This window comes from Dendrobates tinctorius, unplaced genomic scaffold (genome assembly GCF_039654945.1).
Source record: "Dendrobates tinctorius isolate UK_male_01 unplaced genomic scaffold, ASM3965494v1 ptg000070l, whole genome shotgun sequence".
In the NCBI taxonomy this organism is placed as follows: Eukaryota; Metazoa; Chordata; class Amphibia; order Anura; family Dendrobatidae; genus Dendrobates; species Dendrobates tinctorius.
In genome coordinates this window covers 78,859,296-79,003,474 of record NW_027361738.1, presented here as the reverse complement: position 1 = coordinate 79,003,474, position 144,179 = coordinate 78,859,296, and the positions used below count along the sequence as shown (strand labels likewise).

The 144,179-nt window shown below is 45.1% G+C and overlaps 1 long non-coding RNA gene across 4 annotated transcripts; it reads right to left on the bottom strand.

The window, feature by feature from the left end:
• Positions 1–25,354: 25,354 nt before the first annotated feature.
• LOC141095719 (uncharacterized) lies at positions 25,355–117,657 on the bottom strand. Of its 4 annotated transcripts, none has more exons than XR_012233459.1 (6): positions 117,262–117,657; positions 72,069–72,241; positions 71,512–71,735; positions 61,730–61,859; positions 26,572–29,310; positions 25,355–26,485 (listed from the first exon to the last, which is right to left on the bottom strand). It is a non-coding gene; the product is annotated as an uncharacterized lncRNA (long non-coding RNA). The 4 variants fall into 4 exon arrangements; XR_012233457.1 differs by lacking the exon at positions 117,262–117,657 and adding an exon at positions 76,376–76,568; XR_012233458.1 differs by lacking the exon at positions 117,262–117,657 and adding an exon at positions 76,376–76,568 and having other exon boundaries at positions 25,355–26,482.
• Positions 117,658–144,179: the final 26,522 nt, after the last annotated feature.

The following is a 144,179-nucleotide window of genomic DNA, read 5'->3' as shown; positions in this document are numbered from 1 at the left end:
ACCCCCCTTCATCATGTGCAGCCCCACTCACCGCCCTTCATCATGTGAAGCCCCCACTCATCCCCCCTTCATCCTGTGAAGCCCCCACTCATCCCCCCTTCATCCTGTACAACCCCAGTCACCCCCCTTCATCCTGTACAACCCCAGTCACCCCCCTTCATCCTGTACAACTCCACTCAACCCCCTTCATCCTGTGTAGCCCCACTCACCCCCCTTCATCATGTGAAGCCCCCACTCATCCCCCCTTCATCCCCCCTTCATCCTGTGAAGCCCCCACTCATCCCCCCTTCATCCTGTACAACCCCAGTCACCCCCCTTCATCCTGTACAACCCCAGTCACCCCCCTTCATCCTGTACAACCCCAGTCACCCCCCTTCATCCTGTACAACCCCAGTCACCCCCCTTCATCCTGTACAACCCCAGTCACCCCCCTTCATCCTGTACAACCCCACTCAACCCCCTTCATCCTGTGTAGCCCCACTCACCCCCCTTCATCATATACAGCCCCCAGACACCCCCCCTTCATTGTGTACAGCCCCCACTCACCCCCTCACCCATTTAATTCATTTTATAAATAAAAAAAAATAAATAAAGTTCCCCATACTTACCTCACAGCCGGCTCGCTCCCCAGCAGCGCCTCTGCTTTCAGCATCCTCCGGGACATGTCGGCGCGTGCACGATGACGTCATCGCACACGCCCGACATCTGACCCAGAAGTACAGCCGGAGGGAGCCGGAGCTGAGCAGCCGTCAAGGTGACGGCCGTGCACAGCTCCTGGCCCCAGCCTCATAGAATGTGACGCGGGCGGCTGTCTGCTGCCGGCGGCGTCACAGCACAGGGCACGGCCGGCACTGTACAGGTCCTGGGGGAGCGGCCTGGGGGGCATTTTCCTCTCTGACACCCGGCCCAGCCCACCCCTGCCCCTGGGCCCCCAAAAAACCTTGGGCCCGGGGCGACCGCCCCATCTGCCCCTATTAAGATCCGCCACTGTCTATGTGTCTCCCTGGTTACAGACTGCAATAATAATCTGTATGTATGCAGTTGGTTTTACTGATTTCTGCTCATTTGTAGTCAGTAGATTTTCAATAAGTAGAGAAGAGAAGATTTGTAGCATAGCTGCAGGATCAGACTACTAAGTTACCGTGAAAACACATAGCTCTGCTTCGAGACAAGCATATTAGAAAATAGTTTAGATTATGGCACTATATAAATAAGGATTTAGGAGGATAATTACTTCGGACCAGGGCCGGACTGGCCATCTGGCAATTCTGGCAAATGCCAGAAGGGCCTGTCTGGTCGAGGGCCGCCTTGTCTTCTACGTTGTTAACAGAATCCGTGTTCTCAAGACACCCACGCTGTTAAGAGTTGTGACAGAACACAAAGTCACTTACCCCAGCAAGCCATGGGTGTCATTAGAAATATTGGTCTTGTAGTAAATCTTGCTTTCATCAATCCAGGGTTATATATCCCATCTGGTGCTTGGGGACGGGGACTGCATGGGCCTATGTGATTTCAAATGCCAGGGCTGAATTTCAGCCCCAATCCGCACCTGCTTCGGACCATCTATTAAATATATCATCTGCCCATTTTCTATAAACTGAGATATTATTGGTGATGGAATGTTCTTCTTATCGCCTTTAAAAAAAATGTTTCCGGGTTGATTAGTCAGAATCAGCTGAAAAATTTGATTTTTAATTTCTCCAGAACTTAAGTCAAAATAAGATAAGGGGAAGAAAATTTGTTTTCCAAGCATCAATTGGCAAATAAGGTAAGTCTTCGAAGACAAGTCAACTGTACAGGAAGACATATTGAATGTTTTAGACCAGTGTTCCCCAACTCCGATCCTCAAGAGCACCAACAGGTCATGTTTTCTGGATTTCCTTAGAATTGCCAGGTGATTATTACATTCTGGACGGGCAAGAATTCCATCACCTGAGCAATACTAAGGAAATCCTGAAAACATGACCCGTTGGTGGCTCCTGAGGACTGGAGTTGGGGAACACTGTTTTAGAGTAAGGTGGGGGATAATGTCTTCAGACTTGCTAAATCTCATAGGGTATGGTAATTCTCATGAGAACTCAGAAACAAATAATTGTTGATGGAAGAGACTAAGCTGGGTGGACATAATGCATGCCTTTTACTTATTTTCTGCTATTTGCTATTATGTATGATCCGCCCTAAATTTATGTACAGAACGCAATATTCTTGAAGGGTATAACATAAACAAACACTCCGACATGCCCTGAAGGTTATTGGAGATCAAATACTTGTGTAATTCTTCTGTTCTCATCGTACAAAAACTGGATCTGAGAAAACGCTAAGTTGGAGTGAGTTTAGGTCTGATCCTTTAGGTTTCTGATACTTAGGTCATAATGTGCTTTCGATAGCTTTCCATGTATGGCCCCATTTCTAGCTCAACTGTTGCACTGGCCTCAAAAATTTGATCATATATAGCCACTTTAAAACCTTTTTTTTCATTTTTAATGTCTTCCTCTTGTTTTGTAGATAGGATATGATGCCCAAAGTTGATAAGAACAGTAATCTGTATTCCAAAGCATGGACGTCTCGGTAAGCTGACACGGTACTGTCAACAAAACTTTGTTGTATTAGTAGCCCATGTACAGCATTTGTTTGGAATATATTTCGTTAATGCTGTTTTTTGTGAGCAAAGAGGGAAAAAAAAAAACACAAGCTCTTTCCCAGAGATATCACTAGCAATGTTGGCAAGAGTGAGATAGAAACTGTTCTACTTAACAGACAACACATGCAAATCCCATTATGATATTACATGGACATTTGTACTGCTGTATCTTCTCCAAATAATAGCATAAAGATGCAAATAGAGGACATCGCCTGTAAACAACCTTGTGATAATAACTCAAATTAACACAACACGTGACTGACCCTATTGGAAAACAAATTTGCATCCATTGACTTCTCGCAAAAAATAAAATTCTAGAGTAACTCCTGCTGACATATCACATGCAAATGACCTCCGATGTTAATTTTCTTTTGGAATGTAATTTTTTTTGCCCAGTACATTCAAGTCAAGCAAAGTGCAGCTAATATTGGCCAAAAACCACAGTACATTGCCTGAAAGACAATCAAGTTGCAGATAATGAATCCACGTCGTATAACTCGGGCTGCAGCGCTTGGGAAATTCTCTGCTAACGAGGAGAAAGTAGATTGTGGAGTAACATGTAAAACTGTCTGACCTGATTTCGTTCTTGTATTAAAAAAAAAAAAAAAAAAAACAAGCCCCAGGGAATATTTATACTCCTCCCGAAGAAATTCTGTTTACGCAATTCATTTTTATATTGTTCGGAAAAGTAAAACATAAGTATTCATAGAATCGCGTTCAAGAAATGAATCTCTGAGGCTATTATTGAGAAAATGAAGTGCATCGGAATGAGATATGAATGCGGACTCTTGAGATGGGAGAAACAACACTCCAAGATGTTATGGAGCATATAATGGAAGTGGTATGTCTGATTAACCAGTTAAGGTCCATGCGCTATAAATATATGGTGTATGTGGGTCGCCCTCCCAGGGCCGTGGGGTACTCGGTACCAGGCCGGTATCAGCAGGATGTGTCACAGCAGCGGTGACCCGGTCCGTGGCCCTGGGCGCCCAAGTAATGGGGGAATTGAAATGGTGGTATGTAGTTAGATGAATAGTTCGTAACGCCACCTGTGGTGTTGTCACGCTCATGCCTTGGCGGAGAGGCTCGAGCCGGGGGTTTGTGGCCCCACTGTGCCACAAACCAGACTACCCTGGAAGGGGCGTGACTACGACAGCTACCTCGGTCTTCACTGGAGCCTCTGATGGTGAGGTCAGGCTTGTGCGGCAGATAACTGTCGGGTGCCACTCCAGGGTGGTGTCTGGCTGTGGCTGCTGGTCCCACTCGGGGACAAGTCACTTTGACAGAAGCTATAGACAGGCAGGCAGGTAGACACGACAGGCACGGCTGAGACACAGGGCAAGCAGGCGTAGCTAGGAGACAGGGCAGGCGGGCACGGCTTGGAGACACAGGGCAGGCGGGCACGGCTTGGAGACACAGGGCAGGCGGGCACGGCTTGGAGACACAGGGCAGGCGGGCACGGCTTGAGACACAGGACAGGCGGGCACGGCTTGAGACACAGGACAGGCGGGCACGGCTTGAGATACAGGACAGGCGGGCACGGCTTGAGACACAGGACAGACTGGCGTGGTATGAGAAGGGGCAGGTAGGGACCTGTTCACACAGCAGGTGTAGGCAGGAGGGAGTGGTGTATGTTGGAACAGGATTTGGGCCTGTTCACACAGGAGGTGCAGGTATGGATATAGGCAGGAGTGTGGAGTAGGCAGAGCCGCAGGAGTGCAGAGTAGGCTGGGCCGCAAGAGAGCCGGGCAGGCAGAGTGGCAAGGGAGCCGGGCAGGCAGAGCGGCTAAGGAGCCGGGCAGGCAGAGCGGCTAAGGAGCCGGGCAGGCAGAGCGGCTAAGGAGCTGTGCAGGCAGAGTGGCTAAGGAGCTGTGCAGGCAGAGCGGCTAAGGAGCCGTGCAGGCAGAGCGGCTAAGGAGCCGTGCAGGCAGAGCGGCTAAGGAGCCGAGCAGGCAGAGTAGCTAAGGAGCCATGCAGGCAGAGCGGCTAAGGAGCCGAGCAGGCAGAGCAGCTAGGGAGCAGATGCACAGACAGAGCTGCAAGGGTGCAGACGCACAGATAGGGAGGACACAAGGAAAGACACGGCAGAGAAGGAGCCACAGACAAGGAGACTGACAGACAAAGGTAAGACTGAGTTCAGACAGAGACACAGGGACAAAGACACAAGGACCAGGATATTCTGCCTCCTGGCAGGCGGACAGAGAACAGACAAGGCACTGGGAACAAGACTCAAGGGCCAGGATATTCTGCCTCCTGGCAGTCGGACAGGGAAATGCTAGACAAAGTACCAAGAGACAGGAATACGGATTAAGAGCCTTCAGAGAAGGCAAGACATAGGACAGGGCCTGGCTAGCTCAGCAGCAAGGAGCTAACTGAGATTAGACATTGCACAGGCAATGTTTCAGTGGGTGTGGCGGAACTAAATAGTCAAGGGCTCTAGGTGATTGGTCAGGGACAGATTAAACAGGTGCACCCTGACTGCATAAGAACCAGAGAGTACTGGCGCTGCCCCCCTATACACACATAGCCAGGAAACATGCAGCAGAGCAGAGGCACAGAGCACAGGACTGGCAACAGACAGAATTCACAGCATGACCCGGAGCAGTGAGTAAGTTGATGTGCGGGGGATGGGAGGCCATGCAGTGACGCCAGCAGGGTTGTTACAGGTGTTCGGCAAGTGAGCTGTTAGGCCGTCGCTGCGTGCAGATCCTCTGGGACTGATGGTGTGTTGCAGCCAAGATGGTGAAGCTCCCCACAGGTGGAGCTGTAGTCCCAGGGCAGTGTAGATGTGGAATTAGAGGGGAGGCACAAGCGGTGTAGAAGCTGGTACCCAGATGTAGCGGTGCTGGGTGCGTTGGTGCAAGAATGAATGGAGGACACCAGGGCTTGTAGTTCCAAAGCTTTACTCACAGTCTGTAGTACACACAGGTGCCTGCCTCCGTGCCTTGTCCTCCGGGTCAGGGACTCAGTCAACCTCCAGGCAAGATGGAATGCTCCTTTCCAACACTCCGCCAACATGTGCCTTTCTGAACATCTCCTCTATAGCGCCTTTAAGTGTGAAGTACTCCCAGTACTGAGTTACACTGGAGTGCCTCCTGACTGATGTTCCCAAGAACTGTACTTGTACGGCAGACAGCTGTAGCCTGCTTCGGGGACTCCTTACTCCTGAGTCCAGGCTCACTATCCGAGTTGCTGTTGTGCCCCCAAGTCTTAGATGGGAGTAGTGCATTTTCAGCCCAGTACTCCACCGGTGTCTGCTGCAGAACCATTAGTGTCCATACAACCTCGGGGACCAGGCCCCGGCCTTGCGCTTAGAACTTCTAGGCAGGGTTCTTCTTCTAACCCACGTCCTCTCTGTTCCATTTTACTCCTACATTCCGTACTATTCTTTCCTTCTTATGGAAGATCAGGTTTCAGTTCAATCTCTTTCTCCTTCTTTCCTTTCCCGTGCCAGCAGACCCAGGTCACTCAGGTCTGCTGCAGCATCTCCTTCCTCCATGAGGGGCCTCCAACCTACCTGGATGGTAGGGCACCACACCTCAGGAGGAGGTGCAGTACCTCTGTGGCGACTGAGCCTCAGGGGTGCCACATACCCCCCCGTTTAACACAGCACGTCCACGGGCTGCAAGGCAAACAAAGTTGACAACACAGGAACATACAAACTTAATGCTGAATAAACATTTCTTATACTAAACTTCCCAATGTGGGAGGCACTCAATCTTGAACGTTGCAAACAATTCTTAATTACCTATCTAAAATCTAAAGTCAAAAGTGCAATTTTCAATACAATACGTAATTCAAAGTGCTATTGTCTGTTACTCACTATCACTCCAGTATTCTTCATCCACACATTTCTTTCCATTTTTAGTGCACATTTTCTACTTTCTTTTAACTCTGAGTGACAACCGTGGTGCCTGGTTCATCACCTACATTTTCAGTTCTTTATTCTTTATTCAAATCTCTCATCTCTCTATCAAAACATTCTTAATTCTATGTAAAAGCCATTTACTCTCATAAGACACATCATTATCAAATACTTCACATTAAAACTTTCAACAATTCTTGTAAGTGCTGGACACCGCTCCCAGGCCGGGATCTCTTGCAGTGTCCTTTGATTGGAGTCATACTCCAAATGAAGTAGACCTTATCTTCGCAAAGTGTCTATGTAAAATCAAGAGAGGGCACCTAAAGAGGTGCAACTATTTACAATTGCCGTTCTGGACCATTCAGCGTTCATGATCTCTATAGTTCAAATGGATAGGCTGCCAACAAAACAGGGCAACACTGGAAAAAACAAAACTAAAACATAATAGAAAAACAAAGCACAACTGTGCAAATACCCTCCTGGGTAACGAGAGTTATATTAAGGAAACATCTTGACTAATGGTTATCCCCTCCTGGAGTTTCTGGACTGGAACTGCTACCAGATGAAATGCTCAGAGTGTCTTCATCTTGTTGCTGGTTGCTTGCCAAAGGGCATGGTGGTGGCAACTGGTGCGATTGCCGCCTAGGGCCTTGAAGCTATGGTAAAGGGAACCCATGATGCATATCGATACCCATCAGCTGTTCCTCATGGGTGGGTGGCTCTGTTGCTCTGGTGCGTGGCCTAGCACCGTGGGATGCTGCAGCTTGTTGGCGCTGATAGGCGACTACATGGGGACTCGGCAGCTAAGGGATCCCGAGGTCACTATCCCAAAGCGACCTAGACTCCTCCAATCCCCCGAAGATGCCGAATCGTACGCACCTGTTCCAGCCGTACCCTTCTCAGTAAGGACCTCTTCCACCTCCCCATTTCCGACAGTCTAGTGCCCCCAGCTGACTCTTCCAACTGCCCCATTTCGAGTTCCCGCAAGCCAGCCTCTGACAATGTGAATTCGGGGGGCAACCCATTAGGAGGGCCGGGGTGTCTACCTGGTGCCTCCCGGCAGTGTGGGTTCTGCTCCGGTGCAGGCATAGTGGCGGTGGGTGCTGCCCGGTGGGACACCGGGGACGGCGGTGGAGCTAACGGCGGCTCCGGGTCCGCGGGGGTCTCTGTAGGGACCTGCACAGCCGCGTCAGGTCCAGATGGGGTATTCTCTTCCTCCGCTTCAGCTCCCTGTGCTGTGTACAACTCCTCCGGTAGTAGCGGCAGGGAGGGAACAAGGTACGCTGCCGGTGGCATGGCAGCGGTCGCAGGCTCCACAGGGTCTGCCTGGAAGAGGTCCGGTGCAGCAGCGGCGGGTACCAGTGTCGCGGGTACCGCAGGTGTAGGCCCCTCCTGGACGCGCTGCAGATTCAATGTCCATAGCGCTTCCTGCCTCAGTTGCAGGCGGCGCGTCAGCTGGGAAATTGCGTCCTCCAGCTGCTGGCGGTTCATCTCAGATACTGGGTTGGAGCCTTCAGCCATGGCGCCAGGGAGATTCAGCATAACCTCCTTGCGCTCCGCAGGCCTCCTCCCGTCTCTCTCCAAGATGGCGTTCTGGCGTTCTTCTTCCTGTCTCGGCCCCTTTCCCGCCCTCACTTCTTGGGGGGGCATCTTCTTCCAGCGCCTCCATACCAAGCCAATATACGAACCCCTCGGGGGGTGGGTCATGTCGCTGTCACATAGTAATTCAGGTAGGGGAGGCCCAAGACTGTTCGCGGTCTTTTCCTAGGACCTCCCATATCGTCACGCCCTTCTTCTCCACGCCAGCGGCCATTTTTATTGTTTATTTCACAGTCTATCAAATTGGGTCTTCTGCACATTCTCAAAAATTTTAAGTCCAACAAATCTTAGGCACACAGAACCCGATGGCATCGGGTCTCGTCATCCTGTTCGATGGCATCGGGTCTCGTCATCCTGTTCGTGACGCCAAGTTGGGTCGCCCTCCCAGGGCCGTGGGGTACTCGGTACCAGGCCAGTCTCAGCGGGATGTGTCACAGCAGCGGTGACACGGACCGTGGCCCTGGGCGCCCAAGTAATGGGGGAATTGAAACAGTGGTATGTAGTTAGATGAATAGTTTGTGACGCCACCTGTGGTGTTCGGCAAGTGAGGTGTTAGGCCGACGCTGCATGCAGATCCTCTGGGACTGATGGTGTGTTGCAGCCAAGATGGTGAAACTCCCCACAGGTGGAGCTGTAGTCCCAGGGCAGTGTAGATGTGGAATTAGAGGGGAGGCACAAGCTGGTACCCAGATGTAGCGGTGCTGGGTGCGTTGGCGCAAGAATGAATGGAGGACACCAGGGCTTGTAGTTCCAAAGCTTTACTCACAGTCTGTAGTACACACAGGTGCCTGCCTCCGTGCCGTGTCCTCCGGGTCAGGGACTCAGTCAACCTCCAGGCAAGATGGAATTCTCCCTTCCAACACTCCGCCAACATGTGCCTTTCTGAACGTCTCCTCTATAGCGCCTTTAAGTGTGAAGTACTCCCGGTACTGAGTTACACTGGAGTGCCTCCTGACTGATGTTCCCAATAACTGTACTTGTACGGCAGACAGCTGTAGCCTGCTTCGGGGACTCCTTATTCCTGAGTCCCGGCTCACTATCCGAGTTGCTGTTGTGCCCCCAAGTCTTAGATGGGAGTAGTGCATTTACAGCCCACTACTCCACCGGTGTCTGCTGCAAAACCATTAGTGTCCACATAACCTCGGGGACCGGGCCCCGGCCTTGCGCTTAGAACTTCTAGGCAGGCTTCTTCCTCTAACCCACGTCCTCTCTGTTCCATTTTATTCCTACGTTCCGTACTATTCTTTCCTTCTTATGGAAGATCAGGTTTCAGTTCAATCTCTTTCTCCTTCTTTCCTTTCCCGTGCCAGCAGACCCAGGTCACTCAGGTCTGCTGCAGCACCTCCTTCCTCCATCCCTCTCTCAGGGATCTTCTTTCCTCACTCCTCTCTGAGTGGCTTCCTCTCTCCGACTGACTTCTGACTGACTCCTGAAATTCTAAACCTTCCCGCTCTTTTATGCACTCTCAACTCCACCCGCCTCCCAGCACGTTTAGTGTTCCAAGCAGGGAACCACCAAAGGTGCTCTGCTACTCTCTAAGCAAGGAGCCGCAATGTGGCTTTGCTGAACTACTCTGTTGTGTGGGGTGCGAGTGTTGGAGCGTGGTTAGGAGCCTCCAACCTACCTGGATGGTGGGGCACCACACCTCAAGAGGAGGTGCAGTACCTCTGTGGCGACTGAGCCTCAGGGGCGCCACACATGGTTCAGGGCTTTCTGATTGGTGAGAGATTGATATCTGAAACCTATGATCCTCAGAGTGAAGGAGCCACAGAGCCACCCCCTGTGGGAGGAACTAAACAATGGTCTCCTGCACTTGAATTTACCATTTGGTAGACTGGAACAGAGGGGAGAGGACTCTGTCCTAGTGGCTTACAATCAACAGGGTAATGGGAAAAGAAACAGTAGGTCGGCGGGTTGGAGCAGCTCTGGTGTTAGTCCGGTGAAAATGGCGTCATTGCAGGCTGTAGGTTTTCCTGAAGAGATGAGTTTTTAGGTTATATCTGAAGGTTCCAAATGTGGGAGACGATCAGACCATCTTAGGACACTAAATTCTAGAGGATGAGGGATATTTGAAAAAAATCTTGGAGAAAGTTATGTGAGGAATGTATGAGCGTGGAGGAGAGAAGGAGGACTTGTGAGGATCGGAGACAGATTATGGATGGCCTTGCAGGTCATTGCTAGTAGTTTGGATTCGCTAGGGAATTGGAAGCCAATGAAGAGATTGTCAGAGGGAAAAGGTGGAGGTGGAGTAAGGGAGAAGTAGAATGGAGAGGTGTGAGAATGTAAGCTGGGAGGCCCAAGGAGAATAATGCAGTAGTCTAAGTGGGAGACGATGAGGGAATGCACTATCATTTTAGCGGATTCAGGGTTGAGGAAAGGAAGAAATCTAGAAATATTTTTTAGTTGGAGGTGGTAACGGGTTGGATGTGTAGTTTGAAGGACTGCAGAGTCAAGGGTTACTCTGAGGAGCAGATTTGTGATACAGGGGAAAGCATGATGTCGTTTATAGTGATACATGGATCAGGTCAGGAGTTTTATGAGATGGAGCAAAGATGACCAGCTCGGTTTTGTCTACATCGAGTTTTAGAAGCTTGATGCTAAAGATTAATATTTGGCTGATAGACCTTCTGGAATTCTGGAAAGCAGAAAGGTGACATCTGGGCCAAAAAAGAAAGTTTGAGTTTCATCTGCATATAGGTGATACTGGAAGCCATTGGACATTGTGAGTTGACATAGGCAAAAGGTATAGTTGGAGAAGAGTCTTGAGTGACACCAATATAGAGAGGATGAGGAGGTAGTATGGGAATGGAAGAAATGTGCAGTTAGTGAGGTATGAGGAGATCCAGGAGAGGGAAAGGTCTTTGATGACAAGTGAAGAGAGAATCTGTAGTAGGAGAGAGTAATCAACGACATTGTAGAAAATGAAAGCTGTGTCTGTGTTGTAGAGTGAAGATATGGTGGACAGCAGTAGTAGAGAGTCAGAGAAATTGCAAATGTCTTGGTGTGAGAGGTGTCCATGCGAGGTGGGGCGGAGAATAGCTGGGCTTGGGAGGTAGTTAAAAAGGACAGGGATGTTTAGATAGTTAACAGAGGTGGGTGAAGGTGAGATCTAGGTATGTCCATCCTTATGAGTGCTTATGGAAGACCATTCTATAAGACCAAAGGATAGAGGACATAGCCTGTAAACAACCTTGAGATAGTAACGCAAATTAACACACTGTAACATGACTGAAGCTATTGGGACAAAAAGCATATTTCATAACTTGCTTTCCCCATAAAGAGAAAAAAATCTGAGTAGTGCTGCAGTACCATGCACTGTGAGTGCCCGAGGACAAGACTGAGAAGTTAATACAGTCGGTGGCCGAAGAAAAGACTGAGACAATATTGCAGTGGGTAGCTGTGGATAAGACTGTGACGGTAATATACAGCGTATTGCCAGGAAAAATACTTGTGCAGGTAATGCACAGGTGGCCGAGGAGCAGATTAAATGTAATTCAGGGTTAAAACAGTATTGTAGCACCTTCAATCTCAGGATCACATGGACTTCTTCCAGAGAAACTGATGGCTGCATATCCTGTTTATTTACCTTCCATTAATTTCTTTTGTTGTTATAAAAACAGACTAACGTGGTCACTCTTGGCTGTCACGGCTGCTCAGCTTTCAATGGTCAGAGCTTCAATGGAGTTATTCACGTTTCAGCCATGAAAGATTGAGCTGGAATGAACTCTTTAAAGGTGTTGTCCACTATTGGATAGCCTCTTATTAATGGGCCCAGGCAGGTAAGATAATTAGAAATTCGTACTCACCTCTTGAACTAGCCGTGCTCATCCATAGTCAGCGATGTATTCTCCGCCGGTGTGCTGGTATCAACATCTATCGGAGACACATGAGCGCTGCAGCATTCACAGCTTGTCCAAATTGAGCTGCAGAAGCAATGTTTCTTTTGCACGCTGACTGGCTGCAGCGTTCACATGACTCCCTCCACAAGATGTTAGTACCAGCAGACCGGCAGGTGACACAGCACTGACTATGAAGGAGCAGGGTCGACCCAAGAGATGAAAATCAATTCTTTTATTTTTCCTGATTTCCAATTAGTGTTATGTGTAGAGAAGGTGGGATTTTTGCAGTGTTGACTCTTCTTGTCTACGTGCTATATAAGTCTTGTGGGAAGCAGAGGGGGTATGACGGGGTACACTCATACTGTCTGGTAGAAATATACGGGGAGATTTAGGGTAATTTAGGATAGTGACAGTACGTCAGAGGTCAAAGCTCAGCAACAGAAATGGAAAGACTTAAAAGTTTGGACAATACATCAGATGGTAATATGTTCTAGAACTGCAGCACTGAAGAAGATGAGGGTCATAGTCTCTGAATAATATAGAGATTAATTTGATGGGGAGAGATATAGGAGATGTGACAGCAGAAGCAATGCCTCGGTGTGATTGATAAGTTGTATGCTGTAGCTGGCATCTGCCCTGCTGCAATTGAATTACAATTATACACAATTATACATTTTTTCATCATTTTAATACATTATGAAGCAGTAGCAATGCAATGCAAGTTTTTTTACAAACTAAAAAAATATAAAATCAATGTCAGTTAGAGACAGTGTGCTTGCCTGTCACAAGCAACTGTACTGCGTTTTTGCCTGTCTTGTGCAATAATTTATGCAAAGAGGGGAATAATTGTTTTTTAGAAATACAAAAGAAACTTCTCCAACATCCAGACATTTAACTAAGGCCAGGGTCACACTAACCTGCGCAAAATACGGTCCATAGTTTACATGCGTAATACGGATGAATGACCCCTAAATAGTGCTCCGTATGTCATCCGTAAGCAAGGTGCGGTCGCGTATTTAGCGCATGTAAGCATCCGTATGTAATCCGTATGGCATCCGTATTGAATCCAATGCTGAGATTTTCTCGCAGCCTTGCAAAATGGACATTTAATGGTTTTGAGGCCTGCTAACTAGAGTTGAGCGACTTTTGCTTTTTTAGGGTCGCGTTTCGTTTCGTGAAACCCAACTTTTCCAAAAGTCGGGTCGAGCAAGATCGTCCGATTATAGGGAAAAGTCGGGGTCGTCCCGAAACACGAAACCCAATGTAAGTCAATGGGGAATAAAAGTCGGCAGTGAGAGGAGGACAGGAAACACACCTACAGTGCCCATTTGAATGCCAAAAGCATCAATTCTTCTTACTTAAGCTTGTCAACCTTAATTAACTTCATAATACAAGTTATGCACTGAAAAATGGGGGTTATTTAGCTAAATTTGTGGGGGGGGGGGAGGGCTGGCTGCAGGTTTTCATGTGCCCTGGGCGAAAGAGCGCCCCTTTAACACATACCACAACTCATCATGCTCCGATACGGCAGAGAAATAGCGGTATAGTACAATGAAAAATACCTCACTTTTTACATCTCATGACGAGGCCCATCTATTTCTCCATACAAAATCATTGGTCCCATATAATGTTTGAAACAGTATATGATGAGCTCCACATAATGCTACAGTATATGTTGGTCCCGATGGATGAAGCTCCACTGTCTTATGGGCCCAAATAATGCTCCAAACATAATGGGCCCCATTTCTAATGCTCTAGTGTATAATGGGCCCTGTAAATGCTGCTCCAGTGTCTGATGTCCACCTTTGGAATGTTCCAGTGTATGGTGGGCCCCATCTATCATTCTCCAGAGTATAGTGCTCCCCAAAAATTGCTGTCCCAACATAGAAAACAATCAAATAAGTCTCCTCGCTAGGGAATCCCTGTACTTGTCTGGACAGGTGCTGTAGCTTGCTTAACAGCTCGCCAGCCGTTCTCACGCCCAGTATGGATTGCACGTGATTGCACAAAGGTTAGAAAGGGTACCGTATCCCTGGATAACATGTATGGATAGCGTACACATTCAAAATATATGTCTATACAGCATGAGGCAGGCTCAGACGGTGTTAGGCCCAGTATGGATTGCACGTCATTGCACAAAGGTTAGAAGGGGTACCGTATCCCCGGATAACATGTATGGATAGCGTACACATTCAAAATATATGTCTATACAGCATGAGGCAGGCTCAGACGGTGTTAGGCCCAGTATGGATTGCACGTCATTGCACAAAGGTTAGAAAGGGTACCGTATCCCCGGATAACATGTATGGATAGCGTACACATTCAAAATATATGTCTATACAGCATGAGGCAGGCTCAGACGGTGTTAGGCCCAGTATGGATTGCACGTCATTGCACAAAGGTTAGAAGGGGTACCGTATCCCCGGATAACATGTATGGATAGCGTACACATTCAAAATATATGTCTATACAGCATGAGGCAGGCTCAGACGGTGTTAGGCCCAGTATGGATTGCACGTCATTGCACAAAGGTTAGAAGGGGTACCGTATCCCCGGATAACATGTATGGATAGCGTACACATTCAAAATATATGTCTATACAGCATGAGGCAGGCTCAGACGGTGTTAGGCCCAGTATGGATTGCACGTCATTGCACAAAGGTTAGAAAGGGTACCGTATCCCTGGATAACATGTATGGATAGCGTACACATTCAAAATATATGTCTATACAGCATGAGGCAGGCTCAGACGATGTTAGGCCCAGTATGGATTGCACGTCATTGCACAAAGGTTAGAAAGGGTACCGTATCCCCGGATAACATGTATGGATAGCGTACACACTCAAAATATATGTCTATACAGCATGAGGCAGGCTCAGACGGTGTTAGGCCCAGTATGGATTGCACGTCATTGCACAAAGGTTAGAAGGGGTACCGTATCCCCGGATAACATGTATGGATAGCGTACACATTCAAAATATATGTCTATACAGCATGAGGCAGGCTCAGACGGTGTTAGGCCCAGTATGGATTGCACGTCATTGCACAAAGGTTAGAAAGGGTACCGTATCCCCGGATAACATGTATGGATAGCGTACACATTCAAAATATATGTCTATACAGCATGAGGCAGGCTCAGACGGTGTTAGGCCCAGTATGGATTGCACGTCATTGCAGAAAGGTTAGAAGGGGTACCGTATCCCCGGATAACATGTATGGATAGCGTACACATTCAAAATATATGTCTATACAGCATGAGGCAGGCTCAGACGGTGTTAGGCCCAGTATGGATTGCACGTCATTGCACAAAGGTTAGAAGGGGTACCGTATCCCCGGATAACATGTATGGATAGCGTACACATTCAAAATATATGTCTATACAGCATGAGGCAGGCTCAGACGGTGTTAGGCCCAGTATGGATTGCACGTCATTGCACAAAGGTTAGAAAGGGTACCGTATCCCTGGATAACATGTATGGATAGCGTACACATTCAAAATATATGTCTATACAGCATGAGGCAGGCTCAGACGGTGTTAGGCCCAGTATGGATTGCACGTCATTGCACAAAGGTTAGAAAGGGTACCGTATCCCCGGATAACATGTATGGATAGCGTACACATTCAAAATATATGTCTATACAGCATGAGGCAGGCTCAGACGGTGTTAGGCCCAGTATGGATTGCACGTCATTGCACAAAGGTTAGAAAGGGTACCGTATCCCTGCATAACATGTATGGATAGCGTACACATTCAAAATATATGTCTATACAGCATGAGGCAGGCTCAGACGGTGTTAGGCCCAGTATGGATTGCACGTCATTGCACAAAGGTTAGAAAGGGTACCGTATCCCCGGATAACATGTATGGATAGCGTACACATTCAAAATATATGTCTATACAGCATGAGGCAGGCTCAGACGGTGTTAGGCCCAGTATGGATTGCACGTCATTGCACAAAGGTTAGAAAGGGTACCGTATCCCTGGATAACATGTATGGATAGCGTACACATTCAAAATATATGTCTATACAGCATGAGGCAGGCTCAGACGGTGTTAGGCCCAGTATGGATTGCACGTCATTGCACAAAGGTTAGAAGGGGTACCGTATCCCCGGATAACATGTATGGATAGCGTACACATTCAAAATATATGTCTATGCATCAGGAGGCAGGCTCAGACGGTGTCAGGCACATTATGGATTTGACGGCCCAGATTACACAGCGGAGGAGCAGGGAGAGGTAAAGATTGCAAATGCTGGGGCCCTGGCCAAGCAAGGGGGGCACACTCGTGGGCGTCGGTACTGGCACTGGGCCCCTCATAGTACAGCGGTGTGTCTGACGGCGGGTGTGCACCACCACCGTCAGAGACACTTGATTGCACTATGAGGGACCCTGTGCCAGTGCCCGCGCCCAAGAGTCGGCCTACCCACCTGTCCAGGGCAACGGCACTCGCACGGTGTCGTGCGCTAGGTGGTGACCCCGGCCATGGGGGGGGAGGCAGCACAGTTAGGGAGTTTTAGAAAGTGGCATATGTTGATGTTGGACATTCAACTGATGCAAAAGGCGAAATAGGTGAAGTACCAGGAAGAGGTGGACCAAAGCAAGCCATTTTTCTGTCACCCTATGTGTCATCAGGGGAAGGTGGGACAAAATCCTTGGAAACCCATGCGTGGTTCATTTTAATGAAGGTTAGATCATCCACATTTTGGGTAGACAGACGGGTCCTTTTTTCTGTCAGGATTGATCCAGCTGCACTGAAGACTCTTTCCGATAACACACTTGCAGCTGGGCAAGCGAGCTCCTGTAAGGCATATTGGGCCAATTCAGGCCAGGTGTCCAGTTTAGCGGCCCAATAGTCAAAGGGGAATGACCTGTGTGGGAGAACATCGATATGGGAGGAAAAGTAGTTTGTAACCATAGTTGACAACTGCTGTCTCCTGTCACTTTCCATCGATGCAGTATTACCAGTTGTGTGAGCGGTATTTGAAAAATCAGTCCACAACATTGTCATGAAACCCCTGTCTCCAACGCCACTTCTGCTGTGTGCACCACGAACACCTCTGCCAAGCTGCCCCCGGCCCGTACGGCTCGTGTGAGAACCATCACCGCTGCTGTGTGCTGGGAATGCCTCAAGCAACCGATTTACCAGAGTTGCTTGTTTATTAGCCAATATTAGGTCAAGGTTCTCCTGTGGCATGATGTTTTGTAATTTGCCTTTATAGCGTGGATCCAGGATGCTGGCCAACCAGTAGTCGTCATCGTTCATCATTTTGGCAATGCGGGGGTCCCTTTTTAGGATCCGCAAGGCATAATCTGACATGTGGGCCAATGTTCCCGGTGTCAATGATGCACTGCGAGTGCTGGGTGGAGGAGCACTTTCTGGCAAATCCACATCCCTCCAGTCACGCACAAACCCTGTACCAGACCTTGCCACGCCAACATTTTCACTTGCCCCACGAGATGCATCCTCCTCCCCTAAGTAATCATCCCCATCATCCTCCTCCTCCTCCTCCTCTTCTTCCTCCACCTCGTCCAGGAGAGGTCCCTGAGCAGACAATGGCTGAATGTCATCAAGGATTCCCTCCTCCTCTTCCTCCTCATCAACATTGGCTGCAGACGCCTGCTCCTTAAGGTGCGTCAAAGTTTGCATGAGCAGACGCATAAGTGGGATGCTCATGCTTAGGATGGCGTCGTCTGCGCTTACCAGCCGTGTGCATTCCTCAAAACACTGAAGGACTTTACAAAGGTCTTTCAGCTTCGACCACTGCACGCCTGTCAACTCCATGTCTGCTCTCAAAGTGCCTGGCCGTGTATCCTCCCACAAATGCATTATGGCCTGCCTCTGCTCGCACAGCCGCTCCACCATGTGCAGGGTGGAGTTCCACCTTGTTGCAATGTCGATAATAAGGCGGTGGTTGGGAAGGTGGAGCAATCGCTGCAGCTTCTGCATACGAACGGAGTGTACAGGCGACCGGCGGATGTGCGCGCACAGTCTTCGCACCTTCTGGAGCAGGGCTGTTAACTCCGGATAATTTTTGAGGAAGCACTGCACCACCAGGTTCAAGGTGTGAGCCAAGCAAGGTATGTGGCTGAGTTTTGAAAGGGCTATGGCTGCCACAAAATTACGGCCGTTATCACTAACTACCTTGCCTGCCTCAAGATGTACACTGCCCAGCCATGACTCAGTTTGTCGCTTCAAGTACTCGGCCAGCACCTCGGCGGTGTGTCTGTCGCCCAAACACATCATCTGCAACACAGCCTGCTGACGCTTTCCACTAGCTGCTCGATAGGGGGACACATCGTGTGCAACAATGGCAGCTGCAGATGGAGTGCTCGTACGACTGCGCTCTGTGGACGAGCTGTCGCTTCTGGAGGAGGAGGAGGAGGAGGGTCGAACGCCTACAGCCAACTGTTTCCTAGACCGTGGGCTAGGCAGCACTGTCCCACCACCGCTGTCCCCTGTGGACCCTGCATCCACCACATTAACCCAGTGCGCAGTGATGGACACGTAACGGCCCTGGCCATGCCGACTGAACCATGCATCAGTTGTGAGGTGCACCTTTCCGCTCACTGACTGCTTGAGTGCATGGACAATGCGGTCTTTCACATGATGGTGGAGGGCTGGGATGGCTTTGCGAGAGAAGAAGTGGCGACTGGGTAGGTCATAGCGTGGTACTGCATAGGCCATGAGTTCGCGGAAAGCTGTGCTTTCCACCAACCGAAAGGGCATCATCTCAAACGAGATTAGTTTGGCAATGTGGGCGTTCAAACCCAGTGTACGCGGATGAGAGACTGAGTACTTTCTTGACCTACTCATAGTGTCTGGGAGGGTGAGCTGGACTTGAGAGCTGCATATGGTGGAAGTAGCGGTGGACAGGGCGGACTGAGAGAGGGTTGATGATGGTGATGGAGTTGGTGTTCTTTCTGATGGCCTAGAATCAGTCTTTCGTTGATATAACAGTGGGATTCCCTGACTGCTGTGGCCTTGCAACGACACCTCAACATTTGCTGCTGTGCTAACCGGTGTGCTTACAGTGGGGGAAACAATGTAGCGTTGCTGACTACCTTCGTTGTGATCAGTTGCACATGTGGCACTTGAGGTTTGGTGTTGTGTCCACGCTTGCAAGTGCATGCTGGTTAAATGTCTAAGCATGCAACTGGTATTCAAATTTTTCAGATTTTTCCGTCGGCTAAAGGTCTTTGCGCACTTCTTACAGATAACCTTGGCCTGATCATGAGGATTTTGTTCAAAAAACTGCCACACTGCACTCTTCCTACTTTGGCAGAAATTTTGCGGCCTAGCACGCTGTGATCTTCTGACCCTCTGGACAAGCTGTCCAGCAACTCTTTTGATGTTTGGAACCTGTCTTTGGAGTGCTCCGGGCCTGCCAGATAACAGCTGTTGCGATGTCGATGTCTGCTGTGGATGCTCCTCATCTGAGCTATTGGAAGCAGCACCCTCTTCCCCCAATGGATGCCAATCTGGGTCAACAACTGGGTCATCCATCACCTCCTCTTCTATGTCATGTGCACCTTTCTCTGTGTCACCGTGTATGGTGGTATAGTGTGCGGGAAGGGGCACCTGAGTCTCATCAGGGTCAAAATCTGGCTCTGTACACTGCGAGGACAATGTAGTGCTCTGAGTGAATGTACCAGCAGAATCATCCATCAGCGGCTGTGCATCAGTGCACTCCATGTCAGATTCATCTTGGCCTGGGTAATTCACCATTTGACTTGATAATCCAGGCATGGTATGTGAAAACAGCTCCATGGAGTAATCAGTAGTATGGCCTGCGTCATCCTTCAATCTTGGTTGGGGTGAAGGACACAAGGAAAGGTGTGGTTCATGAACATGAGCCTCCAATGATGACTCAGTGCTTTTACTTTTTACAACTGAAGAAGAGGAGGCGATAGAGCTGGAGGCTGAGTCAGCAATGTAAGACAAAACTTTTTCCTGATGCTCTGCCTTTAAAAGCGGTTTGCCAACTCCTAGAAAACTAAGCGTTCGAGGCCTTATGTAGACAGACGATGACGCAGGGTCAGCACCTCCTGCATTCGGTCCTATTTTGCTCTTGCCACTACCATCAGATCCACCACCAACACCATCATTACCAGCTGCCAACCCCCGCCCAATTCCACGGCCTCTTCCACCAGCCTTCCTCATTTTTGGTAGAAATGTAGACAAAATCCAACAAACTATATAGTAATGTAAAACAAGGTACAAGGTGTCTATAGGACAGGGGAGTTTTAGAATTTCTGCACACACTTGTGGACAGTGGACACTTGTGGATTGTGTGCGGCCCACTGATATCTGAGCGCTATGTGACACGCTCGATGGCACAGCTGCCTGTGACCAAAGTGACGAGAGGATAATGGAGATTTTGAATCTCTGCGTACACTTTTGGACACTGGACACTTGTGGATTGTGTGCGGCCCACTGATATCTGAGCGCTATGTGACACGCTCGATGGCACAGCTGCCTGTGACCAAAGTGACGAGAGGATAATGGAGATTTTGAATCTCTGCGTACACTTTTGGACACTGGACACTTGTGGATTGTGTGCGGCCCACTGATATCTGAGCGCTATGTGACACGCTCGATGGCACAGCTGCCTGTGACCAAAGTGACGAGAGGATAATGGAGATTTTGAATCTCTGCGTACACTTGTGGACAGTGGACACTTGTGGATTGTGTGCGGCCCACTGATATCTGAGCGCTATGTGACACGCTCGATGGCACAGCTGCCTGTGACCAAAGTGACGAGAGGATAATGGAGATTTTGAATCTCTGCGTACACTTTTGGACACTGGACACTTGTGGATTGTGTGCGGCCCACTGATATCTGAGCGCTATGTGACACGCTCGATGGCACAGCTGCCTGTGACCAAAGTGACGAGAGGATAATGGAGATTTTGAATCTCTGCGTACACTTGTGGACAGTGGACACTTGTGGATTGTGTGCGGCCCACTGATATCTGAGCGCTATGTGACACGCTCGATGGCACAGCTGCCTGTGACCAAAGTGACGAGAGGATAATGGAGATTTTGAATCTCTGAGTACACTTTTGGACACTGGACACTTGTGGATTGTGTGCGGCCCACTGATATCTGAGCGCTATGTGACACGCTCGATGGCACAGCTGCCTGTGACCAAAGTAACGAGAGGATAATGGAGATTTTGAATCTCTGCGTACACTTTTGGACACTGGACACTTGTGGATTGTGTGCGGCCCACTGATATCTGAGCGCTATGTGACACGCTCGATGGCACAGCTGCCTGTGACCAAAGTGACAAGAGGATAATGGAGATTTTGAATCTCTGCGTACACTTTTGGACACTGGACACTTGTGGACTGTGTGCAGCCCACTGATATCTGAGCGCTATGTGACACGCTCGATGGCACAGCTGCCTGTGACCAAAGTGACGAGAGGATAATGGAGATTTTGGATCTCTGCGTACACTTGTGGACAGTGGACACTTGTGGATTGTGTGCGGCCCACTGATATCTGAGCGCTATGTGACACGCTCGATGGCACAGCTGCCTGTGACCAAAGTGACGAGAGGATAATGGAGATTTTGAATCTCTGCGTACACTTTTGGACACTGGACACTTGTGGATTGTGTGCGGCCCACTGATATCTGAGCGCTATGTGACATGCTCGATGGCACAGCTGCCTGTGACCAAAGTGACGAGAGGATAATGGAGATTTTGAATCTCTGCGTACACTTTTGGACACTGGACACTTGTGGATTGTGTGCGGCCCACTGATATCTGAGCGCTATGTGACACGCTCGATGGCACAGCTGCCTGTGACCAAAGTGACGAGAGGATAATGGAGATTTTGAATCTCTGCGTACACTTTTGGACACTGGACACTTGTGGATTGTGTGCGGCCCACTGATATCTGAGCGCTATGTGACACGCTCGATGGCACAGCTGCCTGTGACCAAAGTGACGAGAGGATAATGGAGATTTTGAATCTCTGCGTACACTTTTGGACACTGGACACTTGTGGATTGTGTGCGGCCCACTGATATCTGAGTGCTATGTGACACGCTCGATGGCACAGCTGCCTGTGACCAAAGTGACGAGAGGATAATGGAGATTTTGAATCTCTGCGTACACTTTTGGACACTGGACACTTGTGGATTGTGTGCGGCCCACTGATATCTGAGCGCTATGTGACACGCTCGATGGCACAGCTGCCTGTGACCAAAGTGACGAGAGGATAATGGAGATTTTGAATCTCTGCGTACACTTTTGGACACTGGACACTTGTGGATTGTGTGCGGCCCACTGATATCTGAGCGCTATGTGACACGCTCGATGGCACAGCTGCCTGTGACCAAAGTGACGAGAGGATAAGGGAGATTGGATTGCTTTTAAAAAAGCAGTTTGCGGAGCAGTGGGTAAACAGCAATGCCAGCGTGTCAGGAAGCCTTAGAAGGCAGCCCAACAACCAACACCACTGATACACCACAATATAGCCTCCCCTTGCACTGCACACACAGTGACTTGTGTGTTGTGCAGGCCAAATCGCTAGCAGCAGAAGCAGTTTTTTTGTCTTCTTCCCTGCCTAACGCTCTCCCTACAGAATCAGCAGCAATCTCTCCCTATACTAAGATCGGCAGAAGTAAGATGGCGGTCGGCGTGCACGCCCTTTTATACCCCCTGTGACGCCCACCAAAGCAAGCCAATCACTTGCATGCCCTTCTGAAAGATGGTGGTGACCCGTGCCTATGTCATCACGTTGCCCACAGTGTCCGTGGATCCTGATTGGCTGAAAAAGAGCGCAAAACAAACTTTTGAAACGCGACTTTGGCGCGTAAGTCGCCGACCTCGTGGCCGACCTCATCCTAGGGTCGGGTTTCGTTTCATGAAACCCGACTTTGCCAAAAGTCGGCGACTTTTGAATTTTTTCAACCCGTTTCGCTCAACTCTACTGCTAACTATTTAAATCATTAGCCTGCACCCTATTTATTGGTTCAGGAACAGGTGGCAGCCTCCATTCTGTCCATTTGTCACCTTGCCTTCACTAGGTGTGTTGGTGTTGTATGTGCAACATGGCAAACAGTCTAACTTTCAACACAACTGAGCAGGTTCTCTTCAACTGGCTTTTGTCACGCCGCTTTGGCCAACCATACCCAGTGATAGTGGATCCGCGGAGGAGGAGACGCATGTGGGTACATCCACTTTTGAGGCAACGACTCACAAGAGTTAATTTTCACCGCCTCTATTCTTCTCTGCAGGAGCATCCTGTCAAATTCTACCAATACTGTCGCATGAGCCTTGCAACATTTGATCGACTCTTGGAGACAGTGCGCCCTGGCATAACCTTTCAGGACACAAGGATGCGGAAAGCTATATCTGCAGAGGAGCGACTTCTTACTCACAATACGGTATGTACTACACAACCATATTCTCTATGCTCATAATGTGTTGGGCAAAGTTTGAATTTTTGCCTTCTTGTAGTAAGTTTTAGGCCCTCATCTTAGTCCACATATGTTTGAACTTACAGACCCGAATGTTATGTGGAATATGTACTGAATATCACCTACTCATTGTGCAAAGCAAAATGTGTGTGTTATTTGCTCTGAAATCTTACCAAGTTTGGTATGTATGGACCTGTTTGTTTTGTAAATGTGTGCATTCGACAATCATCCTTTTCTGTTGTTCTTCAGCTTCCTGGCCACTGGCCTGTCTTATGCTGCCCTCCACCATGATTTTTTGATTGGAAGATCAACCATATCTGGCATAGTCAGGTCAACATGTAGTGAAATATGGACAAGAATATATCAAGTCGTCATGCCCGAGGCCAGGATGGAAGACTGGTTGAGGATATCAAGAGACTTTGAGGAAGAATGCCAGTTTCCAAATTGTATTGGGGCCCTTGATGGCAAACATATCCGGGTGCGTAAGCCGCCAAACTCTGGCTCCCAATTATTCAATTATAAACAATACTTTTCTGTTGTATTGTTGGCTGTGGCTGACCGTCAATACAAGTTTATAATTGTTGACATTGGGGCCTATGGAAGGACGGGAGACTCTAGAGTCTTCAATACTTCCATTATGGCTCGGCGGCTACGCACCAACCAGTTGGATCTACCACCACCACGCCAGCTACCAGGCTCCACTCAAGAATGTGTCCCTTATGTCCTTGTGGCAGATGAGGCCTTTCAGTTAACACGCAATGTCATGAGGCCATATCCCCGGCGCAACCTTCACCACAGGCGCAGGATATTTAACTTGCGCCTATCACGTGCTCGGCGACTGGTGGAGTGTTCCTTTGGCATTCTTTGTGCCAAATGGCGGGTACTCCAGTCTGCTATTCAGCTGAGTGAACAAAATGTTAATGAAGTAGTGAAAGCCTGTGTGGTTCTTCATAACTTCACCAGGATACATGATTGTTCCTCCTCTGCTGGTGTTGCGCGTAGGCCGGACAATGTGCGTAGGGTGAGACCACCTATCAACCATCAACGTAGACCGATCTCTGGCCTCAAAGTGCATGATATTTTCACAAATTACTTTATGGCACCTCAGGGGGAACCTTCTTGGCAAGAGCATGCTGTATCTATGTTGGCAATGTTGGTTTGATGTGTGTCAAAATATATATATTTCTACCCCTTCTGAATCTATAACTGTTGAATTGATTTGGTAAGCGTATTTTGATAGGGGTTTGGACAATTAAGACAGAGACGTAAAGTGTAGTTCCAAATTTTTACTTTTGCCTTTTTTTTGTTTTTTTTTTAGTTTGTAAGGCAAACATATTCTTGCCCTATGAAAAACTTGGGCAATGGCCCAAATTGGCCTTTTGGCATATTTCAACATTGTTGTTAAAACAAAATTACAAACATATCCAACAACATACATAGTGCAATAACAACATTGCAACTTTACACATTTGTAATCCAAAGTAAAAAAGAGGAGATATCCATCATCAAAATGAGCTACAAAAGATAATACTAACATTTATTCTGAAGGTTTTCAAATCATATTAATAAGCCACCATGACAGGCAAGGCTAGCTTACACGTTTCTGACAAGTATTACATGTCTGTAATAAACACAATATTTCACCGCACTATACTGGGAAAGTCAAAGGATCAAATTAGAAGACTGACTTGATAATACATAGAGAGAGCGTGATGGTCTTGAGGCTGTTTGCCTTGATTTTGTAATATAGTTAGCTGGCCTAAATGTTACTAAGTGAATATGGACAGCACGCCTTTTCTATGCATTATCAAGTGAGTAGTCTATTTTGATCCTTTGACTTTGCCAGTATAGCGCCGTGAAATATTGTCTTTTTTACAGACATGTAATATGTCTCAGAAACGCATAAGGTAGCCTTGCCTGTCATGGTGTCTTAATCATATGATTTGAAAACCGTCATAAGAAATGTTAGTATTATCTGTTTTAGCTCATTTTGATGATGGAGGGAAACCTCTTTTTTACTTTGGATTGGGATTTTAACCACCAGTTCAAACACACTGGACATCTCCTCCCATCAGACCAATTAAGAACAGTCATGTACAGTATGGGTTTACAATTTCCATGTTTTTAGCCACTTATAAATTGTGGAATGTTGGGGAAGGAGAAGGCGGAGGAGCAGCCTGTAGTTGCTGCTGATTACTTTGAGCAACATCGCCCTGTGTGGGTGCATACTGTTGCCCATGGTGTTGGTACTGACCTTCCTCCTGTGCTTGTTGGGGGTAGTAGCCATAGTAATACTGCTGAGGTGCATCTTGTTGGGGCGGGTAGGCCCGTGTCTCATACCCACCAATATAGCCATGTCGTCCCCAACCAGGTTGGGACCAGCCTCCAACACTGGGTGGGAAAAAGTGGCCATATTGGTGGGGTTGGCTAGAGCCAGAAATCTGTTGCTGCTGTTGGGAAGGTTGGGTAGGGGGAGGAAGGGGGTGAGGTGTAGGCCCACGTATTTGAGGATGTTCAGACCCTGCTTGAGCAAGCATCTATGTGGGTGGTCTCATGCGCATTAGATTTCTGGGGGAAAGCTGCCACCTCTCCAGATATTCGAAAAGCTCATATGGGGTATTGGGGGGGGTGCTTGCATCAAGCAGGATCTGAAAACATCCCCGAATACGGAGCCTGACCTCACGGGAAAGGGCACGGAGATAAAGGGCCAGGCTACGTGAGTAGGCCTCCTCCCCATCATCTGTAGTGACTCAAGATAAATAATTTAGGACCCCTGTGTCCACATTGGTCCTGCTATCTTGAACAGCGACCTGGCGCCTTCTTCGGCCTCGCCGGGATCTAACAGCAGCCTGTGGGGAGCCCCGGATCTGGGCAGTTGGGCTGCTGCTCAAGTTGCCCTGCTCCTCCAGGATGGGTGATGGGGCAGCAGCAGACGGTCCTGGTGGTGTGGTTTGTTGGGCAGCCAATGGGTTCTCCTGTGACTCATCTTCACCCATGCTTCTTGTAGGGGGAGAAGATGGGCCAGCCACCTCATCCCCTACAGGATCAATTATGGGCTCTGTCTCTGAGCCCGTTCCTCGATCCGTAAGGTTCGATTGAGTTCTGCTACGAAATAGAACAGAGGCAAAAATACATCAATATTTTTGGCCCTGTAAAGTATCGGTGTAATGTGGTGTGAGGTATGTACTTACGGTCTCAGATCCAGAATTGGGGCGAGGAAGGAGAGGCGGTCTTAATACACATATTTGCATTTCACATAGCCCACATCCCCACTCCTGGACCGCTGCTGACGTTCCCGGCGGTATTGGTCCCGGATGCTTCGCCAGCGTTTCATCACATCTTCCACTGCAATGTGACAGGAAATATTCTCAATTTCACATATTTGATCGGTCACATTTGCTACCAGTAGTCTAGGCATGTGGCCTTCTGGGGTGTGCTTTCTAGCCAGGCTGGCATATCTAATTGGCCCATCCAGGCCAGATACACAGGGTCAGACTAGTTTATGTATCAAGTAACTACACTTAATAACTTGGGTGGCTAAGAGGAAGAGGAGCTTGTGGCCTGGGCAAAATTATGGCAGTGTGAAACTATGTGTCACATCAAAATCTACCCGCCTCATGAGGCAAAAAGGAGAAGGACAGGAAGGGGAGGGGGGGCAGAATCTGTAATCATTTTTGTTTGTAAGGTAATTTAAATCATTTTTGGGCCTTGTACTTATTCAGTTTCTGCTGCTGCTCACGTGGCCGATCACCAAAGTCATGGAACATCTGGCGACATATGCGCCTCCATGACGCCTCCTTTCTTTCCCGGTTGGCATAATTGGCATCCCTTTGGTCCCAAAGTTCTGGCCGCTCCTGCACTAATACTATAATCATCTCCACATTAAGGAAATATGGCGCCATGACGCTGCTGTACTCCGTGGAGGCTGACTTCCTGAATGTCTGGAGCGCTTTTTGAGCTCATTTGCATGTCTAGGCTTCCTGATGATGGATTGGGGCATTTCCTGTCACCAGCCAAAAGACCTGCGTATTTCTTGCAAGTCACACGTGTGGTCCGTGTGTAATCCGTATTTTTTGCGCACCCATAGACTTGCATTGGTGTATTACGGGCGTAGTACGCTGACAATCGCAGCATGCTGCGATTGGCACGGACTGTAGAATACGGACGAGAAATATACGGCTGTTGGGAGCAAACCCATAGAGAATCATTGGTCCGTGTGCAATGCGTGCTTTTAACGCCTCTCACTCGTCCGTATTCCTCGCTAGTGTGACCCCGGCCTAAGACTTTTACCTGTCAAAGGTCTGTTTTACTAGTCAGATTTTACATCGGATTACGCTACACTAATACAGTGCCATGTTACAGGCACTGGTCTTTTGGATGTACAGTATATATAGCTAGCTTCTTATTCTGTCATTTTTGTGAAGGCTGTTGAATTTTGCTTAAAAAAGAACATTTTAAAAAAATCTAGACATTTAACAATACAATTCCTATTTTACTAGTCCTATTTGACAACGATACACACCACACCTATACTGCAACATTTTTCTCTCTGTACGTGTACCTAACTAATATTTCTTGTTACTTTTTGACAAAGGTTAAATAATATGCATTAAAAACTTGTTAAAAGTTAATTATGAAATGTATAGTAATTGAAAAATAGTAATGCAGTGCATCGGGTAATGTAAAAGAGAAAGAAGGATATACCAAGGTTAAAAATGTAGCATCCGCTGGCAGATTAAGCACCACCTCCATTGGCACCATCTGTCTGAGCAGTAGTACTAGGTCACAATTGGTCTCCTTTGCATATGGAAAGTGTCTTAGTGGGGAGGAAGTGGAGGGCGTTATGGAATGTTTGACATATCACTCGTCTCAGTTACATCATAGCATGATGTTACCTCTGACAGCGACACCTTCAGTTTGAATCAGTGTCTGCACAGAACAGTCTTTCTAATCACAAATGACAAAAACTGCTACTGGATATTTTTTATTTTTGAAAAAATGAAAATTCATTATTAAATTGGCTGCTGGCTACTACTGGGTTACCATCAGTTACTTTTGAAAAGTAACGTTGACATTAGTAAGACTGTGTTTGTATTCAAGTGATGAAAAGGGGTTTAATAGAAACCTAGGAGACCTCCTAGGAGATGTGTCTAATAGACCTAAGAGAGTTAAACTTTCCTGGGAAAGTGGAGGCTTTACAGAACTGCATCTTTCTGCAAATTGATTCGTTGCAAATCAAATTTTGGAGAACAATTTTGTTGAACCTGGTGAATATGAGTTTAAAAAGATTCAATAATCTCTATTTATTATACAGTACATATAAATTACTATATTATTACTATATTGTTATGGGAGTCTTTTTGCTGCAATTTTTGCAGAAGAGTTTGCCACAGTGTAGCAGAAATTGTGCCATAAACCATTATTTAAATATCCGAGCAGACCTTAAGAAAACACATATTTTTTTTATAGTGTACGGTATTATTGTTGAATCCGAAATAATCAGAAATAATAGTTATTTGAATGAAACATAAAATATGTATAAAAAAAATCTCAACATGATTTTTTTCATTGCAACAGCATTAAAATGAGTCTCCATATAACCTGCAAGTCACGGGAAGGAGAATGGTCTGTGTTCTTTCAGATTAAGAATGGTGAAAACAACTCCACAGAGGGGATGATTTAATGACTTAGTCACCTGGTGTGAGGGAGGGGAGACATGAAAAGGGTCTGTGGCTGAACAGATAAGTGAAAGTTTTGGAAGAGAATTCCGCTCTGAATGGGCACCAATTGCTAGGAATGATGTAAATCTCGATGGTGATACTTAGCTTCCATAATGTTAGGAGAGTACTGTGCTCCGCTGATAAGATTACAGCCACCGACAAAATCCACCTCAACGCTCCACTGATGTCTTCTAACCCTTCCTGTAAATACTGTTAAAAGAAGGACGGATCACCATTAAAACCAGCATGTCATTTCTATCATTAGGATCATGCCAGACTAAGCCTGGGAATACATGAAGTGTCAGGAATGGTTAAACATACAGGTAAAATAAGTTTAACTCCAACAATAGTATATACATATATATATATATATATATATATATATATACCAACATAGGACTGGAAGATTTGCTGTTTTAATATTGGCATCAAATATTTCTAATTCTGGCCTCACTATGTGGTAGTGGTGCCACCATTGGGCCTCTTCAATTTTCAGGGTCTAGGTATGACTGCTACCTTTGCTCTCCCAATGTCCCTTCTTGACCTGCTTGATGCCTCTGCAATCTGTTTGTTACTTCTATTTAGAGCAACTAACCCTGTGACAACACGTTTCTCTATAGAGGCAGGAGACCACTGATGACCTGCCTCCTACTATTTTGGTGCATTGATCCTGTGGTGACTGTCACTGCAGCTATGTGATTAGCAATATTATCATGTGTATAATAAAGCAGCAGGGCTTCTGCAACTGATGGGGTCAGATAAAGCTCTGGTCTGAACAGTTTAATCCCTTAGATGCTGTGGTCAATAGGGACAGCAGCGTCTAAAGATACCGTTACACTAAAGGCCTTTTTACATTTAGCGATGCATCAGCGATCCCGACCATGATACGACCCGGTCAGGATCGCTGGTGCATCGCTAAATGATCGCTAGTGAGCTGCCAAACAGGCAGATCTCACAGCGATGCAGCAGCGATACAGCGGACGATACTTACCTTTCAGACGCGGCAATCCTGACGTCCTCCCGCCCTCCTCCACACGTCGCTCGTCGGCGCCAGCAGGTAGCAGGAAGCCCAGCAGGAAGCGCCCAATGAGAAATGGAGCCGGCCGATCTCGCGTGATCAGCGATGGACAGCGGGAGAGCCGGTCGGAGGTAAGTATCACACATAGCGATATCGCTATAACGTCACAAAATCGATGACATTATAGCGATATTGCTAGCGATATCGCTATGTGTAAAACCCCCTTAAGCGACACACCAGTGATCCTGACAACGATACGACCTGGTAAGGATCGCTGGTACATCGCTACATGGTCACTAGTAAGCTGCCAAGCAGACAGATCTACACAACGACTCCGCAACGATACGGCGATCCATATACCGACCTCGGCGGTCGTTGGGACCTTGTCACACAGCAGCGATTCGGACGACTCCCACCTGCGTCCTTGAGTTCTGCATCGCCAACTACGTCGCTCGTCGGCGTCAAACACAGTGATGCATGCTGGCCAGCGGGACACCAACGATCAAAAAATGGCCCAGGGCATTCAAGTACGATCAGCGAGATCGCAGCGGGGGGCACGGTCGCCGCTATGTGTCACACGTAGCAAGATCGCTGGCGAGGTCGCTGTTGTGTCACAAAATCTGTGACGTTTCAGCGATCTCGCTAACAATCTCGCTATGTGTGATGGGGCCTTACGGTGTTTAATAAACTTTCCCTATTTTCAGCTCATCAACACTGACAATAAAATCATGGGTTACCAGCTAATTGTGTACCTATAATAGGCTTAGCAAATTATCTAATCCAAAGAATTTTGTCTTTTGCAATTTGGTGGAACAAATTTAATTAGTGTTTTAATTAGTGTTTTAAATTCTATAAAAGTATTCCCACTCCTCAGAAAATAAGAACTTTTTTTAATTTAAAAAAATGAAATAAATGTTTTAACACAACAGACTTTTTTTTATATATTTTTTTACAGTGTCTAATGAGGCGTAAAAAGTGTCTAAAACACATAATAAAAATGGCACTTAGTACATTTGTAATTTTGAATGTCAATGTTTGTCTTATTGGATCCGGAAAACGTCTATTTCTGGAGTGCAGTGCTGTGTAAGCTGAATTTTAAAGCATCATTCTCGGCAGCACATCATGCTCTGTAATGTGCTGCTGATAACGGGATATTCTATGTGCATAGAACGAGCGATTTGATAATAGTTTAATGGTGATGATGGTGCCGTGTAAACCCAACATAAGTCTAGGGTCTTTTCTACATCCCCTGTATCTGGCCCTGCTGAGCATGCCCCTCCGTAGGTGCGGTGTCCCTTCACTGCACCATTTACGGGCTCCATTGACCCACAAGTCCATAATGAACAGAGTCGGAATTATTGCGCCCTGTTATGCAGTGTCAAGAATGTGACAAGCCAGAGAGCAAGTTAGGACACGTATCTAGGCAGAAATAATAGCAATGTCTTTTATGAAAGGCTAAGGTGAAAGATTTGGCGATAACAGCCGCGGCCTCCGGTGTGTCTGTGATATTATCATTCCAGTCATCACTGGTTAATTACATCCTTAAGGAGACCGATAAGGAGCACAATGCACTCACGAGTTACCACCAAGATCCCACATAGCAGATATAGGTGCTATCTCGCAGCAAGGGGAACCAAGAAGTGACCAGTTTCAGGTACGCTCCGGCCAATAGTTGCCAACTATTCCGAGTTTTGGCAAGACCTCAGCCTCGACTGTTGTTCCTGTAGTAGAATAAAGTGACCCCACACAGTGTTAGGCTGTGTTCACACATTGTAGCTGCATTTAGTTTTTTGACGCAATCGCAATTGAACTGCAACAGTTTTTGGACCAAATTTTGTAAAAAAATAAAAAATTTTTTGCACACCCTATTACAGGCACAACCCTTCCCATACCACTAATTTCTGCCTTTTTAAGATGAACCATCCAAGTACTGCTTCCTGTGAATATTGGTGGTACCCAGGAGTTTTGCTAGCTCTTGGAGTCTGAAAGGTGCACCCCTTGTTTTTGGCTAGATTCCCAGGCGTTCTGGGGAGGTTGACAAATATGCCTTTCAGTGTTGTGTCTTCATTCATTACCTGTTACGTTTCACATTCTCATTGGGTCAGTAAGACAGAAAGGCTGGAGCAATGGAGGCTGCTACATAACTAAAGGCTCAGAATAGTAGACCATATAGTAGCTGGGGACCAAGCGATGGGAGACCGATGGATGAAGCAAAGTTGAAAGAATGGCAAGGCAGAAAAAACATGTAGAATAAGCAGAGCCCAGCGATGCAGCAGAGCAGGGTAGATCATAGAATCGTAGAGTTGGAAGGCACCTCCTGGGCCATCTTGTCCAACCCCCTACTCAAAGCAGGATTCGCTAAATCATCCCAGACAGATGTCTGTCCAGCCTCTGTTTGAAGACTTCTATTGAAGGAGAACTCACCACCTCTCGTAGCAGCCTGTTCCACTCATTGATCACTCTATCAAAAAGTTTTTTCTGATATCTAATCTGTGTCTCCTCCCATTCAGTTTCATCCCATTGCTTCTAGTCTTTCCTTGTGCAAATGAGAATGATCCTTCTACAATGTGACAGCCCTTGAGATATTTGTAGACAGTTATTAAGTCTCCTCTCAGTCTTCTCTTTTGCAAGCTAAACATTCCTAAATCCTGCAACCTTTCCTCATAAGACAGGAGACTGTACGTAGTGAAGTAGCAGAGTATACTCATAAATGGGAAAATCTAGCTCAATGGACTTGTGAACAAACTTTTCTTTATCCATCAAAGTGCTCACATCGTGATTAAGGTGCGCAGTCACCTGAAACGCGTCAATGTCGCATATTATGTAACTTACATCTCTGATTTTGTTTTATCCTCTATTGAGAACTTTGGTGAATAAAGAAAAGTTTGTTCACAAGTCCTATGGATTTTCTTGTGTTTATGTGGATACTCACACTCTGACAGTGTTAGTGTTTCCTGTGCTCTGAACACTAAAGGATAAGCTGGACTTATGTTATTTTCATCTGAGCATACTCCTTGAGTCTGTCAAGATACTTATACGGTCTGTGCACACTTTGCAGTTTTGTAATGTTTTTGTTAGGTTTTTTTTCTGTGCAGATTTGTCCCAAAACCTGAAGGATTTCCTAGTGCCAGAAAAGTGAATGAGAAAATTGAAGTCTCATGCACACATTGCTTATTTTTTTTCCTTGCAGATTTAATTCTACAGCATGACAATTCTTTCGGTATTTTTGCTGCAAATTACACCCATACTAATAAGTGTGGAAAAAGCTGCAACAAAAACACATGTAAAAAAACGCAGCAAAAACATGCCTATTTTACCCCAGTGGTTTTCCTGCCAAGAGATGCAGAAATGGTACAGAAATTTCTGCTGCAAATACTTAACATTTCCACATACCCTTACTGTGATGTAGCAGAGTCCAGCAATGTGGCAGGGTTGAATATGTCAAGTAACACACAGGAATGATGTAGCAGAGTCTAGGAATGTAGCAGGGTTGACTATGTCAAGTAATACACAGGAATGATGTAGCAGAGCCCAGCAATGTAGCAGGGTGGACTATGTCAAATAATACACAGGAATGATGGAGCAGATTACAAGAATGTAGCAGTGTTGACTATGTCAGGTAACACACAGGAATGATGTAGCAGAGTCTAGCAATGAAGCAGGGTTGACAATGTCAGGTAACACACATGAATGATGTGGCAGAGTCCAGCAATGTAGCAGGGTTGACTATGTTAGGTAACACACAGGAATGATGTAGCAGAGTCCAGCAATGAAGCATGGTTGACAATGTCAGGTAACACACAGGAATGATGTATAAGAGCCCAGCAATGTAGCATGGTTGATTATGTCAGGTAACACACAGGAAGGATGCATAAGAGCCCAGCAATGTAGCACAGTTGACTATGTCAGGTAAAACACAGGAATGATGTAGCAGAGTCCAGCAATGTAGCAGGGTTGACAATGTCAGGTAACACACAGGAATGATGTATAAGAGCCCAGCAATGTAGCATGGTTGATTATGTCAGGTAACACACAGGAAGGATGCATAAGAGCCCAGCAATGTAGCACAGTTGACTATGTCAGGTAAAACACAGGAATGATGTAGCATAGTCCAGCAATGTAGTAGGGTTGGTTATGTCAGGTAACACACAGGAATGATGTATAAGAGCCCAGCAATGTAGCAAGGTTGACTATGTCAGGTAACACACAGGAATGATGTAGCAGAGTCCAGCATTGTAGCAGGGTTGACTATGTCAAATAACACACAGGAATGATGTAGCAGAGTCCAGCAATGTAGTAGGGTTGATTATGTCAGGTAACACACAGGAATGATGTATAAGAGCCCAGCAATGTAGCATGGTTGATTATGTCAGGTAACACACAGGAAGGATGCATAAGAGCCCAGCAATGTAGCAAGGTTGACTATGTCAGGTAACACACAGGAATGATGTAGCAGAGTCCAGCATTGTAGCAGGGTTGACTATGTCAAATAACACACAGGAATGATGTAGCAGAGTCCAGCAATGTAACAGGGTTGATTATGTCAGGTAACACACAGGAATGATGCGTAAGAGCCCAGCAATGTAGCAGGGTTGATTATATCAGGTAACACACAGAAATGATGTAGCAGAGTCCAGCAATGTAGTAGGGTTGATTATGTCAGGTAACACACAGGAATGATGCGTAAGAGCCCAGCAATGTAGCATGGTTGATTATGTCAGGTAACACACAGGAATGATGTAGCAGAGTCCAGCAATGTAGCAGGGTTGACTATGTCAGGTAACACACAGGAATAATGTAGCAGAGTCCAGCAATGTAACAGGTTTGATTATGTCAGGTAACACACAGGAATGATGCTTAAGAGCCCAGCAATATAGCAGGGTTGATTATGTCAGGTAACACACAGAAATGATGTAGCAGAATCCAGCAATGTAGCAGGGTTGACTATGTCAGGTAACACACAGGAATGATGTAGCAGAGTCCAGCAATGTAACAGGGTTGATTATGTCAGGTAACACACAGGAAAAATGTGTAAGAGCCCAGCAATGTAGCAGGGTTGATTATGTCAGGTAACACACAGGAATGATGCGTAAGAGCCCAGCAATGTAGCAGGGTTGATTATATCAGGTAACACACAGAAATGATGTAGCATAGTCCAGCAATGTAGTAGGGTTGATTATGTCAGGTAACACACAGGAATGATGCGTAAGAGCCCAGCAATGTAGCATGGTTGATAATGTCAGGTAACACACATGAATGATGTAGCAGAGCCCAGCAATGTAGCAGGGTTGACTATGTCAGGTAACACACAGGAATGTTGTAGCAGAGTCCAGCAATGTAACAGGTTTGATTTTGTCAGGTAACACACAGGAAGGATGCTTAAGAGCCCAGCAATGTAGCATGGTTGATTATGTCAGGTAACACACAGGAAGGATGCATAAGAGCCCAGCAATGTAGCAAGGTTGACTATGTCAGGTAACACACAGGAATGATGTAGCAGAGTCCAGCATTGTAGCAGGGTTGACTATGTCAAATAACACACAGGAATGATATAGCAGAGTCCAGCAATGTAACAGGGTTGATTATGTCAGGTAACACACAGGAATGATGCGTAAGAGCCCAGCAATGTAGCAGGGTTGATTATATCAGGTAACACACAGAAATGATGTAGCAGAGTCCAGCAATGTAGTAGGGTTGATTATGTCAGGTAACACACAGGAATGATGCGTAAGAGCCCAGCAATGTAGCATGGTTGATTATGCCAGGTAACACACAGGAATGATGTAGCAGAGTCCAGCAATGTAGCACGGTTGACTATGTCAGGTAACACACAGGAATAATGTAGCAGAGTCCAGCAATGTAACAGGTTTGATTATGTCAGGTAACACACAGGAATGATGCTTAAGAGCCCAGCAATATAGCAGGGTTGATTATGTCAGGTAACACACAGAAATGATGTAGCAGAATCCAGCAATGTAGCAGGGTTGACTATGTCAGGTAACACACAGGAATGATGTAGCAGAGTCCAGCAATGTAACAGGGTTGATTATGTCAGGTAACACACAGGAAAAATGTGTAAGAGCCCAGCAATGTAGCAGGGTTGATTATGTCAGGTAACACACAGGAATGATGCGTAAGAGCCCAGCAATGTAGCAGGGTTGATTATATCAGGTAACACACAGAAATGATGTAGCATAGTCCAGCAATGTAGTAGGGTTGATTATGTCAGGTAACACACAGGAATGATGCGTAAGAGCCCAGCAATGTAGCATGTTGATAATGTCAGGTAACACACATGAATGATGTAGCAGAGTCCAGCAATGTAGCAGGGTTGACTATGTCAGGTAACACACAGGAATGGTGTAGCAGAGTCCAGCAATGTAACAGGTTTGATTATGTCAGGTAACACACAGGAATGATGCTTAAGAGCCCAGCAATGTAGCAGGGTTGATTATGTCAGGTAACACACATGAATGATGTAGCAGAGTCCAGCAATGTAACAGGGTTGATTATGTCAGGTAACACACAGAAATGATGTAGCAGAATCCAGCAATGTAGCAGGGTTGATTATGTCAGGTAACACACAGGAATGATGTAGCAGAGTCCAGCAATGTAACAGGGTTGATTATGTCAGGTAACACACAGGAAAATGTGTAAGAGCCCAGCAATGTAGCAGGGTTGATTATGTCAGGTAACACACAGGAATGATGTAGCAGAGTCCAGCAAAGTAGCAGAGTTGAGTATGTCAAGTCATTCACTGGAAAGATGTAACAAAACCTGCAAGCTTTTAAATAAAAAAAAACCTTATGCCCAGAGGCGGACAATCCCTCTAAGTAAGATATTTATTTTATATATTACATGTATTTGCAGGGGATTTGGTTCTACAAAAAAAAAGAAAAATACTCCCATAAGCATACAGGAATGTTAAACATGAAGACAAGCATATACATAAATGGACAAGATACCATCAAAGAAAAATTAAAATGATCAGGACGCATGAATTTCTCTTTTTTTCTTGGTTGCAGCTCTTCAAGGAATAAACATACCACTTTGGGCGCATGCCCTCTTCTCTCTGTGATGTGTAGTGGGATTCTGGATCACATTGTGCTCTACGAGAAGACAGTTTTTTTATCCTTTATCTATTTTTATCATCTTCTTTTCTTCATATAGGATTTTACAGCCTCAGAACGGCTGCAGATGTCAGACGACAGACAAGCACGTATGATTTTATGGCAGCAAATTGCAACCTTTACTGTTATCGGGTGATAATAGACTTTGCCTATGCCGCTTACTAATGGAATATGATGTGCGTATCTGCTTATATGATGCAATATGAACTGTAATAACAACTAATATCTTATCAGACGCTGTCATAAAAATTCTTCTGCAAGAAAAAACAGTCACGTTTTATTTGCACTAGTCCTTTTCTGCTTCTGTACTGTCAACGAGTGGACACACTAATGTCTAAGTGTGCACTGCCGCTTTGTAGACCTCCTTGTAGTTATGTATGTGTCTTATTTGTTTAGGTAATTGTGGCACATCAGGATTTTCTTTATCGTTATGACTCTTTTTTTTTTTTTGCTTTATTTATGCTTCAACTTTTGGGCTTGTGATATATCTTTCTTGAATTTTTATGTGCTCCTTTTGTTAATAATCTCTTTTTTATGCATTAATATTAATTTCTGGTGCAAATTTGTAAATGAATCTGTGTCGCTCCCCCTGTTCATATACCTATTTTGATTAGCCGTTAGAGGGCCCCATACCAACATAGCTAGCTAATGGGCTCAGCGGGGGAGGAGCTGATTTTGATGGTTTATGTTTTCATCCAATCACACTTTATCAAGTAGATAAATAGAGAGCAATTGGCCGACAGCTGTCTCTATTCACTCCCTCCTGTGCACACACATGACCAATGCTCATGTGTCTACTGAAAGGGGAGAGATGAGTAAGCCGCTGTCAGACACTTTTGGTGGTGGCTTAACGCCCCCTGAGAACAAAAAGGATTAAGCATGTTAAAGAGGATTTGTCACCATGTCAAAAGTGTCAGTTTTTTACTCCAATTTAATTTCCACTGTCCCCTTGAATATTTTGTGGGGGGTTTCTGGTGTCTTTGTGTTTTTTTTAATTCACTATATGGTTTCAGAGATATGGGCCTCTTCACTTGATGATAATTTTTATAGACTTTACAAAGGGGCATGACTCATAGGGTAATTATACAGAGCAACCTAAAGACACGCCCCAGAGGATCCTGTAAGCCACACCACCTATGTAAAGTCCATAAAAATTACCATCAAATAAAAAGGACCATATTTCTAGAACAGTATTGTGAATGTCAAAAAAAAAGAAAGAAAAACTAAATACTCAAGGGACCAATGGTAATTAAATAAAAGCAAAAAGTGGACCATTTTTACAAGGTCTCAGGTCTTTAACATGCTTAATCTTTTTGTTCTCAAGGGTTGATAAGCCACCGCCTGAGGTATCTGACAACGACTTACACATCTCTACCACCATTGGCTGTGTGTGTGTACGGGATGAGAGTTATTAGAGACTGCTGTCGGACAATCGCTCTCTATCTACTTGCTAAAGGCTGATTGGATGAAAGCATAAGCCATCAAAATCAGCTCCTCCCTCTCTGAGCCCATCTGGATTTCAATACTACAAAAAAATAATGGGTACACTAAAAACCACATCCTAGATATCACTGAATGAAATATTCCAGTTGCAAAACTTTATTCATTACATAGTGGAATGTGTTGAGGACAATAACACGTAAAAATGCTCAATGTAAATATCCCATGGAGGTCTGGATTTGGAATGATACTCAAAATCAAAGTTGAAACTAGAAATACAGGCTGATACAACATTAGTGGAAATGTCTCAAGACAAGAAAATGATGCTGGGTAGTGTGTGTGACCGCCATGTGTCTGTGCTTCCTCTCTACAACGCCTGGGCATGCTCCTGATGAGTCGGCAGATGTTCTCCTGAGGGATCTCCTCCCAGACCAAGATTAAAGCATCAGTCAACTCCTGGACAGTCTGTGGTGCAATGTGGCGCTGGTGGATGGAACGAGACACATTGTTCCAGATGTGCTCGATTGCATTCAGGTCTGGGGAATGGGCATCAATGCCTTAATCATGCAGGAACTGCTGACACACTTCAGCCACAAGAGGCCTAGCATTGTCATACATCAGAAGGAACCCAGGGCCCAGTGCACCTGCATATGGTCACACAATTGGTCTGAGGATCTCATCCCGGTACCTAATAGCAGTCAGGCTACCTCTGGCGAGCACATGGAGGGCTGTGCGGCCCTCCAAATAAATGTTTCCCCACATCATTACTGAGCCGCTGCCAAACCGGTTATGCTGGAGGATGTTGCAGGCAGTAGAACATTCTCCACAGCGTCTCCAGACTCTCTGTCACGTCTGTCACATGTGCTCAGTGTGAACCTGCATTCATCCGTGAAGTGCAATGTCAAATCTGCCAATATTGGTGTTCTCTTGCAAATGCCAATCGCACTGCATGGTGTTAGGCTGTAAGCACAACACCCACTTGACATTGGGCCCTCATACCACCCTCATGGGGTCTGTTTCTGACAGTTTGAGCAGACAAATGGATATTAGTGGACTGCTGGAGGTAATTTTGCAGAGCTCTGGCACTGCTCCTCCTGTTCCTCCTTGCACATAGGAGGAGGTAGTGGTCCTGCTGCGGGGCTGTTGCCCTCATATGGTCCCCTCTATGTCTCCTGGTGTACTGGCCTGTCTCCTGGTATCTGCTGCCTGCTCTGGACACTGTGCTAACAGACACAGCTACCCTTCTTGCCACAGCTCGCATTGATGTGCCTTCCTGGATGAGCTACACTACCTGAGCAACTTTTGTGAGTTGTAGACATCACTTCATGCTACTGTACAGTAGGTTAGATCAATGACAAAATGTAAAAGTGACCAAAACAGGATGAGAACAGAGAGATGGTCTGTGGTCACCCCCTGCAGAACCATTCCTTTCTAGGGGTTGTCTTGCTAATTGCCGATCATTTCTACTTGTTGTCTTTTCCATTTGCACAACAGCAAAAGAAATTGAATCACAATCCGTGTTGCTTCATACCTGGACAGGTTGATTTCACACGACTGACTTGGAGTTACATTGTGCTGTTTAAGTGTTCCATTTATTTTTTTGAGCAGTATATATATATCACATGGATGAAGAATAGTAAGAAATTGATTTAAATAGGTTGCATTGCGATTTATTTACATGTATTAAATTGATGTGTTTGTGAAGTGAATTTCCCCTTTAAAAATGAAAACATTATGACTTACTTCGCTAGATCCTGGCTGCTTCAGGGGAGGAGGGTATATGCGTGGGGGGGCACAAATTGCATTTATTTCTAGAGATAGTTCCATACTGATCCATTCCAGTGAGGTATTTATCTGTCCAGGCATGAGAAGGAATGTTCTTCGCCTCTATCTTTGGAACAATATTTCAAAAGCTTTCAATCCTTGTAGACTGTGTCCTGAGATAACGGGCATTATTAGGATACTCCAACATTATTTAGCGCTTTAAGGTTTGTAAATGATAAGGATATGGCACAAGAGGATTAGAAAGTCATTTAAGATAACTACAGGCCTTGAACACTTCCTTACTACAAGACTGAAGAGAGTGAGAGCCGCTACCCTGAATCCGTGGAATTCATTAACCAGACTGAACTAATTAAGCGCCCTTCCTAGTCCGCCTGTAAATTCTACTAAGCAGATTGCAGGAGAATTAAAAGTCAAATTTCCTTCTTTCATAAAGGTCTTGGCCTTCATATTCCAGCACGGAGCAAAGGTGAAAATAAGTTTTAAAATATTCTAGATGAACCAAATTGTCCTTATTTTGATATATCGGACATTTTATTGCAAAACATCATATTTTCCGACTATCTTGCAAAATTCTTCAACAATACAGTTAGAACTTATGGGAAATATCCAGTGGTGTAACTAAAGTTCAATGGGCCCCAGAGCAAAAGCTGGACCTGGGCCCCCCTTGCATGTTGGTCAGATCCTATAAGGAAATACATTTTGCCCTCCTCTCCCCCCATTATGTAATAATGTCACCAATCCTGGGACCATTCAGGTATATATGTCTCCCATCCTTGCACAGTTGTGGCCAAAAGTATTGACAGCCCTGCAATTCTGTCAGATAATACTCAGTTTCTTCCTGAAAATGATTGCAAACACAAATTATTTGGTTTTATTATCTTCATTTAATTTGTCTTAAACTAAAAAACACAAAAAGAATTGTCCTAAAGCCAAATTAGATATAATTCCACATCAAACATAAAAAAGAGGGTGGACAAAAGTATTGGCACTGTTCGAAAAATCATGTGATGCTTCTCTAATTTGTGTAATTAACAGCACCTGTAACTTACCTGTGGCACCTAACAGGTGTTGGCAATAACTAAATCACACTTGCAGCCAGTTGACATGGATTAAAGTTGACTCAACCTCTGTCCTGTGTCCTTGTGTGTACCACATTGAGCATGGAGAAAAGAAAGAAGACCAAAGAACTGTCTGAGGACTTGACAAACCAAATTGTGAGGAAGCATGATCAATCTCAAGGCTACAAGTCCATCTCCAAAGACCTGAATGTTCCAGTGTCAACCGTGCGCAGTGTCATTAAGAAGTTTAAAGCCCATGGCACTGTGGCTAACCTCCCTAGATGTGGACGGAAAAGAAAAATTGACAAGAGATTTCAACGCAAGATTGTGCGGATGTTGGATAAAGAACCTTGACTAACATCCAAACAAGTTCAAGCTGCCCTGCAGTCCGAGGGTACAACAGTGTCAACCCATACTATCCGTCGGCGTCTGAATGAAAAGGGACTGTATGGTAGGAGACCCAGGAAAACCCCACTTCTTACCCCGAGACATAAAAAAGCCAGGCTGGAGTTTGCCAAAACTTACCTGAAAAAGCCTAAAATGTTTTGGAAGAATGTTCTCTGGTCAGATGAGACAAAAGTAGAGCTTTTGGGCAAAGGCATCACATAGAGTTTACAGGAGAAAAAAAGAGGCATTCAAAGAAAAGAACACAGTCCCTACAGTCAAACATGGCGGAGGTTCCCTGATGTTTTGGGGGTGCTTTGCTGCCTCTGGCACTGTACTGCTTGACCGTGTGCATGGCATTATGAAGTCAGAAGACTACCAACAAATTTTGCAGCATAATGTAGGGACCAGTGTGAGAAAGCTGGGTCTCCTGTTGTGAACTCATTTTCTGGTTTACCTCTGGCTTCTGGTGAGTGAGGTGGAGCTGGCTGTGCTGACAGAGGAGTCATGAGTTCTCCATCCGGGCTCCCTCTAGTGGTGACAGTAGGTAATGAAGCTGATCTAAATGGCAGACATCTGCCACCTGAGGAGGAGGACTGTGAGTGGACATCAGGAGTCTCTGACTGGATTTAAGACAGCCGACTCCCTGATTTTGTGCTGGTGATTTTTTCCTGCCCTGTGGTTCTGGTTTCCAGTTCTGTTCCTGCCTTCTCAAGCTAAGTGTGCTCTGCTATTTTTTCTCATGAGATTTGGTCTGGTTTACTCAGTTTTTGTGGTCAGCCAGCCCCTGCTGGGGCTGTGCTGAATTTCCATTCTTATGTCTCTGTTTATGCCAGTTTGCTTTTTGTCCCTGATCAGATTGGTCTCTTTTTGCTCTGTCTTCAGAATATACCAGAGTGCTGATATAGGGAATTGAAGTCTAGCGACTTCAGGGTTTTTGTTATCAGAAAGTGTTGGACATTTTTTGGCAGGGTTTTGTGCGTGATTGCAGACAGCATCTTTCCTTTCCTGTCCTTTCTAGTTAGTGTGGGCCCCATCATTTGCTCAGCCTATTTTTCTATCTGTGTTTGTGTTTTCATCTTGTCTCACCGACAATACATGTTTGGGGGCTGTCTATTGCTTTGGGGTCTGCTCTGGGGCATTTTAGATTTCCCCTTTTCTTGCTTTAGGCTTATTTAGTTCTCTGGCTGTGACGAGGCATCTAGGATCATCGTAGGTACGCTCCACAGCTACTGCTAGTTGTGTGGATGGGATCAGGGGTCTGTAATCTGCTTAGTTACCAACCTCTCTGGTTTTCTGTGGCTTAGCTTGTTTTTGTTTTTCCTCCTCGGTGACTCATTCATAACAGAATCACCAGCCATACCGCAGATTCTAGGTTACTCAAAAGCAGGGGGAAAAAAAAGTCAGAATTTTTTTTTTTTATAAGTATTTTTTCCTCTTTTTCTCTGGGGCCGTAGGAGGATTTTTTCCTTAATGGAGATTAAGCAATTGTCTGATCGTGTGGAGTAGCTCGCTGCTGAAGTGCGGGGAATTTCCGCCTATCTCGCTCAATCACATGCTGTTGAACCAAAAATCCCTACTCCTGATGTGTTTTCTGGGATCGGTCTAAATTTTTGAATTTTAAGAATAATTGTAAATTATTTCTTGCCTTGAAGCCTAACTCATCGGGGTGCTCTGCGCAGCAGGTTAAAATTGTCATCTCCTTGCTGCGCGGCGATCCCCAGGATTGGGCGTTTTCTTTGACCCCTGAAAATCCTATTTTGACTAATGTGGATGCATTTTTTCAAGCCTCGGGGTTGTTCTATGATGAACCTAATGCTATTGACCAAGCAGAGAAAGCCCTATTGGCATTGAACCAGGGTCAGGATTCTGCAGAGTTATACTGTCAAAAATTCCAAAAGTGGGCGGTCCTTACTACATGGAATGATGGTGCCTTGGCAGTTCTCTTTCGCAAGGGTTTATCAGAGACCTTAAAAGATATTATGGTGGGATTTCCTGTTCCCTCTGGTCTTGACGATTCTATGTCATTAGCCATTCAAGTTGATCGGCGTTTACGTGAACGTAAAACTACACGAGAGGTGTTGCCACTTTTTCAACAAATGTCTGAACCTATGCAATGTGATAGAGTTTTGTCTAGGGTGCAACATCAGGAGTATAGAAGGCCTAATAAGCTGTGTTTTTTCTGTGGAGATGCCTCTCATATTATTTCTGTCTGCCCTAAACGAGAGAAACGTTTTGCACACACATTTGCTGTGGGTGGTGTACAACCTAAGTTTCTTTTGGCAATTACTCTGATCTGCTCCTTATCCACATTTTCCGCCAAGGCTTTTGTGGATTCAGGAGTGGCTTTGAATCTGATGGATTTGGATTTTGCTAAACGTTGTGGTTTTCCCATGATACCTCTGCGGACGCCTATTCCTTTGAGGGGTATTGATGCTACTCCTTTGGCGGAGAATAAACCTCAGTTTTGGACCCAGGTGATAATGCGGGTCACCCCAGACCACCAAGAAAATTGTAGATTTTTGGTACTGCATAATTTGCATGATACTATTGTTCTGGGTTTTCCCTGTTTGCAAATCCATAATCCAGTTTTGGATTGGAAATCTGTGTTTGTGGTGAGTTGGGGCTGTCGGTGTACTCTTGGTGACACTCCTGTTTTCTCCACCTCTCCCCAGTCTCATGATGTTCCTGACTATTTGGCTGATTTTTATGATGTATTTAGTGAGGGTAAGTCTGCGTCCCTGCCTCCTCATAGGAGTTATGACTGTGCAATTGAGTTGAGGCCTGGGTGTAAATTTCCCAAGGGTCGGCTTTTCAACTTATCTGTACCTGAACACGAGACTATGCGATCTTATATTAAGGAGTCATTGGAGAAGGGTCATATTAGACCATCCTCTTCACCCTTAGGTGCTGGGTTTTTATTCGTGGCCAAAAAGGATGGTTCAATAAGGCCTTTTATTGACTATCGTTCCCTTAACAAGATTACGGTTTAATATCAGTATCCGTTACCCCTGATTTCTGATTTATTCTCCAGAGTTAAAGGTGCCTGCTGGTTTACTAAGCTTGACCTCAGTGGGGCGTATAATCTTATTCACATCAAGCATGGGGATGAATGGAAGACGGCGTTTAATACTCTGGAGGGACATTTTGAGTACCTGGTGATGCCTTTTGGGCTCACTAATGCCCCTTCTGTCTTCCAATCCTTCATGAATGATATTTTCCGGGACTTTGTGGATAAGTTTTTGATCATCTATTTGGATGATATTCTGATCTTTTCCAGTGATTGGGATTCTCATGTGGAACATGTTCGGACTGTGTTCCGGATTTTGAGGGAGAATTCCCTGCATGTTAAGGGATCAAAATGCCTTTTTGGTGTACAGAGGATTTCATTTTTGGGATTTATTTTGTCTCCATCAACTATTGAAATAGACCCAGCCAAGGTACAGGCCATTTATGATTGGGTTCAGCCCACTTCTTTGAAGGCTCTCCAGAAGTTTTTGGGTTTTGCTAATTTTTATTGTAAATTTATAGCTAATTTTTCGGGTATTGCCAAACCTCTGACTGATCTGACCAAGAAGGGCGCTGATGTGCTGAATTGGTCTCCAGAGGCTGTTTTGGCATTTCAGGAGCTGAAACGGAGGTTCACTTCTGCTCCAGTTTTACGGCAACCTGATGTCTCACTTCCATTTCAGGTAGAGGTAGATGCTTTGGAGATTGGTGCAGGAGCTGATTTGTCCCAAAAAGATCCAGTGACTTCTAAAATGAATCCCTGTGCCTTCTTTTCCTGAAAGTTCTCCCTATCTGAACGCAACTATGATGTGGGGAATCGAGAATTGTTGGCCATGAAGTGGGCATTCGAGGAGTGGAGACATTGATTGGAGGTGTCATGATCTGAAGTGATCTGACAGTTTTAAATCACTGGGTGAACTTTTTTTACTTTGGAAAGTTCCAAGGTGTCTTGACTGTCCCCGGTGGTGGTTTTGATATTGCACTTTAGGTTTTGTGCACTTAATCATGTATCAGGTGTTACACCCTATAAAGGTGTGCTAGAGGTGTGCAATCACTGCCTGTGATATTGTGAGTTTGTGTCCACTCTGTTTTTGGAGAGCCTGGATGAAGGATGGAGCTGGTGAGGAGTCCTGCGCAGCTTAGCCAGGGGGGACGTGTTGCAGCTATGGTGTCTGGACGAAGGGCTGGCATGGCGTGGTGGGGTCGCAGTGATGGTGTCAGCGGGAAGTGTCTGCATGGGCTGGTGGAGTGGCGACTATGGAGAGTGGCACTCACCATGTGGGACTTGGCCGCTGAGCTGGACTCAAGCATGCTCGACTTCGTGTCAGCAGCTGAACTCATCCTTGGGACTCTGGTTCTAAGCAGCTACAACTGGTGTTGGACTCTGCTCCAAGGTTGCACTAAGGTGAAGGATCCTGTTATGGTGATGGATCCGGGTGGAGGAGAAGATGCACTCAGGTGGAGGGCTCTGTTGCTAGGAGCGCACACAACAGAGCAAAGCTCTATTGTCTCTTTCCTCATGTGTGTTATTAGTGCAGTGGTGGGATTAGTCTCCGCACCAACCCATTCCCTAGTGAGGGTTTAGGGTCAGGGTGAGCAAGGGCGTTAAGGTACGCGTGCGGCGCCCGGTGCGAAACCGGCATAGGGAATGTTAGGAGTGCAGGGACACTGGCTCAGGGGAGCTCAGGAGGTCTCCAATTCCCTTTTCCCTATAGCAGGGCCCACCATTGTTAATGTTTCCCAGGTCCCCCTTATTATTTAAATTCGCCATACTGGAGGCGGGGTTTCCAGAATGTTTATTTACGTGTAATACCTAAATTCGCCAGGTGGAGGCGGCGTATCCACCTGCACGTATTATTATTTAAATTCGCCCCACTGGAGGCGCTGTATCCAGGGTCACGTGTGTTATGGGTCCGCCTTGCGGTATCATCTGCGTCCCGACACACGTGACCATGACATTATCACAGGCCCTACAGTTTTTTTTTCTGGTGCGCTTTGGCCATGTGGAGACCGCTGAGTTATTGCTGCCGGGCCTCACTGAGGTGAGTGGGGAGCGGCAAGGTGTTTAGAGCCGCTGCAGCAGCAGTTATCAGGGTCTGGGGCCTCTGCTCAGCTAACCAGAAAATAAAAAAAAAAAAAAAAAAAAAATGGCGGCTTTGGCAAATTGCGGGTCTGGCAAAAGCCCCTGGAGTCGCTGCTGGGGAGCGGGACTTGCTCATGCACGTGGGCGTACCCAGGCAGGTGGGAGGAATGGTGCCCCACGGAGCTGCTTGGTGTTCCCCGAGGTGAAGGGGTGCGTTCCAGTGATGAGCAGACTGATGTAGAGTCCGCGGGGTTTACGCCAAATCTTCAAATACCACCGTAGAAGCCGCCCCTCCTGGCCGTGTGGAGGCGGCCAGTGAGTGTATATTTCCTCCATATGCGTTCCCTTCTCCTCCTGGTGTGTGCAGCAGGTGTGCTGCGGGGGAGTAGGGACAAATCTCTACCCTCGCCATTAACCAACCCTAGGAGGCGCAGACCTCATGGTGAAGAGGGTTGGAGGGTGGTGATCCCTTGGTGAATAGTGGGGGTGTGAGTGTGGTGACACAGGGGGACGCCTTTGTTGTCAAGTCTAGAGTGAGTTCACCAAAAAAATGACAAATGTATGTGTGCAATAAATGTTCAGGTCCGGACCTGTGTGTGAACGAGCATGTATGGGTCCCACCAAAAAACATCTTGGAAATGTGTTGTGGAGTCTGATCAGCTCTTAGCATACATACACATACATAATCTCGTTCCCCAGGTCGGCGCTGTGGAGATGAGTGGTGCCTCCAAAATGAACTTTATTGCCAATACCAGCGGTGCGTTTGTCATAAACCTGAAGTGTCAGGTAATAGTGGGGTTAACTCAGGGTCTGGGTGTCCCCGCTGTAGGTGTTTCCCTAATGAGGGGTGGTCTTGAGGGTCCAGAGGCCCCTCATTAAGGAGGGGGTACTGTCATGATCTGAAGTGATCTGACAGTTTTAAATCACTGGGTGAACTTTTTTTACTTTGGAAAGTTCCAAGGTGTCTTGACTGTCCCCGGTGGTGGTTTTGATATTGCACTTTAGGTTTTGTGCACTTAATCATGTATCAGGTGTTACACCCTATAAAGGTGTGCTAGAGGTGTGCAATCACTGCCTGTGATATTGTGAGTTTGTGTCCACTCTGTTTTTGGAGAGCCTGGATGAAGGATGGAGCTGGTGAGGAGTCCTGCGCAGCTTAGCCAGGGGGGACGTGTTGCAGCTATGGTGTCTGGATGAAGGGCTGGCATGGCGTGGTGGGGTCGCAGTGATGGTGTCAGCGGGAAGTGTCTGCATGGGCTGGTGGAGTGGCGACTATGGAGAGTGGCACTCACCATGTGGGACTTGGCCGCTGAGCTGGACTCAAGCATGCTCGACTTCGTGTCAGCAGCTGAACTCATCCTTGGGACTCTGGTTCTAAGCAGCTACAACTGGTGTTGGACTCTGCTCCAAGGTTGCACTAAGGTGAAGGATCCTGTTATGGTGATGGATCCGGGTGGAGGAGAAGATGCACTCAGGTGGAGGGCTCTGTTGCTAGGAGCGCACGCAACAGAGCAAAGCTAAGTGGTGTTTCCCCTGTATTGTCTCTTTCCTCATGTGTGTTATTAGTGCAGTGGTGGGATTAGTCTCCGCACCGACCCATTCCCTAGTGAGGGTTTAGGGTCAGGGTGAGCAAGGGCGTTAAGGTACGCGTGCGGCGCCCGGTGCGAAACCGGCATAGGGAATGTTAGGAGTGCAGGGACACTGGCTCAGGGGAGCTCAGGAGGTCTCCAATTCCCTTTTCCCTATAGCAGGGCCCACCATTGTTAATGTTTCCCAGGTCCCCCTTATTATTTAAATTCGCCATACTGGAGGCGGGGTTTCCAGAATGTTTATTTACGTGTAATACCTAAATTCGCCAGGTGGAGGCGGCGTATCCACCTGCACGTATTATTATTTAAATTCACCCCACTGGAGGCGCTGTATCCAGGGTCACGTGTGTTATGGGTCCGCCTTGCGGTATCATCTGCGTCCCGACACACGTGACCATGACAGGAGGGAGCTAGACATCAAGTTGTGCTCCTCACTGACCACAAGAATTTGATTTACCTGGAGTCGGCCAAATGCTTGAATACTAGACAGGCTAGGTGGGCCTTGTTTTTCACGCGTTTTGATTTTGTGGTCTCCTTTCTTCCGGGCACTAAGAATGTTAAGGCAGACGCCCTTTCTAGGAGTTTCTTTGCTGATTCTCCTATTGTGACCAAACCTACTACCATCCTAGGTGAGGGGGTAGTTCTTTCTGCCATCTCGCCCGATTTGAGACGTGCCCTGGAAGAATTTCAGGAGGACAAACCTGAGCGTTGTCCTATGGGAAAATTGTATGTTCCTGATCAGTGGAGGAAGAGAGTGATGTCTGAAGTTCATTGCTCCGCGTTGGCTGGTCATCCAGGTATTTTTGGTACCAGAGATTTGGTGAGTCGGTCTTTTTGGTGGCCCACCTTATCTTGTGATGTCAGGAATTTTGTGCAGTCTTGTGGGACTTGTTCCCGGTCTAAACCCTGTTCTCATTCTAGTGGGTTGTTGATGCCCTTGCCCGTGCCCAAGAGGCCATGGACCCATATCTCAATGGATTTTAATTCTGATCTTCCTGTCTCTCAGAGAATGACTGTTATCTAAGTGACTTGTGATAGATTTTCTAAGATGGTCCATCTTGTACCACTCCCAAAGCTGCCATCTTCCTCAGAGTTGGTGCCCTTGTTTTTACAACAGGTGGTCCAGTTGCATGGGATTCCTGAGAACATTGTGTCGGACAGAGGAGTCCCGTTTGTCTCCAGATTTTGGAAAGCTTTTTGTTCCAAGCTGGGAATTCAGTTATCCTTCTCCTCTGCGTTTCACCCACAGACCAATGGGCAGACTGAGAGAACAAACCAGACTTTGAAGTCCTATTTGAGATGTATTATATCTGCTGATCAGGATGATTGGGTCTCATTTTTGCCCTTGGCCGAATTCGCCCTAAATAATAGAGCTAGTTATGCCACATTGATGTCGCCCTTTTTCTGTAACTTTGGGTTTCATCCTCTATTTTCTTCAGGGCAAGTGGAATCTTCAGCCTGCCCAGGTGTTGACACTGTGGTAGAGAGAATGCAGCAGATTTGGGACCAAGTGGTGGATAAGTTGTCCCTCTCTCAAGAAAAGGCCCATTGTTCCCCGGTTTAAAGTGGGTGATATGGTTTGGTTGTCGTCAAAAAATATCTCTATGAAGGTTGCGTCTCCAAAGCTCAAGCCAAGATATATTGGACCTTATAGGATTTTGGAGATTCTTAACCCGGTTTCTTTTTGATTGGCTCTTCCAGTTACGTTTAAGATCCATAACTAGAGTTGAGCGATACCGTCCGATACTTCAAAGTATCGTATCGGATGGTATCGGCCGATCTTTAAAAAAAGTATCGGTATCGCCGATTCCGATACCGGAAGTCCCATTCAAGTCTATGGGACTTCCGGTATCGGAATAAGAAAAACCCTTTCCTGCCCTTGCACAGCCTCTCTGGGGTCTGTACGGGCCTTTCGGGGGGCTGTGCCGGCCTGCCAGGGGGTCTGTGCAGGCTCCGGTGGTCTGTGCCGGCCTGCCGGTGGTCTGTGCAGGCTCCGGGGGGCTGTGCCGGCCTGCCGGGGGGCTGTGCCGGCCTGCCGGGGGGCTGTGCCGGCTCCGGGGGGCTGTGCCGGCCTGCCGGGGGGCAGTGCAGGCTCCGGGGGGCTGTGCAGGCATCGTCCGATGGGACTACAAGTCCCATCGGGCGATGCCTGCTACCATGACAGTGATTGACACATTAGCCAATGATGGGACAGTAGTAGTCCCATCATCCGGCTAATGTGTTAAATGTAAAAAAAAAAAAAAAAAAAATTACATGCTACATACATACAACATGCATACTACATACATGCTACATTCATACTACATACTACATACATGCTACATACATACTACATATATACTACATGCATGCTACATACATACTGCATGCTACATACATACCACATACATACTACATACATACTACATATATACTACATGCATGCTACATACATACTACATGCTACATACATACCACATACATACTACATATATACTACATGCATGCTACATACATACTACATACATGCTACATACATACCACATATATACAATACATTCATACAATACATACATAGACATACAGTACATATAACATAGAGTAACATACTTACCAATACTTGTCACATTGTTCCCCGAAGCCATTGTCGTCTACGGAATAAATATTAACATAACAAACCACAAAAATACTCACCCACGATCCGAAGCAGTCCACGAGTGTGTCCCACGACGATCTTGGGTAGAGAACTGCAGCATCAGATGATGCTGCCGTTCTCTACGGGCTGCAGGAATCCAATGACGGAAGGTAGGTATCCTTCCGCACTGTATTCCTCCGCCACTTAAAAAAAAAAGTCCCTAGTCTCACTTTATGCCATTGCTGTGTGGGAATTTCCCACACAGCAATGGCATAAAGTGAGACTAGGGACTTTTTTTTTTTAAGTGGCGGAGGAATACAGTGCGGAAGGATACCTACCTTCCGTCATTGGATTCCTGCAGCCCGTAGAGAACGGCAGCATCATCTGATGCTGCAGTTCTCTACCCAAGATCGTCGTGGGACACACTCGTGGACTGCTTCGGATCGTGGGTGAGTATTTTTGTGGTTTGTTATGTTAATATTTATTCCGTAGACGACAATGGCTTCGGGGAACAATGTGACAAGTATTGGTAAGTATGTTACTCTATGTTATATGTACTGTATGTCTATGTATGTATTGTATGAATGTATTGTATGTATGTAGTATATATGTGGTATGTATGTAGCATGTAGTATGTATGTAGCATGCATGTAGTATATATGTAGTATGTATGTGGTATGTATGTAGCATGTAGTATGTATGTAGCATGCATGTAGTATATATGTAGTATGTAGTATGTATGTGGTATGTATGTAGCATGCAGTATGTATGTAGCATGCATGTAGTATATATGTAGCATGTAGTATGTATGTAGTATGTATGTAGTATGTATGTGGTATGTATGTAGCATGTAGTATGTATGTAGCATGCATGTAGTATATATGTAGTATGTATGTAGCATGCAGTATATATGTAGTATGTATGTAGTATATATGTGGTATGTATGTAGCATGTAGTATGTATGTAGCATGCATGTAGTATATATGTAGTATGTATGTGGTATGTATGTAGCATGTAGTATGTATGTAGCATGCATGTAGTATATATGTAGTATGTATGTAGTATGTATGTAGCATGCAGTATGTATGTAGTATGTATGTAGTATATATGTAGTATGTATGTAGCATGTATGTAGCATGTATGTAGTATGTATGTAGTATATATGTAGTATGTATGTAGCATGTAGTATGTATGTAGCATGCATGTAGTATGTATGTAGTATTTTTTTTTTTTTTTTTTAACATTTAACACATTAGCCGGATGATGGGACTACTACTGTCCCATCATTGGCTAATGTGTCAATCACTGTCATGGTAGCAGGCATCGCCCGATGGGACTTGTAGTCCCATCGGACGATGCTTGCACAGACCCCCGGACATCAGCACAGCCCCCCGGCAGGCCGGCACAGCCCCCCGGCAGGCCGGTACAGACCCCCACAGGGTGCACAGACCACCGGCAGGCCGGCACAGCCCCCCGGCAGGCCGGTACAGACCCCGGGCAGTCCACACAGCCCCCCGGCAGGCCGGCACAGCCCCCCGGCAGGCCGGCAGAGACCCCCGGAAGGCCCGAAATGACGGCGCATCATGATGCGCACACACCGCGCATCATGATGACGTCAGGCCGTCAATCAACTGAACTTCCGATTCCGATGCCGAATTCCGATATTGAAAAAATATCGGAAGTCGGTATCGGAATTCCGATACAGCAAGTATCGGCCGATACCCGATACTTGCGGTATCGGAATGCTCAACACTATCCATAACGTGTTTCATAAGTCTCTGTTGAAGAGGTTTGTTGAGCCAGTGGTTCCTATGGCGGCATCTCCTGACCCTGTGTTGGTTGAAGGTAATGTGGAATATGAGGTAGAGAAAATACTGGATTCTCATCTGGCTAGACGGAGACTCCAGTATTTGGTCAAGTGGAAGATTTATGGCCAGGAGGTCAATTCTTGGGTCTCTGCTTCTGACATTCATGCTGATAGATTGGTTCGTGCTTTTCACCGGGCCCATCCTGATCAGCCTGGTGGCGTGGATGAGGGTTCGGTGACCCCTCCTCAAGGGGGGGTACTGTTGTGAACTCATTTTCTGGTTTACCTCTGGCTTCTGGTGAGGGTGGTGGAGCTGGCTGTGTTGACAGAGGAGTCGTGAGTTCTCCATCCGGGCTCCCTCTAGTGGTTACAGTAGGTAATGAAGCTGATCTAAATGGCAGACATCTGCCACCTGAGGAGGAGGACTGTGAGTGGACATCAGGAGTCTCTGACTGGATTTAAAACAGCCGACTCCCTAATTTTGTGCTGGTGATTTTTTCATGCCCTGAGATTCTGGTTTCCAGTTCTGTTCCTGCCTTCTCAAGCTAAGTGTGCGCTGCTATTTTTTCTCATGAGACTTGTTCTGGTTTACTCAGTTTTTGTGGTCAGCCAGCCCCTGCTGGGGCTGTGCTGAATTTCCATTCTTATGTCTCTGTATATGCCAGTTTGCTTTTTGTCCCTGATCAGATTGGTCTCTTTTTGCTCTGTCTTCAGAATATACCAGAGTGCTGATATAGGGAATTGAAGTCTAGCGACTTCAGGGTTTTTGTTATCAGAAAGTGTTGGACATTTTTTGGCAGGGTTTTGTGCGTGATTGCAGACAGCATCTTTCCTTTCCTGTCCTTTCTAGTTAGTGTGGGCCCTATCATTTGCTCAGCCTATTTTTCTATCTGTGTTTGCGTTTTCATCTTGTCTCACCGACAATACATGTTTGTGGGCTGTCTATTGCTTTGGGGTATGCTCTGGGGCAGTTTAGATTTCCCCTTTTCTTGCTTTAGGCTTATTTAGTTCTCCGGCTGTGACGAGGCGTCTAGGATCATCGTAGGTACGCTCCACTGCTAGTTGTGTGGATAGGATCAGGGGTCTGCAATCCACTTAGTTACCAACCTCTCTGGTTTTCTGTGGCTTAGCTTGTTTTTGTTTTTCCTCCTCGGTGACTCATTCATAACAGTCTCCCTCAGAGGTCATGGGTCTTCCAGCAGAACAATGACCCAAAACACACTTCAAAAAGCACTAGAAAGTCGTTTGAAAGAAAGCACTGGAGACTTCTAAGGTGGCCAGCAATGAGTCCAGACCTGAATCCCATAGAACACCTGTGGAGAGATCTAAAAATGGCAGTTTGGAGAAGGCACCCTTCTAATATCAGGGACCTGGAGCAGTTTGCCAAAGAAGAATGGTCTAAAATTCCAGCAGAGCATTGTAAGAAACTCATTGATGGTTACCGGAAGCGGTTGGTCGCAGTTATTTTGGCTAAAGGTTGTGCAACCAAGTATTAGGCTGAGGGTGCCAATACTTTTGTCTGGCCCATTTTTGGAGTTTTGTGTGAAATGATCAATGTTTTGCTTTTTGCTTCATTCTCTTTTGTGTTTTTTCATTTAAGACAAATTAAATGAAGATAATAATACCAAAGAATTTGTGATTGCAATCATTTTCAGGAAGAAACGGAGTATTATCTGACAGAATTGCAGGGGTGTCAATACTTTTGGCCACAACTGTATATATGTTACCCATCCTAGGCCACATCCTGTTATATATGCCCCCAATCCTGCTATGTTCCCCATTCTGGGCTCCTTCCTAGTATATATATGGTCCCCATCTTGGTATGTATGTCCCCTATTCTGGGCCCCTCCTAGTATATATATATATGTTCCACATCCTGATGTATATGTCTCCCACCCTGAGCCCATCCTGGTACTGTAGATACAATGACAAGCAAAAGGGTAACAATGTTTTGAACTTTTGACTTTCATATCTCATCCACTACAGCTTCTAACATCAGACTACCATCATTTTATAGACAATCATCTTGGCTATTTCATACATAAATTTGTCTTGCAACTCTTTAGCGTATAATGATTAGTTATGCAGATCCTCATCAAGTCACTGCATTGTTACTGTTTTGCTCCTGTTGGTAGAAAAATTTCTTTCCCTTTATACTACAAAATACAACCCGTTCTCACATTCCGTAATAGCTCAGTGTGTTATTAGGTTGATTCCCAAGCGAAATTTACTGGTTCGAATAGAGGAGCAACCATGAAGAAGATTTACCAGGAAAAGCGAAGCAGCATCTAGCTCATCAATAGAGGTCTCTGGAAAAAGAAGATCGTCAAACTGTATCATTTGAGGCCATGACAGTTGGAAGAATACAAAATGAAGTCCGGCAATCCATTCAGAAGCCAAAAGGTAGACGTCCAGGCAAAATAATGGAGTCAACAAATCGGCTCATCACAAGGTCTATCAGTTCTGGCGTGACAATCACGGCAGTGGAGGAGGCTCGTAGGCTTCATAATAGTGAGATCACAGATGTCCATGCAAGCACCCTGCAATGCACATTACACAAGTCTGGAAAGGTGGCCTGGAAAAAGGTGAAGAAGCCCTAACTTCAACATAGTCATAAGAAGCGTTGGCTCGAAATTGCAGAAAAGAACGAAAAGTGGACAGTAGAAGATTGGAAATGGGTGATTTGGAAATGGGAGATGAGACCAAAGTCAAGAGACGAGGCTCTGATGTGTGTAAATGGGACTGGAAAAACAAGGAAAAGAGGGGGAAATGGATTTAGAAATTGAAGGAAATGTCAAGTTTGGTGGAGGAAGCCTGATAATATGGGGTTGTTACACAGCCAAAGGTGTTGGATACTTGACTAGGATCGATGGTGGTCTCAATGCTGAGCTATATGTGAGTAACCTACAAGATGAGTTACTTCGTACACTCGAGTATAATGGGTATGAAAAGTAGTGTTCCAGCAGGACAACGGCCCAAAGCATACGTATAACTTGGCAAATAAATGGTTCAATGACAATGCAGTACAGCTGCTGGATTGGCCCCCACAGTCCCCAGACCTCAATCCAATAGAACACTTGTGGGCAGAGTTGAAGAAAAAGCTGTATACATACCCAAGTGAGGCGATCAGCATGCACCAACTTTGGAAATGGTTTAGTCAAAAAAATCTCAAAGACAAAGTACGCATGTATAAGTCTTAGCTTGTGATTATAATGGGTGGTGATAACCGATATATCAGGAAGAATATATATTCACCACCACATGTGTACACAGGACATAGTATGGGGCATATCGGTAAGGATAAATCACAAATGGAGAAAGAAACCAAATTTTTTGAAACCCAGAGTGTGTAGGAAAAATAATAGCTTTATTATTTACTAGGGATGGGCGAAGCTACTCGTTAGGACTCGTTACTCTGCGAGTAGTAGGGGACTCACAGGAGTCGGTACTCTGCGAGTTTCCAAGCGATTACTCGCACAGTAACGAGTCCAATGCAAATAAGGCTAAGTGCACACGTACCAGAACTCTCGCGGAAATTACCGCGAGAATTCCAGAATTCCATTCCGCGGGAAAATCGCATTTTAAATTCCCGCGATTTTTCCATGGAAAAACTAGCATTTTGCAAGCGTAATTAGCTTGCAAAATGCTAGCGTTTTCCAAGCGATCTGTAGCATCGCTTGGAGAACTGATTGACAGGTTGGTCACACTCGTCAAACATAGTGTTTGACAAGTGTGACCAACTTTTTACTACTGAGGCCACCTATGCGGCATCAGTAGTAAAAGATAAAATGTAAAAAAAAATAAAAAATATTGTTATTCTTACCCTCCGACATCCCGCGCAGCCTTCCCGCCTCTCCACGCATCCGTTCCCAGTAATCCTTTGCGAAAATGCCCGCGATGACGTCCGTTCTCGCGGGATTGCGATGTCTCGCGGTAATTCACGATGACGTCGCGCGAATGACCGCGAGACTTCGCGATCCCGCGAGAACGGACGCCATCGCGGGCATTTTCGCAAAGGACTACTGGGAACGGATGCGTGGAGAGGCGGGAAGGCTGCGCGGGACGTCGGAGGGTGAGAATAACAATATTTTTTATTTTTAAATTCTATTTTTTACAGGGATATGGTACCCAAAGCCCGGAAGACAGTCTCCTCCTCTCCTCCGGACCGTGGGTACCATCCGCAATTGTTCTGCTTACTTTCCGCATGGTGTGCACAGCCACATGCGGGAAGTAAGCGGAACAAAAAAAATGGCAGCACAGGAATCGCTGCAATACTCGCATCCCCATTCATTAACATTGGACTCGCTAGACTCGTAACGAATAGTGAGTTACCGAGTCGGACTCGTTAGAGTCTAGCGATTCCGAGTATTTCAGGATTCGCCCATCCCTATTATTTACAAAACATACATTAAAATAAGGTGTAAGTGGAGACAAATAACCAGGGAAGAAATGGACACAATGCACAAGGGACAAGCTGAGATCAAGTGCTGGAGTAAGATAATAGCAGCAAAGTAAGTTACAATGTCATAGATGGAAGATTGTAAAAAGTGCATATGTGCTTACTAACTATAACAAATTGATGAATTAGTGCAAGTTAATAGAGACCCAGATATGGCAGGCAAATTAAAGGTATGTAAGAGGGTATAATTCAAGTAAGATATATGAAGTGACTGTGCATAGAATATCTCATCAAACCAATATGGACAGCATAGTGTATAACAAAATAGCAATGACATGCTGCCAACTATACCAAGTTAAATAAGCTGTCCGATGGATGCGTCCACCCCGACGCGCATTTCAGTGTCTGCCTTTGTCAGGGGGTGACCAACTTTTGGAATGTCACTCGTTACCATATTCATAAAGCACAACATCACACCATGGCCGAGAGTGAAAAATAAATACTCTCCCAAAATAACAACTCAAAAACAATGAGTTATATGGACAACTCCAGACAATGAAACAAACAAAAAAATGAAGCAATAATGTCCCATAAGGCATAATAAAAGTATATCTGCCAAATTTTTATTAGAAAAATCACATAAATTTAAAAATCAACAATACATAGAATGTACACAGTGTACATACATCAAGAGCTAAAACGGAGGAGACATGAAGGTATGCAGGGGTCGGAAGAGGAGGCACAATTCATCCTAAGGAAGCAGATGTACAATGAGGCAAACAAACATAAAGCACAGTGGCTTAGGAGAGCCAGAGGAATAATCACAATACCAAAATGTGGGGTCTAACTGCAAATCCTCCTACTTCAATCATTGATCTATGCTTACCCATATCATAAGGGAGTCTCCCCCACCTCGCCCTGCAGCCCCTTGAGATGCGTTTCGCGGTCCAGCTTTTTCAAACGGGGTTCATAACAAAATAAGCACTGAATTAGTGTAAAACAATGACATGCTGCCAACTATACCAAGTTAAATAATACCTGCTGAAGAGTGGCGAGGGGGGTCATCAGTTGTCCCATGGATGTGTCCACCCTGACGCGCGTTTCGGTGTCTGCCTTCGTCAGGAGGTAACCAACTTTTTGAATGTGTAGATGAGACCTCAGATCAGATTTCAGTTAAGACATGCTTGAATCTGATCAAGAGTCTGCACCCAGAAGGATTCAGTCAATGTTGAAAGCCAAAGGAAGATTTACAAGATACTAACAAAATAATGCAAATTAAAACTTAGATTGTTAGGAGCAAAACGGTAACAATGCAGTGACATGACAAGAATCTGTATAACTAATCATATGCTAAATAGTTGCAAGTCAAATTTATGTCTGAGATATCCAAGATGATTGTCTATAAAATAATGGTAGTCTCACGTTCAAAGCAGTTGTGGATGGTGAGATATGGAGCCTGAAAGTCAAAAGTTCAAAACATTGTTACCCTTTTGCTCGTCACGGTACATTCCCCATTCTGGTATATATGTTCCCCACCCAGGTATATATGTCCCCCATCTTGGGCCATCCTGATATATATGACTCCCACCCTGGTAAATATGTCCCCCATTCTGGGTCCATCCTGGTATATATGCCCCCTGATCTTCTACTGTGCTTTAACACATAAAAAATAAACAATTTCAGCGTTCAAGCGACGGGCAGCACATGACATCACTGCTATGTGCCCCCAGTCATGGGCACGCTGACGTAAGCTGCTAACCTCTGATTGGCTAGCAGCTTCTATTGCAGCACAGGAAGCCGGAGGTTCTCTGCACTGCAATGCATTTTAGCTGAATGTGGGTCCTTAAACGCACATCCAGCTGAAGCAGGCACTGGTGTCGGCGGGCCGCTCTCCTGCATGGGCTTGGTCACGGTCACACTCTCTGCAACTGCAATAGTTACGCTCCTGGAAATACCTCCTCGATCTCACATCACAGACAGTCATCCAGCATATTCATTTTTAAAGTTATTTAGATATCATTCTGCTTGTCACAGGTTTAGGAGTTTGGTTGTCTATGTAATACAGGTGCTACTCCAGCATCAGGCTGTCTGCCCTCCCTTTACTTTGGCTGGTTGCCCCTGCTCCTTTGTGTGCCTTTGTTGCACACCCTAAAGGGGGTTTTACAATATCGCTAAAGCATCATTATCACCGATTTGGTGACGCAGACGCGATATCGCTATGTGTGATACTTACCTAGGACCGGCTCCCCCGCTGTCTGTCGTTGATCGCGCAGCTCCATTTCTCGTCGGGCACGTCCTGCTGGGCTCCCTGCTGGCGCCGACGAGCGACGCGTGTACTCGGACGGGAGGATGTCAGGATCACCACGTCTGAAAGGTAAGTAACGACCGCTGTATCGCTGCTGCATCGCTGTGAGATCTGCCTGTGTGGCAGCTCACTAGCGACCATTTAGAGATGCACCAGCGATCCTGACCGGGTCGCATCGTTGTTGGGATCGCTGGTGCATAGCTAAATGTAAAGGAGCCTTAAGGCCTTATAAACCTGATTATTTGTATAGCTGTTGGTATCATGATCACATTACTATACTATTAGAACTTTCCTTTCTTGATTCACCAAACATACCAAGCTCTGTTATTCTGCTGGGCTCAGCTACAATTGTAAAAGTGAGTATTTTGACTTACCCAGCTCTGCTATTCTGCTGGACTCTGCTAGAATGCTCAAAGTTTGTCTTGTGACATACCCAGTTCAACTGTTCAGCTGCATTCTACTACATTGTTACAAGTGGGTCTCCTGACATAACCAGCTCTGCATTTCCACTGGGCATCACTACAAATGAGCCTCTTGCCATACCCAGCACTGCTCTTCTACTGGACTCGGCTACATTGCATACAGTTAATCACCTTACATACTTAAAGCCGTCTTTCCTTTTTTGTCTCGGGCTATTCGTTGCCTTTTTTATCTGCCAAATTCTTCAACATAGCACTCTCAGTTCATGAATTCTCTACAAAGTTGAAAATATGGTTTATTTTTCTCTTTGATTTGTTTTATGACTAATAAGAAAAGTTTATGTTTCACAAAAGAGCGCAAAATTTGTGCCAACAGTTTCTAGCACACATAAAATCACCTCTGAGATGCTCAATTGCGTCAAATTTAGAAACTTTTTGAAACATTTTTCCCAACTTTTTTTTTTTTCGTGCATCAAGGTAAACCAAGCAAGAATGTTATAATTTTGAATTCTATCCATCCCGATGTAGATGTTGCTTCTGAATCTGCTAAAAAACTCCTGAAACCGTAAAGTTTTATAATGAAACTAAATACGGAGTAGATGTCGTAGAACAAATGACACGCAAATACACCACAAGAACATGTACTCGGAGTTGGCTTGTTCACTCATTTGAAAATACCCTCGACTTAGCAGGTATAAGTGCTTGGATAGTGTACAAGGAGACGACCTCTGAAAACATTTCACGCAAGGCGTTTTTGCAAAAGCTCGTTACAGAGTTGGGTGGTCTGTTGTGAGTTCATTCTCTGGTTCACCAGTTGTGAGTTCTCCTTCCAGACTCCCTCTGGTGGTAACAGGAGGTAGAGAGGCTGATTTGATCGGTGGAGATCTGCCACCTGAGAATGAGGATGACGATTGGATCTCAGGAGTCTCAGATTGGATTTAAGACAGCCAACGCCCTATTCAGTTGCTGGTGATTCCTTCTGGCTTGTGAGCTCTTGGTTTTCAGCTCTGTTCCAGTCATCTAAAGCTAAGTTTTTCTGCTAATGTTCACACTTGATTTTGTTGGTCTATTCAGTTTTTTGGTATGGTCAGCCAGCCCCTGCTGGGGGCTGTGCTGAATTTCCACTATTATTTATCAGTATTTTGCCAATTGGCTTTTTGTCCCTAACTAGTTTGGTCTCTTTTTGCTCTGTCTCAGAATATTTCAGAGTGCTAATATAGTGGGAGAAGTCTAGTGACTTCAGGGTTAATTTTGCTACCAGAAGTGTTGGACATGATTTTTGTAGGGTTTTTTGCAGGTTGCAGACAGTGTCTTTCCTTTCCTGTCTAGTTAGTTTGGGCCCCATCATTTGCTCAGCCTATTTTCCTGCCTGTGTTTGTGCCTTCATCTTTTTTCACCGTCAATACATGTGTGGGGGCTATCTATTCCTTTGGGGTCTGCTCTGGGGCAGTTAGTTTTCCCTTTTCTTGCTTTAGGCTTATTTAGTCCTCCGGCCGTGACGAGGTGTCTAGGAACATCGTAGGCACGCTCCACGGCTACTGCTAGTTGTGTGGTAAGATCAGGGATCTGCAATCTGCATAGTTACCAACCTCTCTGGTTTTCTGTTACTTAGCTTGTCTTGCTTTTTCTCCTCGGTGACCCATTCATAACAGTGGTCCTTATGTGAGATATAGGCAAAAGGGTGGCATGTCCGAAGTTGCAAATTCTTCTGATGGGATGCTGCAAACAAAATTTTGAAAGGTCAAACAAAAATGGAAATAGAATAGATCAGTTGGAAGTTGTATGACTTGCCGTAAATCCTTGTGTGGGCCATGTACCGCCGTAAATGAACAACGATGCCTGAACTGTTAAACAACTTAGACAAATGTTTAGTATGTCAATTCTTATGTACTTTTTAGTAAGAATTTTACTGTCTCTTTTGACTTTACATGTTTGTACTTGCCGCATTTTATGTCAACTCACCTTCAAAAGTTGGTTTTTGTTTCAATGCGTGTACTTTCGAAACTTACAAAATAAGTCAATTCTCAGTTTGAAATCAGATTGTTTCAAGCAAATACAATTGCATTTATCATGATGATTGCTTTTGTCAGCCAAGTTGCAATTCAAACATCAATTCAAAGCGAAAACTAACAATGTATTATGTAACCCTCTATGTGTAGTTTAATTTTCAACATGTTGTGTATGCATTTGATCTTACAAAATTGATCTTAAATGATTGTAAAACGTCTATTATTATTGTTTTACTTAGTTTACTTTTGTTATTTCCTGTAGAAAAATCTGAAAATCAGAAAAAAAAATTCCAAAACACCACTGTCGCATCTCGCAATAAACACACATAAGAAAAAATATAATAATTATTAAAAACCACAAATGTAATACAGTAATAATAAACAAAAATGCTAAAATTAAAACTACAACAATACCAGGAGCAAGAAACTCTAAAAATTAACGAAAACAAGCCAGGAGTCAAAATGACTCCATCCGGTAGTTCTTGGGGGGGGGGGGGAGGTTACCAGTCCGGTAGTCCTAGTGGTAAAGTCGCAGTCATTATCAGATTCAATTCAGTGCATCATTAGGTTCAAGTTGTATTTTCAGAATTTTACCTCCTGTCCTTTTTCAGAGAAATGAGTGTAAAGTGTTTTAAGTTTATTTTATGGGCAGGAATCTTCTTGACACTGTGGTGCCCATTCTAAATTGAAAAAAAAATTGAAATTCAGCTGGTTGCCTATAAAGTAAAGGAGCAAGTTTTAATCTTTAAGTGTTTGCTGCAGTTAACTGTAAATTAGCTAAACCATTCCCGTGCTCAAGTTACAGAATCTGCAGCTTTGAAGCAAGCTTTCCTGAGGCCAAGAAGGCTTATTATTAATGTTATGTGATGTTCCTACTGCTGCCTAGAAAACGTTAAACATTCTCTGGTTGAATTAGAAACTTTTAAAATGTCAAAATATTCTCTGGAAATATTTTTGCATGACCTCTATTCTTAGTTTCGTTCTCCATTTTCCTATTGGGTCTCCTAAGGTTCAGAGTTGGACTGGATCACCAGAGTGCCCTAGGAATGTCTTGAGGGCCCAAAATTTGACCTACAATTAGGACCCAAAGCTTCAACAGAACACAATCCCCAGACAATGGCTGATTGTAAAGCAAGTCATGTACTACTATAGTCATTCTTATGGATTTTTATTGCTCATTTTTTTTTGTCTAGTACATTTCTTTTAAATAGATTGTTTTGTGAATATGGCATACTTTGAGAGTAATTTCTTTTGAGAATAAGCCTCTAAATTAATATATTTTAGGCTAAAAATAATTTTGGCCTGATCTCTTCAAAGGAAAACTAAAAAAAGCTTCAAAAGATGAAATTTTTAGACTTTTTTCAAATGCATGCCATTAACAAATCAGATGGTTTCTGTGACGAGTCAGCTTCAGCTGAGTCGACTTTTTCTTTAGAGTGGACCCTCTGGGCCGTGGCACCCACCCACCGAGGGTGAGCTGACCTTGTGAGGAACCACCCTTTATACAGGGAGTGTCAGGGGCAAGACCAAGTGGGTGAGCCACCACGACTGCTGGGACCAGACGGCCGGCTCAAGGAAGACACAATGTGAGTGTCTGACAACAAGGGACGTGCAGGAAACAAGACAAGACGTGAGTTCAAGGTATCCTCATTAAGGAAAACTTCAGGGTAACATCAGGTGCAAGATGTGATAACACAGGGAAACACAGCAAGGTGCGTGTGAGGGCATGCCAAGGTCCATGGCATGGTACGTGCTAGATGGCATGCCTGGGTACAGGCAAAGGCACGATGACGTCGGACTCCGGACAGCAGGCAGCGATCAACAGGGTCATCAGCTTCCGGAGCTCTGATGGTGATCGGCAGGATCCGGGCATCCGGCAAGCAAACCAGGGTTCAGTCAAGGAGGCACGACAGTGTTCAAGACATGGTGTGTGTTAGGGAACACACCAGGGTCCAAGGCTAAATTCAAGGCAGGGTGCGTGCTATGGGCACACTAGGGTCCAGAGCAAGGTGCAAGGCAGAGTTCAACACACTAGGCATGGTGCGTGTATAGGGGACACGCCAGGGTTCAAGGTCTAAGGTCCTGGGCGCGCTAAGGAAGCCGCCAGGATTCAAGATTCAAGGTCCTGCGCATGCCAGAGGCACGACAGGGGCACGGTACAAAGAATGGTCCTGGCCGTGCTAGGAGGCACGCCAAAGTACATGGTTAGCGACAGGTCCCACACGTGCTAGAGAACACGTTGGGCTTTGAAGTTCAGGACAGATTTCCTGCACGTGCAGAGGGGCATGCCATGGTCAGGGTTCCAGACAAAGAGCAGAGCACAGAGCAAGGTACAAGCAAGACAAAGATTCAAGACAGGTCATGGAACTCAGAACATGACAGAGAGACTAGGTTCAGGACAAAGCAAGGAAAGCGAAAGACTTGTGCATGAGTGGCACGAAAACGCACAGTGCGAGAAACAGCGTGAGTGCAAGGGAGCACGGGAAACACGACTGGGGCACCGGCAGGCAGTACCGGCTGGAGGCACAGGCAGGCGGGCACGACTAGAGGCAGCACGGCTGAGGCACAGACAGGCGGAAACCACAATAGCACTGGACGGCAAGCACGGCTGAGGCACAGACAGGTGGGCACGACTAGAGCGGCACGGCTGAGGCACAAACAGGCGGGCATGGGACAACCAGGTGCGTGCAAGAGAGCACGCAGCCACAAGGCAGGGCTAGGCAAAGGTACAGGACAGAGACCCATGCGAGACGGCACGGTAAAGCCTAGTACGAGAGGTGCAAAATGGAGACTAGACACAGAGTTCAAGGCAAGGTCCTGCGCATGCAGAGGGCACGCCAGGGGCAGGGTTCAGGACAGAGAGCGGAACGTAGGCAGTAGCACAGAGCCGGGTACAAGAGAAGAGAAGCAGAGCGTATGCTAGAGCCCAGAGCCGGGTACAATGACATAGAACTAGCAGCGGAGCGTAGGCCGAAGCCCAGAGCTGGGTCAAGGCAGAGCCTTGAGACTAGTCAGGGAGTGTGCTAGAGACACCATAGCAGAGACATAAAACAGAGTACAGAGCAAGCAGCGGAACGTAGGCCGAAGCCCAGAGCCGGGTCAAGGCAGAGCCTTGAGACTAGTCAGGGAGTGTGCTAGAGAGCACCATAGGACAGAGTCTAGCAGCGGAGCGTAGGTCGAAGCCCAGAGCCGGGTCAAGGCAAGCCTTGAGACTAGACACGGAACATAGGATGAACAACAAGGCAAAGGAGAGCTTAGACAAGACATAGCGAAACAGGCAAAGGCAGAGAACAGAGGAAGTACTACAAGTCTAAGGATAACAAGGACAAACATGGGACGAAAGACGACACAGGACATGGCACAGGACAAGAGGCAGAATACAAGCACAGAGCGTGTGCAGAGATGCACGACAGGGCAGAGTGCAGGGGCACAGAATACAGGGAGCGACCGAGCAGACCAAGCAGCTATGCAGGGAAGTAACATGATCAGGGAGTCCAGGACTATAGGAAGGATTGCTGGATCAGATACTGCTGGATATAGAGAGGGTCACATGATCAGGGAGTCCAGGAACACAGAGAGGATTGCTGCAGGCAGAGCAGAGATGGCTGGTCACACAGCAACGGCGTGTAGCCATGAGGTAAAACGCACATGCGCACTGGCAATGGCAGGCAGCCATAAGATGAGGCGCGCGTGCACACTGCTTCAGGCATCTTGCAGCACAACAGTCACGAGGTGCGTGTGCACACTGCTTCTAGGGATCTTGCTGCATAAGACGTAACGGGCATGATAGTTCAGTGCATGTGCACACAGCTCCAGGAGTCATGCGGCATACCAGACATGGCAGGCATGATAGTTTGGTGCGCATGCACACTGCTCCAGGCGTCTTGCAGCATGACAGTCACGAGATGCCTCTTTTCTTTCTGAGAGGTACCAGCTGTTACAGCATCTGATTGGTTAACAATGCCTTGTGCTCAGATCTACAGGATTCAGAGTGAAAAAAATAAATTTGACTGTTTCACCATCTTCTTGAGATGCTGCTCCATAGAATACAAATAGAGAATCCTTTGGCCCATTTTTCTCATAAATTTTCGAAAAGTAAAACTGAAGTTTACATCATGTCAAAATGTCTCTGTGTATTATGAAGCCTAGGTAAAGGAGAAAGTTAAAGGGTTTATGTACTAGAAGAAATAGCTGCTTCTAAAAGTTTAATCTCCTCTGGAGAACATAGCTGCTTCTAAAGGTTTAATCTCCTATGGAGAACATAGCTGCTTCTAAAGGATTGAACTAAATCTCTTACTACATATACAAGGGTTAGACAAAGTCGCTCACTACATACACATGGATCCCACAGCTGACACATTGACGAAAAGCTGAGTCAGGTTTTACTTCTATAACTGTTTCTTCTAACTTCTTCCTCCTGCCGCTCCATAATACACAGGAACTCATCATATAATGATTCATATTTCATCATATCCAGCACGAACAGTGGCACAAATCATCTATGTGTTTACATGCTGCAAATAGTCTCTCTCACGCAGCGGTATCTCTCAGCTCAAAAAAAGAAAGTCTCACAAAGCCATCAATATAGTGAGACAGCGGTGAGCCAATTTCTGTCTTCTTCTCTTAAATGCCTAGAGATTTTATGCTAAAGTTAATGAGAAAATGTTTTGCTTGTCCTAGTTACACGGTATATATTTGAGAAAGAGTTATATTTTGGTCTTATTTTACCTGATACATTTTCGTAGGAGGTGATATGTCCTCTTTAAATTCTAAATATACATTTTTTATTTTTAGGCTTTTGCAGTTTTTACTTTGGTCGCTGAGCATGATTGTTCCTATTATGTAGAGATCACTTCTCTGCAGTCATTTCATTATTATCACTGGTGGAATTAAAATAAAAGGTAAAACCTAGATATAGATAGCACTGGATCCACTACTCACAATGCATGATGGGCACAGCTCGCTTCCTCCCTTTCAATGTACAAATCCCTCTGCACTATTGTTCCCTATTATCTTTGTGACTGCAGTAAAGCATTCCTCTGAATGTAATGGTAGCTGATATAAGATGATCAAACCAATAATAATGGGCAAAAACTAAACTAACAAAATTATACAATCAGAAAAGAAAAAATAGATGACAAAAATATTAATTAAAAATTGTGTTTTAATTAGCAAAAAAAGGCATTTCAGGGCAAAAAAGCTATTGGACAATGGCAGGAGTAATGCCTGCTGAGAAGACTGTAGGGAAGGAACATCTAGAACCCATAGTGCTGGTAGAATTCCAACAAAAAAGAACCACCCACTACAAAAGCGTGAATGACCAGTTACAGAGCTTGCTAATTGAGATAGTTCCTGTACATATTAGACTGGTATGTGAGGGAAAAGCAGTTTTAACTAGAGATGAGCGACTTTGCCTTTTTTAGGGTCGAGTCGGGTTTCATGAAACTTGACTCTCTCAAAAGTCGAGTCGAACGAAATCGGGAAAAGTCGGTTGTCCGACTCTCTCTATCTCTCTCTCTCTCCCCCCGGATGCTGCACATGTCATCTCGTTGCCCACAGTGTACGTCCTTGCTCATTGGCTGAAAAAAAAGTCACGTGCAAGCATTCTGGGAAACCCGACTTTGGCGCTTGTTTTGCCGACCGCATGACCGACATCATGCTGAGGTCTTTGGCATAAGTCGACGACTTAAGAATCTGGCCGACCTGTTTCGCTCAACTCTAGTTTTAACTTGTTGAGAATGAGGGCATCAAGCCACAAGTGCTTTATGTTTAAAAGCGGTCTAAATGGGCTCATTTATGCCGATAAACTGGTCTTCGGTGTAGAACTTCTGGACCCTTATTATTTAAGGAAAGCTTAATTAGGTGTAACCTATAAAGATTATTTAGATGGAATTATTTTGATTTAGGAACACAAAAGAAATGAAGAATATCCTATTATTTGATTAGTCACATAGACAAAAATGTTCTTGTTATGCTTTTCCTTTGTTTGACAGTTGTGTGGATTTATAAGCGTCTCAAAAATAATATTTCCATATGTGTCCTAGATATATAATTGTAGGTTGGATGAAAATTATAAATTCTTATTGTAGCGAGACTTATAAAACACAGTAGGATACAGAATATAAAATGCAGATAATAGTCTCCTGCTGAATTGAGCATAAAGTGGTGCGTGTACTTTGCTAAATTTTAAGCACTCTGAACAATTCAAGACTCTTGGGACCATTAGTTGTATAGCGCAGCGGGTTTGAATAAGCTTCAGCCAGTCCAGAAAAAGTTACATGAAGACTGGTATAAATCGCAGTCTGACATTCAGACTTTACAATCTCCAAGCAATTAATCTTTAGCTGGTTTACTGATCCAACGCAACACGAGCGGGATTATTTTACTGCACAAAGCTGCGACATTATGAATTCTTATACTCAGGGGCAGAATATAATGAGGGCAATCTGGGCTACTTCCCAGGGTCAGAAAGCCCTCATAATATTTTTTGTGGTACCATTGGCGGTGCTTATCGGTGGGCAGGAAGATGGAGTGTTGCCTTCTCTATGGCTCCGCAGACGCGTTGACGTCATCTGTGTCGTTCAGCATGTACGAGCTAATCACAAAAGGAAGGACGCAGAGCCACACAGGATCGCCAGGTAAAGCAAGTCATTTTTTTTTTTTTGCTGAAGTAAATAAATTGGGGGTGGGGAGTGGGAAAGAGGACCATAATATATAATTAATTGGGGGTGGGAGAGAGGACGTTATATTATAATGAATTGAGGATGGGGTGGGAAGGAGGAAATTATGAATTGGTGGGTATGTAATTATTATGAATTGGCGGGGGACGTTTAATTATAATGGATTGGGGAGGACGTGTAATTATAATGAATTGGGGGAGGACGTGTAATTATAATGAATTGGAGGAGGACGTGTAATTATAATGAATTGGGGGAGGACGTGTAATTATAATGAATTGGGGAGGACGTGTAATTATAATGAATTGGGGGAGGACATGTAATTATAATGAATTGGGGAGGACGTGTATTTATAATGAATTGGGGGAGGACGTGTAATTATAATGAATTGGGGAGGACGTGTAATTATAATGAATTGGGGAGGACGTGTAATTATAATGAATTGGAGGAAGACGTGTAATTATAATGAATTGGGGGAGGACGTGTAATTATAATGAATTGGGGGAGGACGTGTAATTATAATGAATTGGGGGAGGACGTGTAATTATAATGAATTGAGGATGGGGTGGGAAGGAGGAAATTATGAATTGGTGGGTATGTAATTATTATGAATTGGCGGGGGACGTTTAATTATAATGGATTGGGGAGGACATGTAATTATAATGAATTGGGGGAGGACGTGTAATTATAATGAATTGGAGGAGGACGTGTAATTATAATGAATTGGGGGAGGACGTGTAATTATAATGAATTGGGGAGGACGTGTAATTATAATGAATTGGGGGAGGACATGTAATTATAATGAATTGGGGAGGACGTGTAATTATAATGAATTGGGGGAGGACGTTTAATTATAATGAATTGGGGAGGACGTGTAATTATAATGAATTGAGGGAGGACGTGTAATTATAATGAATTGGGGAGGACGTGTAATTATAATGAATTGAGGGAGGACGTGTAATTATAATGAATTGGGGAGGACGTGTAATTATAATGAATTGGGGGAGGACGTGTAATTATAATGAATTGGGGAGGACGTTGTCACGTGTACCTGTCCTGTGAGACACGACCCGCAGATCGGTAACTGAATCAACAAGACAAAAGGGGAAACACCGGGGAAACAGTTACAATGGTGGGCCCTGCAATAGGGAACGGGGTTGTAGAGACCTCCTGCACTCCCTTGAGGCAGTGTCCCTGAACACTTCTAACGTTCCCTATACAGGCTCTTCATCTGTCTCCGAGCAGGATACCTGAATCCCTCACTATCCCTGCACCTATCCCTTGCTTGCTAGGGAACTGAATAGTGCGGACACTGGTCCCACCGCTGCACTAATACACACCAAGTAAAAAGGGGAAAACACCAAAACACTTATCTTTCTCTACTGCAGTCATCAGGCAGCAGAGTTCATCACCCGATTAGCTTTCAGCAGTTGCTCGACACCTCAGAGCCAGCTGCCACCTTCACCATCTTTCTCTGCTGCAGTCACCAGGCAGCAGAGTTCAGCACCAGATAAACTTTCAGCAGTGGCTCGACACCTCAGAGCCCGCTGCTAACTTCACCAGGTTTCAGCAGTGGCTCAACACCTCAAACCCAGCAGCTCACTTCACCGTGGTTGGAATCCAAAAAGGAACTGCTATTACCAAGCCTGCTGATACACCATGTGACCTTATATAGCCAAGGGAGTGGTCACATCAGCAGGGAAAACAACAGACATATAATAACACTTTTGGCCACCGGGGGCAAAAAACCCATATTAAGTTCCCAAAGGCCTGAAAGGAAATAAAAAGGATTTAAATGAGGGAATCCAGAATCTGACACAGATCCAAGAATTGGACTGTGACAGACGTGTAATTATAATGGATTGGGGGAGGACGTGTAATTATAATGAATTGGTGGGAGGACGTTAATGGTGGTTCATGTCTGTATTCAGCAGGTGGAAGCATATTTGCCAGGAATGGCAAACTCTGCAGTGATCAAGTCAAGGCTTTAGGACGTTGGCAAGAAGGTTTGACAAGATGGAGTAGAAACAAAGAAAATGGCTTCAATCAGTTAAGACGTCAGCGATAAATTAATGGATGCAAATATTTATTCTGTACCTAAACTGTACAAGAGTCAATTTACATGGACAACCGGAGGCACTAAACATCTAATCGATAAACTTTTACCAATTGGCGTCCGTTTAATAGCCTATTTATACAGCAGAATGCAGCAAATGACGTACACTGAGAGCTCTGTAACAGCTCAGGGCACATTGGCTGCCGTTGTTCTCAGTAGTGCGAGTCCTGATTACACAGGATGATGTGCCGCAGAGGTCATGATCTTTTACACTACAGAAAAGATCATTTCATGGGATAAAAGAGCAGGGGATCAAACCGAATGTGGGACTACTTGGAAAGATCTGTCCCTGGTGACTTCCTCTCGCCTTCCGCCCTGGAGAGACAGATCTCTCCCTAGAGAAAGACCTGTGAGTCATTGGCAGCAGACTGGAAGAAGCCGCCAGGGACCCATCTTTCCAGCTAGTCTAAACATGCATGAAATCCTACAGCCAGTGCCTGATACATGCTGTCCATGGATCGGTCAACATGTATCAGCTGTCAAGTTCCCTTTCAGGCTGCATTCAAGTGGATGTGTTTGTAGAAATTATATTTCTTGCTGGATGTGATCTTTCATTTGAAGAAACTTACATGGTACTTTACGCTACCTAAGGTCCGGAATCAGTCTTCTCTTGGATCTGAGTGGTGACACTCTCTCTCGAAAAGATCAGTTCTGGCGACACTTAGTGGATAAATTGCCTTAGATCTTTAGGACCAGCAAATCTGGGCGAAGCGATACATTGACGACATTCCACTTTTATTATCTTTGTTGATATTTTCCCATTCTGTAAACATCACGGAATTAGAAATTATACCTATATTTTCATAAAAAGAGAGGATTAGAGAATCTCAGAGATTGGCAGCAGAGACATGCCGGAGGCTATTGTACTGCAAAGAAGAATATGGATACCTAACGTCCCAAATTGTGGCCAGAGTTCAGAGCAGATAATGGAGAGTAGCATTATGACGGGGTATCAGAAACAGCCGAGAGAGTGGCAATCTGATCTCTTTGTTTGTATGTTCACCATTAAACCTTATTATTTTACTATTTACATTACTTTGTAGACATGTTACATTTATACAGGCCGTCGATCATTCTGTGCCCATAGAACAATCATTAATACAATAGCATCATAGCAGCATTTCACCTTTTATCCCCTTCATGACATGACGATTTTCTATTTTTCCATTTTCATGTCCCCTTCTTCCAAGAGCCAGATCTTTTTTTTTATTTTTCTGGCTATATAACCAGAAGAGTGCTTGCTTTTTTCAGGATGAGTTGTAGTTTTGAACGACACCATTCATTCTAGCATGTTCTGTGCTGGAAAATAGGAAAAAAAATTCCAAGTGCAGTTAAATTGCAAAAAAAATGCAATTTCACAATTGTTTTTTATTTTTATTTTGTTTTTTATTTATCATGTTCACTATATGGTAAAACTGACCTGGCAATATGATTCTATTATGATTACATTACTGATCCTGTACTGATTCTGGGTTACATCCTGTATTATACTCCAGAGCTGCACTCACTATTCTGCTAGAGCAGTCACTGTGTACATACATTATATTACTGATCCTGAGTTACATCCTGTATTATACTCCAGAGCAGCACTCACTATTCTGCTAGAGCAGTCACTGTGTACATACATTACATTACTGATCCTGAGTTACATCCTGTATTATACTCCAGAGCTGCACTCACTATTCTGCTAGAGCAGTCACTGTGTACATACATTACATTACTAATCCTGAGTTACATCCTGTATTATACTCCAGAGCTGCACTCACTATTCTGCTAGAGCAGTCTGTGTGTACGTACATTACATTACTAATCCTGCGTTACATCCTGTATTATACTCCGGAGCTGCACTCACTATTCTGCTAGAGCAGTCACTGTGTACACACATTACATTACTAATCCTGAGTTACATCCTGCATTATACTCCAGAGCTGCATTCACTATTCTGCTGGTGCAGTTACTGTGTACATACATTACATTACTAATCCTGAGTTACATCCTGTATTATACTCCAGAGCTGCACTCACTATTCTGCTAGAGCAGTCACTGTGTACATACATTATATTACTGATCCTGAGTTACATCCTGTATTATACTCCAGAGCAGCACTCACTATTCTGCTAGAGCAGTCACTGTGTACATACATTACATTACTGATCCTGAGTTACATCCTGTATTATACTCCAGAGCTGCACTCACTATTCTGCTAGAGCAGTCACTGTGTACATACATTACATTACTAATCCTGAGTTACATCCTGTATTATACTCCAGAGCTGCACTCACTATTCTGCTAGAGCAGTCTGTGTGTACGTACATTACATTACTAATCCTGCGTTACATCCTGTATTATACTCCGGAGCTGCACTCACTATTCTGCTAGAGCAGTCACTGTGTACACACATTACATTACTAATCCTGAGTTACATCCTGCATTATACTCCAGAGCTGCATTCACTATTCTGCTGGTGCAGTTACTGTGTACATACATTACATTACTAATCCTGAGTTACATCCTGTATTATACTCCAGAGCTGCACTCACTTTTCTGCTGGTGCAGTCGCTGTGTACATACATTATATTACTGATCCTGAGTTACAACCTGTATTATACTCCAGTGCTGCACTCACTATTCTGCTAGAGCAGTCACTGTGTGCATACATTACATTACTAATCCTGAGTTACATCCATTATTTTTAATCTTTAAAGATTCCATAATAACAAGGTATGTACCACAGGACTGGCGTATAGCAAATGTGGTGCCAATATTCAAAAAGGGGACAAAAGCTGAACTTGGAAATTATAGGCCAGAAAGTTTATCCTCAACTGTGGGTAAAATCCTGGAGGGTTTTCTAAGAGATACTATACTGGAGTATCTGGAGAAGAATAACCTCATGACCCAATATCAACATGGGTTTACAAGGGACTGTTCCTGTCAGACTAATCTGATAAGCTTTTATGAAGAGGTAAGTTCAGGACTGGACCAAGGGAATGCAGTGGACGTGATATACATGGACTTTTCAAAAGCTTTTGATACGGTGCCACACAAAAGGTTGATACATAAAATGAGAACAATGGGGATAGGGGAAAATATGTGTAGGTGGGTTAAGAGCTGGCTCAGGGATAGGAAACAAAGGGTGGTTATTAATGGCGCACACTCGGACTGGGTCATGGTTAGCAGTGGAGTACCACAGGGGTCAGTTCTGGGCCCGCTTCTTTTTAACATATTTATTAATGACCTTGTAGGGGGCATAGAGAGTAGAATTTCAATATTTGCAGATGACACTAAACTCTGCAGGGTAATCAATACAGAGGAGGACAATTTTATATTACAGGAGGATTTATGTAAACTAGAAGCCTGGGATGATAAATGGCAAATGAGCTTTAATGGGGATAAATGTAAGGTCATGCACTTGGGTAGAACGAATAAGATGTATACCGTATATACTCGAGTATAAGCCGACCCGAGTTTAAGCCGACCCCCCTAATTTTGCCACAAAAAACTGGGAGAACTTATTGACTCGAGTATAAGCCTAGGGTGGGAAATGCTCCATAGATTATTCCCCCATATGGTGTCCCCATAAGAAGCTCCATAGATTGTTCCCGCATATGCTGACCCCAGAAGAAGCTCCAGATTATTCCCCCATATGCTGCCCTCATAAGAAGCTCTATAGATTGTTCCCCCATATGCTGCTGCTGCTGCATGTAAAAATAAAAAAAATGACATACTCACCTCTCCATCGCTGGGTGTCAGGTGCCGGTGTCACTGCTGGCACCTGAGATACTCACGTGTCCTGCGTCCATGGCTGCTCACCGCTATCTGCCACGTCATCAGTCAGTGACGTTCAGACTGCAGGGGGCGCGGCGCACACTAACCACGTCACCGCGCCCTCTGCTGTCTGAAGTCACTGACTGATGACAGACAGCAGCAAGCAGCCATGGACGCAGGACAGGTGAGTATCGCTGTACTTACCCGTCCTGACGCTGTGTCTTGAGCCCCCAGCTTCTCCCCGTGCTCTCTCTTCCTGCCTTCAGCAGTCATGTAGTACTGCTCATTAAAACTCATGAATATGCGCATATTCATGAGTTTTAATGAGCGGCACCACGTGACCGCTGAAGGCAGGAAGAGAGAGCACGGGGAGAAGCTGGGGGCTCAAGACACAGCGTCAGGACGGGTAAGTATGACCTGACACCCCCGCCCCCCTCCCCCTCTGACCCCCTTTGTATATGACTCGAATATAAGACGAGAGGGGGACTGTCAGCCCAATTTTTTGGGCTGAAAATCTCGGCTTATATTCGAGTATATACGGTAATTATGTGCTTAATTGCAAAACACTGGGCAAAAATGTCACTGAAAAAGACCTGGGTGTATGGGTGGACGACAAACTCACATTTAGTGGCCAGTGTCAGGCAGCTGCTGCAAAGGCAAATAAAATAATGGGATGCATTAAAAGAGGCATAGATGCTCATGAGGAGAACATAATTTTACCTCTATATAAGTCACTAGTGCGACCACACTTAGAATACTGTGTACAGTTCTGGTCTCCGGTGTATAAGAAAGACATAGCTGAACTGGAGCGGGTGCAGAGAAGAGCGACCAAGGTTATTAGGGAACTAGGGGGTCTGCAATACCAAGACAGGTTATTACACTTGGGGTTATTTAGTTTGGAGAATCGAAGGCTTAGGGGTGATCTTATTACAATGTATAAATATATGCAGGGACAATACAAAGACCTTTCTAATGATCTTTTTACTCTTAGACCTGTGACGGGGACAAGGGGGCATCCTCTACGTCTGGAGGAAAGAAGGTTTAAGCATACTCACAGACGCGGATTCTTTACTGTAAGAGCAGTGAGACTATGGAACTCTCTGCCATATGATGTTGTAATGAGTGATTCCCTACTAAAATTTAAGAAGGGACTGGATGCCTTTCTTGAAAAGTATAATATTACAGGGTATATACACTAGTTTCCTTAATATTGCGTTGATCCAGGGAGCTAGTCTGATTGCCGTATGTGGAGTCGGGAAGGAATTTTTTTCCCCAATGTGAAGCTTACTGTTTGCCGCATGGGTTTTTTTTGCCTTCCTCTGGATCAACATGTTAGGGCAAGTTAGGATAGGATATGGGTTGAACTAGATGGACTTAAAGTCTCCCTTCAACCTTAATAACTATGTTACTATGTTACTATGTTATACCCCAGAGCTGCACTCACTATTCTGCTGGTGCAGTCACTGTGTACATACATTACATTGTCCACAAATTAAGAAAATAGATATCCGGCACCGTTGTGTGGAAAAATACCCTGGATGTCTGCACATATATTTTTCACGTTAATAAAAAGACACCTTAATCCCACTTGGAACAGGTGCTCAATCCCAGGTTGAAAAAACAGAACATTTCATTATGAAGAGAAAGAAAAAATAGGATGGCACTCACCGTTCATGTGAATCCAATCACTTTATTTTACATACACAAGGCATCGGCATAGGCACGGGAGCAATGTGCTGGAAGACGGACAACAGCCGTTTCGCGCTCAATACGCTTCAACAGGTCCTATGCTCAGAATACAGGTAATGCAAATAAAACACATGTGTGAATAATAACTTCTCCCCTTCACCTGAGCATGTCTTGTGACTCCTCTACCAAAACAAACTGTTTAATGAAAAGAAAAAAAAACAAGAAGATAAAAAAAATTTCCCTCTACAGTACTATAATACAATTAAAAAAAACAAAAAAAAAAAAAAACCACAAAGGCAGCTTTACATGAGACCAATTCTTTTACCTCGTGATACACAGATCCCATTTTTACAGTTTTTCCACTCAGCTTAAAGGGGCACCAAGGACAATTCTTGCACTTGTAGTTCCCTACTGGACTACTGGATTCCAACCAATTGTTCCGTTTATCCTGATATCTATTTTTTACCGGCAAATCTCGGAGATTAGTTCTCCGTTTACTTGCAAACAGGGGACCTCTGCCGACCACGTCCAATAGATCTCTATCACCTTCCAAAAGATGCCAGCTCTGTCTGATTACAGTTCTAATATGTCTGTCCATAGAGTTAAAGGTAAAACTAAACACAAAACGTTTTTCTTTTTGCTTTCTGCTCTGATTATTAGTGATCGCTAAATCATTAACCCTTGACATAGCTGAGTCTAAAATAGACACCGGGTAACCTCTCTGTCTGAATCTGCTGTGTAGTTCACCTGCTTGTTTGCGAAAACCCTCCTCATGGCTATTGAATTTTTTAAGTCTAAGAAATTGACTGAAAGGTAGGGAATTTTTGACATAATAAGGGTGTGCAGTTTTATAATGCAAGAGAGAATTAGTTGCTGACGGTTTGCGAAAAATTTCCGTGCGCAAAATTCCACTTTCCAATGATAATCTGACATCCAAAAAATCTATCTGGGAACCCCCAAAATGAGATGTAAATTTCATGTTCATACAATTATACAAATTCAGAAATTCCACAAATGAATCAAAATCTGTTCTGGATCCGTCCCAAACTATAAAAATATCGTCCACATAACGGATGAAAAGTTTTATGTTTCAAAAAAGGATTAGTAGTTGCATATATCACTTTTTCTTCTAAGACTGCTAAAAATATTTTAGCAAATGTACACGCGACGGGCGTACCCATCACTGTGCCTTCTATCTGCCTGTACCAATTATTGTCAAATTGAAACACATTGTGGGTAAGAATAAATTTAAGGCCATCAGTAATAAAATTAATGGTCTCTGGATCTTTTCCAGAGCTCTGCAAAACCTGTCTTTTTTTTCTTTCTCTTCACATACATTTCATTACTAATCCTGAGTTAAATCGTGTATTATACCCCAGAGCTGCACTCACTATTCTGCTGGTGCAGTCACTGTGTACATTACATTACTGATCCTGAGTTACATCCTGTATTATACCCCAGAGCTGCACTCACTATTCTGCTGGTGCAGTCACTGTGTACATACATTACATTACTGATCCTGAGTTACATCCTGTATTATACTCCAGAGCTGCACTCACTATTCTGCTGGTGCAGTCACTGTGTACATACATTACTGATCCCGAGTTACCTCCTGTATTATACCCCAGAGCTGCACTCACTATTCTGCTGGTGCAGTCACTGTGTACATACATTACATTACTGATCCTGAGTTACATCCTGTATTATACTCCAGAGCTGCACTCACTATTCTGCTGGTGCAGTCACTGTGTACATACATTACTGATCCTGAGTTACATCCTGTATTATACCCCAGAGCTGTACTCACTATTCTGCTGGTGCAGTCACTGTGTACATACATTACTGATCCCGAGTTACCTCCTGTATTATACCCCAGAGCTGCACTCACTATTCTGCTGGTGCAGTCACTGTGTACATACATTACATTACTGATCCTGAGTTACACCCTGTATTATACTCCAGAGCTGCACTCACTATTCTGCAGGTGCAGTCACTGTGTACATACATTGCATTACTGATCCTGAGTTATATCCTGTATTATACTCCAGAGCTGCACTCACTATTCTGCTGGTGCAGTCACTGTGTACATACATTACTGATCCTGAGTTACCTCCTGTATTATACCCCAGAGCTGCACTCACTATTCTGCTGGTGCAGTCACTGTGTACATACATTACATTACGGATCCTGAGTTACACCCTGTATTATACTCCAGAGCTGCACTCACTATTCTGCTAGTGCAGTCACTCTGTACATACATTACATTACGGATCCTGAGTTACACCCTGTATTATACCCCTGAGCTGCACTCACTATTCTGCTGGTGCAGTCACTGTGTACATACATTACTGATCCTGAGTTGCATCCTGTATTATCCTCCAGAGCTGCACTCACTATTCTGCTGGTGCAGTCACTGTGTACATACATTACTGATCCTGAGTTACATCCTGTATTATACCCCAGAGCTGAACTCACTATTCTGCTGGTGCAGTCACTGTGTACATACATTACATTACTGATCCTGAGTTGCACCCTGTATTATACTCCAGAGCTGCACTCACTATTCTGCTGGTGCAGTCACTGTGTACATACATTACTGATCCTGAGTTATATCCTGTATTATACTCCAGAGCTGCACTCACTATTCTGCTGATCCAGTCACTGTGTACATACATTACTGATCCTGAGTTGCATCCTGTATTATCCTCCAGAGCTGCACTCACTATTCTGCTGGTGCAGTCACTGTGTACATACATTACTGATCCTGAGTTGCATCCTGTATTATCCTCCAGAGCTGCACTCACTATTCTGCTGTTGCAGTCACTGTGTACATACATTACTGATCCTGAGTTACATCCTGTATTATACTCCAGAGCTGCACTCACTATTCTGCTGGTGCAGTACCTGTGTACATACATTACATTACTGATCCTGTACTAATTGCCAGTTACAGCTTGTGATATACTTCAGAGCAGCATTCACTGTTCTGTTGTTTTCCAAGCTCGTATTTGTCAAAATTCCCTCCTGTCTTTAGAGAGCTTGCATTGATAATTGTTTTTCTAGTAAGGCCTCTTTCACACATCAGGTTTTCGCCGTCAGGCGTGATCCGGCGCTTTTGACACAAACCGGATCCGGCGAAATGCAATGCCGGATCCGGTTTCCCCCCCATTGACTTGCATTTGCGCCGGATCGCGCCGGATGGCCATGCGTTTCATTCGGTTTTCGCCGGATCCGGCAATGTGTCGCGATCCGGCGTCTGGAAAAAACGGCTACTGTAACGTTTTTTGTCTCCGGCGAAAAAGCCGGACACGCCGGATCCGGCGGGTCCGGCTTTTTCACACAATGAAAGCCTATGAGCGCCGCAATGCGCCTGATCCGGCGAAAGCCGGATCCGGTGGCCGGATCCGGTTTTTTTGGTCTGAGCATGCTCAGTAGCTCTGCCCACAAGACATATATAAAAGCAAGACAGTGGGACCCACAGCCACACCCAACATGCCACCCAAGAAAGCAACCAAGCGCAGCAGGAGAAGGCAGGAGACCACTGCAGCACCATCAGCACCACCACCACCCCAAATGGAGCAGCAAATGGAACATGCTGAGGAGGGGAGGCCAGCAGCAGATGAGAGATGGTAATTATCAAATCCCCCATTCCTCCAAACTAGGGCCATGGAATATCAAGATATTCATTGGCCCTTTGTTTCTCTTTATTCAACAGCCGCCAAAGAGATGCAGCAGCAGCAGCAGAAATGGCATCACTGGCAGAAGCAACAGCAGCAGCAATACCCACAGCCATGGAGTCTGGCCATCAACAGGACAGCACATCTTCTTCTGGGAGCCCTCCCTCGCATCGTCAGCGTTTGACGGTAAGTTTTTATTTCCAAAATCCATCATCTCTGTAATATATGTCTATTCATTGCCTTTTATTTCAAAACAGGAATCACAAGATGAAGAGGAGCTCCCAGAAGAAGAAGGAAGGGGTGGACAGACACCTGGAGTGGGCTCACAATTGGTAAGTTTTTGGCATCAAACGCAGAAACACAACATCACACTACACACAACACATAGAAAACAATGTTCTGCAGACCACACACAGCAAACAAATGCCTACATCCAAAGACATAACATTTTTTGTTTTCTTCTCTAGTCTTCCCAATCTGGTGCTCGGCCAAGAGGTCCTCGCAGTGCCTCCCAGGGTCGTCGGCGACAGCAACGCGGCGGTCACCAGCGTGTAAGTATAAATATTTTTGCTTTGTTTTTTTGCACTTTTTATTTCATTTCTTTTGTGGAGGCTAATTATGTTATTTTTGTCTTGTTCTTTAACAGCCTTCACAGCGTGCTCCCGACTCTGATGGTGAGGATGGAGGAATCGATGTGGACCACCTCATCGATCTCGTCAGAGAAAGGGAGCCGCTCTGGAATATGGCTGACCGCCGCCACGCTGACCTTATCGTTACCCGACGACTCTGGGAGGAAATCTGTTCGCTCCTTGTGGGCCGCTGGGAGGACCTCGATGTTCGGGCCCAGATTAAAGAGCGTAAGTTTATACAGTACCGGTTGCTTGATTTAAACCAGTGTTTCCCGAACTCCAGTCCTCGTGGTCCCCACGGATCATGTGTTCAGGATTTCTATTTACTATGGAAATCCTGAAAACATGACCCCTGGGGACCATGAGGACTGGAGTTTGTGAAACACTGATGTTGTATACTAACCACTCCTTTCTCGTTTCAGGGAACAGAATTGTGAATCGGTGGCGGTCTGTGAGGGATCGTTTCAAGAAGGAGTTCAATAAAGAGATGCGGGCCCCGAGTGGATCTGGAGGACGCAGGAGCAAGTACAAGTACGCACAAGCCCTGTCGTTCCTCCGGGAGACAATGCTCACCAGAAGGTAAATATTACACACCACATGTGAAAAAAAATGTTAGATGTAACTTTTTTTTTTTCAGCCAGGGCCATACCATGTCAGTATTTTAATTGTTTTTTTTTCTCTTTATTCCACAGCACGGTGAGCAGCACTCAGGAGCCTGCACGATTGGACCCTTCTGAGGCGATCCCTGAGGAGACCGGCACCGAGGGACACTTCGACCGCCCCAGTACATCTGCACCTTCCCAGCCTTCCCACACATTCGACCCATCTGTCCCATCCACCAGCACAGGAGCATCGTGGCCGCCTACATTACATGAAGCTGCTGGTGAGGAGATCGCTTTCCCTTTACCCCACCCTTCTGCCCCTGCCACCTCTAGTACACCTGCGGGTACTGGGCGGCGGCGGCAGAGGGGTCAGGAAAAGACTTATGCGCCAGAGTTCTTGCATCTGAATGCATCTTTCCAGAACTGTCTCAAAGTCTTGTCAGAGCAAATCTCCGCAGGCTTTCAGCAGATCAACTCCAGCATTCTGGAGGTGAAGACACTTCTGCAAACCATGCATTCAGAAGCAAGATCTTCGCCAAACCACACCTTTTTCAGGTCTGTTGTGGAGCGCATGGAAACGCTATCTCCTACCCAGCAGATGCATGTAATGCATTCGTGCCACGGTGCTCTACAGCAGGTTACCTCCCAACCTCCACCTCCCACCACTGTAGTTCCTCCACCTGCACCCCCTCCAGCCACTTTCCATCCTCCCCCTCCTATTACATCTGCACCCCCTCCAGCCACTTTCCATCCTCCCCCTCCTATTACATACCAGCAACCTCACCAGTACCAGCAACCTCCCCAGTACCAGACATCTTCCCACTTCCAGCAACCTGCCCCGTACCAAACTCCTTCCCCGTACCAAACTCCTTCCCCACACAACTTTCCATCAACATCATCTGCTCCTACAGTCCCTGCCCAACCCTCCACTCCACCGCCCACCACCTCTTCTGCCTCCCACATGTCCACCCATTCTGTAGCTTTTTCCACACCATCACCTCTAACTGTTCCTTCCCCACCACGATCCCAGTCCTCTCTCCACACACCCAGTGTCGAAGTGTCCCGCAGCCCCTCCAGCAGTATTTCCACCCCACACTACACAGAATTGTAATGTGTGTTTTTTAATAAAAATGCCCATTGGGTTTAAAACCTTTATTAAAAAAGTTTTTTGCACTTTAAAAACATTTTACAAAAAAAAAAAAAAAATTTAAATAAAAGTTAAATTATCGTTTCACAATGGTTGTCTGTCATTTCTTTCTGCGGCGAACTATGTTTAAAAAAAAGGTTAAATACAGGGTATTTCAAAGGTAAAAAGGTATTCAAAACCAGGTATATAACTGTGGGTAAATTTTAGCTTTTTGCCACAGTTGTGTTCCTGGTTGTGTTTGAAGCAAAGTATTTCACCTAAAAAGTTGTGTTTATTGTTGGTGATTTCCTACCAATGTACACAACTTTTGTTAAAAGGTGAAATACTTTGCATAAAACACAACCAGGTACACACCTGTGGCCTAAAGGTAAAAATAGTAAGACCATGACAAGATAGCCAACTTTGGTTGGCAAAGGTATATACTGTTGGTCCAGAAGGTACACAAGTTTGGTTAGGGAACAAATCTTTCACACTCTGTCATCCTGCCAGTGTACTCTGCCTTGAGGTGACATAAAGTATAGTGCAAAATTGTCCCTCATTACTGAAACCGTCACAGAACTTCTAGTGGTAATATTTCCAATGACAACATCCATCTTCGCCAGTAACTTGCTCTTCTCTCCAACCTGCACTTTCTTCTCTACAACCTGTCAAAGAAGGGCTGTAGGAACATGCTATATATAGTTTTCCAGTAGCCAATCCCGTTCGGAAGGCCACAAGGGTCAATTTTAAAAACCTGATCCGGCGTAATCCGTCGAAAAACGGATAGAAAAACGGATGAACCGGATGAGACGGATCCGGTTTTGTCTGTCAAGAACAAGATGGATCCGGCAGAAAACCGGATCCGGCACATCAGGTTTTACAAAACATTTGCCGGATCCGGCATTCCGGCACGACGCCGGATCGCGCCTGACGCCGAAAACCTGATGTGTGAAAGTAGCCTTAGATCGTTCACATTACTATACAACAGAGTAAACCCATGTATGTGGCTGCTTGAAGATCAGATGGGAGCACTCTATCCATGTCTACATTTTAATGGGTGGTAAGGACCAGCGCAGGACAGTAATCTTTACAGGTGCTGCCATGTTAGCGAACAAGAAAGCAGAAAATGCTTTCAAGCCACGGAAAAGGGATGAGTGTACTAGTGTCAGGCAGCTGCTGAAAGGGGCGGCATTTTTAGGCTGCGTTCACACGTGGCGTTTTTTTCGCGTTTCCGCGGCTGTTTTAACCGCGCGATTTTGCCGCGAAAACGCGAAAAATAAGCAACCCATGCATTCCTATGGGATTCCGCAATGCTGTGCTAATGCTGCGGTTTTTACCGCGGCGGAATCGCTTCGCGGTAAAAACCGCAGCATGCTCATTAATTTGCGGAATCGCGGCGATCCCGCACCCATAGGAATGCATTGTTCCGCTTACTTCCCGCATGTGGCTGTGCACACCATGCGGAAAGTAAGCAGAACAATGGCGGATGGTACCCACGGTCCGGAGGAGAGGAGACTGTCCTCCAGGCTTTGGGTACCATATCCCTGTAAAAAATAGAATTTAAAAATAAAAAATATTGTTATTCTCACCCTCCGACGTCCCGCGCAGTCTTTCCGCTTCTCTTCACGCTCTCGTTCCCAGTAGTCCTTTGCGAAAATGCCCGCGATGACGTCCAGTCTCGCGGGATCGCGAAGTCTCGCGGTCATCGCGAATTACCGCGAGACATCGCGATCCCACGAGAACGGACGTCATCGCGGGCATTTTCGCAAAGGATTACTGGGAATGGATGCGTGGGACGTCGGAAGGTAAGAATAATACCATTTTTTATTTTTTTTTACATTTTATCTTTTACTACTGATGCTGCATAGGCGGCCTCAGTAGTAAAAAGTTGGTCACACTTGTCAAACACTATGTTTGACGAGTGTGACCAATCTGTCAATCAGTTCTCCCAGCGATGCTACAGATCGCTTGGAGAACGCTAGCATTTTGCAAGCTAAATACGCTTGCAAAATGCTAGTTTTTCCGCGGGAAAATCGCGGGAATTTAAAATGCGGTTTTCCCGCGGACTGGAATTCCGGAATTCTCGCGGTAATTTCCGCGAGAGTTCCGGTACGTGTGCACTTAGCCTTATCATTGCACGGATCTTCTCTTTCTGTATTTATGCTCTAGTCTTTCTGACTCTACAGATATTTTATTTGGCATTTTAAGCAGTTTTCTCTCTGGGACCAACAAATGTTTTCTTATCGTGTACAACATGCACCAAATGAACACTCTTTTTCTGTGTTCTGCAACTATACCTTAATAAATATGAAAAAAGAGATAATGATGCAATGTGATAAAATATTGACTACCTGCATGATATATAATAAATCTGACAAATTCTTCTATTTAGACAAACCGGTTTACTATTGAAGGTTCCGAACAGGGAACAAATTAAGTCATTGAATGTTGTTTAGAGCGGCTGCCAGGGCCGAGCGACCGGCTGCTAGCAGGAGGTTAACATAAAGTGAATTCTTTATTCACCTCGGTGTTTGGCAACGTCCATGCAGTCTCATTATCATATTCCGTTAAATTATTCAACAAGGTGGTATTAGTGGCGCTCGAGAAGGTGTTTTATACCGCCGGCTTCACAATAGTTACAGCAGAGGGGTCTCGAGCAATGAAGCAAAAATAGCAGTCGCGCTAAATAGATCTACAGAGCATCAGGCGAGGGGTAACGATCTGTCAGCTCTTTCGAGGACGCAGCGATAAGTGTGGAAAGTATTGCTAAAGATGCAATGAAAATTAAGAAGTCGATAAAATAGCAATTGACCCCCTATGTGGAAGCTTTTGTTCTTCTCCCGCCTTGATAAGTTTTAGAATTCCGGCTTCATGATGCCACCACTAGAGGGAGCTGCCTGCCTGCATACAGATTTCCAAAGTTACTATTGAACTCAATGGAAGTTCTATGAATCTGTATTTGGTGAGCACCCCCTAGTGGATGCATCCAACAGCTGTTTCCACAGTGTAGAGAAGCCACATAGAAGGTAGTGTGCATAAGTCATAAATAATAATTATACACATGAAAAATGTTGGTGTTTTTGTTTTTAGTTTTTCATGTTAAAATAAACCTCAAACCAGTAGTTTTCACATTGCCCACTAAGCTTCACACATGCACCCACAGTCTGTACTGCAGAGGCAGATATACTATTGGTGGAACCTGTACAGATGCACAGAAGCTCAAGAAGTTAGGAGGCCACTGCTACCTCCAAAGCAGATGTATTATGATGAGTTATTAGACTGCAAAGGGCCCAAATGTTGTTCTTGTGCAGGAGCCCTCTTCTGTCTGTGTCTGTTCCTGCTGTGCTGTGTACGTTGGGGTAGGGTCAGCGCAGTCATTTCATTCTCACTGGAGAACAGGGTTTACATTGAAAGTTATTAGACATCATTCCATGGAGCGGGCTCAGGAGCTGAGCCTGCATCATACAATGCGTGCCTCAGCTGTGTTATGCAACCAACAGAGTGTCACGCTCGCGCCTTGGCTGAATGGCGCGAGCCGGGGGGTTGTGGCCCCACTGTGCCACAAACCAGACTACCCTGGAAGGGGCGTAGCTACGGCAGCTTCCTTGGTCTTCACTGGAGCCTCTGATGGTGAGGTCAGGCTTGTGCGGCAGGTAGCTGCCGGGTGCCACTCCAGGGTGGTGTCTGGCTGTGGCTGCTGATCCCACTCGGGAACAGGACACCTTGACAGAGGCTATCGACAGGCAGGCAGGTAGACATGACAGGCACGGCTGAGACACAGGGCAGGCGGGCATGGCTTGGAGACACAGGACAGGCGGGCACGGCTTGGAGACACAGGACAGGCGGGCACGGCTTGGAGACACAGGACAGGCGGGCACGGCTTGGAGACACAGGACAAGCGGGCACGGCTTGGAGACACAGGACAGGAGGGCACGGCTTGGAGACACAGGACAGGAGGGCACGGCTTGGAGACACAGGACAGGTGGGCACGGCTTGGAGACACAGGACAGGCGGGCACGGCTTGGAGACACAGGACAGGCGGGCACGGCTTGGAGACACAGGACAGATTGGCGTGGTATGAGAAGGAGCAGGTAGGGACCTGTTCACACAGCAGGTGTAGGCAGGAGGGAGTGGTGTATGCTGGAACAGGATATGGACCTGTTCACACAGGAGGTACAGGTATGGATATAGGCAGGAAGGAATGGAATATGAAGGAACAGGTTTGGGCCTGTTCACACAGGAGGTGCAGGTAGGCAGAGCTGCAGTAGTGCGGAGCAGGCAGAGCCGCAGGAGTGCGGAGCAGGCAGAGCCGCAGGAGTGCGGAGCAGGCAGAGCGGCTAGGGAGCCGTGCAGACAGAGCTGCGAGTGTGCAGAAGCACAGATAAAGCTGCGAGCGTGCAGAAGCACAGATAAAGCTGCGAGCGTGCAGAAGCACAGATAAAGCTGCGAGCGTGCAGATGCACAGATAAAGAGGACACAAGGAAAGACACGGCAGGGAAGGAACCACAAACAAGGAGACTGACAGACAGAGGTAAGACTGAGTTCAGACAGAGGCACAGGGACAAAGACACAAGGACCAAGATATTCTGCCTCCTGGCAGGCAGACAGAGTACGGACAACGTACAGGGAACAAGACTCAAGGGCCAGGATATTCAGCCTCCTGGCAGGCGGACAAGGTACAAAGCAAGACTAGAGTAATCCTCCAGAGAAGGAGACACACAGAACAGGGCCTGGCTTCCTCAGCAGCGAGATACTAACTGAGTATAGACATTGCTCAGGCAATGTTTCAGTGGGAGTGGTGAAACTAAATAGTCAAGGGCTCCAGGTGATTGGTCAGGGACAGATTACCCAGGTGCACCCAGTCTGTATAAGAACCAGAGAGTTCAGGCGCCGCCCCCCTATACACACAGTCAGGAAACATGGAGAGCAAGCAGGAAAACAAGAGGCATAGCACATGGAGCTCAGGGCTGGCAACAGACAGATTTCACAGCATGGCTTGAAGGAGAAAGTAAGTTGGTGTGTGGGGGATGGGAGGCCATGCAGTGATGTCAGCAGGGTTGTTACACAGAGTAACTGCTGTGATCAGAGTTAGCTCCGATCCCAACAGTTTAATCTCATAGAGGCTGCATATAAGTAGTATTTAGGATATTAAGAATTGGGGACCGTTGTTTTTACCACTCATGGGTCCCCAACAACATGATACCAGGAGTCTGACGGGCTGTTGTGATGAGTGAACGTGCTGGGATAACGTGTTCTCCGAGCATGCTCGGGTGCTAACCGAGTGTCTTCGGCACACTCGAAAAATTTGTTCAAGTGCCTGCGGCTGCATGTCTCGTGACAGTTCAACAGCCGCAACACATGCAGGGATTGCTTAACACACAGGCATGTATTGCAGCTGCTGCACAGCCGCAGGGACTCAAATATATTTTTCAAGCATGCTGAAGACACTCGGTTAGCACCTAAGCATGCTTGGATAACACCTTATTTGAGCATGTTCGCTCCATTCGCTCATCACTAAAGGGCTGTCATGACAGCTGAAGTGGTATCAAGGTCCACTTCACTGCCATATTGATACTCTTGTGAGGATCAACCAGTGGTTTCCGCTATGTACTGTAATCATGTGATATTGCAATATGCAGTATAAGTAATCAAACAATCACAGGTTGCAGTGCCTTATGGGGACTAAGAAATCTAAAAATAAAAAAATAAAAAAAAGTGAAAAAAAAAGTAAAAAAAATAAATTAATTAAATCACCCCAATTTTTTTCAATGAAAAATAAGGAAATAAAAAACATCAAATAAACATGTCTGATATCGCCACATCCGCAGAAATCTGTGAACATAAAAAATTATTTAATTTCTAAGTTAACGCCGTAAAGAAAAAAAAAATGAAACTCCAGAATTCTCAACCAAAAATACTATAAGGAGTGGAGATGAGTGAATAAATTTGTAGGATCCCGATCCAGGGGTCAGTTCAGCATTCCATGGTTGCTGGACGGGAGCCCTATGAACTGTCGACATCTCCGGTTCCTTTTAGATTGGCTGTCATGGCGCGGCATCATGAGTTTATTACACTGCAATGATGACGTTGCACCAGGCCGGCTAATAAAAAGAGGAGCTGGAGATGACGGCGGATGGTAGGCGGTTGCAGGGCTACTACCCAGTGGCCATGGAATTGTGACCTGATCACTGGATTAGGGTTGTTCAAATCAATTCTGCGATCAAAATAGTAACAGCATAAAATGCAGCTCACCACGCAAAAAAAAACCCTCACAAAACTCGACAAAAAAGTAAAAAATGTCTCAGAAAATGCCTCCAGATTTTATTATAAAAAAATTGTAAATGATCAGAGGCGTTACCAGTGTGAGACAGGTAGATCAGGAGGCCAGACTGTCAGTCGTTACATGTTTCAGTTTCACACTGGTAACGCCCCTTTCATTTAAGATTAGGCAGATTGTCCGGGAGATCTGTGTCCGGCTCATAGATCTTAACAGCTCATTTACATATTAAGAAAAGTGTGGATTTCTCTGGAATAAGACATCGGATCACAGATATCAAGGTATGATTTAATTCAGCTTCCTTTTTTCCATAGACTTACATTAGCTGCGGATTATGATGGATGGTCGTCCGTTGCAGCCGTTTTTGACGGATCCCTTTGATTTTTAGCATCCACCGTCTGGAGTAGACGGACGAGGGAACGTTTTTTTCAATGGCGGAACCGCTATTTTACAATGCGCATGCCCGAAAGATGTTTCCTTTCATGCATTTTAACCCTAACCACCCTTCTGGCGGCGGCAAAAAATTCTCTCTCTCTCTCTCACTCTCTCTCTCCTTTTTTCCAGACTCCTGTTCCTTTAAATTTCATACACTGGCGGATCCGTCCACAAAACGGATCCGGTGCATCCGTTTGTTACATAGCGGAAACGGATCCTTTTTTTACAGTTTGGCGGATTTCAACTGACGTCAAACAACTGAAGCCTTAGGAGGGGCGATCCTACAGACAGATTCCTTTTAATAGAAGTGAATGTGTGTGTTACAATAAATGATACAATAATAATAATAATTGAAAACAAATGTAATAGAAAATACATTTAATACAGTTTATTTATTAATAAATAATAAGCTGATACATCCCTCTAAATTTTGAAATGTGAAGAAAATTCCATAGGATTCTATCTCCATAGCAACCTCAAAAAGAGTTAAAATGCAGAGAGATCGATGATTGTTTTCCTACCATCTCCTTTCACATTAACTTTGTTTCAAAACGCGGAAACTATAGTAAAATATCCAAAATAGTCTGAATGGGTTTTCTTCTTAAAAAAGAAAAAAAAAGTGACTTTCTGTATGAAACACATGGAAGAGATTATTAACGTGAAAGAGAAAATTTAAGCCCCTGCTTCCAAATTTGGAGATGTTGGATGTTTTAAGGTCAAGAAAAAAGGAAAGTAGCTGCGATGCAATTTTATGACTACATTTAAAGAAAATAATTGTCTGTTGCCTTTTGCCTCAAACCATCTGAAAATGATATACCGGCTAAATTAGACATTTCATTAAAGTTGTAAAAAAGGTGAAGTCTCTTAACCTGCGGGTTACTTCATATGCTCTTTGCAGGAAATTCTCAGGACCTTGGGATACAAAGCAGAGGAGGAGATCTTGGATGATACTCTGACCGTCTTAAAGGAGCACTATGCATAAACAATATAAGAAAATTAGAACAAACTCTTAATCCCCTTCTCCACTGCATCTTAAAAAAAAATTAGCCATTTGCTCCTCCTCCTCCAATCTTTTGCCTAGCTGTAAGGCAACTGTCTGCAGCAGAAATCCTGTCTGACATATTAACCTTCATGTTTTGTAATTCGTCACCAAAAGGAAATGAATGTAATGGTAACCCCGGGTACTTCATGATTAAAAATTAATTTTTATTGATACAATAATTTTAAAAGGTGTTAAAAGAAAGGTGCCAGCTCATTAAAAGAGGGACAAGATACCATGGGGTACCACGTTGTTACGAGGGTTGGACTGGCCTACCAGAGAAAAGGAGAATCCTCCGGTGTGCCCTAGATTCTGGTTTAGGAGAGTTCATAGTGCAAACCTTGCAGCTGCTATGGGGCTCTTGAGTGGGGGAAAAAAGTTGGGCACACAGAATCAAATCCTCTGGTGGGCCCAATGTTCTTCAGTCTGACACTGGTCATAACACAAGCTATTTAAAAAAAAAAATAGCAAAACCCAACGCAATGAAAGATATAGTAGATTGTAGAGGAAGAAATCCTAAAGAAAAATCCAAAACTATAAAGTGCAAATATGTAAGCAATTCAATTGGATAAGATATATAGCGATGACCTGAAGATTTTGAAAAGTAAAGCAGCAAACTGTAGGGAAAGGCAGGAAGAAATGGCAGTCACAGGAACCTAAAACCTGTGCTAACATGGGTTGTAATGAAGGTACATGCCGCACATAGACAACAGGAGGTTCAGTAATCTGGGTCCTCCAGGCTCAGTAAGGCTGCTAATAGTATAAATGTGAGCCGCACTACTAGCAAGTCAGGTAAAGTCACAGCTGCAATTTACTGCAGATGTAAGTATAGATTATATTGGTGCACATAAATAATTTTCTATCAACAGAAAACTGAGTATAAATTTGAGAATAACCCTTTAATAACCCACAAGTAAAATATGCCCAATCATTGTTACATGTGCCAATGATTGGGCATATTTTACCTGTGGGTTATTAAAGGGTTATTCTCAAATTTATAATCAGTTTTCTGTTGTGATTTATGTGCACCAATATAATCTATACTTACATCTGCAGTAAATTGCAGCTGTGACCCCCTAATGATGACCCAGGGATCTCTTTACTCTCCATTGCCTCCGTCCGTCCTCCAGTAGGTCAATGCTGTCTATTGAGCATGCCCAGATCACCTAAGGAGCATGTGTAATAAACATCTGACAGCCGGGAAGTAGCACATTTCAGCTATGCTGCTCTATAGGTCCCACTGATACAAGCTGCACCTAATGACCCTGTCTAATTCATGAAAACAGATGCACCTATGACCCTATATAATAACAAAACATCCCCCAGGCACATCGCCCTGAATGAATTGGTCTCATACAAAACCACAGAAAAAAAAAACACTCTCGTGGCTCTTGAAACAAGAGAGGGAAAAAAACAAATGACCAAAAATGAACATTGACCCAGTGAAAAAGAGGTTTATTACTAACTATTTCCATTCATTAATAATAATAAGCGCCTCCTCCCCCACTCCCCATACTACATAAGTTTAGGTAAGTGTTTTTCAATCTTGCATCTTGGGGCCGAAGAGTTAAACTGTTTACACGATGTCAGTATCTGAACGCCCCGTAACAGTAATTCATTGTTTGTATTCAGCTCGTTGATGTCACTTTGTGGTTAGAAATGTTCCAGAGCTCGGTTAGTATTCTGCCCCGGAGCTCAATGCACTGAATACGTTTCAGCAGATAGCCACACAGTAATTAAACAGCTCACTCTGCACAGATGCATGCCGTGTTGTGACCGCCCATTAGTAGCAATCTTCCTAGAACAATATTTAGGATCTGTTCTTGTTGATGTGACCTATTTCTGTAGGACCGCGCATTGTTCCATTTTGCAGATTGTTAAGAGATATCCCAGAACCATTACATTAATCACCAAAATTCCTTGGAAATGTACTTGAAGTATAAATTACCTTTGGGTAACTTAAAGGGAGTGCATAATCCAAAAAATGATATATTCTAGCACATTGCTCATTAGCTTCCTAAATGGAAAGTTAAAGATGATATCTAGGACTTCAGAAACAAAGGCATGTAGTTGCTAACATAAGCAACTACCTACGTATTGTACCTGGTGCTGGTCATTGACTGCTCCTGCCAGAGATTCAGCTGCTCAACAGAGCAACAGTTTCTCTTCCTGTCGACAGAGCGGGACTACTGGTGTCATGATGATTGACAACCGGCCCCCGCTGCCTAATTGGGGAAACCAGCTGTCAATCAGCATGACACCAGTAGTCCCACCCTGAACGAGACACTGCTGATCTGTTGAGCAGCTGAATCTCTGGCAGGAGGCTGTGGCGCCCCTGAGGGTTCAGTCGCCACAGAGGTACTGCACCTCCTCCTGAGGTGTGGTGCCCCACCATTCAGGTAAGGTGGAGACACCTGACCACGCTCCAACACCTGCATCCCACACAACACAGTAGTGTAGCAAAGCACCCTTTGGTGGCTCCCTGCTTGGAACACGAAGCGTGCTGGGAGGCGTGTGGAGTTTAGTTGGCATCAAAAGAGGGAGGAAGAGTTTAGGATTTGGTCAGTCTGACAGAGTCAGAGTGAAGATCCCCTGAGTGGGATGGATGAAGGAAGTGCTGCAGCGGACCTCAGTGACCTGGGTACGCTGGCACAGGAAAGGAACATTGATAGAAAGCCTGACTCTCCATAAGAAGGAAAGGATTAGTACGGAACATAAGGAGAGGAGGACTAAGGATTAGGGTTATAGCAGAACCCTTCCCAAGTTCACAGCGCAAGGCCAGGTCCGGTCCCCGAGATTGTATGGATACTAATGGTCCTGCAGCAGACACCGGAGGAATAGAAGTTGTCACCACTTTATTCCCACACAAGACTTGGGGGCACAACAGCAACGTGAGTGAGCCGGGACTTAGTACATGGAGTCCCCGAAGCAGGCTACAGCTGTCAAGTGCAAGTAGAGTTCATAGGAACATCTGACAGGAGGAACTCCAGTGTAACTCAGTACTGTGAGTACTTCACTATAGGTGCAAAAGGGAGACGTTCAGAAAAGACACATATGTTGACGGAGTGTTGGAAAGGAGTACTTCATCTTGCCTGGAAGTTGGCTGAGCCCCTGACCCGGAGGACACGTCACAGATGCGGGCACCTGTACCTTCAACAGACTGTGAGTAAAGCTTTGGAACTACATGCCCTAGTGTCCTCCACTTATTCCTGCGTCAACACACCCAGCACTGCTACATCCTTGTGCCTAGCACTGCACCATCCACGTCTCTCCCCTATCCCTTCATCTACACTGCCCTGGGACTACAGCCCTGCCTGTGCAGGGCTACACCATCATTGCTGCACCACACCATCGGTCCCAGAGGATCTGTCTGCAGCGTCGGCTTAACATCTTCATTGCCGAATACCACAGGTGGCGTCACGAATCATTCACTCATAAAATTTATTCCATCACTCAACAAACCCCTTTTACAATGGACGCCCAGGGCCACGGACCAGGTCGCAGCTACCATGACAACTCCCATTGAGATCAACGGGCCCGGTACCGAGTACCCCACGGCCCTCGAGGGTGACCCAAAACTTGGCGTCACGAACAGGATGACGAAGCCTGGTGCCACCGGGTTCTGTGTGCCTGAGTTTTATTGGACTTAAACATTGCTGAGATGTGCAGAATTACCAAATTAATAGACTGTAAAATGGACTCTCAAAATGGCCGTCGGCGCGGTGAAGAAAGGCGTGACAACATGGGTGGTCCTAAGAAAAGACCGCAAACTGTCCTGGGCCTCCCCTGCCTGAATTTCTATGCAACTGCAACATGGCCCACCCCCCGAGGGGTTCGACTACTGGCTTGGTATGGAGGAGTAGGAAGAAGACGCCGCCCACAGAAGGAGGAGCGAAGCCCTGTGGCGGGAAAAGAGGCAAGGAAGGAGGAAGAACGCCAGGAGAGCACCATATTGGAAGAAGGAAGGAGGCCCGAAGAGCGCCAGGAGGTTGAGCTGAACTTCCCTGGTGCAATGGCTGAAGGCTCCGACCCTGCTTCCACAATGAGCCACCAGCAGCTGGAGGACGAGATTGCCCAGCTGACACACCGCCTGCAGCTGAAACAGGAGGCTGTTGTGAGTTCATTTTTCCCTTCACCATTGAGGTCTGATGAACTCCCTCCTCTGGTGAAGGAAGGTAGTGAGGCTGATTACCAAACACCTGGGCAGCTAGATGATGACTGGGTGGCTGGAATTGAGGACTGGATATAAGGCTGCTGACGCCCTTCTTCTTGGCTGGTGATTTTCCTGCTGGATTCTTGGAGACCAGTCTGATTCCTGCATCTCAAAGCTAAGTTTTTCTGCTCTGCTTTGTACTCTTCAGTTTTGTTTTTGTTTTGCCTTGTTTTTTGGGAGTTCTGCCATCCCCGGCCAGGGGTGAGCTGATTTCCATTTTTGTCTCTGATCTGTTGATCTTTTGCTCTGTCTTCAGAATATACCTGAGTGCTGATATAGTCTTTTGAAGCCTAGCGACTTCAGTGCCTGTTTTTCCTATCAGTCGGTTGGCTCATTTTGATAGGGTTTTTGCGGATGGCAGACAGCAGCTTTCCTATCCTGTCCTATGTAAATAGCTTGGGCCCCAGCATTTGCTCAACCTATCTTTCTATCTGTGTTAGTGTTTTCATCTTGCTTCACCGTCATTATATGTTGGGGGCTGCCTATTGCTTTGGGGTCTGCTCTGGGGCAGTTTAGTTTTCCCCTTTCTGTCTTTAGGCTATGTAGTTCTTCGGCTGTGATCGAGGGGTCTAGGGCACCGTAGGAACCCCCCACGGCTACTGCTGATTGTTGTGGATGGGTCCAGGGGTCTGCAATCCGATAGCTGCCAACCTCTCTGGTTTTTCTGGACTTAGCTGGTATTTTGTTTTTTCCTCCTTCGGTGACTCATCATAACAGGAGGCGCTCTGGATGATGAACTGGCAGCATGCCCGGGAGGGGCCTACACCATCGGTACCTCCATCACCGGCAACTTCACCCACGGTACCCGTCACTGATGCGCAAGATCTTGCCCAGGCAGCACTAGTGGAATCTACGACCGCTGCTCTGTCACCGGTGGCGCCTGTTTCCATCTCCTCGCTGCAACCACTGCTGAGCACTGCCTGCCCGGAGGAGTTACCGGAGGGCCCGGGAGCTGAGCAGGAAGAAGCTGAACTCCTGCCTGGACCTGGCACGGCTGCGCAGGTCCCACCGGAGGCCCCTGCAGACCCGGAGCCGCTATCTACTCCTCCGCCACCTCCGACAGCTGACTGGACTATCCCGGTGGATGTTCCAGCTATTGACCACAGTCCCTAGCCTGCACCAGAGCCGGAGCATTGCCAGGAAGCCCCAGGTACGTCTGCTGCCCCTGCACCTGGGAAGGTCTAGGGGTGTACCGCTGCTGCAGCGTCCGGACAGGTCGTGCTGGACCTCGTCTGGGACTGGGATTCTAAACCCTAGGGGGAAACATCTGAGCCCCTAGCGGTAGTGCCCCTGTCCACTGTGGGTAGAGGCCGGTCCCGGGAGGAGGAGGTGACGGAGGCCAGATGCCAACAGACTATCCGCCAGCTGGCAGCCGAGCAGTGGGAGCGGGAACAGCAGAGACTGGCAGTACTAGGCCCTGACCTGGACCAGAAGGAAAAGGTCCATGCCGGTCACTACGGTCCCCGGGACTCAGCAGGATGGGGTCAGGTCCTGAATGTTAATCATGAGCAGGCGTTTGGCTTCATCGCAGACCCCAAGCGGATCTCTGACCTCTTCTTTAGCAGGAGGGATGTTGAATCTCACCTCCAGAGGGGACACCCTGCTTGTGACTAGCACCCGGGAGATTATGTTACTTTCACCCGGCATGAGGGGCTACGGGGCTGGTACGCCCTGAATGTGCTTCGCATACCAGAAGATTTGATCGCGGCCTACGAAGAGGAACATGCCTACATTCCCCCGGCAGGAATACCTCCCACGGTAGAGATTACCTCTGCCAAGGACAGGCAGACAACATCTACGCCAGTCCCACACCCTATGGTACATGTCACCACTGTGCCACAGGCAGCAGTCAGACCCGTGACCACCTCCCCTTATGTGCAACCTTCAGCAGGAAGAGGAAAATCAGAGGTTCTCCCCTGGAAGCAGCCCAAGCAACCCGCTTCCACCACCCCAGGAGGGGACCATCACTACGCCTTAATCACTAAACTGTTACCCAGTAGGGTATAGGCACTGTTATGCCTTCTTCATTTTGTTCATCATGTTGTTTTTTCTTTGATTCCAGTTTTTTTTGTTGTTGCCTAGTTGCGTTGGCAGCCTTTAATATTTTAACTGCAGAGATCATGGACAATGAATGATCCAGAACTGTCCTGCATATAGTTGCACCTCTTAAGGTGCCGTCTCTTGGTTTTACATAGGTCTTTTATGGATAAGGACTACCTCACCTGGAGCGTTGCTCCAACCCAAGGACACTGCAAGAGATCCCGGCTGGGAGCGGTGTCCAGCACTTACAAGAATTATTGAAGTTTTGATGTGAAGTATTTTATGATTAGCCTTATGAAAGTATTAATAGCTAGAGAACAGCTTTTATATAGAATTTAATCAATAGTAATAATTATTAGGAATGTATTAATAAAGAGATGAAGGATTTGAATAAAGATAAAGATTTGAAAATGCAGGAGATGAACCAGACATCAGCGGTTGTCACCTAGGGTAGTAACAAGGTGAAAGGAATGTGTTACTGATAATACTTGAACTGGTAGTGAGTTTACTGCTAATTGCATTTTGAATTAGGTACTATATTTTGATATAGATAGTTAGTTAAAGTGTTTGTAACGTTCAAGAGTAAGTGCCTCCCACATTGGGAAGTTTAGATAAGCATTGTTCATTAAGCATTCAAACATTTTTGTATGTTCCTTATGTTTTTGTATAACTTTGCTTCACTTGCAGCCCGCGGACGTGCTGTGTTTAACGGGGGGGGTATGTGGCGCCGCTGAGGGTTCAGTCGCCACAGAAGTACTGCACCTTCTCCTGAGGTGTGGTGCCCCACCATTCAGGTAAGGTGGAGACACCTGACCACGCTCCAACACCTGCATCCCACACAACACAGTAGGGTGGCAAAGCACCCTTTGGTGGCTCCCTGCTTGGAACACGAAGCGTGCTGGGAGGCGGATGGAGTTTAGTTGGCATCAAAAGAGCGGGAAGAGTTTAGGATTTGGTCAGTCTGACAGAGTCAAAGGAAGAGTGAAGATCCCCTGAGTGAGATGGATGAAGGAAGTGCTGCAGCGGACCTCAGTGACCTGGGTCCGCTGGCACAGGAAAGGAACAATGATAGAAAGCCTGACTCTCCATAAGAAGGAAAGGATTAGTACGGAACGTAAGGAGAGGAGGACTAAGGATTAGGGTTAGAGCAAAACCCTTCCCAAGTTCACAGTGCAAGGCCGGGGTCCGGCCCCCGAGGTTGTATGGATACTAATGGTCCTGCAGCAGACACCGGAGGAATAGAAGTTGTCACCACTTTATTCCCACACAAGACTTGGGGGCACAACAGCAACGTGAGTGAGCCGGGACTTAGTACAAGGAGTCTCCGAAGCAGGCTACATCTGTCTGCCGTACAAGTAGAGTTCATAGGAACATCTGACAGGAGGAACTCCAGTGTAACTCAGTACTGTGAGTACTTTGCTATAGGCGCAAAAGGGAGACGTTCAGAAAAGGCACATATGTTGGCGGAGTGTTGGAAAGGAGTACTTCATCTTGCCTGGAAGTTGGCTGAGCCCCTGACCCGGAGGACACGTCACAGATGCGGGCACCTGTACCTTCAACAGACTGTGAGTAAAGCTTTGGAACTACATGCCCTGGTGTCCTCCACTTATTCCTGCGTCAACACACCCAGGACTGCTACATCCTTGTGCCTAGCACTGCACCATCCATGTCTCTCCCCTATCCCTTCATCTACACTGCCCTGGGACTACAACCCTGCCTGTGGAGGGCTACACCATCATTGCTGCACCACACCATCTGTCCCAGAGGATCTGTCTGCAGCGTCGGCTTAACATCTTCATTGCCGAATACCACAGGTGGCGTCACGAATCATTCACTCATAAACTTTATTCCATCACTCAACAAACCCCTTTTACAATGGACGCCCAGGGCCACGGATTGGGTCGCAGCTACCGTGACAACTCCCATTGAGATCAACGGGCCCGGTACCGAGTACCCCACGGCCCTGGAGGGCGACCCAAGGCCAGTCAATAACCAGCAGCGGGTGCAACAGGCAGGTCGTTGCCTCTGTTAGTAACGACATGCCTTTTTTCTAAAGTCCCAGATAACAACTTTAAGCAACTTTCTAAACAGTTTTCAATAGAGAATTTCTGTATGTCCTTTATCAAACTGAACACTTTCGTAAAAATATTACAAATCCATCAAAGCTCCTTGTGATGGCTCTCCACTCTAGCCATCCTTTATCTAAGGGCTCAAGCCTACGACCTATTTTATTAGTTTTCATGGACAGCACTTGTACCCATGATATTCAACGGGCTTTGCATGTCTGATTTTTTTCATCAGACTGAGTGGTCCTGGAAAAAAAGAGACATGTCCGATTTTTATCCGAGTGCTGAATGAAAATCGGCTCTGCAAGTTTATGGGTCCGTGAAAAACATTGGACAGCACTGGGGTGACATCAGAGTCCAGTTCAATTTTCACAGACCATTATAATGGAGAAGATTGAGAAACTTTTTTTTTTCTCTCCATGCCTGAGAAAACCTGATCAAATTCAGATCAGCGTAATCAAACCTTTTTTCCAACCTTAGAGATGGCAGCAGGGAGAGAAATGTACGCAGTTCTGTGCTGTATTGAGAGGGGAGAAAGTATCTACAGTGTTAAGGAGAGCAGAGAAAATAGGCTGTAGAAAGGGAGGAAAGCACATGATAAGGAAATAAGTGCAGGATAGAATCTGGGCTGATGTATAAGTAGTGATCGCAGCCGCCCTCTGGTTACACACATTTCCTTCCAGCCTATGCTACTCTGAAAAACAGTCACACAAGAGAAAAATCTGAAACTTGGATCACTGGTCTGAAAATGAATGACAGAATAATTGCAGGCCGAATGTTAGAGCATTTTTTTTAGCAAAACGTAACCACTAACATATAGTGCGCAAAATCATTTTTCCATGTCAATATATTTGTTATCATATTTTCTATGTAATTTTCCATAAAAAAAATCTTGTAATATTGCAAACCCTATATTTACTGTTGCTTACTGTTCTATGTAGATCAATTGTTGGCTTTGCTGTATAGACTAGAGCATATTGAGTAGAGTCATTTCTCATTTCATTATTAATGTAAGGTAGCTGAGATAATGCTGTACTGCTGAAGGCCTGGATATGGCAAGAAAGTAACATTACAAGCAGAGAGATGGCTCTATACAAATATGCAACTCCCGTCACTTCTACAGGGAGAGACTGTGTATCCTGACCTCTTGTAGTAATATGTGGCATTATGCCACTTTTCAGTATTTATTTGGTCAGTATTTTACATCAGTGTTTGTAAGCCAAAACCACTAGTGGGTGAAATATGCAGAAGTGATGACATGTTTCTATGATAGCTGTCATACTACTACAATAAAATGTATTCTTATCTTATAGTAATTCAGTGAGACAGTGCTGAGAAATCAACCTTTGAAGTCACATGCAAATTATCCTGAAAGTGTAATGTAGGTGTGTGCATTTATTGTGCATTGACATGCCCTCAGAGCACTTTAAGGCTAATCTGCATGTGGATTCAAATCTTGATTTCTCCCATCAGATTACAACAAGACACGTATCATCTTGATTGTGGTACTACGACCTACACAGCTGTGTCACTGGTTAGATTAGTAAAATCTGAAAGCATTAACCCCTTCCTGATTTCTGATGTACTATCCCGTCCATGGGACCCGGGCCCCTATGCCCATGGATGGGATAGTACATCATAGCGATCAGCGGCGCTCACGGGGTGAGCACCGCTGATCGCAGCCGGGTGTCAGCTGATTATCACAGCTGACACCCGGCACTATGTGTCAGGGGCAGTCACGGACCGCCCCGACACGTTAACCCCTGGCACACTGCGATCATAGAATCATAGAATCATAGAATCGTAGAGTTGGAAGGGACCTCCTAGGCCATCTGGTCCAACCCCCTGCTCAAAGCAGGATTCGCTAAATCATCCTAGTCAGATGTCTGTCCAGCCTCTGTTTGAAGACTTCCATTGAAGGAGAACTCACCACTTCTCGTGGCAGCTTGTTCCACTCATTGATCACTCTAACTGTCAAAAAGTTTTTTCTAATATCTAATCTGTGTCTCCTCCTATTCAGTTTCATCCCATTGCTTTTAGTCTTTCCTTGTGCAAATGAGAATAAAGTTGTTCCTTCTACAATGTGACAGCCCTTTAGATATTTTAGACAGCTATTAAGTCTCCTTTCAGTCTTCTCATTTGCAAACTAAATAATAGTTATGTCTCCCTCTTTCCATTGTATAAACATTTTTTTCTTCCTTTTTAGCATGTGCTTAAGTTCTGTGTTCATCCATCCTGGCTTCCTTAAATGCTTCCTATTCTTCCCTCTTTTTGGAATTGTTAGCAATTGTGCTTTGAGAATTTCATTTTTCAAGATTTCCCATCCTTCCTGGACATTTTTGTCTCTAAGGATATCCAGCCATTGGATCCCTCCAATTCTCTTTCTGAATTCCTTAAAATCTGCCTTTCTGAAATCGAACCTTGACGTCTGAGTCTTCACAGGTCTTCCTCCTCTAGTTATCCAAAATTCTAAAATAGCATGGTCGCTACCTCCTAGGGTCCCAGCCACTTTTACCTCCTCAACCATTTCCTCCCTGTTTATAAGGGTTATATCCAAGGTAGCAGTTCCCCTTGTTTTCTCCCCTACCTTTTGGAAGATAAAGTTGTCAGCAAGAGAGGATAAGAATTTCCTTGACCTGTTAGTTTTGCCTGTGAGAGATTCCCAACAAATGTCTGGATAGTTGAAATCTCCCATGACAACTATGTCATATTTTTTTGAGAACTTGGCCATTTGATGCATAAAGAGTTCATCCATATCTTCAGCTTGCACAGGCGGCCTGTAGTAAATGCCTACAATGGTGTCCTTTCCATTGTTCTGTCCTTGTATTCTTACCCAAACAGTTTCCACAGAACTCCCAGTCTCTGAAGCTTCAATCTCTGTGCAGATATACGCACTTCTAATATACAACGCGACACCTCCTCCTCGTTTATCAAGTCTGTTTCTTGCAAATAAGTTGTATCCTTCTAGTCTTGTATTCCAATCATGTGTATTGTCCCACCAAGTTTCAGTGATTCCAATGACATCATATTTCTTTTCCTGTGTTAGTAGTTCCAATTCTCCTTGTTTGTTGCCCATGCTTTGTGCATTAGTATAGAAACATTTTAGTTGGTGATTGGTTTCTCTTTCTCCAATATTTTTATTAATTAGATTCTTTGGTCTTTGTTCTTCCTTTCCACTTCTAATAGCAGAGTTCTCAATAGCATTTGTCAGGTGTATGGCTTTTTCTGGTCTTTTGCTTCCCTTCCCATGTTGTTCTAGTTTAAAGCTCTCCTTACAAGTGTAGCAAGGCGACTTCCAAATACATGCTTTCCAGTCTTCGTAAGGTGCACCCCATCTCTAGCAAGTAGTCCATCGTATAAGTAGTTCACTCCGTGATCCAGAAATCCAAATCGTTGCTGACGGCACCATCGACGTAGCCAGTTGTTCACCTGCAGAATCTTATTCCACCTCCTTGTTCCATGGCCATCCACTGGGAGGATGGAAGAGAAGACCACCTGTGCTCCCAGTTCTTTCACTTTCTTGCCTAAGTCTTCAAAGTCTCTGCAGATGGTTTCCAGGTTGTTTCTTGCTGTGTCATTTGTCCCCACATGTAGTAGCAGGAATGGGTAGTCATCTGTAGGTCTGAAGAGTCCTGATATCCTGTCAGACACATCTTTAATTTTTGCACCTGGAAGACAGCACATTTCTCTTGAAGTTATATCCGGTCTGCAGATAGCGGTCTCTGTTCCTCTCAACAGGGAATCCCCCATGACCACAACTCTCTGTTTCTTCTTCACAACATTTTTCTTTCTCCATCCAGGAGGACTCTGAAGGCGTACAAGGTTGCTGTTTGTGGGCAAAGTCTTATCCTGATGTATTTCTTCATCGTTTTCCTGCGTGAGAGCCTGGTATTGGTTCCTGAGAAGTATGGGTGCTGACTGCCTCCCGATCCTCCTGCTTCTCTGGGTCACATGCTTCCATTCCTCTGTTTCTTCAGGTGCACTTCGAATTTCTTCTCTTTCTGTAACATGAAGAGATAATTCTGCTCTGTCTAAGAACTCTTCGCCTTCCTTAATGATCTTCAATGATCTTCAATGTAGCTAACCTCTCTTCGATACTTTGCAACTTTTCCTTCAACAGGGACACAAGCTTGCATTTGTGGCATGTGAAGTTTGGCTTTTCCACTGGTACATCTGTGAACATGTAGCAAGAAATGCAGCTCACCAAATGGCTCCTGGCCTCTTCCATATTGAGATTTCTTAAAAACGATGAAAGATGAGCCAAAATTTGCACGTCGACAGGCGCGCGGTTTTCCGATTTCCTCTTTTCAGCTGCAACGGCCAAAACCCAGTGATCGTTGAGCTCGCGGAGACTCTTCACTTATCCCAGAAGGCACTGGGAATATGCAAATGATCTCCTCAAGACTCTTCCCCTGGTTTTCCGATTTCCTCTTTTCAGCTGCAATGGCCAAAACCCAGTGATCGTTGAGCTTGCGGAGACTCTTCACTTATCCCAGAAGGCACTGGGAATATGCAAATGATCTCCTCAAGACTCTTCCCCTGGTTCCCCTGGCAATCAAACACGATCACAGTGTACCGGGGGTTTAGGGAAGCATCGGCAGGGAGGAGACTCCATCCGTGCTTCCCTGAGACCCTCGCAGCAGCGTGATGTGCCGCGCTGCTGCGGGGGCCTCCTTCCTTGCAGGTCCCCGGATCCAATATGGCGGCAGGGACCTTCGGGGGCCTGCAGGGAGCTGGCTTCTTCACTGCCTGCAAAGCGCAGGCATGAGGAAGCCTTCTGCAGTGCCTGTGTCAGATCGCTGATCTGTCACAGCGATCTGTGATGTGTCAGATCAGCGATCTCACACATGACAGTTATGTCCCCCCTGGGACAGTGTAATAAAGTTTAAAAAAAAGTGTAAAAATAATTTATAAAAAATCGCGAAATAAATTTAAAAAAAAAAATGCCCTAATAAATTCATTTTTTGGAAATAAAAAAAAACAATAAAAGTACACATATTTAGTATCGCCACATCTGTAACGACCCGCCCTATAAAACTGTCCCATTAGTTAACCCTTTTAGCGAACCCCTTAAAAAATAAAAATAAAAAACAAAGCAAAAAATAATGATTTATTATCATACCGCCGAACAAAAAGTGCAATAACGCGCAATCAAAAAGACGGATATAAATAGCAATGGTACCGCTTTAAACGTCATCTTGTCCCGCAGAAACAAGCCACCACACAGCATCATCAGTGAAAAAATAAAAGTTATAGCTCGCAGAATAAAGCGATGCAAAAATAATTATTTTTTATATAAAATTGTTTTCATTGCATAAAACCGACAAAACATAAAAAAGAATGAGTATCGCTGTAATCGTACTGACCCGAAGAATAAAACCGCCTTATCAATTTTACCGCACGCGGAACGGTGTAAACACCCCCCCAAAATTCTTGAAATGCTGGTTTTTGTTCATTCTGTGTCACAAAAGTCGGAATAAAAAGCGATCAAAAAATGTCACGTGCCCGAAAATGGTAGCAATAAAAACGTCAACTTGTCCAGCAAAAAATAAGACCTCACATGACTCAGTGGGTCAAAATATGGAAAAATTATAGCTCTCAATATGTGGTGATGCAAAAACTATTTTTGCAATAAAAAGCGTCTTTTAGCGTGTGACAGCCGCCAAACATAAAAACCGCTATAAATAGTAAATCAAACCCCCCGTTATCACCCCCTTAGTTAGGGAAAAATAATAAAATTAAAAAAATGTATTTATTTCCATTTTCCATTAGGGTTAGGGCTAGGGTTAGGGCTAGCGTTAGGGCTAGCGTTAGGGCTGAGATTAGGGTTAGGGGTGTGTTGGGGTTGACGTTAGAATTGGGGGGTTTCCACTGTTTGGGCACATCAGGTGCTCTCCAAACGCAACATGGCGTCTGATCTCAATTACAGCCAATTCTGCATTGAAAAAGTCAAATGGTGCTCCTTCCCTTCCAAGCTCTGCCATGCGCCCAAACAGTGTTTTACCCCCACATATGGGGTATCAGCCTACTCAGGACAAATTTAAAAACAACTTTTGGGGTACAATTTCCTGCTACCCTTAGGAAAATGAAAAATTGGGGGCAAAAATATGATTTTTGTGGAAAAAAAATATGATTTTTTATTTTCACGCCCGGGTGTTATAAACTTCTGTGAAGCACTTGGGGGTTCAAAGTGCTCACCACACATCTAGATAAGTTCAGTGGGGGGTCTAGTTTCCAAAATGGGGTCACTTGTGGGGAGTTTCAACAGTTTAGGCACATCAGAGGCTCTCCAAACGCGACATGACACCCGCAAACTATTCCAAAACGTCATTACTTCCCTTCCGTGCCCCGACGTGTGCCCATACAGTAGTTTTCTTCCACATATGGGATATCAGTGTACTCAGGACAAATTGGACAACAACTTTTGGGGTCCAATTTCTCCTGTTACTCTTGGGAAAATAAAAAAATTGGGGACTAAAAGATCATGTTTGTGGAAAAAATATCATTTTTTTATTTTCACGCCTGGGCGTTTTACTTCTGTGAAGCCCTTGGGGGTTCAAAGTGCTCACCACACATCTAGATAAGTTCCTTGGGGGGTCTAGTTTCCATAATGGTGTCATTTGTGGGGGGTTTCCACTGTTTAGGCATATCAGGGGCTTTCCAAAGGCGGCATGGCATCCAATCCCAATTCCAGCCAAAAAAAGTCAACTGGTGCTGCTTCCCTTCCGAGCTCTGCCATGTGCCCAAATAGTGGTTTACCCCCACATGTGGGGTATCAGCGTACTCAGGACAAATTGCACAATAACTTTTAGGGTCCTGTTACCCTTGGGAAAATAAAAATTGGGGGTGAAACATCATTTTTTGGAAAAAATGTGATTTTTTAATTTTACGACTACGTTAGAAACTTCTGTGAAGCCCTGGGAGGTTCAAAGTTCTCACCACACATCTAGATAAGTTCCACTGTTTTGGCACATCAGGCGACATGGCGTCCAATCTGAGTTCCAGCCAATTTTTAATTGAAAAAGTCAAACGGCGCTCCTTCCCTTCTGAGCTCTGCCATGCGCTGAAACAGTGGTTCTCCCACAAATATCAGGTATCAGCTTACTCAGGACAAATTGCACAATAACTTTTGCAGTCCAATTTCTCCTGTTACCCTTGGTAAAATAAAAAAAATTGGACCTGAATTTTTTTGTGAAAAAAAGTTAAATGGTCATTTTTTTTAAACATTCAAAAAATTCCTGTGAAGCACCTGAAGGGTTAATAAACTTCTTGAATATGGTTTTGAGCACCTTGAGGGGTGCAGTGTTTAGAATGGTGTCACTTTTGGGTATTTTCTATCATATAGACCCCTCAAAGTGACTTCAAATGTGATGCGGTCCATAAAAGTAAAATGGTGTTGCAAAAATGAGAAATCGCTGGTCAAATTTTAACCCTTATAACTTCCTAACAAAAAATAATTTTGGTTCCAAAATTGTGCTGATGAAAGTAAACATATGTGAAATGTTACCTATTAAATTTTTTGTGTGCCTTATTTCTGTGATTTAAGGGCATAAAAATTCAAAGTTGGAAAATTGCGAAATTTTCAAAATTTTCGCCAAATTTCCATTTTTTTTCACAAATAAACGCATGTTATTTGAATGAAATTTTACCACTAACATGAAGTAGAATATGTCATGAGAAAACAATGTCAGAATCAGTGGGATCCATGGAAGTGTTTCAGAGTTATTACCTCATAAAGGGACAGTGGTCAGAATTGTAAAAATTGGCCCGGTCATGAACGTACAAACCACCCTTGGGGTAAAGGGGTTAAAGAAACATAAAAGAAGAGCGAACCCATATACCTACAGACTTACAATTTTTAAGACTTATGGCAAGTTAATACCAACCTACAGAGGATAGGTGATAACTTGCCTATTGATAAGGATCCAACCATGGTTCCCACCGATCCAGGGAACATGGTTCGGAAATGCTCCATTTTCTATCTAAACTGCTAGTTCAGTTTTTTACATTTTCTTCACTTTTTTTGTCTTTTCTGTAAGGTTAATAACCCCTGCAAAACTACAACTCCTATCATGCCCTGACAGCCTGCTCAGACATTGCATTTGGCAGTAGCTGCTTGACAAAGTTGCACTAAAGACCACCTAATTGGCCTTGCGCTATGTAATCTAAAACACACCGAAAATATTCGCAATTGTATACACGGAGATAAACAATGGCGATATGAGCGGTCCAAGTCAAATAGTTGATTCAGAAATCGGACCTTTTAATAAGGAAAAAAGAAAACTTAAAAAATGCTAAATAAAAGAGGAGGCAGTTAGATTAAACAATAGGTTCCCGCGCCAAACTAAACAGAAATATCCAAACAAAAGGGAAGCGGACCTGTTTCTGAAGCTTCCCTTTGAAGTGCTGCAGTTGTGGTAGGCATGTTGTGTAATTCGGCCCTATGTTAGTGTTTCTCCTGGCTTGTTTGCTGACTTTACATGTGGTGCGGTTGAAACTGAGCAGAACGTTATAGATATTATGGTGTTTACTGTATTTTACATTTACCTTCTCGAGTGACAACGAGTCTGATGAACTCTCGGTAAACTTTTACTGCAGACATAGCGTGTTGTCGCTATAGACATACTACCCCAGTGATTTTGGCTTCAGGCAGGCAAGTGCCCACGAGGAAGGTAAGCCAATATGGATATCTTTTAAAAAAGGGCTTTACTGTTGAGGTACAGAAAAATCTAAAAATCTAAATTATGTTTAAACAGCACCTATCACTTTTTTTTATTATTTTTATTTTACTTGGTGTAACTGCCTCCTTTCTCCTGAATCTGGCATTGTTTCTCTCTTGTTCCTGCGCCTCTCCGTTCCAGAGAAATGGCCTCCTCTTCCCAGTGTATAAATCAAAAATACTAGCAAAGTGGGCTTGGACCTCAAACTCCTCCCTGTGGGTGTCTTCTTGAGGATCACTCCCAGTTGGCTAAAAAGACCAGATTTATATACAAGGAATAGGAGGCCATATCTTTTGGAAAGGAAAGGTGCAGGAACAAATTAAAAAACATCTACAGATTCAGGAGAACAGTGGCATCTACACAAGATAAAAATTTTTTTTGGATGTATGGTAAGCGAGTCGCGACACATCCTCTTTAAATAGCAGCCTCTATATTTAAAAACCTACTAAAAGAGTTGTAGACTCATACACTTTGGTGGCATATTACTGGGATACACTATGTCTGACTGATATGGTCAGAGCAATGTCTAAACTTTCAATAATCCTCAGCAAAAGATTCAATGTGCTGCCCTCACCCTGTACCTAAATGCCCCATCCATGAAAAATGGCTTATTGGCACCCTCCCTTCTCCGAAACCTAGCACAAGGACAAATCACCAGGTTGGCCAAGAGCACTTATGCCTCCAATCATAACCCTAGGTCAGTTGATTGCTAATATTAAGTAGCAACACACCCTAAGGAAACCATTGTGTTTAGTAGCACATTGAAGGGTTTCTCCTTTCTACTCATTGCGGGCATATCCCTTGGGACATGTTATCAATGTCCAAAAGTTGGCAGCCCAGCTGTCAATAATTTAGAAATGAAAGTGGTAAGGCATACTTAACAAAATGACTGCTAGTGTAATAGGGGCGGTTAAGTTCTACTCCTAATTCCACTTGTGAGTGCCTCAATCCCGCTCAAAAATGCCCCGCTTTTTGGTACGCTCCTTTTTTCTGCTCTAGACAGCCCCAAATTCTCCTGAATTGTATATAAAGAATGGTAGTTATGCTAGGAATGTAGTGTTCCACACATCCATTTCCTGAAGAAGGGGTCAGAAAAACCATGAAACGCGTTGAATAAACCACCATTACTACCTCTTCTTTTCTTTTCAATGATATTTTTATTGATTAATCAAAAGATGATAACACCACATAGAAATAACCAATTTAAGGTAATATGGATCGTTATGGTGTAAAACATTTAGCAAATGCAAAATATTTTCATTTATGAAAGAGTAGAACTAACAATAGAAATGAGGGGGGGGGGAGAGCCGTAAAGAAAATGGGGGAAAGAGAGAAGGAAAGAGAGAGGTGGGGGGAAGTAGAGGAGAGATGCAGAGAGAGGGTAAGTGTTCCGAAACATCACAGACCGAGTTTCAAGTTAATCAAATATTCATACTTGTAGAGGCTTGAGGGTATATCTATACTTAATCCAGGAGCGCCAGTTCTCTTCAAAAGATAACTGTGAATGGTTCACTGAAGCGACAATCTCACCCATACGATATAGTTGGTCAATTTTTGTCAGCAGTTGATGAGAAGTGGGTATCTGGGTTGTATCCCAGTAAGTCGGGATTAGGAGTTTGGCCGCAGCTATAATATTGTGGACTAAGGTGGGAGTCCTCTTTTGTTTGAAGTATATAGGGAAGTTCAGCAGAGCCGTCTCGGGTGTCAGCGGACACTGGGGACTCTGCGATATCTCTGATGAATTTCTCTGTTGCTGCCCAAAAGGGTCGGAGGACAGGGCAAGTCCACCATATGTGAAGGTAGTCACCCCCCTCTTCCTCGCAACGCCAATGTGGTGCCCCTGAGGATTCAGTTGCCACAGAGGTACTGCACCTCCTCCTGAGGTGTGGTACCCCACCATCCAGGTAGGTTGGGGGCTCCTAACCACGCTCCAACACTCGCATCCCACACAACACAGTAGTTCAGCAAAACCACATTGCGGCTCCCTGCTTGGAGTGTAGCAGAGCACCTTTGGTGGTTTTCTGCTTGGAACACGAAACGTGCTGGGAGGCGGGTGGAGTTAGAATACATAAAAGAGTGGGAAGGTTTAGAATTTCAGTCAGTCAGTTCAGAGAGGAGAGGAGAGGAGAGCGAGGAGAGAAGATCCCTGGGAGAGGGAGGGAGGAAGGAGGTGTTACAGCAGATCTCAGTGACCTGGGTCCGCTGGCACGGGAAAGGAAAGAAGGAGAAAGACATTGAACAGAAACCTGATCTTCCATAAGAAAGAAAGACTAGTAAGGAACGTAGGAGTAAAAGGGAACAGAGGACGTGGGTTAGAGGAGGAACCCTGCCTAGAAGTTCTAAGCACAAGGCCGGGGCCCGGTCCCGGAGGTTGTATGGACACTAATGGTTCTGCAGCAGACACCGGTGGAGTAGTGGGCTGTAAATGCACTACTCCCATCTCAGACTTGGGGCATAATAGCAACTTGGATAGTGAGCCGGAACTCAGGAGCAAGGAGTCCCCGAAGCAGGCTACAGCTGTCTGCCGTACAAGTAGAGTTCTTGGGAACATCTGTCAGGAGGAACTCCAGTGTAACTCAGTACTAGGAGTACTTCACACTTAAAGGCGCTATAGAGGAGACGTTCAGAAAGGCACATGTTGGCGGAGTGTTGGAAGGGAGCATTCCATCTGACCTGGAAGTTGACTGAGTCCCTGACCCGGAGGACACAGCACGGAGGCAGGCACCTGTGTGTACTACAGACTGTGAGTAAAGCTTTGGAACTACAAGCCCTGGTGTCCTCCATTCATTCCTGCACCAACACACCTGGTACCGCTACATCTGGGTACCCGCTTCTACACTGCCTGCACCTCTCCTCTACCCCTACATCTACACTGCCCTGGGACTACAGCTCCACCTGTAGGGAGCTTCACCATCTCCGCTGCAACAGACCACCAGTCCCAGAGGATCTGCATGCAGCGTCGGCTTAACACCTCACTTGCCGAACACCACAGGTGGCGTCACGAACTATTCATTTAACCACATTCCACCATTTCAATTTCCCCATTACTTGGGCACTCAGGGCCACGACCGGGTCACCGCCGCTGTGACACATCCCGCTCACACTGGCCCAGTACGAGTACCCCACAGCCCTGGGAGGGCAACCCACCAACACCTAGCCCGAGCTCTCGACCGCCAGGTACAAGTCTGTGCCGGTGTAATGTACCATCGTGTAACTATTTTAAAAGCGTTTTCTTGGGTTTTCACGCAGCTCGCTTGGCCGTGCGAATGCGTATAGATATGGTCAATTTGTGGTTGTGTGAATTTGTATCCTAGGTGTTTTTCCCAGAAAGCAATGTATGCTGTTTTCAGGGATAGGTCTTTAGATAAGAGTGTCTGGTAAATTTTAGAGATGACCTTGGTTGGTCTTGATACTCTGGAGCAGAGAACTTCATATGGTGTAAGCTTGTGTGGATTATCTGGGCAATATTGTATACATTTCAATAGCTCTCTCATAGAATTATAGTGGAGAAAAGTAAAGCTCGTGGGGGCCAAGAGATCACTCAATTCAGACAGCGGAAGGAGTGCCCCATCCGCCATTATCTGATCAATGGAGATTTGTCTCAATTTCTGGGCTAGGTCACCTCCCTCCCTTAATGCGTCCAGAGATGGAGACAAGGCGTCGGATAGTTTCAATAGTGGGGACGAAGGGGGTATCAGGAGGGTGTGGAAGCTCAAACCCGGAGCAAAGCCAGAGAGAGGGGGTTGTTGGGGGGGAAGGGATTCCATCCCCTAGTATATGTCAACAATAGAGACCTAAGGATATAGGAGTGTTTTCTATGTTGACCCAATGTTTGTCACTAGAATTCCTAATCAGGTCCACTGATTGAGAAAGCACCGCTGCATAGTAATAGCTTTTGATGTCGGGGGCTCCCATTCCCCTTCTATGATGTGGCAATGATAGTGTGCACGAGTTAATGCGGGGTCTTGCGCCCCTCCAGATATATTTGAAAAATAAAGAGCTCACTCTAGCGAGGAAATAGTTTGGTACATGGATGGGTAGAGTTGAGAATAGGTATGTGAATTTGGGAAGGATCAAGCTTTTTAGGAGATTCTTCCTTCCCGTTCATGACAGAAAAGGGTCTCTCCACGATTTAATAATGGACTGCACCCTGTCCATAGAATCATAGAATCGTAGAGTTGGAAGGGACCTCCTGGGCCATCTGGTCCAACCCCCTGCTCAAAGCAGGATTCGCTAAATCATCCCAGTCAGATGTCTGTCCATTAAGGGATAATAGTTAATCTGGAAAAGTTCTTTATCAGATCTAATTTTATACCTAGGTAAGTAATATATCTACTTGGCCAGGCAAAAGGGTAGCGCTCCTTCAACTTATTCAGCGTGTGGGCGGGCACATTTAAGTCTAGAGCTTCCGATTTTGACGCATTCACCTTAAAGTTTGTGAGGTTGACATATTCCTCAAGAATTCCCAGTAAGGCAGGAAACCCTTGTAGCGGATTCGTCATCAAAGCCAACAAGTCGTCAGCAAAAGCCGCCGACTTATGGTGATTATTACCAATTTTGATGCCCTCAATCTCTTTTTTGCTGGATTGCACACAACAGCGGCTCCATCGCTAGTATGAAAAGGATCGGAGAAAGAGGACATCCTTGTCTTGTTCCGTTTTGTATGGTGAATGCGTCTGTCAGGGAACCATTGACTCTAATACGTGCAGTAGGGTCTCTATACATTTTCATAATGGCCGAAACTAATGGTAAGGGGAAGCCAAAGGAGGTCAATGCCTCTCCCAGATAAGCCCAGTCCACCCTGTCAAACGCCCTTTCAGCGTCAGTCCCAAGAAGCACCAAGGGAAGATTTTTTTGTTTTGCAAAATGCATGAGATGAAGTATTTTGTATGTGTTATCCCTTCCCTCTCTCCCCCCCACAAAGCCTGTTTGGTTTAACGAGATTAATTCTGGCAAGAATTTGGCAATTCTTCGTGCAATCATACTAGCGAACACATTACTACCTCTTCAATTTTGGAATTTTATTGTTACAGCAGCGCAGAAAAAAATCCACACGTCTCTTCTACATTGTACTATATGGTCGTTGATCGTCCCGTGGATCTGCAGCAGCCGACATTTTCTGAGTGTGTAACTCTCATCATCAGGTGAGCAGCTTCTTGTCATTTATTGTCCTATATCTGTGGTATAAGACCATATCTTGCGCTTTTTTCCTTCTTGACACAAGGGTGGTCACCTAGCGTTCTCAAACTTCTGAATTTGTACAGGTGAGACTATTGGTAGGTGCCCAGATTTTTCAGAAATAGATATAGCAAAAAAAATATTTATATCCTTTGATCAAATGTAGATTGCCCAATTTATTGTTCTAGATTTATGTCTATGAACCTGTGCCAGTTGGAGATTTCATTTCAGAACTATTTATTGATGTCAGCTGTAGCCAAGGACTACGTGTGCCCACACTTACTGGATGGGATCCACAACCAAAAGTATATGTAGAGTCTTGTTCAGAACTTGTGGGCATCACAGAACAGAAGATTTCCAGCAGTATAAGAGAATGAGGAAACATCTTGGCTCTCCACATAAAGTGACGACGACATCTCCTAGCTCCTGGCATCAGAGGGCTATATTGGATGACCTGGGTCAAATAAAAAGATGTATCCCAGTGTTCCAATCCTTATAGAGTTTTGCTGTTTTCTTATGCAGTAGGCATCATAAACCCCTTTATAGTCATAGTTGGCAACTTTTGAGAAACGTCAATTTTTTTTTAATCTTATTGCTAGCGTTGAGCAATACCATCTGATACCGTGAAGTATCGGATCGGATTGGATCGGACCGATACCCAAAAAGTATCGGGTATCGCCGATTCCGATACCGGAAACCCCATTCAAGTCAATGGGACAGAAATATCGGAATTAAAAAAAAAAACCCTTTCTTTACTTGTACATCCAGTTCGGGAGGGGGGGAAGAGTGTGGGCGGTGCGTGGGCGGACACTGTGCCTGTCTGTGTGTGCGGGCGGGGTCTGTACGGGCCTCTCAGGGGTCTGTGCGGGCCTGCCGGGGATCTGTGCAGGCCTGCCGGGGGTCTGTGTGGGCCTGCCGGGGGTCTGTGTGGGCTGCCGGGGGTCTTTGCGGGCCTGCTGGGGGTCTGTGCGGGCCTGCCGGGGGTCTGTGCAGGCCTTCCGGGGGTCTGTGCGGGCTGCCGGGGGTCTGTGTGGGCCTGCCAGGGTCTGTGCGGGCTGCCGGGGATCTGTGCGGGCCTGCCGGGGGTCTGTACGGGCTGCCGGGGGTCTGTACGGGCTGCCGGGGGTCTGTACGGGCCTGCCGGGGGTCTGTGCGGGCTGTCGGGGGTCTGTGCGGGCCTGCCGGGGGTCTGTGCGAGCCTGCCGGGGATCTGTGAGGGCCTGCTGGGGGGTTGTGTGTGTGTGTGCAGGCATCGTACGATGGGACTTCAAGTCCCATCAGGCTATGCCTGCTACAATAACAGTGATTGACACATTAGCCAATGATGGGACAGTAGTGGTCCCATCATCCGGCTAATGTGTTGAATGTAAAAAAAAAAAAAACATACATGTATGAATCAATTAAACAGCTTCACTGTCTGTAATAATAAGACACGCGACTATGTAGCTGTGACCACAGATCACTTGATGGGCTCCAGAGCACTTAAAAGAAAAGAATAATTTCTCAATGCTTGAGACATTATAACAGGAAGGGGCCAAGGATGGGGGACATTGTTATAGCATAGGGCTCAGGATGGGGGCACTGTACCAGGATGGGGACATTATACCAGGGAGCGGCCAAAGCTGGGGGACATTACACCTGGGAGAGGCCCAGGATGGGGGACATTCTTATAGGATAGGACCCAGAATGGAGGGCCTTATTACTTGAAGTGTTCAGGATGGGGGGACATTATTAGTGGAAGGGGCCAAGATGAGACATAATTACTAGAAGTTGCCCAGGATGGAGGACATTATTATAGGAAGGGGTCAAGGATGGGGGACATTATTAAATAAAGGGCCCAGGGCGGGCAACATTATTACATGATGGGGAACACTATACCAGGAAGGGAACCAGGATGGGGGACATTATTACTGGAAGGTCCCAGATCGGGCGCACTATACCAGGAACGGGTCCAGGATGGGGAACATTGTTATAGCATGGGTCCCAGGATGGGGGACAGTATTAAAAAAATGGGCCATGTAGGGGAGATTATTACAGGAAGGAACCAGGACGGGGACTTTATTGCATGAAGGGCAAACACGCATGTGTTTATAGGATTTAGAATGCCAAAAGGGTCCATACATCTGACCAAAATGCAAGTGGGGGCCCAGGTCCAGATTTTGCACTGGGACTCATTAAACTCTAGCTACGACACTGGATAGAGCTGCTGTGTGGAGGCAGAAAATGGCAGCCTGAGCCAGTGACAACGCAGGAGGTACAGTGACATGTAAAAGTTTGGGCACCCCTGGTCAAAATTACTGTTACTGTGAACAGTTAAAGGAAACCTATCACGTCCTTAATAGCTATTAAACTGGCCCCAGTATATTGTTAGTGATGCAATGTGCATCGCTAATGTTTTTGTCAAAGAAAAGCTCCAAGTAATAGGTTTAGCCACGTTCCCACCTTAGATGTATAGTTACTTCAAAGGTGGGCTCCCCCCTGTTTGCTGTGGGTTCCAGCTATGAGCCCTCAACTTTCCTGCACATGTCAGCTGATTTTAACAGCTGACATGTGCCTCTAACAGCCGCTGTTAAAATGTTAAATGCCGCTGTCAATCTCTGAGGGCCACGTCACACATAGCGATCTCACTAGCGAGATCGCTGCTGAGTCACAAGTTTTGTGACACAACAGCGATCTCACCAGCGAGATCGCTGTGTGTGACAGCGATCAGCGACCGGCCCCCCTGCCGGTATCGCTGATCGCTCTTGGAAAGCCCTGGACATTTTTTTGGTTGCTGGTCTCCCGCTGGCCAGCATGCATCGCTGCGTGTGACAGGCGGGAGACCAGCGATCAGCTGGTAACTAACGTACACATCGGGTATCTAAGGGACGCACGTACCTTAGATACCCGATGTGTACCTTAGTTACCAGCTCCCTGCATCAGCGCGCTGGTAACTAAGGTACACAGCGACGCCGCACGCTCGGCGTCGCTGGTGCTGATCGCTGTGAAGCTGTCTGTTTGGCTGCTCACCAGCGATCATGTAGCGACTCACCAGCGATCCTGACATGTTGATATTGTTGTCGGGATAGCTGGTGAGTCGCTATGTGTGACGGGGCCTTGACAGCGGTATTCAACATGCTCGCGCAGGAAGCTTGCCACTAATCCCGCCCATTGGCACCCGTGTCACATGACCACGATTTACCGATGGGTTGCCATGACAACCCGAGGTCTGCAGGAGACCCCTGTAGTTGTCATTGCCAGATAGATATGAGTGCCGCCCAGTGGTCGGCGCACATAGCAAAAGATCATTTTGGCTACATATTGCAGGGGCTGCAGCCCTGCTCTGTGTAGCACTGGCGATTGGATGATCATAGCTTGTAGTCTACCATGGAGACTACAGAAGCAAATGAAAAGTAAAAAAAAGTTTTTAAAAACATTAAAAAAATAAAAATATAAAAGTTCAAATCACCCCCCATTCGCCCCATTCAAAATAAAAACTAAAGAAAAAAATAAAATACACATATTTGGTATCGTCGTGTTTAGAATTGCCAGATCAATATATAAAAAGAATTAATCCAATCGGTAAATGGCGTAACGAGAAAAAAAGTCAAAACACCAGAATTATGTTTTTTGGTTGCCGCAACATTGCATTAAAATTCAATAACAGGAGATCAAAAGATTGTATCCACACCAAAATAGTATCAATATAAACTTCAACTCGGGGCGCAAAAATTGAACTTTCACACAGCCCCAGATCACAAAAAATGGAGACGCTATGGGTCTCGGAAAATGGTGATTTTTTTAATAGAAACTTTGGATTTTTTTTCCACCACTTATCTTATTTTTTGGATTATTAGACACACATCTTCCCCCAAATTTGGGGGGAAAATGGGGGTTTGTCTTATAATTCGACTATACGTTACCAGCCGCTGTAGAGCAGGGTCCAGGGTCGCTGCTGGAGGAGGTAAGAGTGACACGTTGCTGCAGGCTGCAGGCTGGGATGAGGGGCTGTTTGGAGGTGCAACACTGTGGGTGTTCGGTGTTGCGGGGGCTCTGTCGACATTTTGTGAAAGCCTGCAACCCCCGCACTTCCATGGTTTACATTGTGGTGGACTCCAGAAAAATGGCTGTCGGGGGCAGCGCATGCACAGATGGAGATCTTGGCACCAAGATCCCGGGAAATGATATCTCAGTGCCAAGATCTCCATCTGCGCATGTGCCACCCCCAGCGGCCATTTTCCCAGAGTCCACCGCAAAGTAAAACATGGAAGTAGGGGGGCTCCGGGCTTTCACAAAATGTCAGGGGAGCCCCCGCACCACCAAACACCTGCAGCGTTACACATCCGAATACCCCTTTCTCCCAGTCTGGGGTCCGCAGCATCGCCCCACTCCTGCCTCCATCAGCAGCGACCCTGGGACCCCACTTCACCACAGCCACCACCCCCCAGTAAGCAATAAGACGCATGGACTGTAAGCAGCACCACCATGTTATTAAAAAAAAAAAAAAAGTTTTTTTCTCATTTTTCTCCTCAAAATTTGGGGTGCATCTTATAATCCAGTGCATCTTATAAACCGCAAAATACGGTAAATAAAAAAGAACCTATACATGTTTGGTATATATGAACTCATAATAACCTGGAGAATCATAATAATGACAGGTCAGTTTTAGCATGTAGTGAACATGGTAAAATAGCAAAACAAAAAACAATTGTGAAATTGCACTTGAATTTGATTCAGCTCAAAGTGATTCGCTTTCCTCCAGCTAATACTTTCCATTAGGTCTCCTTACCCAAACAATCCCAGATTTTCTGAACTGCAGATACTTATCCATTTTCCCATGTTAGTTACATAACAATTACAACAATTTAGTCATCACTTACTTACCCATGTCAGTAAATAATGTCGGCGGAATGTCAAATTTCTTTTGAATTTTCTAAAATGTAGAATACCTTTCAGCCGGGTTGACGTAAAAAACAAAGCTCATTGTTATTCCTCGCATCTGGGACACGTCTTCTGCTGTGGGTCTTTTTCACAAGCTCTGCAGCAATTCCGATTTACAGTGTAATAGTTTACCTTGGACATCTGAAAATAACCCTGTTTTTCCTTTCATCATGGTGATTTCTGGAGGCCTCTAATAGCAATAATAAAGCTTTCAAGTGAAAAGGCGGCATTGTTATCTGCAGGAGTCTGCAATGTTCTTCATGCTCCTTGGCACGGTGACAATGGGAAAATGATGATTAATAAAACGCTGCTGAACACTGCACAGAACAAGCAATTCCTGTATAAATCCCATAGATAAATGAAGCCTAGAGTATCTTATAGTGGTTATTTCATGTCTGCATGAGATTCACTTGACTAGTGCTACTCTCAATGCACGGTGTAGCCTTAATTATTTAGATAATACGTATATGGAGAAAGACAAATAGATAGATAGATAGATAGATAGATAGATAGATGATTGATAGATAGACATACAGACAGATAGATAGATAGATAGATAGATAGATAGGTCGATGATAGATAGATATATGGTAGGTAGATAGATAGATAGATAGATGATAGATAATAGATAGATGATAGATAGATAGATGGGTGGATAGATAGATAGATAGATAGATAGATAGATAGATAGATAGATAGATAGATAGATAGATAGATAGAAAGAAAGATAATGGGTGGAGAGATAGATAGATAGATAGATAGATAGATAGATAGATAATGGGCGGATAGATAAATAGATAGATAGATAATGGGTGGATAGATAGCTAGATAGATAGATAATGGGTGGATAGATAGATAGATAGGTAGATAGATAGATAGATAGATAGATAGATAGATAGATAGATAGATAGATAGATAAGTTCAAAAAAAGTTCGGTCCTAGGTGCAGACCTTTCTCAAGCCACCACAACTTTTTTTTATCTTATTTAGAAGGACTGGTATGTACCTGTGAGGCTTTGCACCCTATTTTTAACTGCTGTTCTTCAATTTCTTTTTAGATATATAGATAATGGATAGATAGATAGATAGATAATAGATAGAAGATGGATGGAGATAGATAGATAGATAGATAGATAGATCATGGCACCATTCAGGTTGAAAATCAGATGTTCCAGAGATGGATTACAGCGTGGGACAGTATGGATTGTCTTCAGTTCAGAGAGGTGAGGGATATGGTTGTTTATTGTTTTTGTCTTTTTACAGGGGACATGGACATCGAAGGATTATCTTCATGCCTGACAGGTGAGGGATACGGTTGTTTATTATTTTAGTTTTTTACGGGGGACATGGGATTCAAAGCATTAGGTGTAAAGGTGGATATAACTGTTTTTGATTTTTAAATAAATGTGTAAAACAGGATGTTTAGCTTTATTTCAAAGAAAGGATTTTATTATTGCTGTGTGTTTATTTCAATACTTATTATGGGGCTAGTAATTGGGGCGTCTTATAGATGCCTCTGCATTACTAATCCCTGGGCTTGATGTCACCTAACAATACAAAGGTGACATCAACCCCAACCCTATTACCTCACTTGCAACTGCCACAAGTGCAAGTGGGAAGAGGGAGGCTAAGCATCAGATTTGGCGCATCTTGTGGATGTGCCATTTCTGGGAAGGCTGAGGGCTGATGTTGGTAGCCTGGGAAGGGTGGGAATATCTTTGGCATCTTGCCCCAGGCTATTAATATCAATCCACAACTTTCTGTTTTGCCTTTGCTGGTTTGAATTTATAGGGGGACCCTAAGGGTATGTGTACACGATCAATAAATGCTGCGGGTTGGATGCTGCATACTTGCACAGCGTCCAACCCGCATCGTCCAACTTTTACAGCATAGTGGATAAGATTTCAAGAAATCCCATACCCAACTATGTGTGTATAGATGCACGCGGCTCACCTGCGGAGACGGATATGCGGCATATCTCTCTCCTGACCGCAGCGAGTCTATTTATCTTGCGGAGACGTGGGTATGGAGCAAGATAAGTTTTACCCGTACAATGTATTGGACGCGATGAATCCGCACAGTTCAATGAACATATGCGGATTCACTTGTGTTCAATAGCCAGCAGCGCTTTGGATGCAGCGGGGACATGTACTGCGCCCAAAGCGCTGCCAATTCCTGAACGTGTGCACCTACCCTAAGTCATTTTATTTTCTGCCCCTGTAAATTCATCACGAAAGGCTAAGCAAACAGCTGTGAGCTGTTAATAGTCTGGAAACATTTTGGAATATTGACCCTATTTCCAGATTATTAACATCAGCCCCCAGCCATGGGATTTCCCTCTGCTGGTTATGGAAATTGCACAAGAGCACACACCGCTTTTTTAAAATTTAACTCTTTATTTTACACAGAAGGGACGCAGCAGGTGCTGAATACAACACCCATCATTGTTTCCTTGTCGCCTGTTCTCAGTGAGACCAGGCAACAATGATGAGAGCTGCCTTCATCAGCCGGCGCCTAGGAACAGCGCGAACTGTACCGCTTGTTCTCAGGTGCCGGTACATGTCACGCTGAAGACAGACGGATGTCAACAGTGTATCTTCAGTGTGCACATGTGATGCACGTATTTTGTCCATGTTGCTGATAAAAAACTGACATGTCTGCGGGATTTTCACATGGACACACGGTCTGGGTGAAAAACCTGACATGTGCGCACCGCCATGGAATACAAAGGGTGTGCGTGTGTTCGTATTTGCGGCCCTTAAAAAAAAAGGACCGCATAGGGACCTTAAAACGGGGAGGGGGGGAGGGGCAGTGGCGGACTGGGGTGCAGTAACATTGACTTTGGGGGCCCACTTTTCACCTGCATACAAGGATTACAGGAACCTGGTTAACAAATTTACCTACAGTATATCTCTATATAATAATAAAGTGAGTAGTTTGGTTGATGAATGAGAGATGCTGCTTTTTTCTGTACAGAGTGAATAAAGTTAATTATGACAAGTACTGTGCATACAGTGGGGTTGGGGGCCCATCGGGGGATTCCCTTGTTCCCCTATGGGCCAGTCCGAGCCGGGGGGGCTAAGAGGTGCTGCACAGCTCTGAAGCTAGCCCTGCACAGGGATCTACCATACAGGAAATGCTTTATATATAAGTCTCGGCTCCGACAGCTATTTTTGGAACTGCCATAGAAGTAACTGAAAGAGAGTGGTGCGTGCACGAGCCATCTCTCCATTCACAACAGCTGGGGTTTGGATTCCCAGCTTCTTTTATTCTTTAGGCAGCAGTTAATGCCCCCATATCCATTAACATCATCTTTACACGCCAATATTGACAGGATTTTACTATCTCTAGTATGTATGGTGGGGCCTCTCGACTATCCCGTGACTGATAAGTACGAGCGGTCATGTGTGTGGTGAACTTGGAAGAGATAGCTGTAGACTAGATTAGCATTCCTCTGACTACTGTCGCATGTTTATAGCAAGATTTTAGGCTAAAAGGTTAGGCCGAATTTAAGAAAACAGCCTAGGAGGAAAATCTAGGCCCAGTTGCTCATAGCAACCAATCACAGTGCAGTTTAGAATTCTGTTAAGCACTGTAAGAAATGAGAGCTGAGCCCTGATTGGTCAATACAAGCAATTCATTCTTTTCATTATTGTAACTCATGCATCTTCCTTTTTCTACACGCTACTAATTCTGTGCATAAATTGACCCTCACCCAGCCGCCATGTGGTAGCAAATTCTGCTGTACAATATGCATTCCAGTTTGTTAGCATTGTAAAACATACGACTGTGTGCGCACAGAGAGCCCATTGTTGCTGTATAGAAGTCATTTTATCTCGGCTTTACTCGTACAGTTAAAGCCTCCTATAATCACCCTTATTAAAGTAATAATGCAGCTTTATGCCGGAATATACAGCCTGCTGTGTCCCCATGGGTGACCACTTTACTTAATAAGAAGGGAAAAATGTCTCCGTTCATAAGAACGTTCCTATCTCTACAAACAGCTCGTTTCTTTAGGATATTGTTAGGATGGAAAACAAATCTTGTATTTGAGCTGATAAGAAAAAAACTGAATTGAAGGAATATCTGTAACTATTACGCCGGTTCCGGCATCCTCATTTGTGCACTTTTTGTTTTCCTTCGTTTTTGCTTCAAAATTTTAGACTTTTTTTTGTATCCCATTAAAAATAATGAGAACCCCAAGCTCTAAAAACCAACACACTAAACATTGATTCTTCTTTTTAGTATATGACTCCAATAAATTTTGAAAAATGTATAAATTGGATATTCCGCTATATTTTTTCCTAACCTTGGACTTAAAAGAACGCGCATATGGACATGGGATGGCCGTTCAATGACCGCCAAACAATGTCTGCTGGAGAGTGTCGTATGGTGATGACATACGAGTCATTAGGTTTCATGCTCAGGTTGCCATAAATAGGGGGCTAATTTGAATGTGTACTTTTATAGGGTTTCCCCATCAAAACTACTGCTGTCTATGTGTCTTACCATTGAACCAGGATCGGACCGCAATGCCCAGACAGGCTGTGGCTCTTCCAACCCGAGTATGATGTCATCATAGAAATATATGAAGCTGTCATGCTTGGGCCGATAGAGCCGCCAGGCCAATCCGTGCATTGCGTTCCGATTTCAGCCCGATTTATACAGCCATCTGACTGTCACCTTATTAGAAGGCATAGATATCCCAGAGAAGGATTCCATGCTTGATCCCCCCTATATTTATCACAATGGTCGTCATTTACTGTTGCGTTTCCTCTGATGTAAAATCAGCAGTGTTCTGACGGTTTTGATCCTAAGGCCTCTTTCACACTTCAGTTTTTTGCAACAGTTCTAATCCGCCAAAAAGGCAGACAAGCGGATCCGTTCTCAACTGATGTGAACGGATGGCACAGGATCCGTTTTGAGAGAGAGAGAGAGAGAGAGATTGTTTGCCGGCACCCAGACAGATTTTGGGGTTAATTCAGTGTCTGGAGGATCCGCCGGACAAAAAAACGTTACAAGCTCCGTTTGGAAATCTTTGGGGATGTTGACGGACGGTAACTTTGTGGCGGATCCTCAAAAAAACGGATGCAACGGACGGCAATCAGTCAGGATCCGCCAATAATGAAAGTCAATGGGGCAAAAAACGGATCCGCAAAGAAAAATGGCGGATCCGTTTTTTTTTAAAATTGGCGGATTTTGACTGATTGTCAAAAACGGAAGTGTGAAAGAGGCCTAAGATGGCCATACACATTAGATTTATTTCAGCCAAACCCACCAGTTTTTATTGGGACTAACGATCTAATGTGGTGGACCCCATTTGAGCTCTTACACAGCTCCATCAACTGTAAAAAAAAAAATTTTTTTCAAAAGTTTGCAATTTTTTTTAAGCTAATAAAACAGTTAAAGAAGGCCAATATTGCCCTAGAATCTCAATTACAAATAAGACTCTGCTACTCCTATTGCCTGTTATGCCATCACTGATACATCAGTTGCCGTTGTCCCAGTTCTGCCGCTTATGTGTCCATTGTTCCAACTGAGTCTCTCTGCTGCATCAATGTCATCTATTCGTACTGCACAACACCCACTCATGTGGACCAGAATCTGGAGAGCAATGATAATGATGCGAATCCAGAGAGATCGGTGCCTGTGCTTGCATGACATTGTTATGTCATGTGAGCCCTGCAGCCAATAAGTGACCACTTTACTCTGACATCGTTTGGACAAAACCTAGAAGAAGTGGGAGCTGCTGCTGCTAATGATTTTTGTCACTTGTGGCACTGTAGAGAGCAAACACTTGGTGTTTAGTTCCCTTGCAGACTACAGCCGATTGCTGTATATATATATATATATATATATATATATATATACTGTGTATATATATATATATATACACACTATGCGCCAGCACACTGCAGAACATGAATCCAACTAAAACGTAGGGTACTTAGTTGATGGTCGAAAAGTGCAAAACCCATCCAACCACGTCAGGCTGCACCTTTATTAAGTATGGCCTCTACCACTTGCATCTCACCTCTCTATGTGCCGATCCAGGCCTTATCTAAATTAGGGAAGTGAAGAGTAACAAAGCAAAGCTCACGATCAAAAAGAGCAAAAGCTACCCAACCGTGTCAAGGTGTACCTTTTATATGGACGGTCCATATCACTGGTGTGAGTGGGGTAGTTGGGCCCCAGACTGGGTGGGCCTGGAGGTGGATCCCACAAAGGGGATGTACACACAGTTGTTGGGCCATGAGGTGGGTGAGCCCCTCCACGACTGTGCACTTTTATCCCCCCATCTGTTCCATACAAAGTTTTATTTACAAGGTGTGCCTGGTTTCTGCACCAGCGATAGGGACCATCCATGTTTAGGTAAACCTTGAAGTAGTTGGATGGCTGTTGCGCTTTATGTTTAAAAAAGTTAACTAAGTATTTTACGTTTTTAACGTTTACAGCGATAGTGGAGTTCATGTATACATTAGTTGCAGTGTGCAGGCGCATAGTGTGTATATATAGGTTGCATATTGGCCACGTGGCGTATTTAGAAAGACCCTTATAACAAGATTGGGCTCTATGAAACTTGAAAACTAATGCTGAAAACTTTTTTTTAAAATCACCTTAAAGGGATTGTCTGATCAAAACCAAATCGTCTGCAGTCACTCTGTGTGACTGCAGACTTATGAATCCCCCTCAGCACACGCTCAGTGCGCTGCGGGGATTCGCCGATTTCAGACGGGGAGCAGAGGATATGTATGAGTTATACATACTCCCAGTCAGTGGGAGTGGCCACGCCCGCTTGCTATCCGCATCACTGGTCAGGGCCTTGACACGACACAAGTATATGGAGCGAGGCCCACTGTCCGGGAGTAAGTATAAGGCCGGGGTTACACTTGCGAGTGTGATGCTAGAAAGTCGCATCAATACTCGGGACCGGAGTGTGCGGCTGCATGTCTTTCTATGCAGCCGCACACTCTGGTCCCAAGTGCCGGTGGCAGTGCCAGGTATTGATGCGAGAGACTTGCATCACACTCACAAGTGTGACCCCAGCCTAACTCATACATACCCTCCGGTCCTGGGTCTGAAATTGGCGAATCCCCGCAGCGCACAATGTATGCCCTGGGAGAATTCATAAGTCTGCAGTCACACAGAAGAACTGCAGACTTATTAGTTTTGAACGGACAATGACATTAATCAAAAGTTATCTAAAACTTAGAATAATAATTTTTACATATTTTACATATCCCCTCAACATTTTTAATAAAATTCTTGTTACCTCCACTGCATATGTGCAGAAAAGTGGTCTATCAAGCCGCGCCAGAATAACATATTGTCCCTAGAAGCCGTTTTAAGACGCGAATATGTTGCTTGGCTATACGTTGTGTAGATGTTGGATGTAGATCAAGTATCAGCATGAATCTTTTATTACATTCCTGGTTCCTCTATTTTACTTAACTTGACTTGGATTTCCTTACGTGGACAGGAATGCTTTGCCTTTTATACCATATTTATGTGAAGGAGTATGCTATGTGCACTCGGAGCGCTGCATTATTTATACGCTATTGGTCCCTGAATTGATCAAGTATTAATAATGCAGAGAGGGAAAGTATAGACAATGTTCTTTCTCTGATCTTGTAGGATGTTGCTTGACAGTTTTGCTGAGTAACACTTAAGCATATGCATTTGGCTTCTAGGTTTAGTTTTTTCCAGACACCGGATCAATATTCTTAATTGCACACCACTTTGTTATAAGTTCATTAGCGGAAAACCTAAAAACACAGTAATGTATTGAAATATCTCAAGGGAATTGTATGACTAACTCTATCTAATGTAAGCACCCCTATACACAATATATACAGCCAAGCCATGGTTCGGACGATCGTTCAGTCAGCAGCGGTCTCTCCCGATTCCTCAATACACAGGAGCACTCGCTGTGCCGATCGCTTCTGTGTTCTCTTAGAAAGAGTCGCTGTCAGACTCCTCTGGCGGTGGCGTATGTAGATGAGAACAAGAGGATCAGCAGTTCAGAATCAGACATGCTGGATCCTTGTCTTTCCTGGCATTAATCTGTCTGTTTGGGTAGAATTGGGTGCCCCCATATCCATTAGGGTTTGGCCAGCCTTAATCTAATGTGTTTGGGGTCTTGACAAGTGCCAAGATAAATCCTTGCCCCCGAGGATCAATACTGTTTCTTACATGTTCCGAAAATGTAAATGATAGAAGCCAATTCATAGTCTTTGATGTGGGGTAAATGTTAAAGGAGTAGGTCACTTTCTGACCAACTTTCTAAAAAGTCCTAGACTGTTGTGTCTAGATGTAAAATATTGTGCATTACCCCTGCCCTGTGTTTTAAAATCCTCCATTGCCCATACATCAGTGACTTAACAGTGGACAGTGGCCCCTGCCAAATCCTTAGCACTCAGGGTGGGGGGTGGTTATGTAAGTAAACCTCGCCCTGTGCAGTGAGCCGTGTATCTAATACTATCCTGTGTGATACTGACAGCTGAACTGTGTATCTAATCCTCTCCTGTGTGATACTGTCTGCTGAGCTGTGTATTTAATCCTCTCCTGTGTGATACTGACTGCTGAGCCGTGTATCTAATCCTATCCTGTGTGATACTGACTGCTGAGCTGTGTATCTAATCCTCTACTGTGTGATACTGACTGCTGAGCCGTGTATCTAATCCTATCCTGTGTGATACTGGGTTCCCCCTGCAGTCTGTGTCAGAAGGTGGTCTGTGTTGGCACGATAATAAATTGTGTTATTTCCAGCTTTACAGAAGAACGATAACACCATAGAAATGATAAGAATAATAGGCCTCAGTTACCACAACTGTCTACAAAGAAAACTGTTGCTGATAGCGACCAATCACAGCTCATTTTTCATCTTTTAAACAGCTCTGGGACAGCGTGGCGAGTTTTGAGTGGCGACTTTTGTGTTTTGACTTTTATGTGGCGAGGTTGGTGTATGTGTGGTGTATGTGTGCTGAGGGTGGTAGATGTGGTGAAGCACGTGGTAGTGTGTGGCGCATTTTGTGTGTGTGTTCATATCCCCGTGTGTGGTGAGTATCCCATGTCAGGGCTCCACCTTAGCAACTGTACGGTATATACTCTTTGGCGCCATCGCTCTCATTCTTTAGGTCCCCCTTGTTCACATCTGGCAGCTGTCAATTTGCCTCCAACACTTTTCCTTTCACTTTTTCCCCATTATGTAGATAGGGGCAAAATTGTTTGGTGAATTGGAACATGCGGGGTTAAAATTTCGCCTCACAACATAGCCTATGACGCTCTCGGGGTCCAGATGTGTGACTGTGCCAATTTTTGTGGCTGTAGCTGCGACGGTGAAAATGCCATACATACATACATGTGATCCTAGCCTTACTGTCTTCCATGGTTGGGTTTGCATGTGTGGTTACGGACTACTGGGGCCAGTTATTATCAGTGTCATCACTGCAGAAACAACCAGAAGGGAGGAGCTAGAAATAGCAGAGCGCTGGACTCTGATTTTCCGATAGTCCTACAGACAGTGTAAGGAGGGGAGGTCAAAAGTGCGTGCTCTGAATAACCCTATATCACTTTAACTGAAAGGTATAAGGGAGTTTAGAAAATAGGATCTGCATTTTTTTTTGGAAACAGCTCCACTCTGAGGGTAACTGCACGCGGAGATTTTTGGTGGTGCGGATTTTGTAGTAAAATCCGCAGATAAATCTGCAGGACTAAAGTCTTGCGGTTTATCTGCGGATTTGCCTGCGGTTTTGCCCTGCGGTTTCACACCTCATAATGGATGAGGTGTGAAACCGCAGCGGTTCTGCACAAAAGAATTGACATGCTGCGGATTGTAAACCGCAGCAAATCCGTGCGGGAAAATCCGCAGCATGTGCAGAGCGTTTTCCAGTTTACCATTGAAAACAATGGTACTGTACAACGCACCTAAATCTGCTGCGGACCCGCAGGGCCAAAACCGCTGCGGATCTGCAGCAGAATCCGCACTGTGTGCACATAGCCTTAGCCATAGGATTTGTCTGATACTGCAGCACAGACCTTTTTTAACTCTATAGTTTCTCTATAATAAACCTACATTTTTGCCATATAAAAGTAGCACTTATAGCGTATCTTATCATCCTCTACTTTGCAGTTACACTACATCACATATTGAACATTATATGAAACTGGTTTGAAAAAATGCAAACTATAAAAATAAATCAAAGATTATTATCTTCAAAGTATAGAGAAATGTCGCCTCGTCTATCTTTGGAAATGCCAGGAGTCTTTGCATAGTGCCACCACAACACCCAAGAACCCCCAGCGGTGAGGGACGATTACTTCTCCACTGGTATTCGAGTGGCTTTTGATCTCCTAACATATTGGAAATGACTTAAAGGTAAGCCATCTGTTCGGAGCGGAAAAAAAATACATGACATCACTGTCTGTTAGGACTACTGTGCAAATCCTGAACATCACGGCCCGTAATAATTTTATATTAACTCACCTAATGGGATCGGTCACCAGCGTACATGTTTCCTGAATTTATGCAGCTGTAAAATAGATTTTTTTAATTTAATTTTTATCTTTGTAAATGCAATATATGTGGAAAATCATATTTATCCTAAAAATGTTGTGTTATTTCCATCTGTACCACAGTTCTGACAGCCAACTTTGCACAAGAGTGGTGGTGGTGGAGTGTTTTACCGATTCTGGGGTAGAGATAAGCAGATCTTTTGAAATTCAAATTTGCCCACCTTCACTAAACTTTCCCAAAACAATTGGCGCAAACCCCAATACTGAAAAGCTTGCAATTGCTCAGAAAATACTCTACTCGGGTAGAGGAGAGTGTTAAAGAACCTCACAGAACATCATAAGAGCTTGCAATCTACATGAAAAAGAGGACTCCAAAGGACCCTGCAGGAGAGAGGTGGAGAAAGAGAGAGAGGACCCTGCTGACCATAAGAGCTTCCACTCTACAGGAGAAAGAGAGAGGACCACGCTCACCATAAGAGCTTCCACTCTACAGAAGAGAAAGGACCCCACTGATCATAAGAGCTTACACTCTACAGGAGAGAGAGAGCACTCCGCTCACCATAAGAGCTTCCACTCTACAGAAGAGAGAAAGGACCCCACTGATCATAAGAGCTTACACTCTACAGGAGAGAGGACCCCGCTGACCATAAGAACTTACACACTACAGGAGAGAGAGAGGACCCTGTTGATCATAAGAGCTTACACTCTACAGGAGAGAGGACCCCGCTGACCATAAGAGCTTACACTCTACATTAGAGAGAGGACCACGCTGACCATAAGAGCTTACACACTACAGGAGAGAGAGGACCCCACTGACCATAAGAGCTTACACTATACAGGAGAGAGAGGTCCCCGCTGACCATAAGAACTTACACTCTCCAGGAGAGAGATGACCTCGCTGACCATAAGATCTTACACTATATAGTGATATAACTATAGGGGTGGTAGCTTTCTGAGGTGCAGAGGTTGCAATCACCCTTGAAACCAGGAATCTAAATGAGGTTGCTGTTCCTCAGTGCAGTACTTCTGTTGATCCCCCAATCAGTGGCGTAACTAGAGTTAGATGGGCCCCGATGCAAAAATTTGGACCTAGGCCTCCATCTGCATCGTCAGATGTATGAGCCCTTGCAGCCTTCCAGATCCACGTAGCAATATCTCCCATCCTGTAATAATGTCCCTAATCCTGGCCCCTTCCTATAATAATGTCCCCCATCCTGTGCCCCTTTCCTGTAATAAAATACCCAATTCTGTCCCCTTCTTGTAATAATATTTTTTATCCTGGCCCCTTCCTGTAACATATCTCCCCATCAAGCGCCCCTTCCAGGTATAATGTCTGCTATCCTGGGCATTTAACTAGTATAATGTCTCCATCCTTGGCCCCTTCCTGGTATAATGTCCTCCATCCTGGGACCCTTTCAATAATATCTATCCCCCATCCTTGTATAATGCCCCCATCCTGGGCCCTTTCCAGTAATATATATCCCCCAGTCTGGTATAATGCTTTCCATCCTGGTCCCCTTCCAGCAATATATGTCCCCTGTACTATTTAATGTCTCCCATCCTGATCCCCTTCCAGTAATACATGTCCCAATTCTTGGTATAATGTACCCCATCCTGGGACCCTTTCAGTATTATATGTCCCCCATACTGGTATAATGCACCTCATCCTGGCCCCTTTCAGTAATATATATGCCCCATTCTGATATAATGCCGCCCTATCCTGGGCCCCTTTCAGAAATATATGTCCCCCATACTGATATAATTCCCCTCAACCTGGGCCCCTTCCAGTAATATAAGTCCCCCAGCCTAGTATAATATCTCCCATTCTGGGCCCCTTGCAGTAATTTATGTACCCCATCCTAGCATAATGCCCCCCATCCGGGGCCCCTTCCAGTAATATATGTCCCCATCCTAGTATAATGTAATATATGTCCCCATCCTGGTATAATGTAATATATGTACCCCATCCTGGTATAATGTCTCCCATCCTGGGCCCTTTCAGTAATATATGTCCCCCATCCTGATGTAATGCCCCCTTCCAGTAATATATGTCCACCATCCTGGTATAATATCTCCCATCCTGGGCCTCTTTCTGTAATAATGTCCCTGTTCTGCATCTCTTCTCCAACATATAATAAAAAAAAGCTTGCAGTACAGTACAGGGAACCGGAAGGTCTCTGCACCGCTAGAGATTTCAACTGAATGTGCTCAGACACACATCCAGCTGGAGTAGCTTTTGACAGCAGTGGTCCCCTTTCCAGCCCCGGGCCACTAAGCCCCAATATGTTGTATGTTCATAAAAAAGGAAAGGCCCTGCATCCGTGATATAACCCATGGAAGTCCATGCCACTTGTACATAATATATGCATTGAACCTGTCATTAAAAATAGCAGTAATGCCGTCGGTTTGGAGATATACAATTTTTGGGTACATATCAGTTCCCACAAGGTGCCATTCCATCTCTTGTGTTTGTTATTATCTAGTGACAACATCTCGCTTCACTAAATTATATTACACACTAGGACAGAAGATGAGTCAGGAGCTGTGGAGCGTACGGCGCAAGGGAAATGGTTAATTTCAGCGAACCCGGTTGATTTCCCCACATGGTTGGGAATATTCTCTCACTATAATAAATCTGACAAGCTCCAAGGAAGCTGCTTAATTTATAATGTGGCACAGCGATGGCTTTCATTTTCAATCGGCGATGCATAGTCTGATGTTTCAGTCTGAATATGTGTTGAAAACAATGCTCCCAGCTTTATATTCCTCTGCTCTAGGCGGCTTCTTATTCATTGAATCTAAGCAGCGTGTTGGCTAAGAATGCTGCCAGGAGTCCTGCCTCTTGATATCTTTGTTATTTTTTCTTATCTCTTCAGAAAGAAATCCTTAGGAACGTCAAATCAGAACATACCAAGATCATATTGGCTCAGGAACAGCTGACACTGCTGCCAGGAACATACAGTACATTGTCACCTGAGGATAGCGGTCGCTGACCGCACCATGGCACGGCACCATATGTGGCCTTCAGATGCAGATAATATATAAGTTCAGAGTCTATGGAGCAATGAATATGGAGTCCGAGTCCTCCGAAGTGTAACTAGAGTCCTATGAGCCCAAGGACAACCATTGGCTTCCCCACCATTATCAGCTTGATGCTTGGACATGTGGGACCCTTGGGGCTGCTGGGGTCTATAAAGGTGTAGACCTCCCCCCAAAAGTAGCACAAATACTATATATGGAGCAATGAATCTGGAATATGAGCCCTCATGGGTATAAGTAAAGTCCAATGAGCCCAGGACAACCATTGGATTGGGGCTTCCACACAATTACCAGCTTGGTACTTGGACACATGGAACCCATTTGGCTGCAGGGGTCTTTAAAGCTATTGACCTCCCCCCAAAAAAAATTATCACAAATATATGGAGTAATGAATATGGAATCTAAGACCACTGAGGTGTAACTAGAGTTCTATAACCCCAGTACAACCATTAGATTGGGGCTTTCTCATAATCACCAGCTTAGTGTTTGGACTCGTGGAACACGTGGGGCTACAGGGGTCTTTAAAGCAATAGAACCCTCCCAAAATTAGCACAAATATATGGAGTACTGAATATGGAATCAGAGACTTCCGAGGTGTAACTAGAGTTCTATGACCCCAGTTCAACCATTAGATTGGGGCTTTCTCATAATCACCAGCTTAGTGTTTGGACTAGTGGGACACGTGGGGCTACAGGGGTCTTTAAAGCAATAGAACCCTCCCAAAATTAGCACAAATATATGGAGCAATGAATATGGAATCTGAGACCTCCGAGGTGTAACTAGAGTTTTATAAGCCCAAGGAAAACCATTAGATTGGGGCTTTCTCATAATCACCAGCTTAGTGTTTGGACTCGTGGGACACGTGGGGCTACAGGGGTCTTTAAAGCAATAGAACCCTCCCAAAATTAGCACAAATATATGGAGCAATGAATATGGAATCTGAGACCTCCGAGGTGTAACTAGAGTTTTATAAGCCCAAGGACAACCATTGGATTGATGCTTCCTCACAATCACCAGCTTGGTGCTTGGACCCGTGAGACATGTGGGGCTGCTGGGGTCTTTAAAGGTATAGACCTCACCCCCCAAAATTGCACAAATATATGGATCAATAAATATGGAATCTGAGCTCTTAGTGGTGTCACTAGGGTACTATGAGTCCCAGTAATATATATATATATATATATACATATATATATATGTGTATATATATATATATAGCATGGTCACACAATTTGAAAAGAATACCGCTATACCACAATACTAATACGAGAACTCTACCCTCAATCCCTCAATAAGACGCTTTGCAAAAGAATGTGGATTTTATTTACAAACAGAAGGAATCCGTGAAAAATTGCTAATGATGTTTTGGTCCATATGGACCTTCATCAGATATTCACCGTATTTTTGTAAAATTTTATAAGCGCTTCCCCAATTCAATTTTTTTTTGATTTTGCAAAGAATCCTATTGAGTGCTGAGTTTTTCTACTACTGTTGTGCATAGGAGCAGTATTATAGTAGTTATATTCTTGTACATAGGGGCAGTATTATAATAGTTATATTCTTGTACATAGGGGCAGTATTATAGTAGTTATATTCTTGTACATAGGGAGCAGTATTATAGTAGTTATATCCTTGTACATAGGGAGCAGTATTATAGTAGTTATATTCTTGTTCATAGGGGCAGTATTATAGTAGTTATATTCTTGTACATGGGGGAAGTATTATAGTAGATATATTCTTGTACATAGGGGCAGTATTACAGTAGTTATATTCTTGTACATAGGAGCAGTATTACAGTAGTTATATTCTTGTACATGGGGCAGTATTATAGTAGTTATATTCTTGTACATAGGAGCAGTATTATAGTAGTTATATTCTTGTACATAGGAGCAGTATTATAGTAGGTATATTCTTGTACATAGGAGCAGTATTATAGTAGTTATATTCTTGTACATAGGGGCAGTATTATAGTAGCTATATTCTTGTACATAGGGGCAGTATTATAGTAGATATATTCTTGTACATAGGCGCAGTATTATAGTAGTTTTAATTCTTGTACATAGGGGTCAGTATTATAGTAGTTATATTCTTGTACATAGGGGCAGTATTATAGTAGCTATATTCTTGTACATAGGGGCAGTATTATAGTAGTTATATTCTTGTACATAGGGGCAGTATTATAGTAGTTATATTCTTGTACATAGGGAGCAGTATTATAGTAGTTAGGCTGGTTTCACATTAGCGCTTTTTAAGCGCACGCACGGCCGGGGGTAGCTCCGCCCCCGAGCCGGCTCTCTGCCCGGCGTGCCCGCTCCTAGCGCACAGCGGCGCCTGCGATCGGCGCACCCTATCTTTAGCATAGGGTGCGCAGATCGTGCGCATGCCGTGCGCTAGTTGCGCTTTGACCTGCGCTGCGCACTTTTGACGGTGCGCCGTGCGCGCCAAAATCAAACTTTTCGGATTTTGGCGCGCACGGCGCACCGTCAAAAGTGCGCAGCGCAGGTCAAAGCGCAACTAGCGCACGGCATGCGCACGATCTGCGCACCCTATGCTAAAGATAGGGTGCGCCGATCGCAGGCGCCGCTGTGCGCTAGGAGCGGGCACGCCGGGCAGAGAGCCGGCTCGGGGGCGGAGCTACCCCCGGCCGTGCGTGCGCTTAAAAAGCGCTAATGTGAAACCAGCCTTACAGGTGCATCTCACAAAATTAGAATATCATCAAAAAGTTAATTTATTTCAGTTCTTCAATACATAAAGTGACTCTCCTATATTCTATAGAGTAAATTACACACAGAGTGATCTATTTCAAGTGTTTATTCTTGATAATGTTGATGATTATGGCTTACAGCCAATGAAAACCCAAAAGTCATTATCTCAGTAAATTAGAATACTTTATAACACCAGCTTGAAAAAATTATTTTAAAATCCAAAATGTATGTTCACCAAATGCACTCAATACTTGGTCGGGGCTCCTTTTGCATCAATTACTGCATCAATGCGGCGTGGCATGGAGGCGATCAGCCTGTGGCACTGCTGAGGGGTTATGGAAGCCCAGGTTGCTTTGATAGCAGCTGTGACGGACTCAGCTCCTGCTGAGCCCATTTTTTGAGTGGACCCTCTGGGTCGTGGCACCCACCCACCGAGGGCGAGCTGACCTTGTGAGAATCCACCCCCTATACAGGGAGTGTCAGGGGCAAGACCAAGGGGGTGAGCCACCACGACTGCTGGGACCAGACGGCCGGCTCAGGGGACACTAGACGAGTGTCTGACGACAAGGACGAGCAGGAAGCAAGACGAGACTAGACGTAGGTGCAAGGTATCTTCATTAGAATAACACAAGATCACATACAGAGAAAACAAGCAAAACGTGCAAGGTGCGCGCGTGGGCACGCCAAGGTCCATAACATGGTACGTGCCAGATGGCACGCCTAGGCACAGGTAATGGCATAATGGCATCGGACTCCGGACTGCTGGCAAACCGACAGGGTCCAGGGATCAGGCTGCGGACATCAGGCCGTAGTCATCTGGTTCCGGACCTCTGGCAACGGTCGGCAGGTTCCGGGCATCCGGCAGGCAAACCAGGGTTCAGGCAAGGAGGCACGACAGATATCCAAGCAGGGTGCGTGTTTAGGGAACACGCCAAGGTCCAAGGCTAGGTGCGTGTGTAGGGGACACGCCAGGGTCCAAGGCTAGGTGCGTGTGTAGGGGACACGCCAGGGTTCAAGACTAGGTGCAAGGCGCGTGTGTAGGGGACACGCCAGGGTTCAAAGCGAGGTGCGTGTGTAGGGGACACGCCAAGGTTCGCAAACGAGACAGGGTGCGTGTGTAGCCACGCCAAAGCATAGAATAAGACAGTGCGTGTAGAGACACGCCAAGGTACAAGGTATAAGACAGAGTGCGTGTAGAGACACGCCAAGGTACAAGGTATAAGACAGAGTGCGTGTAGAGACACGCCAAGGTACAAGACAGAGTGCGTGTAGAGACACGCCAAGGTACAAGACAGAGTGCGTGTAGAGACACGCCAAGGTACAAGACAGGGTGCGTGTAGAGACACGCCAGGGTTCAGAGCAGGGCTGCGTGCTAGGAGCTACGCAGGGACGCACACCTCACTGGCCAATGCACACGGCTGTAACGCCAGCACGAGGCACGACTAAGGCACAGGAGGGGGCAAAGGAACCTTCGTGCTAGGAGCCACGCCAGGTTCAGGGCAGGGTGCGTGCTAGTAGCCACGCCAGGGTTCAAGGCAGGGTGCGTGCTAGGAGCCACGCCAGGGTTCAAGGCAGGGTGCGTGCTAGGAGCCACGCCAGAGCACAAGGAAGGGCTGCGTGCTAGGAGCCACGCAGGGGGCACGCCACACTGGCCAGTACACACGGCTGTACACAAACACGTGGCACTTACCACGGCACAGGAGACGGCCAAGGGGAACCCACGCCGGGGTTCAATGCAAGGACAAGGCAGGGAACAAGGCAAGGAATACAGGCAGAAACAGAGCCAGGTCAGAGAGAGGACAGAGTCTAGCAGCGGAGCGTAGGCAGAAGCCCAGACCGGGCCAAGGGAAGACCTTGGGACTAGACAAAGAAACGAGCACTAAGGAGAGGAGAAATGGTGCGTGTGCCAGGGAGCACTACAGAGCACCATAGGAGAGAGCGAAGCAGAGCAAGCAAAGACTGAGACCATAGGGAGGAACACAAAGCAAGGAATAGCAAGGCAGAGAACACAGGGAGGACTACAAGTCAAAGCAAGACATGGCAAAACAGGCGAGGCAGAGAACACAGGAAGGACTACAAGTCAAAGCATAGCTAAGGCGAGACATAGCAAAACAGACTAAGACAAAGAACAGCAGAAGGACTACAAGGCAAAGCAAGGCAAAGACAAACATGGCACGAGAGACAACACAAGACATGGCACAAGACAAGAGGCGGAATACGAGCACGGAGCGTGTGCAGAGACGCACTACAGAGCAAAGTGCAAGGGCACAGAATAGAGGGAGCAACCCCACAGACCCAGAGCCTTGCAGGGAAGCAACACAATAATCAGGCCCTGAGCATAGGAAGAGGCGGCCTGATATAGGGCATAGCACCTCCTCCTCCAGGTCAGGACCAGGGGAGCACTTCCGGGATTCTAGACATGACGAGATGATAGCAGAACCAGACAGTGCAGGATCTTAGGAAACGTCACATGATCAGGGTTTCAGACATGACGAGATGATCACCGAACCAACCAGTGCAGGATCCTAGGAAGAACACATGATCCGGGATTCTAGACATGACGAGATGATTGCAGAACCAGACAGTGCAGGATCTTAAGAAACATCACATGATCAAGGACTCCAGACATGACGAGAAGATCACAGAAGGCAGAGCAGAAACGCAGGGATCCTGCAGCTCAGACATGAGGTGAGTCTGCACACAGCTCTAGCGAAAATGCAGGACAGCAGACAAAACATGCGCATGCACATCGCTCCAGGAGTTCTTGAGACAAACAGACATGGCGGACGTGACAGCAGCCTTCAGCTCGTCTGCATTGTTGGGTCTGGTGTTTTTCATCTTCCTCTTGGCAATACCCCTAGATTCTCTATGGGGTTAAGGTCAGGCGAGTTTGCTGGGCAATCAAGCACAGTGATACTGTTGTTTTTACACCACTTTTAGCAGTATGGACAGGTGCCAAGTCCTGCTGGAGAATGACATTTCCATCTTCAAAAAGCTTGTCGGCAGAATGAAGCATGAAGTGCTCTAAAATGTCCTGGTAGACGGCTGCGCTGACTTTGGTCTTGATAAAACACAGTGGACCTACACCAGCAGATGACATGGCTCCCCAAACCATCACTGATCATGGAGACTTCACACTAGACCTTGGAAATCAAGGTCCCAGAGTCTGGAGGAAGAGTGGAGAGGCCACAATCCAAGCTACTTGAGGTATGGTGTGAAGTTTCCACAATCAGTGATGGTTTCGGGAGCCATGTCATCTGCTGGTGTAGGTCCACTGTGCCACACCCCTTCCTGTGATGTGTATTTCTCATCCCTTCCTGTGATGTCTATGCCCCCAGCCCCTCCTGTGATGCCTAAGCCCGCTGCACCTCTTGTGACGTCTATGACCCTGCCATCATCTTTTCAAAATTCATCACCAAATAGTCACTTGTGTTACAGCCCGACGCAAATCTAGAAAATCAGTTGCGTGAAGCAACATCAATACCATCTCACATTACAGCCGCACCAAACAGAAGCAGCGCCATTAGGAATGAGTTGCTGTAATTAAATGTTTATACAGCAGGATAAGTATCAAGTTGATCATTTTCTACAGCCCCCGAATAATGGTATAAATATCCAAATGGCCCCTGGCAGAAAAAAAGGTTCCCCACTGTAAAGTAACATCGTGTATGAAACAATAAGTATATTGAATTTTTTTTTACTATTTCTTAGGCCTCGCTCTGCGTGTCTTAACAGCAGGAACGCAGCACAATCTTGTGACTGAGGTTGTACTTTTCCCTGCTTTGTGAAAGAACAATTCGGATCATTTATATGAGCACAGTGAAATGAGTGTCCCTGACCCATGTCTGAACTTCTGCAAAACAGTCTTTATCACAAAATCTGAGATAATTATGCAGAGCTAGTTAAACAGGCATCTAATCTCATTTTAAAACATAGCCTCAAAATCCAGATTTTCATCTTAACCTAGATAGTGCTGAAATAATAAGCGCTACAACGTGATATGTTTTTGATTGGTGATGAGTTATGTAAACGACTACAAAAACTTTCGTTACCAAAATTTTAGATTTAAAGGAATTGTCCACTTTGCCAGTGGTAGACCCAACTTCTATGGTATTGCAAATAGGAGCCACGTCTTGCAGGTTCTTTACATCTTTCCCTGAAGCATTACATTCGCATGAAGGTATAACCATGTAGTGCATTAACCTGCTGGGCCCATCAATCTCTTCAGTCTTAAAGGGGAAGGTCCCAAGCCCAATTAAAACAAATTGACAAAGGTTGTGCTCTTGAGGCAACTTCTTTAATCCCTTGAAAACTAGACCTAAGTTGGCCTTAAATGGGTGTTTTACAAGAACTGAGGCCCTGAAGAGCCCTGGCTTAATGGAGTTGAGTTCAATCATGCTAGCTTCCACGCCTTTCATTTTTTATGGGAGCGCCGACAATTGCCGAATGCAGCAATCCGCTGATCCTTGGCTTTCCTATAAGAATGAATGGAGAAGCAAGTGCTCATGATCGACTCCTTTCCATCCATCCAGGCCAGGGCTCTCTCAGTTCTTGGGATCGGTGGATGCCACGATGGTCAGAACCTCAGCAATCGGAAACTGATCCCCTACCCTTTGGATAGGAGATCATTTACAAACTTGAGAACACCCCATTACTGTCCATACATTTTTTTTTCAATCGATGCATTCCAAGAGCCAAGATTTTGTTTTCTTTTTTTCATTGAAGTAGCTTTTTTTGCGAGATGATCTGTATTTGTCAGAAGCAACATTTTGATGTACACACAGCCTAATACCAATTTTTTATTAACTCATGTAGTAAATAAATGTTGTATTTTGACATTCTAAATTTGACACTTTTCATTCAATGCACAAATGAAATGTTAACGACTAAATTTACATTTGTCTGAAATGGTACCACAATTTTTACAGACTGTTTTTCAGATTGGTGACATCTGACCATCTTTGCTTCTGAGAGACTCTGCCTCTCTAACATGCTCTTTTTATACAGTCATTTGACTTGGTTTAAAATTGCCACTTACTTTTCCAGCCTTTTATAAAACCTTTCCCAACTTATTTTTAGATCAATTTCTAAATGAGGTTTCTCTCAAATGAAATGATAAATGCAAAAGACGTCATAACTCAGGATTAGTACAACATAAGTAATGAAATGTACTTGACCAATCAATGATTTGAAGCAAATTTATTCTCCATGAATTGAATGTCCTTATCATGCTTTGGAGTCCGGAGAGACCATAAATCATAATAAACATAAGATGTAGAAAGAAAAAGAGCAACTAGCTCTCACCTCTCTGTTCACCTCTCCGACCACCTCTTCTGATTGCTGTCCACCGTCAGCTCCTCTGCACCTCTTTTTACCACCACCGAGATGAAAATCCAGATCACTTCATGCTAGGTTTAGACTTCTGGCTGTGACCAGGCCCAGGATGTCCTAATGCATGTGCGCTTTAAGGGGGCAGCACACGCTGTGATGTCACAACATTGCAACCTCATGAAGGGCAGGCAAAATGATGTCTCTGGCCTGGTTGAGGCCAGAAGTCCCAGCCTAGTGTGAAGATGTCTGGGGTGTCGGTGCATGATGGTGGGAAAGGATGTGCTGAGAACCATACAGGGGACAGCGAGTAACAGACGTGGACAAAAGTAATCAGTAAGGTATTAGATCTTATTTTTTTTCACTTTCAGCCAGCTCTACCGTTCAGCAAAATGATGGCCAGCTGGCCACCATTTTGCTGAATTTGCACGTAGCAAATGTGAAAATAATAATTTTTATAGAATTCAAGTAAAATTCTATTTCACTCTAATAAATTCATCACTCTCTGGTCGGTGATACATGTCAGTTCCACATGACACAAGGCTTCCCAGCAGGACATTGCCATCACCCCTTCTTTGCCAATTCATCTAATTCCCATTGTACATCTTTGTGCCATGTCTTCCCCAGGTATGTAGCGCACATGCACCCTTCCATCCACATGATGGAAAAGAAAAGTGAATCAACAGACCTGGCTCTTTTATTTTATTACTCCACGGTCTAATTTTAATTCTCATATGGATCAATTATAGGCACCTTTGGCAGAGGACAGGTGTCAGCATTACTTGACTTCCCAAGCTGTGATGTTCCGTGTGTTTGTAACAACGTGGCGTGGGGTGGTAGTTGTGGGCGAGTCCATTAGACAACAGTCAGTGAGCACCCCAGCACTTTGTAGATGAATAAATGAATACTCACTGAGTCTGCTGGAATTGCAGTCCCAGGAAGCACCACAGAGTCACAGTCTTTGTTCCAACAGTTGAACTTTACTAAACAGCAGCATGTTCTTCACACAGACAGCACAATTCAAACACAGAGACATCTTCTTATCTTTCCCTGCAGTCCGGGCAAACTTGGTTCTTCCTGTCATCCCTCTCTATATCCTTGCATCTTCTGACTCACTCTTGGTCAATCTCTCACCCATTATTGGACAATCCCTGTCCCTCTTCTGGACAAGCTCTGTCCCACTCATGCTCCAGGCAGACCAGCTTCCTGCCGTTTCCCTGGTCCGGCTGTGAGTTATAGGGTAATGGGCTCGCCGACTCAACTGCCTCCTAATCCCAGTCACTAGCTTCGGATCCTTCCTTGAAACGGTTCTGTCTAAGTTGGTGACCACCTGCATGACTTTCACCCTGGGGCCCCTAAGGGGTGGTTCATATTGCGTTAGGGGCCATGTGTTGAGCACATCTGTTACATAGCGGCACTAATGCTATATAACGGGTGCATTAACACACCCATTAGCCGCAATAATAGTAACGCATCCTAGCGATGATGCGTTACTTTATGACGCACTCTCAAAGCGGTCTGCAGCGTTTTTGGGTGCGTCGGGTCTAGAACACAGTGAATGGACGCGTTCGCTGTGCATAGGCCTGTATGGCTAATACATGGTAGTGAAATGCTACCATGCATTAGTGCATACCATTAGAGCTAGGGCACAAAAGATGTCAAAAATGACATCAGCGTTAGCGCATCCGTTTAACAGATCCGTTAAATGGATGCCCCTAACGCAATGTGAACCTAGCCTTAAGCCCCCATCACACATAGCGATCTCGCTAGCGAGATCGCTGCTGAGTCACAAGTTTTGTGATGCAACAGCGATCTCACCAGCAAGATCGCTGTGTGTGACAGCTATCAGCGACCGGCCCCCCTGCTGGGTATCGCTGATTGCTGTGGAAACCTCTGGACATTTTTGGGGTCACTGGTCTCCCGCTGGCCAGCACGCATCGCTGCATATGACAGGCGGGAGACCAGCGACTAGGAGCTGGTAACTAGGGTAAACGCAGGGTTTCTAAGGGGCGCACAGCGCCTAGAAACCCAATGTGTACCTTAGTTACCAGCGCGCTGATGCAGGGAGCTGGTAACCAAGGTACACATCAGGTTTCTAAGTGACGCACGCCCCTTAGAAACCCGATGTGTACCTTAGTTACCAGCTCCCTGCATCAGCGTGCTGGTAACTAAAGTACACAGCGATGCCGCGCACTTGGCGTCGCTGGTGCTGATCGCTGGTGAAGCTGCCTGTTTGACAGCTCACCAGCGATGATGTAGCGACTCACCAGCGATCCTGTCACGTTGATATCGTTGTCGGGATCGCTGGTGAGTCGCTATGTGTGACGGGGCCCTTACTGTCTAGCAGCTTTATCCCCATGGCTTGTAATACTCTGCTCACACGTCCTGCCCTTGGGCAAGCTGCCCTTGTTTCTGACAGAGCCAGGAAGTATCTGTCCTATACCCCCCTGCTCTGTGACTCCTCCCATCTGCTTAACCCCTATGCTGCCTGCATCTAACTAACACTTCTATCTATTCTATGCTATCCTATCTCTTTTCTAATCTCCCTATGGTCCTGCACTACTCACTAATCTTTCCCTAAGCTAAAGCACAATACATCACCTTATAGGACATGACAAATACATTACAATGCACACATTACAGTAAAATAACCTTAGCAAACTGCACATTACATTGATAAACACAGAGGTGCTGCATGTGACACAGGTGAACAACGTCAAGGAGAGAGAAGGTGCATGAGGTTCCCCACCACCCTCTTACATGTTCTGACTACAGTATCTCTTCTGTGGGACTGGACATGCCGGCAGTGAGTTTGCAGTATGATTGTTAAGGCTGTTTGTTAATTAAATTGCTATGTACGGTATAAAATGTCAAAAAATGTTTAAGGCTGAGCTTACTTTTGCTTCTATTGCTTTAGTATACTGTAAAACGCACAAAAAAATGAGAGGTTTCAAGTTTCAGATATCAATACCGGAAATACAAGAACAAAAGTCAAAGTCAATCAGCAGTTGACAATTTAGGAAATATTTTTTGTGTTGTTTGTACACTTGGTGTGTTCATGCCCCTGGGGTGAGTACTAGTCTGTACATGAACAGTATCACTGTCGGAGACCTAGAGCAGTCAATGAACTCTTACTCTGCAACCTGTCGCCGAGACGTCAATAGAAGAGACACCAGACACAGCGACCCACCCATTGTAAGAGCCTTTAGGGGATCTTCCCACTTAACCTAAATGCTGCTGTTTTTTTTTTTACCTCTCCCTTTTTTTATGTGCTGGAAAATCTGCTGCATTTAACAGTTCAAGCAAAATGCATGTGTTTTCATGAAAATTCATTCAGCGTTTTGGAACTGTGTTTTTTTGGTGCGCTTTTTCTCTATAGACTTCTATTGGACTCCTAAAAAATTTTTGTGACCCTTCCTATTCCTGTGTCATTACATCCCCTTTCTGTAGAAAGCTACACCTGTGTTTGGTTGGTGTGGACAGTGGAAACGCATATAACGTGCATCAATAATTCAGCAACACTTGTTGTACTTGCAGTTTTTGGGTGTGGGAAAAAGAACTTCTAAGAAAAAAAAAGCTGCAAAAACATAGAAATATTCAATTCACATTCCAAAATTGTGGCTGTATACAAGAGTCATTTTCATTAAAGTGCGGTTAAGCATCAGTCAAAAATGCTATATAGCACCTGTCCTAACCATACCAAGCAAATAGTAAGGGTTCACATCTCGTTATCTCCTCTGAATAAGGTGTGGGGGGTAAGCTTAATATGCACCACAAGGGGTCCCAGAAGTTTAATACCGTATGTTGTCAAGAATTTTTTAATTTTTAATTGTTCATTGTCTTCCTCCCTTCCCATACACATTTTCTAATTTAAGAACTGGGAAACTCTTCAAAAGCATCCACTCTCCTGCAGCTCTTTGGGGGTGGAGCATAAATTAAGAAACACCAATAAAAAAACTCTCATGTCATGTCCCACCCACTAGGGGCTTTGCACTTGGCATTATACAGTGTGTCAGTTTTACCGAGTGTGTTTGAGTGGTGTCCATAATCCCCCACCAAAATCACTGGTTCTTTGATTTGATCTCTGCATTTTCTGACATCACGGAAAGCTTGACATAAAACATATCTGAACATATTAGGTGACTGGGCTGACAGGCAGTGCTATCAGTAGAAACAGCAAACTAGACAGGAAAAATTAAATTCCTGAGCAAGTGGAGAATGTAACCAATGTTGTAAAGTAACGGGAGGGGATGGGGGGGTCTTTCTAATATTTCCCAGCATTCCTTTCATTTAAAGTCAATCAAAAAGTTTTATGGTACTGAAAGAATTCCGGAGTCTTACAATTTGTATTCTTATTCATTCTGTGTAAATGGCTGATTTCTTCTCCTAGTCTATTTTTCACTAAAAGACAAGTTGTCAAGTAGTTTAAAACTTTCTAAAATTTACCTAGTTATGCTGTAAAAGTGATATCAAGTATTTAGCCCACAGCTATTTTAATAGATGTTGAAGGTTTTATGTACAGGAGCTTCACATAAAATGCTATATAGCACCCGTCCTAACCATACCAAGCAAATAGTAAGGGTTCACATCTCGTTATCTCCTCTGAATAAGGTGTGGGGGGTAAGCTTAATATGCACCACAAGGGGTCCCAGAAGTTTAATACCATATGTTGCCAAGAATTTTTTAATTTTTAATTGTTCATTGTCTTCCTCCCTTTCCATACACATTTTCTAATTTAAGAAATGGGAAAGAACTTTTTCTTTAACTCTTCAAAAGCATACACTCTCCTGCAGCTCTTTGGGGGTGGAGCATAAATTAAGAAACACCAATAAAAAAACTCTCATGTCATGTCCCACCCACTAGGGGCTTTGCACTTGGCATTATACAGTATGTCAGTTTTACCGAGTGTGTTTGAGTGGTGTCCATAATCCCCCACCAAAATCACTGGTTCTTTGATTTGTATTCTGCATTTTCTGACATCACGGAAACCTTGACATAAAACATATCTGAACATATTAGGTGACTGGGCTGACAGGCAGTGCTATCAGTTGAAACAGCAAACGAGACAGGAAAAATTAAATTCCTGAGCAAGTGGAGAATGTAACCAATGTTGTAAAGTAACGGGAGGGGATGGGGGGGGGTCTTTCTAATATTTCCTAGCATTCCTTTCATTTAAAGTCAATCAAAAAGTTTTATGGTACTGAAAGAATTCCGGAGTCTTACAATTTGTATTCTTATTCATTCTGTGTAAATGGCTGATTTCTTCTCCTAGTCT